The 144,179-nt window shown below is 43.3% G+C and overlaps 1 protein-coding gene across 4 annotated transcripts; it reads right to left on the reverse strand.

The window, feature by feature from the left end:
* Positions 1 to 36,083: 36,083 nt before the first annotated feature.
* On the reverse strand, positions 36,084 to 100,627 carry fgfr3 (fibroblast growth factor receptor 3). Of its 4 annotated transcripts, none has more exons than XM_020713959.2 (18): positions 100,287 to 100,627; positions 97,570 to 97,790; positions 75,099 to 75,362; positions 72,226 to 72,291; positions 64,715 to 64,887; positions 55,502 to 55,625; positions 55,166 to 55,356; positions 51,087 to 51,231; positions 50,369 to 50,544; positions 46,739 to 46,887; positions 46,513 to 46,634; positions 46,293 to 46,403; positions 46,033 to 46,223; positions 43,720 to 43,842; positions 43,451 to 43,521; positions 38,139 to 38,276; positions 37,931 to 38,036; positions 36,084 to 37,200 (listed from the first exon to the last, which is right to left on the reverse strand). In XM_020713959.2, exons 2-18 carry the CDS (start codon positions 97,715 to 97,717, stop codon positions 37,036 to 37,038), a joined length of 2,463 nt encoding a protein of 820 aa, XP_020569618.1. In that variant the 5' UTR covers positions 97,718 to 97,790; positions 100,287 to 100,627; the 3' UTR covers positions 36,084 to 37,035. The 4 variants fall into 4 exon arrangements, with proteins under 4 accessions (XP_020569618.1, XP_004082745.1, XP_011489011.1 ...); XM_004082697.4 differs by having other exon boundaries at positions 46,739 to 46,884; positions 97,570 to 97,795; XM_011490709.3 differs by having other exon boundaries at positions 97,570 to 97,795.
* Positions 100,628 to 144,179: the final 43,552 nt, after the last annotated feature.

Genomic DNA, 144,179 nt, shown 5'->3' on the forward strand with positions numbered 1-144,179 from the left:
TGTCATGGTAGGAATAACAGGTCAATGTAAGAAAGCACAAGGGTTAATGGAGTCCGACAGCTGAATGAAAAGTCTTCTTCATCACTGATCAGTCGTCGGACGGGGAGACCTCTGCCTCTGTTGTCTCCTCCTCATGCTCTGCGCCATTCCCTCCTCATCCTCCCTCCCCAGGCTGGAGTGGCAGATGAAAGGAAGAGAAAAAAAGGCAGGAAAGACACCCCATTGGCTGTCGACGTGACCTCCAGGCTGCGCTTTAATCCTCAACACATATTCACCTGTGAAGCCCTCCACCTCTGCTCTGTCACACCTGTCGCCTTTAGGGACTAGAGAAACTGTCCAAATCCTCCTTTCTATCAAATGTTTGGCGTAGAGTAGAAAAGGATATGTTTTTTCCTTTTTTTTTTGGTACATTTGTCTTTGGTATAGTTATTGGGAAAGGTTGACTCTCCATTGCTGCTTCAGATTAGGAGCTGTTCATCGCTGCTTCTGCTGGACGAGGATGAAGACCAGGGTCTGCAGGTCTGAATCTTTCTCTGATCCACATGGAGGAGAGCCTGACCTGCAGTACGAACACCAGTGAGCTGCTGAAAAAGGCTCAGCAGAGACTGGATTTCCTGAGGATCCTCAGGAGGAATACCATCACCCAAAGACTGCTGGTGACCTTTGACCCGTACCGCCGAAAGTGGAAAGTGTCCTGACATACTGCAGCGGCTCAAAGGAAAGCTCTGCAGCGGGTCATCAGCACCGCCCAAAAGATTGTTGGCTGTACTTTCCCCACTTTGGAAACTCTCCACAGCTCCCGCTGCCTCAACGGAGTAAAAAAAAACATCATCAGAGATGATTCACACCCCCGGAAACTTTCTGTTTGACCTGTGGCCTTCAGGCAAACGCTGCTGGTCAAGCAGAGTAAGGACAAAAAGATTTTAGAACAATTTTTATCTGCCGTAAACATGTTAAACCTGGATCTATTCTCATAAATTATGTCAGTTTGGAAGCTTTCTTATATTAATTATTTTTATTATTATTATTATTATTTCTCTGGTTTTAAACCATTTTAACACATATTGAAGCAACGTTTATGTAGTTTTGTGTATTATTTATTATTTTAGATGTAGGTAGTTTATTTTTTAAATGTATGAATGTTGCACTAACCAGAAGGCACTTTTAATGTCATTGTATGTAAGACAATAAAGATCTATCTATCCATCTATCCAATCCGGAGAAGTAAAACGTCCTAAACTCCAGATAAAAGTCTCTGTCATCTAATCAGGCAGCATTATAAAACTGTCTTTGGTCCTCTTTACATTGCTTGTGAATGCTGTAGCTGATAAAATGATTTTTTTAAAACATATCCAGGGTGTGAGTCATCTTTTTCTGTTCTTTAACACTCACATTGGAGCATCGTTGCTGAATTCTCCTGCGGTCATTGAGCTCTGAATGACAGCATCACACACGTATGTTCGGATCAGAAAGGGAACACAGAACTACTAGATGAACCCAGCATCCCATCCCCACCAAGCACCTGTCAGGCCTCTGGGTTGCTAGGCAACTGCTGCCTTTCGCCTCCCTCCTCCACTTCACTTTATTCTCATCGCCCGCTTCTGTTTTATCGCTCTGGCTTTGAACTGAAGGACTGGAGCTGGTGTTCTGCTGAGCGAGGGGCTTCTTCATACCTGGAGGGTGGGCATCACTTTCTCCACGCTCAAAGAGCTGCTTTTGCTGCTGTTCGGGTGTGGACAGGTTCGGCACCGAGGCTAACCAGGTTAAGGCTTGCTCTTTTCCTTCTCCTGGGTCTGGCCATCTTTTGAGGGAGACTGAGGCATTGACTGCTCTGAGAAATCGGGCGTGGAATTATTCAATAACCCATTCAGCATAACAGTGGCAGAGATATGGAGCCTCAGTTCCTAAAACAGCCTTTAGCATTTTAAACTCTGCGGTGACTTTGCAGCATTTCAGTCATGATTTAAAAAAAAAAAAAAAAAAAGCATCCAAGACTCAGACACCTTGAGTTTACCAGCAGCTTTTCAACACTCTTGTGCTTTTATTTACGAGGGACTTTTTGTTAGGGACATTATTAATAAAAATGGAAAGACAGTTGGAATCAGAACCAAAAATAAGCAACACATATTTGTGCAGCATTACTGCTCCATTTTTCAAGCAGCTGAGCTGGGATGTCGGCCGTCTCCTTGCTCTCCGGATGTGGCGGTTATACCTGTCAGGAGGAGCCCCATAACCTGCAAAAAAAGAAAAGCTAGTAGAACTTAAAATTGTAAGGCAACAAACTTCCGCAAAATTCTGAGTTAAGAACCTAAACATAACCTTTTTAAGTTTTGTGATGGAGTTTGCAAACTCATTTATCTAAGTTCTTCTAACTCAGTTGTAAATTGTATGAACTTAAAAGTTCAAGTTGGATTAACTTCAAATCCTAATTTTGACCAACTCAGATGTAAGTTACAGTGACCTAAAATGTCACGTAATCCTACCTCTGAATCTTAACCTTTTCCAACTCAGCCATAAGATATAAAGACTTAATTTTTTATGTAGCAACTGTAAATTCCAATTATTGGTAACCTAACTAAGGGTTGAAGTAATTTAAAGTTTGCGATCATAGCAATTGCAGCCTCACTCTAAATACAGTGATGAGACTGAAAATGCTTCATAAATGGCTGCAATAGTAAACCACCAGTACTCTACTTATGTCCCAAATCTTCACAAGATCACTATTATGTGGGTGAACAAAGTCAGAGTTTACCCACACTTGGTAACAGAAAGACAACTTCTTTACTTTGACTACACTCTATAACTGCAACAACATGAGCCACACTTCTGTTCACAGCCACCTAACTCATGGTGTGGGAATCAACACTTCCCATGAGTCTTAGTGGACATGGGCGGGGCTAAGTCCTGGGTCCCCAAAACGTTGTTTACAAAACGGCTGAAGCCCCGTGAACTGTGGAAGATATTCCTGCAAGTAGTTGAGATAAGGCATCAGAGTCAGCTGGAAAAAGTAAAACAAAATGTTCATATTTATAGAAAACAGAGAACATGCCAACATGCTAAGTAGCTTTGCCTTAATGTTGATAAATAATAATAAAGTTTAACTTTTTACGTGTCACTCTGGTTTGTGTCTGTAAACTAACACACACACACAAACACACATATATATAATTGATTTTAATACGTCATTAAATAAGAGTTAAAACTTACCTGCAGACGCTTCTTGACAAACCACTCTCTCAGTGGACAATGCCAACAACCAAAGTTGGCATTCCCGCGTTTCACAATTAAAAAAGAAAAGTTCACAGAACTTTCTCACACTGTAATGAACTGCAACTTAGATATATAAGTACAGACAACTCAATAAATAATATTGAAGTGTGCAACTACCTTAACTTGCTGAACTGACTTAAATTTTTGCATTTGATTAGTAGAACTTAGATTACAAAGGTATTACAACTGTAAAGATTTTTTTAAGTCAAAAAATTTAAGTTGGATTTATTACAGACGGAGAGGATAGTGGGACAGCAGGGGGGAGCTTGGCAGGGACCGGTGATCCCTGACGACAGATTATAAACCGGCAGTTTACCAAAGACAAACGCTGAAAGCTTGGAACTCCTCACATACGAAATTAAGAAAGACGTTTGGAGTTTGAGCATAAAGTAATGCCTCAATAAAAGCGAGGCAGTTACATGTTCATCCTGCAAACACAACCTGATGCACAAGTAAACAAAAACATGAAGAAAATGTATAGTATAAATATGATCAGGGGGGTATTCCAGGAAGCAGGTTATGCTAGCTCCCACGGTAAGTTTGAGGCTAAGGAAGTTGATAACCTCAGTTTTCGGTTCCAGAAATTGAGGTATGTTTCAGGGTAGGTCAAGTTGCCATGGCAACTCATGCTCTGAACATAACCTGGTCGGGAGCAGGTTTAGTTGAAGGGTTAGTTTGTTTTCAGAGAGGTGAAGCAGCATGGCGTGTCCATTTGAAGATGATTTAGTGGATGAAGAAGCTCAGATAATACATTTTCCCCCGTGAGAGGGTGATAAGATCACGTATGGATGTTGGAAAATTTAACTTTTTTACTTTGATCTAACTTAGTTATTTGCTTCAGTTAAGATAAATCATTTCTTTGTTAAGTCAGTTTAAAAATAACACGTATTTATCAGACAGTTATTTTCCTTTCATTCAAATTAATTCAATTAAGTAGGTGTAACTTTGGTGCTGCTGTCAGGTCGGCACCGCAAGGGATTGTGGGATACCATTTCCTTTGCCTGTCTGGACGGATTTTGGTTTAATTGTGGCTTTTTGACCAAATTTTTTTAGTTGTTTAGCTGTTTTACTGTGTTTTGCCATGTTTTGCTGAGTTATCTTGTCCCACTCTGCTTATGTCTCTGCGCCATGAGAGAGAGTAAAGGAGAGGATGATGAGTTTATATAGCACCCCTACCAATCATTAGGGTGATGAACAAAGATGGACAATTCTTTAATGAATTTGAGCGCGACGTGCATTTTTTCCCCGTCCTTTTTATTGTTATAAAAATGAGTATATCTGCCGGCTCATACTTAGACATATGAGAGATCAAGAAATGTAATTAATTAAGATGGAAAAAATATTAATTGAATTGGAGTAATATGACATTTAGTTAGATGAATACATAAATTTGAGTTGTATAAACAATTTTTGAGTTTTATAGACGTAAGACATTAGGTTGATTAAATTTAACTCAATTATTTGTTACCAATAGAAGTATTTCATTTAAGGTGGCAAAATTGGATAAGTTATATATATATATGCGTCACAAGGAAAATGGAAATAAGATCAGAAACTCGTGTGTTTACTTTGTCTGTTCTTCTACTACAAGCAGAAACTCTTTCTTTTGATGATGCAGCCGTGTTACTTTTTTGATGGACGCATAATCTTCCTACGCCATCATTAAAATCTCAGACTCCGTCTCACTAAAGTATTGCGCTCTCTTTGGTTCTCCACGCGTTTCCATGGTGACTCCGGAAATCGGCGATCTATTGAGAATGTCTTTATGTACCTTCCGTGCACGAGCATTAACCCAGGGTTACCAAGTCAAGCGCAATTACGCCAACTCATACCCGGTCTTTTGGAACCGACATACCCAGAGTAAGCGAGTTCAGGCGGATTTCAGCCAGAGTTCAGGCTTAAAGTCAGGCTAGTTTAAACATGCTTCCTGGAATACCCCCCAGGTATCCTCTTGCATTTCACTGTAACCCAAACATCGAGGTTTTCGTGTGCAGCAGCAAGGACCAGATTGTTTTTGCACTTCTTCTTACATTTCAGCCTCAAAAACTCACCAAAATGTTTGTACATTTATGTAAACCTAGAAATTCGGTAAAAATCCACTTTGGAACCCTCAAAAAAAGAGAAACCGGCAAAAAAAGTGTATGAGACCAAAATCTCCAAAAAGGTGCTTCAAAAACCAAAATACATTTCGGGAAAGGAAGTTTAGAATTTATTATGGGATGGCCACAAGACCTATGGCTTGGCAAAAGGGTGAAATGCAGCAATTTTCCCACAATATTGTTCAATCTTCACAAATATTCACACACATGCCGCCAGATTAAGTCTACAACTACGACTGAAGTTTGTAAACCTTTGACCATCTTGGCCACCATCTTGAATTTAACTCAAACAAAATCCCTTTTAGTACTTCTACAGGTTTGAACTCCTCCTAGGGATTTCCATCGATTGCCTCCTAACTTCTGGGGTATCACCGGGAAGCTTGGGATAAAATGTTCGTTCTGAAAGTTTCTGGATTTTGAGAGGTGTTTGTGCGGCAAGTTCCCAAAATTGGCGTTCCCTGCCGGTCATGCACTCCAAACTGGAATGTCGTGAAAATGTCACATAAATCTTTGGTTCAATGTGAATGGATAGATATGACACACGATATGGACATATTAGGAATGTGGAGGTGGTGAACAAAAAACACAGTTGCTAAGGAAATCCAAAAGTTTATTTTTTGCCCATTTTTCTAGAAATTACAGCAGCATGTTCGTCAAGCCCAGGAGACCAAAACATCAAATGGTTGCTATGGAGATAAAACCAAACATTTTTTTTTAAAATGAATTTTTCTCTCGTGTAGCTCTGACCAGGGGTGGCAGAGGAGCGGCGAGCAGCAGCAAACCTAACCAAGCAGCAAGAGAGTTTAAATCCAAAACAGAATAGAAAAACAGATGAACCAGGGGTCCTCTGTTTACATTTTTTCACTAAAAGTTTTATTTCAAGAGTAAGCTCCAAAGACTGAAATGCTGGGTTTGACTGAAAACGCTGCTGCTGAGAAACATTTTGTTTTTCCTAAAGGCAACATTTTTATCCAGACTGTTATTCCAGCAGAATCAGAGTAATCATCAGTTGAACTCAAACACATGTCCTTGTAGGGCATTGAACCCTGAGCTGTGCACAGAAGTACGTTCTCTTTGGACGTAGCAGCAAATTGGGATGTGTAACAAACCAGCGAATTACAGTGGAACCCTTTTGGATCTCCCCGCATCAGTTTGGGATAAACAGAAGCAGAAAAACAAAGGCTTGGTGTGCACAAAGTGTTCCGGCTTCTCTTTAAAGTGAAACTTCCAGATGCTCCCTCGGCGGTGACCCGGCCATCTCCGGTCAGGCGAAAGGTTAGGCAGGTGCTGATGTTTGCTGATCTTGGATGTCGGGAAGAATGTTCCAGATGTGATAATTGTTCACAGTTGAAAAGGGGTATTTGAGGAAGCAGGAACCCAACTGCAGGAAGAAAGAGCAGGAGGCAGACAGAGGAGCGAATCCCAGTCCCCAAAGTCTCCAGCCTCTCGTCTTGGCTTTGTTCTCATTGCTTCCTCCTTTACTCTTTTTTTCCCTTCACACGGTCAAGTCCTCTTTCATCTCACTCTTCTGCCATCTCAGACGTTTTCAGCATCTTTCTTTCTGCCTACAGACAGAGTTTTGAAGAAAGGGAACAATTTGGTGCAGAGATTCATAGCTGAAGGCTCTCAGAAAGCTTTTTACTTTTTCAGGCTGAGCCTGTTTCTTTTTCCTAACAAATCTGTTTGCAACGTCCTTTTAAACAAAGTTTTTGGCTGTTTGAATGTTTTCTTTTAAAACACCATCTTAGTTTAATAAATGCAAACATTTCGACAACAGCTTTTGTATATGACGTCATTCCAGCTGATTCTGTCGTGGAGAAAAGCAGCTTTGCACTGTGATGCAACACTTATTGTTACTTTTTGGTGCAAAGCCGATGTGAAAAGCCCCCGCTCTCCGTGTCAGAATCAGCTGATTCGTGTTGATCATGTCAGCGGTTGAAGAGTTACGGTAGCTCCAAGAGCGTGTGTTGTTCATAAGTCACCAGTGACGTCTCCAGAGTTAAAGGGTGAACAATAATCCACCCAAACAGCTCAGCAACAGCCCAGATCAACATAGCCTATGGGATTTCAGGTTTGTTTAAAACAACATTATATCGTCAACAGTTTGAATTTCAAAGAACTCTCTTGACCCCCCAGTAAGGTTGATCCATCGGTTGTTTAGACGTTTGGCTCAGACCAATTCAATTGGTATATTTTAGCTGGGAATGACCACATCTCCAAAAAGTCTCAGTGTTTACAGTGTCTCAGTGCAGCAGTGGATGGAAATCACAAGCTCTACTGTTTTGAGAGCCAGCCGGGGTGTGTCAAATTCTTCTCTACCTAGATTTGAGATGGTCCAAATTTTTTCTTATGCAAACTTTTTTGTTCTTTTAGGCCCAGTGTTTTTTTAAAAAATGTTTTTATGGTCAAGGACACTGAGGTGACCTCCTCTGTGGACTGACACGGCATGTAGTTATTTCCATTTCTTCTTCTTTAAGAAAAAAACTTGCAACCTGGACGTCTGTTTTATTGTATTTTATGCCATATAACATTGTGTTAATCACGTTAATGTTCGTCATTCATCATCATCATCATTTGTTTTTCTAGAATCCTGGAAATGGGAGATGTTGAGCAGTCAAGTGTGTGGCAGCTCCTTGCTGCTACCTCCACTTGGGCAAGGTAAGGCTCGAGAGAAGTCAGGCCGCTTAATCTTGGTAGCTTTGCAGAGGTTTCGAGTAATGCTGCTCCTCTGCTCTGCAACCAAAGAGGTTGGGACAGCCATTGAGGGTTCTTGAGGTCCTGCTCGAGTCACTTGTGCTATCTTAGATGACGCCACCCTTACATTGACGTGTTCTCCCTACCATGACAAAGGTGGATAAAGGTGGAAAGATTTCATGTAATCCATGGACACCAGTGAAGATCACAAATCATTGAAGGAAAAAAGGTTCAGAGCACTGTCTAGTGGGTCTAGATGACCCAACTCCCAATGTTAAAGTGCCTAGGATAGCACAAGGGTTACACTGCTAGCTATCTGCACTGTCATTGCGTCTTTCTGATAGAAGCAAATCCCTCTTTTGACACCAATGTAGCCGCTGCTCTGTCGCGTAGGTCAGGATGGAGCAGAACTCAACAATTCAGACTGGCCACATAAATTTTCTAGCAGGCAGAAGATTGAGCTGACCCATGTCTCATTCCCAGGCAGCTGGAAGGTCAGGAGGTACAGTCTATTGGTAGAGTCCAATTTTCTTAGCAAAACCACCTTTCAGACCTTTCCAGCATTGAACAGAACAGAACAGAACAACACTGCAACGGTCCACCCTGGAAATAACCAACTCACTCAGGGTTTAACACCACTGACAGAAATAACCCTAACAAGAAGACCCCCCCCCACAATGCACTTCTGCCGTGGGCAGGATCACTACAATATTAAATCGCAATCAATCTTATTGTATAGGATTTTCCACAGAATAAAGATGAACTCATGCCACGTGACCCAACATAGTCCTGCCGAAATGAACGGAAAAGATCACATGTGGCTCTTCCATGATTTCAGATCCTTTTAAGGAAAAGTTGAATGAAATAAACAGACAAACTACAAAGTGCATGTCTACATTGAATGGATGTTCTAAAACAGGGTCTCAAACTTGCGGCCCCCAAGATTATATTTTGCTTAATATGAAAGTTTAATGTTAATGCGTCCTGCCAGTTTGTATAAATTACACTTTTTCAGTGTTGTGCACTGAGCTTCACCAAAAGATGTGAATAAAAGCAAAAGGAATGAAGTCCCCGTCCTCTCTGAATTGAATGTGTTGGAGTACAGAGATTGCTGTTTTCACACGTTGACATCCACACAAGGTTCTTCTTAAATGTGACCCTTAGATGACCCAGAAGGTAAACGATCATGTTTCTGCTACACCGTTTTTGTCATAATGAGTTTCAGCATCTAAATCTGGGTGAGCAAGCGTCTGAAACATGAGATTTTTATGATTACATCTCAATCTGTCCTTAAGTGCTTCAAGAAAACAAAGTCTCTTTGTACTGACGGGGTTTCTAGCCGGTTATGCTCCACAAACCACAGCTGTGGCCTTTGCTGCTGATGGGAGCAGAATCTGTCTGTAATTTGATTTGGCCCGTCTTCAGCCTGATGTAGGAAAACATGCTGGAACTATATGGGTGCATGCAATACTGCAATTATGCGACGTACACATGTGATTGTAGCGTGCACCACAGTATGTTGGTTTGTGTCAACAAGGTCGAGGGTTGTTGAGGAAAAAAGGCGAAGCGGCCAGCTGTCGGAGGAGACATTTACCTCTAAAGGCAAACAGTTACCACGACTTTTGCAGTCTGCTAACACTTACTGAAGCTGCTACACGCTACCTATGTGTTTGTCGGGGAGGGCGGGGGCTCAGATTTCAGCTGCTGCATCCTTGTCTTTGGCCAAAGGTATGCAGACCTAACAGGTGACTTTGCAGAGGTAATCTACGTTTTCATTTGGGTTCAGTCAAAGTCTGTTTTTTCTTCTCATTTTAGGCTGTACGCACAAAAGCTTTCCTGTTAATTTTTCTTTCTGTTTTTTTGTCTTCAGTTTGGGTTGAGAAATAAAAGCTAAACAAAGACTCTCCTTATAATAAAGTTAGGAGCTCAGGAATCTGGAGCTGTACACAGTTCTCTTGGATTGGGGCAACACTTATGGGTAAGTCTCCCAGAATGTCAAAGAGGTCAAAAAAGCCTGGAGAAAAACGAAAACTGTTATTTTTGGTTAGCTAAAACAAAGGACAACTGTAAATATATGTCAGGCTGTGGTTTCCATATGTGTCTGCATATAAGGATGTCCTGAATAATTACTGTGGGTTTCTGAAACGGAGTAAAATAAAGAGTAAATCATTGTTCATGGTACGCAAACAGCATGAAGAAAATATATACAAGCATGAAACTCTGTCTTCTATTTACAGGGCAAACAAGAAACCACATTTGCTGCTTCTGTCAGTTTTTGTTTTTATTTAAGAATAAGTCACAATTTATCTGGCTAAAAGACAAATGTCAAAGAGAAGAAACCAAAGAAAAATAGAAAAAATCAAGAACAACTGTTACTTTTTGTGAAATGACGTAAAAAAAAATTTGTTTGAATTTTTTACTTTGTTCAGAAAAGTACCACAGAAGAAAACTTCATCCTCTTTAACCACAAGACTTCGAAACAGAACACGATGCTTCACGCAGCAAACAATCATTCTGAAAAACTGCAATGTGAAATAAAAACAAAGCTACTTTAGAAAATATTCATTTTGTAATCTGAGTTTCTCAGAAGAAGCCATAGAAGTATAATATTGTTCAACAAGATTAAAAATAAATGTTTTAAAATGCTGTGTTAAAATAACGAACAGGTTTTTTATATAGCAAAGTGAAATATATTTCATAATATAATGGATAATTTAAATTCTGTGTGCAGGTTTTGCACAATTTGATGATCTTTTTGAATATTTATGAGGGATTTATTGGTTGATTGTGTGATTGCACAAGGTCATTTTTATTTTTTTAGCCCTTGTGCTATCCTAGGCACTTTAACATTGGGAGTTGGGTCATCTAGACCCACTAGACAGTGCTCTGAACCTTTTTTTCTTCAATGATTTGTGATCTTCACTGGTGTCCATGGATTACATGAAATCTTTCCACCTTTATCCACCTTTGTCATGGTAGGGAGAACACGTCAATGTAAAGGTGGGGTCATCCAAGATAGCACAAAGGATAAATTATGAATAATTTGAGGCTCTACACATGTGATCCTAAACTAGCTTGAATTTGTTTTGACACTGAAGATCCTACTATGCAAAGACAGTTTTTGTCGGGCCCCTCAGAGGTTAACCTGCTAAGCATCGATCTATTTTTCAGTGTCCCCTAAACGTTGGATGTTGACTTCCATTGGATTTCTGTGCCATTTTAGACCCAGTCTCTGCTGATGTTTGGCATCACAGCTTTGGGGTGGGGGAACAAAATGAAATTTCCAAAAATGGATTAGAAAAGACAATGTTGGAAAGTCTATAAGCTCTGAGGGCGGTTATACTCAAAAATCGTAACTGAATCCCCTCATTCAGTTTCTTTGTGCATGAGTTAGAGTCCAAGCTAGTCTTTGACACTTAAAGTTTAAGTCTCAGCTGACTATATGTAAACAGTAGTGCCTACAAAACAAAAATCATTAAAGTGCTGTGTCTCAGCTTTCAGAATACACTGGATTGACAAAAACGATTAAGTATTTTAGGAGTTACAATATTTGGAAGACAGACTCTCCATGTGGATCAGAATCAACCAGTCTGACATTCACGTTAGACATCCAGTGATGTTGATCGAGTTTGCTTGTCAGGTGGACCTCAAAGCTGGTCTTGGACACTAACGGACAGTAGCATTGACGTGGCCTGCATGTGTTTCCCACCATTGCGCTAGTGTTTCGTTGGTGTTGATCCTGCACAGTGGGAGTGTTCCTCCTCTGCTTCCAGCATTGTGGCTGTTCCTCCAGTTGCGTTTCCAACAACCAAAACAGCTGAAATCATGTGATCAAAAATTCTGTCAGCACATCAAGTCAACGAAGGCCTTCAGATACTTCATAAACACTTTCACATCACACAGCGTATTTCATGTACCACAGTTTTTCCACAAGTCCCACCGGACAGTGACATTGTAATATGACAACCCTACCCAGAATGCCTAGAGGCGCCAATAGGCAGGATTGATGGAAAGCCCTGTACATTTTCTAGTAAACTGTGTTGTTCTTCATGTTTGCCTTTGCAGGGAGAGGCACACAATGGATAACCCAAACACAATAAGTCTCTTCATAGGTCAGTTGTAACTCATGCAATACAAAACAATACTCTAGCTTCTTCACTTACGTTGAAGCACTGTTCGTATGACTCCACACCTGTAGCTTCGTACTTTACTGAAGTTGTTCCAAAACATTTTGAGAGAAAATTAGGTTGATGTCAGTAAGCTCAACCAGAATTCACTTGGAAGGTGTGCTGTGGATTTTTGAGAAAATCAATTGTTTCAAGTGGGACTCCAAAAACCTGATAACTTAATTAGCATAGATAATGTTCATAGCATAGATAAGCGTCATTGCAAACAATGCTCCAAATGACATCATCTTTGTGCACCATTTTATATTTAACATTCAGGGTCCTGTTTATGCTGTGGAAGCACTCTACCAGGATAAACAGTGTTTTATCATTTTAATTGAACTCCCTGAAGAGTGCTTGGGGTTCCTTTGAACATTGTACCTCTGTATTGATTGCAGGAAACAAAGAAGACCTGGAAGGCCTTTTAAGTCGGCCTCTGAGCGAAGAGCCCCGTGCAGTTTGCAGACGCTTAAAAGAGCTCCATGGAGATCCAGACTCACCCGTCACTGCACACAGATGGCTGTTTAATCTTCACCACCATCACTCACTGACAGCAAATATGCTTATCCATCTATCTATTTGTCTGTCTGTCTGTCTGTCTATCTGTCTGTCTGTCCGTCCGTCCGTGCTTGCTAGATCTGTCCTGCGTGTGAAAAATGAGCTTCGTGAAGGAAAATGTCGTCACCTTTAACCTCTCAGTGTGCTTGAAGTTAAACTGAAGGTCATGGGTACATTCCATTGTCAATAATCTCAGTACTGGAGTGGGAATCTTCATTCATAATCCCCTCTGGGTTGTTAGAGGAGAGCTGCAGCCTCTGTCACAGAAGGAGCTGAAACCTAAAGCCTTTCATATCAAATGTGGAGCTGGAAGCAGACAGGAATATTCTATTCATGCTTTTTTTTTTTTTTTTTACTTGAGGGGAATTTAGTCCCACAGCATCAGAAGTTCAAATAAAGGTTCTGGCAGTTTAAACTGAATAAAACCCTGTGTATGAAAATGGAACGTATGATTGCCGTGAGTGTGGTAAGTGTATTGTGAAGTATTTGTTAAGCTAACGAACGTTATACACACTTACACAGTCCACAGGATTTTGGGGTGGGTGATTGAGAAAATGAAAAATCTGTATGATCAAATCAAATCAAATCAAACTTTATTTATAAAGCACTTTTCATATAAAAATATAACACAAAGTGCTGTGCCTGATATGCCTGCATCACACCTACTTCATTCTTACTCTATACCTGTTTTGCTTAAATGTTCACTACAACCTGATGGCTGCAGCATGCCTGTAGAAGAAGATACGCATGAACATTTTCACTCTACGGGCTCACAGAGCGGTCTACGAAGGTAATATTTATTGTGTGCCCCGTACAGGTTTGCCCATTTTTTGCATGAAGACAAAGACATGAAACCTGTGTGGGTGTTTTATGTGCATCAACAATTCAAATGCTACTGTATAGATTTCTGTTGTGTTTTTGCCTTTGGTTCTGTGGTGTGATGGGTCTAACCCACAGCCATGTTTTCGTTGGACAGATGATCTCCACTGTCATTCATCGGATTCTGCACCATGAAGATGAAACATGCCGGTAAGAACGTGTTGACTTTACTTCACTCGACTACAGCACTTCAGAAAGCAGCAATTCAGACGGAAAAGTAAAGTTTGAAGCTATGTTAAATATTGTTTTTTTCAACCCGCCTAATAGTAATAATATTAATGAACACGCCCTTAAATTGAACCTCTAACAAAATGAAATGGCTAAGCTAAAACGATAAATTAATATAGATTAGAACAACTTCAGAAACCAAAATGTTCATGGGTTTTTGTAGATGTAAAGTTGGACTTTGTAACATACAATGGGACCATTGACTGTATCTGGGAACCGGACTTTGTCAGTGTGATGTCACACTCCCGCTCCAGCCAAATGAAGTCCTTTTTGTTGCCATTTTTTTGCATTAGAGGTGCCGCCATGTTGGAGCCAGACGTCGCCAGTAGACAGTGATTGGTCCAAGTTGGTCTGAATCTATTTTTCTATGGCAACCATTTTCACCAGTCAGGTGTGAGCTTTTTGGAAATTCACACCCCTACCATTTCATTAAGTTTAATTCAATTTTATTTATATAGCGAGGCCGGGGGACGCGTAATACCCGGAGTAACAGGCTTTGCTTTTTGCTTTGTAAAGTGTAATTGTACATCCACAACAGCAGGTGGCGAGGTTGTGCGCTTATTGCCAAAGTCTGCGTGAGAGTTTAAAACGTTTCAAATTTCTGTCAGCAAACCCCGCGAAAGACACAATGGAGAAATTTGTAACAATAACAAAGAGAAAGGCGGAGAGAGACGGAGGAAACAAGACAAATGAAAGTCTTCCTAAAGCTAAGACAAGGAAGTATGATGAGTCTTTTCTAGCGCTGGGATTCACGGTGACAATAGTGGGAGACGAGGAAAGCCTGTTGGTGTGCTGTGTCTGAAAATGTTGGCGGTGGACAGTATGGAACAAAATAAATTAAGACCTCACCTACAGACGTCACATGTCGACAGGCCGCTTGATTTGTGTGAAAGTGAAAATATGCGGAGTATGGCTACAATCATCCTGCTTTGAGAACGCTTCAACATTAAACCAGCGAGCACTTCTAGCCTCATTTGACACGTGCTATTTTAGATGGAAAGTTTTCATGTAATCCATGGACACCAGTGAAGATCACAAATTATTGAAGAAAAAAGGTTCAGAGCACTGTCTAGTGGGTCTAGATGACCCAACTCCCAATGTTAAAGTACCTAGGATAGCACAAGGGTTAAAGTGGCGTACCAGGTTGCGCAGAGCAGAAAAAACGCACACAATAGCAAAGGAGTTGATACTCCCTGCAGCAGTAGACATGGTTTCTGTCATGCTTGACAACACGAGTGCTGCAAAATTAAAAACCATCCCACTGTCCAATGAGACGGTCGCAAGACGCATAGATGACATCGCAAATGATCTGCAGGAACAGCTTATAGATGAACTCACAGACAATTTGATGAAGCAACTGACAGCAACAAAGACTGTTTCTTCATTGCTTATGTGCGTTTTGGCATGACAAACTCCCTGTGTGAGGATTTGCTCTTCTGTAAATATGTAAAAAATGCACAGACTATGGCAGGGATGAGAGAAGGTCTGCTATCCCTCATCAAGAAGGCTTCACCTAATGCTGAGTGGACACATTGTGTCATACATAGAGAAGCACTGGCATCAAGGCGCCTTTTCTCTGAATTGTGAAACATTTGCTTTATCCTAGGGGGGGCATCGCAAAAAATAATTGAGAAGCACTGATATAGCCCAATATTACAACACCGTTGTGTCATCGGGCTTCAGTAATTGTACAAACCATAAAATCAGTTATTAAGATTTGAATGAGGAGGTGGGGTTGCTCTGAGCTGAACCCTTCAGCCAGGATGTTCCCCCAAGTGGACATCCTGTAGAGGTCAGCCTTGGATGAAAAAGGACAGCTGGCAGAGAATTGACTCTACAGAAAAACAAAATAATGAATGTTCCTGCTGAATCCATGACTTTTAAAGCCAGTGAGGGTGGAGGAACAGCACCCTCACAGTGGGCTACAGGGGCCAGATTAGTCAGGTTGTAACTTCAAGAACTTGCCCTACAGAAAAAGTATCATGAAAAAAACATTGAGCTGCATTCACACCGAATACGATTCGTGTGGTAGAGGCCCCCAGTTTCAATGTACTGAGATCCTGCTGTGCATAAGTCTGGAAGTAGCGCGATTCTATCGCCTCGGTGCATCTAGAGTGAGGGTACAGCCTGGATAGGCCAGTCTGTTACTCAGCCACACAATCACACTCTAGGGCAGGGATGGGCTACTCCAGGCCTCGAGGGCCGCTGTGGCTGCATGATTTCCAGATATCCAAAGTCCTACTCATGTTTGATTACCTCCATAAAGTGTGTCCAGCCAATTAGAACACGCCAGAGAAGGGTAGGTTGGAAAACATGCAGTAAGACCTGGAGTTGCCCATCCCTGCTCTTGGGGAACCAATTAACCTAAGAAGCACGTATTTGAACTGTGGAAGGAAGCCGGAGAAAACTCTGACATGCACAAAAAGGGCATGCAAACTCCATACAAGAAGGTCCTAGAATTGAACCCGGGCTTTCTTTCTGTGAGGCGAGAGTGGTAACCACTGCTCCATCGTGCACAGCTTTAATAGTATTGTGCATCAACTGTGCTGTACTTTTTCCTCATGCTGTGATTTCAACTTTCCAGAACAGGGCTGGATTGCTGTGTCACCAGATTCCAGGCCATAGATTAGCTGAGGTGTTTGCTCCTCCAAAGCACAAACAAAGTAGACTAATTTAGAACGTCTTTGGCTCTTTTTCCTTCATGCTTTAAAACAAAACTAAAAAACTGAAACTGAACAGCAGCTCCACAATTGCACTGATTTTCTCCATTCTTGTGATGTGATACAACAAAATACTGAGACACACTTGGCACAAAAAAAGGAAAGATTAAGCTCACCTTATTACTCCCTTTGGGGATGGATTCTGTTTAAGTTTAAATATTTTCAGTGTAAAAAGACTTCAGGCAGTGATGGATAAAGGTTCTGCTCAAGTGCATTTAATTTGGTAGCTTGGACTAAACACATCCCTGTTTTGTCCGTTTCTCACAAAACCATTGGAGGGCGGCTAACACTTAAATCCCTGCTGCATTGCACAAGTACCAATGAGTGTCAGCTCAGCATTCTGCTGTATATTATTACTCCGCTTCATAATATCTAGCTCTTCAATATGCTGTTCCAGTGCAGGTCTGTGTGAGATCGAATCTAACCTTCTTGGGAGGAATTTTTTTGTGCTATGAAAAATTGTGTCAAAACACTGTATTATTACTTTTCTAAACTGTTGCTCGTGCAGGTAAAAGCACTGACCCAGTAAATGTGGCTTTAAGCTTCTGGCAAACTCTTTAGTTTGATAAAAACGTCCTTCCTGGTTAAAGATGATGGAAGGATCACTTGCAGATAAGCAAAAGCTGGAGAAGCCGGTTGCATTGCTAAAAAATGTATGAGCTATGCTTATATTTTTCTGCATGAATAAGAGCATTTCATCATCCGTACAAGATTTCAGCTGATTGCTGCAGTGTGGTGACTGCAGGGAGGAATGTTTTCATCGCTTGCTTCAACTGATCTACTTTCTGGACGACATGAAGAAAAACCGAGGAAATCTTCAGTGAATAATCTGTCAAATTTAATTTAGCATTATGCAGAAGATTCGGAGTCCAAAAGATGAAAGGAGAATAAAAGTGAATGGTAAATGGTCACAGAAGGAGAAGGTGTGGGCTATCTCATGTCTCTTATATTAGATGAGTCCTGCTCTTTTCCCAGATTTAAGGCCGTATCACAGAGCCACTATGTACATTTATGCACGGATGAAAACTGGTTATACATGAACATACTTGGGAAAAGTGAGAAAATTTATTGTCTTTACGTGAAATTATCACAGATGTATCAGGAATGAACCACGTTTAAACCACAGAAGAAGTACAAATGAACCATAAAAGAACACGGAAATGAACTGTCAGTGATTATTGCTCTGTTACTATGCTAGTCATTATGGTTTGTGTGTGAATGACGTAAAAGTTGTACATCAGTGGTACATGCATGAAAAGTCTGTTAGACATGTGGAACGGCCAGGACCTCCAGTGTACATTGGAGCGGTTTGCGGCCGAGTGTGAAGCGGCTGGGATGAGGGTCATCACCGCTAGATCTGAGGCCGTGGTTCCTGACCGGAGAAAGGTAGTTTGCCATCTTTCTGTGGGGGGAGTGTTCCTACCCCAGGTGGAGGACATTAAATATCTTGGGGTCTTGTTCACGAGTGAGGGAAGACTGGAGCGTGAGATTGACAGGTGGATCAGAGCAGCGTCCATAGTTATGCTGTACTGGTCCGTTGTGGTGAAGAGAGAGCTGAGGCAGAAAGCAAAGCTCTCAATTTACCAGTCGATTTTCGTTTCAATTCTCACCTATGGTCATGAGCTATGGGTCATGACCCAAACAACGAGGTCCTGAATACAAGCGACGGAAATGAGCTTCCTCCGTAGGGTGGCTGGTCGCTCCCTTAGAGATGGGGGGAGAAGCCTGGTCACCCGAAAAAACATCAGAGTAGAACCGCTTCTCCTCCACATCCAGAGGAGCCAGTTGAGGTGGCATGGGCTTCTAGTCCGGATGCCTCCTGGACGCCTCCATGGGGAGGTGTTCCGGGCATGTCCCACTGGACAGAGGCCTCATGGAAGACCCAGGACACGCTGGAAAGACTATGTCTCTCAGCTGGCCTGGGAACACCTCGGGATCCCCCCAGAGAAGCTGGAGGAAGTGGGCGGGGCGAGGGATGTCTGGGCATCTTTGCTTAGACTGCTGCCCCCACGACCCCGATGACCCAAAGTGCTTTACACCAAAATAAAACAACTAATATAAAAACAAGCACAATCATATAAAAGTTGTGGGCCTCCACCCCTCCTCCTGACCCACACACAACCCCCAATCCCCTTCACCCCCCCCCCCCAACCAACAGAGACAAACATTGGAAAATTTGCACAATTTCTTAGTCAATGGAAACACAGCTATCGTTAAACAGAGTGTCATCTGCATATATTTGAAACAACCAATCACGGATGAGAGACAAATGCAGATCATTCAGGACATTGATCTACTGTCAATATTTCAGAGTTAAAGGATGGAATGAGGTGCAGGTTGTAAACTACCACGAAGTAAACTGTATTCCTTTGTCAAAATACTTACACTTTTTTTTTACAAACAGGACCCTATATCCTAGATTTAAGACCTTTATACTGACTAATTCATCATCATTTATTTTCTTTACTGAATTTCTGTGCTTCCTGTTCCCCTGCCTCTCTAAAATGGCCTCCACCCAAAATGCTGCCGTCTGAGTTCTGATGTTCTGAGTTTCTTCATTGACTTCCTGTTAGAACCAGAATAGAGTCACACACATTCGAAGTTCTGAACGACTTATTTGTGAATAGTCGTATTATCAGGCTTGAGCCCACCCCCGTTTTTGCTTGACAACTCGCCAGAGTGAGTTTTGAAAGTCGTCAAAAACTTTCTCCAAGTTGCTCCTGTTTGTGTTTAAGCCATCACATTAAAAGCTTGACTCAGTTTCACTCTATTTCTTCAGGTCGCAGCAGTTTACAGAGGTTGTTAATGATGTACTTTAGTAAAGTATAGCTTTCAATGCTCTTTAAGGACTATCTGAGTAACCATCTGCTACTGCTGTTCACCCCCTCAATCATAAGATAAATCATTTTCTCTGGATTTTTTGCTGTTTGGTGTCAGAAATGAATCCCACATGGCAACACATCCACATCAAGGTCCACATCTTTACTTTGATGATCTCATGGTGCGTCAGAGCGGGGAAATGTCCCCCATTGCTGTCTGAAACAGCTGTGAACTTCCTTCCACCGCCCCCCCCGCCCCCCACCTGTCCTGATGGCACTGCAGTGGAGTTTCACAGGCCTCCTTTACATTTCACATCGCCAGCATAGAGTTGTGTCTGTGTCCTCAGTCGTTTCTGAAGGAACTTTGATGAGTGCGTGCGACTGTGTGGGATGAAAACCACAGAAGAAAAAAGCTTGAATGGATCCGTCTGTCGTCTCCATCTCATCCACAGAAGGCTGTGTGTGGAGGTGCAGTCAGAGGAGCTACCTGCAGCACATCTCTGAGGACAAAGGAGAAGGACTTGAAGACGGGATGACTTTTCTCTGTGGTTTACCTTGAGAATGAGAGAAGGTGGTTTGTGCACGTGGAAACATTTTCCCTCTGCCTTAATGACTCCTAATTTCATGGCATATAAACTAAACAAAGAGGCCTTTGAGTCTCGCTTCATTTACAGAACATTTCTACAAGACAACATCTCATTCTTTTCCAGTCAAAGTGCAGTCTAAATGTTCCTGTCTTATCTGCTAATCGACCTGCGAGTGCACTCACCCAACGGCCATTTACTTTTTTTGAAGGTTAAGGTCTACGACTTTAGGCTGGAACAGGGACTTTAGTAGTGTTTTAGAAGGATTTCTCAAGACGTAGATACTTCATTAGTTTAACTTGAATTTCCAGTCTGATTTTGACAAGCGAGCCCCAGATATCACCGTAGTTAAAGTCACTTCTCTGCAAAAACTCTGAACTGTGACTGGATGGCTCAGTTGGTTAAGTGCAGGCCTGGCACATGGGATAGCAGGGTTTGATTCCCAGCTTCATCTTGTGTGGGTCCTTGGGCAAGACCCTTTGTGGCTCTGACCCCTGCCTGAATAATAATAAGATATTTTATTTCAAGTGCCTTTCAGGTCACCCAAGGTCACTGTACAAGGTTACTAAGGTTAATAAGAAAAATAGAATAAAACATCAATAAGAAATTATCAGAGTAAAACATGAATAAGCATAAAGACATAAAAACAGGATAGAAAAACAGACAAATGAGCTTGTGTTAACCGAATGGATTAACTGTTTGATTGTTTGAAGAGATGAGTCTTGAGTTTAGATTTGAATAGTGGCAGTGAGTCGGTATTGCGTAGATCTGGAGGAAGAGAATTCCATAGCTGGGGGGCGGAGCGACTGAAAGCTCTGCCCCCATGGTGGCAAGACGGGCAGGTGGGACATGGAGTTGGAGAGAGGAAGTGGAGCGGAGACATCGTGAGGGAATGGAAATGTGAAGAAGATCAGAAATGTAGGGCGGAGCCAGGTTATGGAGTGCTTTGAAGGTTATAAGAAGAATCTTGAAACTAATCCTTTGTTTTATGGGAAGCCAGTGTAAGTTTTGGAGAACTGGTGTGATGTGGTGGGATGACGGGGTCCTGGTGATGATGCGGGCTGCAGAATTTTGGAGAAGCTGCAGTTTCTTGAGAGTTTTATCGGGCAAACCAAACAGGAGGGAATTACAATAATCGATTTGAGAAGTGACAAGACTATGAACAAGTACAGCAGTTGTATGAGGAGTGAGAGAAGGGCATAAAATGCAGGGTTGTGTCAGGAAGGACATCTGGTGTAAAAATCTCTGCCAAACCACCTGTGTGAGTCTGTAGTTGTTCAGTTTCTGGTCAAACCATCAGTAACAGACATTAACCGCGTGATGTTGTCACTGACAGGATGTTTTTGAAAACACACGAGGATTTATGACAAATTTATCTTGGAATAAAAAAAAAGCATCTGTGTGAGAGTTCGACATTCCCCATCTGTCCTGGTAACGGATTACACATGGAGTCATTTTCTGTTGAGGGGGGGTGAGTTATTATTACGAGAAATCAGGTCAATTTAGATTGAAGTGTAAAAAATAAATGTTTCACCACAGATGAAGGTTTTCTTTTTATTTCTTTTATGAGGCAACACACATCAGCAGAATCACAATATTGTAGTCAAAACACTTTTTTTAATGCAAGCCCTCCCAACCAGTCACGAATTGGTGCATGTCATCCAGGCTGAGAGCATTTCTTAGCTTTGCTACAGTCTGAGAACATACTGATTATCATTAAAGATGGTTGCAGAAAACAGGGAACGGTGGAGGCAAAATTCTGATGAAGATGTTTCTTGTAGCATTTTTCTGATGAAGGACATCATATGTAAAGAAAATTAAGATTAAGATTATTCTTCATTCATATTCTGGTGAATCAGGAGCAGACAGAAAATACTGTTAGAAAACGCTTGTAGTTGCTACATGCAAACTACAATCAGCGGGCTGCAGTCACTGCTCCTCTCCATTCTGATCATCCACTGTCAGACAAATAGATCCATGAACGTCTTTGTTTTCCTGGTCTGAGCTGGAATCTGGATCTGAACTGGACAGATGGAGAGCTCTAATATTGCTCGCTATTTTTGATACACCACTAATGTAACCTTGTAAGGGGTTGGTAAACTAGCGGGAGGGAGTGTAAACAAAGAGATGTTGGGAAATGAGAGCACTCTGCACCACAAATCAATTTCTAATGAACTCCTGCCTCTCTGCAGAAACTATGTCTGAGAAAACGACACAGGTTTTTCTAACTTTGGCTAAAAAAACAGCATAATTATAATTAAAAGACCACTGGGAACGCTTTGACAATAGATCAAAAGACGATCAGAGTAAAGACTTGAAACAATTTCATGATGACCAAATTACAAGCTGTGCTTAAATAAAAAGTGTGTAAAACATCCATGGTGATACTTGATCTCAAAAAACAAATAAAAACTCACCAACGTCCAGGTCAGCACAAGAGAAGCATCTTAGTGACATCCTCAGGCAAGGCAGACATAATTGGATTTTTATGTGGTGTTTTGGCCATAAGGGGGCTGTGACTAACTTGTAGTTTGTGTCATGCTACAGTAGGGGTGGACAAACTGCGGCCCGCGGGCTGAGACCGACCCGCCTCCATCTTTGGTCAGGCCCACTGAACAATATCAGAGACCCATCCATTTTTATTTTTTATTCTGGTCACACAATCAAGACGTGACATTTTCTTCCCCCCTTCTTCAGTCTGTCTGTGCTCCAACCTGAAACCCTCTAAAATCTCTGTAAAAGAGAACAGAAGACAGTCTTTCCTTTCTAAGTCGCAGTTCATCTTTCGCGGTTTAGCTCATTCTTTTAGAGCGATTATGCTGCTTACACCCTGATTGGCTGGAGACCTTGTCAATCAATCTCCTCAGTCCGTGCTGTATGTCCTGTACAGAAACGGGGAGCTCTTCAGATCTACAGAAATCTTTGATTGATCAGATCTTTGTTTTCATTCTAAGATCCTGGACTAAATTTCTATGAAGGTTTGAGAATTTAAACAAGAGAAAAGAGTGAAAATGTTCATGTCTGTGTGAGAAAAGTGTAGAAGTGTGCAGTGAGGAGTTTTACTGACATAAACATCTGTAATCATTCTCCGTGGAGAATGAGATCACAGTTGTATTTAGAACGAAACTCCTGCAATGAACGAGGGAACTCTGTACTGGTGAAAAGGTAACACGGTAACAGGTAATATAACAGGTAATATATGCATAGCTGCTAACTGTGAGATGCGTGATGAGCTCAAAGTCTGCGGAATTATGGCGGGAGAGGATCGACTATTTACTGTTTTTTTTAAATAAATGTATCAGTATATTTTTCCTGAATTTTTGTCTTTGATAATCATAGAGTGTTATTTGGTCATTGCTTTATTTCATAAATCATGTTATTTATTTTATTAAAAGGATCATGAATGAATGAAACTTTATTCATATAGCACTTTACAACTCCTTGACGGCACCAAAGGGCTTCACAATAAAAAATTGATCTAAAATGGGAACAAAAGTTTAAAACTAAGAACTCTAGAATTTTCTGTTTTAGAATACAATTTTCAATCCGAATGTTTTCATCTACATTCCATGTTATGTCAGTCTCACTCCACACATCTGCTCGTGGTCCAGCCCTTCTATTGAATTTTAGAACCCTATGTGGCCCGCGAGTTAAAATAATTGCCCACCCCTGTGCTACAGTCATGTATACAGCTGCCAATGTGCGATGGGGAGAATCTTTAAGATAAGCTGCCACCGCCCAATTTTTGAAAAAAATCGGCGTGGAGATGAATGCAAACAGCGGCAGTCAGGTGTCTGTCAATCAGGAGGGGATGACGTCATCACAAAATTGGGCGAGAGCTGGGCAGTGGCTGTCGGATATTTGGCCGGCTGCGGCTCTGATTGGGCGAGGTGCAAATGTCTCCAGATGGCGGCCGTCCGTGGCAGGAGGGTGGCTGTCTGAAATCGCCGGAGACCCTCCTATCAGTCAGTGGTCGACACAGGACTGCCACCGCTCGACCTCGAAATGAACCCCCGATGTCAAAACTTTGTCCAGTTGCCATAAAATTTTAAATTATTCTTTAAACCTCCAAGGCTGCCACATGCTGTATAAAAATGTGACGGCTCCCTAGCGATTACAAATTTTGGGATATGTGACCGTAGCTATGAGATTCTAAAGATTGGACGGAGCTTGGTAGAAGTTTAAATTCTGGTATGGTTTCAACAACAACCACTGGGAAAAAAATGTCAAAAACATAATAACATTAGCAATAATAGAAATGTTAGAATGTAAGGACAAATCGTTTCTCAAGATAATTTCAAAGATTGTAAAAAAAAAGCTTTGAAGACATGAAAGCTCAAATGTGTCCAAACAAATGATGGATTTTTTGCTGTTGGACACCGGCAGGACAGCAGAATCATGAAAACTAGATCATTTCTCTGGACCGTATGAGATGCGATAAGCTCCTAGTACCCTTTCTTACTTGTCGTAAGGCAGCTGCTCAGAAGGATTATTTTAAGAAGAGTCACCTGATAAACACATTGCTAAAAAATGGTAAACACTGCAGCAGAGCTGTAATTGGCGATGTCATGCAACACTGTAGCGGCATGCCCACCATAGTTTACACTGTTTGCCCTGTATCTGCTTCACCTTTCGTTGTAAGGACAGTTTGAAAAAGGTCCAGAGGAAGGCATAAACACAGCGCGCCCCTCTCTCCATTAAAACATACTCGGACATTTCTCATTTATGATAGCAACTTGTGGAAGAAATAAGTCAGACCAGCTCACACACAAATGTCACCATCACTCTCCAACCCGGCTATTAGAGAAAAAGTCCAGTGCGATGGAGCAGATGTCCCATAAAAGGGAACAGCAGAAGGAGTCCTGGCCCATGATGGTGTTCTTCGCTGAGAGGGACCACAGGGATGAGATGATCTACAGTACAGCATGTCGCCGTCCTGAGGTCAAAAGAGGCCAAGAGAGCTCACTGGACTCAGTAGAAGTGTTTTGCTGCACAGGGAGCCGTCGGTGCACAGAAAGGAAGTGAGCTTTTCACAAATGAAGATTCTCCTTACTGGACGTGTCCACATGGTTATTATGTTCATAGTTTAAGTCACAAACATGTTTGTAAGTTCTATTATGGATAAAGTAACTTTTTCAGTTTTGTGAGAGTAAATTACAACATCTGTGTGCTAATGAAATTCTCTTTTCAGTTTTATGTACAGAAAAGTCATGACTGCACAACACTAAAGAGTACTGAAGACTTTCCTCCTGGTCCTTCACGTCTTTCATTGTGGTCCTTAGGCCTTTCGTCACGGTCCTTCACGCCTGTCCTCCTGGTCATTCAGGCCTGTCTCCCTGGTCCTTCAGGCCTTTCGTCCTGGTCCTTTAGGGTTTTCGTCCTGGTCCTTCAGGCCTGTCCTCCCGGTCCTTCAGGAGTGTCCTTTTCAGTCTTCAACAGTCATTTTTTTGGTGCTTTCCTGACATCCATCACAGATAAAACGTGGACTCAGGACTTCATCTCCCATCACACTTCAGACTCAGCTGCACTGAAATAATGATAATAATAAAGATCCTTGTTCTGTAGGATTGCCTTTTAAATTTAGCTGTCTTTCTTTAATTGCTAGACTGTTCTTAGTGTTTGTACAGAATTCAGACAGACAGATACATATAACGTTTTTAATCAGCAGAGAAACTGGATTGAGATCCAACATTCCATCCTACATAAAGCAAACATCCATGAATAAAAAGCCCTCAGCATCTTAACTTGTGTTCATCTTGAGTTTCACAGCATTGCAGCTCTGTTACTTACTCACTATTTACTGTTGCTCAGTAGCTGCAACCACTGGATGGCCTACTCAGTCTGCTCACACTCAGAACTGTTCTTCAGTACTGTCAGTGACAGCAGTGTTTCACAGGCTCTGACAGAACTTCTCGACATCAACCCTTCTTTCAGCTTGGCCATGGACAACCTGTCTACACAAGTCTGTGCTCAAAATCCCAAGAGCAGCTTTTCTGATACAATCCAGGTCACCTAACCCTTGTGCTATCCTATGGGGTCCAGATGACCCTACCCTTACATTCAAGTGTTATCCCTACCATGACAAAGATGGATAAAGGTGGAGAGGAGTACAAAATGTTTGGATGTCAAAAATAATGTTTTTTTGTGGGATGTGGACAAAACATTTTCAAATCTGTGGTTGGGAGTTGGTAAGTTTGTAAGCTCACTACGCTAATACCACTCAAAATCTGCAAACTTTATATTTTTAGATTTATTTTCATATATGTAGTCTTGGCCTGGTGGCGTGTGGGAATTTTGTGAAACTTTTTGTCCCCATTTTGTGTAAAAACGTCTTCGTTTGCCACTAAACGGCTACCTGTCAGGATCCTGGTCTCCTCCCACTCCGACCGGGGGACAAACTTCACACCTGCCATCCATCAGCTCATCAGCCTTTATCTGGACTCCTCACCCTTCAGCTGATGGTCAGTCCGTCTGCTTCCTGCGGTAGAGTACTGACCTATTTCAGGAATTGCTTCCAGCTTCATCTCCACCATTGGCCACCAGTTGTCATCCAACGGGACACCAAGCAAGCCCCACTCTTCAGTTTTCACAACCTCCAACAGACCAGCAGCTCATCCATTTCATCATCCATCCAAGCCACGTGTCTTTCAAGTCAGAAACCCTGCAACACCACTGGAAGACTATCATTTCATCCAAATACAGTTTCTGTCCTGCTTCTGGGTCCAGCCCCATTCAACAGAACACTACCAAGCTGTAGATCCTCTGGCCATCCCATAATAATTTTAAATCTTTCTTTGGACATCCCGGCATGTTTGTTTTCATTTCATTAGTTAATTTGGTGCTTTTCTTTGAGCCCCATTCATTTTTTTCTTGAATGGGGCCAATGGCATTGTGCTGTGATGTCATCATTTTCTTAGGGAGGGGGGTTGTTCACGTTCATGTTCATGTCTAAAATATAGTCTCAACAATTTCTGGTGAGTTTTTAAGTATGTGAGTGCAGGGGGTGTTAGGGTTTTGGTTGGGTGGTGATGGTGGGGGCGTTTTGGCTCAAAGGCACTGTAAGAAAGAAGAATTGCAGAAACAATCTGGATCTTCCAGGATGACTGTGAGGACACAAGTGCTTAGACCAACTGATGCAGCCCACGAGAACCTGGATATTGAGAGGGGGAATCGACGTGCTGTGCATCACACACCTGTGCTGGCTCCAAACCCTCATCAGGTCTATTCCTGCAGCTCTGTGGGACTGCAGCTCCTCAGCTCGCGCTGAAAGCCAGATTATTTTACACACACCTGTTGCTGGATGTCAGTCGGCTGCACGCCTATCTCAAAGGGACTGCAGTTAATCGCTGATTTGGCACACTTACACTGACAACATACCAAGGTCCAATTTCAGGAACTAAGTATGTGTACACACACACACACACACACACACACACACACACACACACACACAACAGTGCACGTTTTCAATGCCCACTTATTGTACACAGACGTGTAACCCAACCAGATATTCACCAAAATATCAGCAGAAGCAGCAGCAGTGTTATTTTTTACCTTTCTAGACAGCAGCTATCTTCTGATTATCCTCTAACCCACCAAAATAACTCTAAACGGGGAGCACAAGTCTGTGTTTTCAAAGCCTGTCTGAGTTGTGCAATTATTTTCCCAAAAAAGCTGCAGTTTGTATATTCTGGAGTGCCTGCCGTTTTGCGGCTTTGCCTGAATGGGAAACAATTAAAGTGCTTTTTGGAAACACACGAAGGCAGGCTGGGATATAAATGGCTGAGCTTTCCAGGGGCCCTTCTGCGCAGCCGGAGCCACGAGGAGCAAACAAAAGTCACCTGTCCTCGGCGTTAGCCCTTACCGAGGTTTTCTGCTCGCGTTTGAAATCCGTCGCCCCCACTTACTGTTCCCTGACCGAAAATAACCCCGGGGATGCCTTGTAGTCCTACCTCCCTACGTTAAGCTTCGCCCCCTCCCACTGTGACGGGGGGACACTGACGCCTTAAGAGCCGGTGGGATTCTGTTAGTGGCATGAAGCTGGTTTGTGGAAGAAACCAAAGAAAAGAAAAAAAAAGGAAAGAGAAAGGGGGGGGGTAAAGATTTGGGCAGCGGGAGTGACAGAGAGAAGGAGAAGTGGGGGTGGGAGTGGGGGTGTCGACGGCGGAAATTGGCCGCCGTCACAAACACCTCTGAAACAGAAACATCCATTTAGCAGTAACCCCCCCCCCCCCACACACACACACAAGACCTCCATGAATGGACCACTTCAGCCAGTGGAGGAAGTCCCAATCTGGGGGCAGGATGTTCCCCTCAAGATACACTTGAGACGGACCCAGGGCCAGGCCAAGGGGCCGTCCTATCCAGATTACACAGACCTCGCACTCCGCCGCCGTCCAGCGTTTGCCCCCCCCCCTCCTGGCTGAGTAGCATCAGAAGGCCCCAAAGAATCGTCCTTTTCTGCCGGGCAGCTCGCTCCGTCCCCTCCCTCTGTCCATTCACTGAGCTGCAGCCATTGAGGGAGGGGGTGGGGGGGGGGTTGTGCTCAGCACACAAAGACGGGGGGTAAAGACTTTCAATGATTAAAGAGCAGTTAAGATGCAGTGAGAGTCTAATTGGTTCTCTAGGGCAGTGTTTTTCAACCAGTGTGCCGCGGCACACTAGTGTGCCGTGGGAGATGGTCAAGTGTGCCGTGGAAAATTGCCCTCATTAACTGATCTAAAAACATTAACCATCTCCAGGAAATCAGCTCTTTGTTCATCCAAACAGGTCCTGATAAAACACTGAGTAGTTAGGAATATGAAAGATCATAAAATACTTTTTTCTTTGTGTTTAATTGATTCTATTAAAGACATTTTGATAAGAATGACGGCACCGCGATTTACCTGCAGCTATAACTGTTTTCTGAAAAGTCCCGCAGCTTTTACTGTCTCCACGACTCCACCAATCATTCTTGAAGGCTGACAAATCAGAAGTGTTAAAAGTCTTCACTTCCTTGTTCCAATTTAGCTCATAACTCACTCATTTCCAACAAAAATACCAGCTAAAGCTCGTCTTTAGCGGTGTAGCTTTCCACAGAATCCGGTATCAGACCGTGGAACAAGTGAACAAAACCATGAAGCTCAAAGACGCGAGTCTTTCTGCCGTTTTTCGCAGTATTCACACTACATCTCCCATAGATGCATTGGCTTAAAGGGACAGCGCCTCAGCGTACAATGAGTCGTCCTTGTTACACGGATTGAAACCACAACGAACATACAGTTTGTATGTAACTTAACTTTTATTACATCTTTCAGAAAAAACATCTGCAACTTCCTGCTTTTTCTACCACAATTATCACAAAAATGCACGTCAGATTGCCGGGGGGGGGGGGGGGGGGGGGGGGCTGTAGATCAAAACAGACTATGAGTTTCTGCTTTTTTTTTTTTTTTGGGATGCTGGTGTGCCGCGGGATTTTTGTCAAGGTTAAAGTGTGCCGTGGCTCAAAAAAGGTTGAAAAACACTGCTCTAAGGGACATAGATCTCTGGGTTTACATTTTCTCTTATGTCTTTAGAATCCTTTTTAAGGTTTGACTTCTGGTTTTTAAATGTTTGAATGTTCTGGCACCTCAGTGTCTCTCTGTGCTTTCACACGTCGAGTCCTAAGATCTGAAGATCAAATGCTTTTAACCCTTGTGCTATCCTAGGCACTTTAACATTGGGAGTTGGGTCATCTAGACCCACTAGACAGTGCGCTGAACCTTTTTTCTTCAATGATTTGTGATCTTCACTGGTGTCCATGGATTACATGAAATCTTTTCACCTTTATCCACCTTTGTCATGGTATGGAGAACACGTCAATGTAAGGGTGGGGTCATCTAAGATAGCACAAGGGATAACGATAGGACTTGGCTTGTGACTTGGGGAGACAGAGTCTTTCCTAAACTCTGGAACACTCTCCCCTTTTCTGTGAGGTCTGCCAGAACCGTCAGTGATTTTAAGACACTTTTAAAAACTCTTCTTTTTAGCTGGGTTTTCAACTCCAGGGGCCAGCTTTCATTCATTTTCATTCATCTTCTTCCGTTTATCCCGGAGCCTATCCGGGCCACTTGTGGGCGAAGGTAGGCGGCACCCTGGACAGGTTGCCAGTCTGTTGCAGGGTGTCCACAATCACACTCACACCTGGGGACAATTTAGATTAAGCATTAAGCTATCAAGCATGTTTTTTGGACGGTGGGAGGAAGCCGGAGTCCCCGGAGAAAAACGGGGAGAACATGCAAACTCCACATAGAAAGGTCCCCCCATTGGTGTTCTGGTCTGGTCCCCCAGACGGGACTTGAATCGGGGGACTTCTAGCTGTGAGGAAAGAGCGCTAACCACTGCACCACCGTGCAGCCGTGGGCCAGCTTGTTAATTTAATTATTTTTTTGTTTAATCGATTGTTGTATTGTTATTATTGCTTTATTCTATCATATTGTTATATTCTAATTTCTATTTGGACTGTTCTATTTTATGTTGAGCACTTTGGTTGCCTCTGCTTTTATTTGCTCTACAAATAATAAATTGATTGACTGATTGACATCAGGCTAAGGAACTGCAGTTATGCCAACGAAAAAAAACTTCCCTCCGTCTTCTATTTGTGCCACAAGAAACTGACTTCAGCTGAAACTCATATTGATTTAGGCTTTTAAACCACTTTATGCACTTTGCACTGATTTTGGTTTCCTAACTGAAAGACAGCCTTGAATTACTTGAGATAATATAACCAACCTCTACACAAGCGGCTTTACCAACATCACAGAGCCAACTCAAGTGGACCTGAGTCTGCAGTGCCTCTCCACCTGAAGGCCACAAACCACTCGTTCGAGGACAGTGAAGTCTGAATTCTAGCCAGAGAGAAAGGATGGTTTGAGCGAGGAGTGAAAGAAGCCATCTTTGTCAAGAAGGATAAACCTTCTCTTAATAAGAATGGTGGTCTCAGGTTTATTCTTCCATCCATCTACGGCAGTGTTTTAAAACCTAAACAAACCAAACCAGTTCCACCTGAGTCGTTAACAGCTGAAAGAGATGACCAGGGGAGGGTAGCTACGGTCACCCCAACCCCAGCTGAGGACAAAGGACTCCCAACGACCCGAAACCATGTTGGCTAATTTGACAATACCATCCAATTTCAGGTCTGACTCCTCCTCCATGAGCGCATATATACCAGCTCTTTTACCAGCTATTTCAGAATTGACAAAGCCTTTTGGATGAGAGATGAAACGTCTTCTAACTTTAAAAACTAAGTCCAGATGACAATCTTTAAACCTATTACTATGATGGAATCTACATGGATGAAGGACAGTCTTCATAGACTTGAGATAATATAAAGAATATTAACCCTCACACTTGCCTGAGGAGGATGAAACTTTATTTTATTTCCTAAGTAACCCTTGTGCTATCCGAGGCACTTTAACAAAGGGAGTTGGGTCATTTCTGAATAGTTGCCCAGCTGTGTCCTTAGACTGCACCCGCCACTCTGTAAGGTATCAACAAAAATGAGCTAAACAACCGGCAGCTACCACGAAGAGTTTGATCTATTATCCCTTGTGCTACCCTAAGCACTTTAACATTGGGAGTTGAGTCATCTAGACCCACTAGACAGTGCACTGAACGTTTTTTCTTCAATTATTTGTGATCTTCACTGGTGTTCGTGGATTACATGAAATCTTTCCACCTTTATCCACCTTTGTCATGGTAGGGAGAACACGTCAATGTAAGGGTGGGGTGGGGTCATAGGATAGCACAAGGGATAAACATGAAATTCTTCTGCCGACAACATATTACTTAAAATGAAATGTTAAATTAGAGTAAAAACTAAAGTTAAATATGGATTGAACAACTAAAAGTACAAGTATTTTTACAGACAGCACAACCATAAACACAAAAAATGACCACATGTGAAAAGTCATTTTGAGCATAAATTGAAACTTTTTTTGCAGGTATAGGTCAAGAAATGCAGTTGACTATCAAACCTGAACTTTGAAGATTAATAAATCAAATTGTAACTCTTGTTCTATCCTAGATGACCCCACCCTTACATTGACGTGTTCTCCCTACCATGAAAAAGGTGGATAAAGGTGGAAAGATTTCATGTAATTCATGGACACCAGTGAAGATCACAAATCATTGAAGAAAAAAGGTTCAGAGCACTGTCTAGTGGGTCTAGATGACCCAACTCCCAACGTTAAAGTGCCTAGGATAGCACAAGGGTTAAAGGCAACTTCAATCAATAAAAGTTGATGAAATTCTGCATAATTGTGGGAGCTTCTTTCTTCTGATTGGAGGACTTGTGGGTTTCTGCTGTGCTTGGAATCCTGGCTGAGGTTTGGGTTTTTTTCAGGTCCTCTAGCTTCCCTGCAGAGTCTGAAAATGGGTGTGACGTGTAAGTTGTTGTTGAGTTGTGAGTGTGCATGACACTTTATGTTTACCGTCCCTCTTAGGCCTTGTGTTGACCTCAAACTGGGTCAAAAGTCACTGTGGCTGCCTGTTCCTGACTACAAGCTGCTCAAAGGGACTACACGATCAGCTCACAGGGTTTAACAGAGTCCGCTAAGCTTTTAAATGTCAGACAGATGTGTGTGGTGATGATCCAGGAAAAAAAATCATTTTTCCTGAGTCATGTTTGTTGAGGGGCAGCTGCACAGAAGACCTGGGCGTCTCAGGAAAAAACCCCTGAAGACGTCTTCAGGGGTTTTTCTTGGTGGCTCTACAGCCCCATAAGCCTCTCTGTCACCAGCGTCTGAGGTCTTCCTGGGTGACACCACCCCACATCAGTCTTGGGGTGAAGAGAATTTCCAGAGCTTGTTGTTTTCGCTGGAACCCTGAGATCGTCTGTGTGCAGCCGTGCTGACCACCTCCAGGCAGTCGTGTGCTCTCTGCTCTTTTAGTTCCAGCTCATCGCAATTCACCTCTGAACGTCTGACTTGCGGGATTAGAAGATCTGCCGGTTGGACGGGTGTTTGCCGTGGGAACTGTTTGCTTTGCAAATGCACAGTGACACACACACACACACACGGTTGGCAGCGGACGCTGTTACAACATGTTTATTGAAAACCTTCTCCAACAGCATGGTGTTTCAGGCACACAGGGGAGGAGAGGGACTGAGAGAGGCGTTGGGAAATCGCTTTTTCTCTTTCTGCCCGGAGGCACGTTTGTGTGGAATGTTACATCATGATCAAAACAGACAGCAAAGAAGCTCGGAATTACAAAAGTAAATAAAGCCAAAAGGTTAGTCCCACCTTTCTATGTTAGAATTATAAACGCATGATGCAGAAGGACAATAAATTATGTGGGTAAACAGAAGCTGGTGCCAAAATCTGTATAAACTAATAAAAACTTCAAAAGAAGACGTGAATGTGACAAAGTGCCCTGATCCCCTCCCCATTTTTTTGATAAATTTTTTTCCAAAAACACTTAAATAAAACGTAAAACTTTTTTTGTGCTGCAGGTCTCTTATAAGTCACCCGCCGCTGGGTTGTGTTATGGATTGAAAATTAAGTCTAAATGTGTGTAAACCCGCTAATTGAACCCCCAAAAATGTAAGTAACGCATGCTAAAAAAGGGATAAATCCAGAAACGACATTAAAGCTCCTCCGGTCTCATCTTTAAGGCTTCATGCTGCATATTTCAAAGCGAGCTGAAGCTGAACGCTCTGCAAAATCCCTCCCTAATTCTGAATTTAGACATTCAATAACGTGTTCCCTCCTGCAGCGTTGTTGTTTTTACGCCACACACACACACACACACGTGTGTGTTTGGAGATCGAAACAGAGAAGACATAGGCCTGTGTGTGATTTATCCTCCAAAAAATAATTAATATTAGTGTCACTGAACGCGTTTGGCAGTGTGTCTACTTCAACTAAAGGAAACAAGACCATTAGTCACAAAAGCAACACAAGAACCCCTTTTTGCTGGTCAAAGATATTCATTCATTAAAAACAGCACAAGGGAAAATGAACAAGCAAGAATCAGTGTTAGCAGTCTATGTTAATTCACTTTCATTGGGGAGAGCTTGGTGTGTGTTTATTACCTGCACAAAAGTGATGCAACACATCAGAAGCAACAAAAACACACACAAAAAAAACAGGCGTGATGATGAGGCAAAGAAAAAGCCAAGAAAGGCACTAAAACAAATACAGTCCAAAGCATCTGCAGGGGGACAATCATCATCTTATGCTTCTGGCTCTTAAACGGAACAATAAAAGTGAAACACAGAGAAGCAGAAAAGTATGAATAAAACACTCTCACCATAGGGAAAGTTTAAACCCAGCATGGAGGAAATAAATAAAATCAAACACAAGTTTCATTAGATCCGTCCATCCATTACAGAAGTGCTTTTTTGACTTTTTCAATCATTTTTTTTTATCACAACAGGTTTGTCGTCCCTCAGTTTGCTTCCCAGATTATTAAACTTTAGTTGTCTTATTTACATTCAAAAGACGATTAACCACTAATCACACACCTGTTCTTGGTTAAAGGAGCTGAGGCACTTCATAATAAGACTTGGGCCAAATCTCCACTACAAAAAAAAAAAAACCCAATTGTGTGGGAGTCCACTTTCCAAAGAGTCAAACTTTTGTTCCAACACCAAACTTTACCAGTGTAGCAACACATTAAATTATAGTTTTCATTGTTTTAAGTACTTCAAATACTAGCAGGACTCCTGTAAGTACCGATGCAGACTTGTTGGGTTTTTCACCTTTCCGCTTACTTACTGGAATGAGGCCATTGCACAGTCATTTGTTCCCACTGTTTTCCTTTTAGCAGCAGTCTTTGGAGCCCTCCGATGCCACGCAAGCATCACTTCCCTTTAGTAACTCTGTCAGCCCCTTTTTTTGCTGGTTTAAAGGGAGTGGGGGGGGCTCAGCTGAAGTATGGGAGCCTTTGAGGCTCATACCAGCTAAACCCCATCAAAACGTTTAAGACTAATTTGGCATTTACGATTTATTCATGTTTTATTTATTGATGGGCGGCTTTCAGGATCTCTGCAGCCGTTGATGAAGACGTTAGTGTCCCTGCAGCTGTTCACTTCAATCCTTTCTTCCTCCATGAAACCAAGATCTCTACGTCTGTGTTATGCATCCGTCTGAGGAGGAGCACTTTCTGGCATTTTTAGCGTTCTAATGCTAATATAACAGACTATTTTCATTCATCTTTGTTGTTTTATGTTGAAACGGGACGTTTCATCTGGAGGAGGGGGCGTATGGAACTGTTTACCTTCATCTTTAGTGTTCTGTGCATGAGAGGTTCATGACGTAATGAGACAAATGGCCTTCTGGGTAAGTGAATGAAAAGGAAATAAAGGATTGGTCCTCTACACCCAAACGTGTCTCTGAGCTCCTTATTTTACAGATGAAACTCCGCTTTACCGACACCGAACGCCGGAAAGACGGCTACGCTGACCATAATCTGACTCTGAGTCGCCAAAAGGTTCAGAATTTCTTTGTTTTTTAAACCTATCCGGAAAAAAAGCTGCAGAAAACGCTCCACATCTTTCATCTTCAAGCTAAGCTATGATAAACAGACAACTTTGGCGTTTTCTTCTCGTTCTCTGATTCTTTTTCTTGTAGATTTAGGAGATTTTAAGTCGTAAATTTAAAACTTAAAAGTCGTAATAAAAAAAAAAAGTGTTTGTAAATTGACCCTAAAACTCCGTCGTAATACAATCATGCTCAGACCTTTTTTGAATAAAAAGCACATTATCTGATGGTTTCAGCAAAGGATGCTGGGAAAGGGAGTTTTAAATGAACACTTGCTCTTAAGACGATCCCCCCCACAGCCAGATGTAGTACAGGAGGAGTCGAGTGCAAGCTATGTTAGCCGAAGGTGCTGCAGAGTTCATGCATGTGGATGTTTTGGCGGTTCTCTGAAGGCTTCCTGTGACGTAAATATGTGGCCGTGAATCTAAGATGAACGTGGCACAAAGAGCTGCTGTCATTCTTGCCCAGCAAGAGTTAATCGGGCTGAGAGGAAACCTCCAGCTCCCCGGACAGCTCAGACTTCCCGCTCCGGCCTTTCGCATCACACTCGCCCTCTAAGCTCCGCCTCTTGTCGCCCGTACATAATGCATTTTTATAAAACTGTAAACAAACAGAAAAAAAAAAAAAAGATGGATCACAACCTGGAAGAGACCGCCAGCTGCGACAATAGGTTCCGCTGTAAAATAAGTTACAAAACGTTGAAATAAAAATCTGTGTGTACAGTACTAAAATTCTACACTAGACCTTTCAGACTCCAAACCGCATGTTAAGTCTATAAATATCTTTACAAATATACATGTTAATTATTCAAATAAACCTTTTAAATGATTACATGTTTTACAAGGACAGTGTCTTCCATTCTCACATATTATCTTACATTTTTTGTCTTTAAAGTACATGGCTGTAGACAGCAATATGATACCCATTTGCTAATATATATTTACACTAAACCCTCTTCTGGATAGCCGATAGAAAAGTCTTGGAACCCTTGTTTAGTGATCAGCCCTGAACTGCTTTGCAAACAAAGCTGCATGTGATGAAGATGGGACGAAGACGCTCTCTTCGGGAGTAAATTTCTTTGCCGATTTTTTGATTTTCTGCATCCCTTTGCTTTTGGATCAGACCTTTTGTTTCTATCTGAGGGGTCTGTGCAGACAAGAGCCAATCAAAAACCAGGCTCTTGCTCGCTGTCACTCATAAATGCCCATCATTTCCTCCTCGCATCCTTTTTTCTTCAGCGTCTGGAGGTTTATTCCCAGTAGGCACGGAATGGTTTCCCCACACGCGGTAGCAAAAGACTGGCCCGAGTAAAAAAATATACTTTCTTTTCCGAAAAGAGCACGACTACGGTTCACTGGCAAAAGAAAAGAAAAAATTCCTTCAATTCTGGAAGAAAAAAAACCTCGTTTAAAAAGTTTAAGACGAGCAGAAGAGCTGTGGAAGTATTGCATGGTGAGTTTAGACCTCCAGGGGTTTTGGGAGGGGAACTGTGACAGGAACCCCCACCCAGCGGCGCTTTTATGTCCTGATCACGCCGTTGCTGGGCAGCTGCTTTGGAAGACAGGGCTCGTCGGGCAGCGGGTCGTGGGCAAACACGGAGTCGTCTCCAGAGGAGCAGGTGCTGTTGGAGTCCTGACAGGTGGGAGAATACTGCTCAAAGGGCACCGACAGGTCCAGGTAGTCCTGTCAGAGGAGGATCATAGGTTACGTCTGATGAACCTCCCAAAGGAGCTATAACCGCTCAAGTGAATCCGTTCTCCATGTATGTGGAAAAATAACAATTTCACAATTTGGATCCTAATTATGCAAATAAACACAAACCGACTCACGCCATAAGTCATTCACAAACAACGGACGTGACTAATACTTTGATTGATAGCAGATGCATTAAAATGTCTGCCGTGGCACTAGCTCATCATCATCCATCAAAGGAGACGTTGGCGTCTTCCTCCTTACACGTGGGAGGGGCTACAGATGAAGCCGTTTTGGGAAATGGTGGTTGGTGCTTTTAGAGGAGCTGTGGATCCAACGCTTCCACATGACACGCTCAACTTCTGATGTGACGCTGTGGGACCTCTGGTGGCCCCCGCTGTGCAGCGCCCAATGGTATGCGGCTGTTGGTAACGTGACTTATTTATTTAAAACGTGTTTCCATTGCAGTTTAGCGAAATAAGTCAATGTGGATACGACTCAAGAACTCCTCCAAGAGCAAAAACCTTTTTATGATTAATGCTGATTTTTTCAAATTGTCGTGTTTTCATTAGGCGAATTTATCGCATATTTAATTTGTATCATTTCATAGTCAACGAAAACACAACTAGTGAAGCAAGACTTTGTTTATCAGCCAAAGCTCAGCATGACAGTGATAGTGAGGTCTAACAGGTGGACAGCAGTTGTGTGTTTGTAGACTTACATCTGTGGAGGTCATCGATAAAATCCGGTCTAGATCTTCAACCAGCTGTCTGAACGTGGGCCTTTGGGAGGGGACCGCATGCCAGCACTCCCTCATGATCATGTACCTGAAACCCAGACAGAAAGCTCTCACACATCTGGATCCAGAAACCCTCTGAACACAGACTTGATCCCAGTCGTCTTCTCCTCCCTCCAGGTCAGACACCTACAGCTCGTGAGTGCAGTTGGCAGGTTTGTCCATCCGATGTCCCTCCTTCAGCAGCTTGAAGAGCTCCTCCACTGGGATTCCCGGGTATGGAGAACCTCCCAGGGTGAAGATCTCCCACAGCAAAACCCCGTAAGACCATCTGAGCCAAAAACAACCAACAAATGCAGTGTTCAGATGCGTTAGGAAGCACATTTGCTCTGTTGGAGCTCTAAGAGAAGCTTTGAACTGTTTGGAATTGACTATTGATCTCAACAATGGTAACTGCACTCAATTTAGAAATCAATTCCAACCTCTTTTAGCCTGAGACAGGAGGTCAATAAGGTTTGTAAACTCATCATCGCTTCCCTCCAGACACAAACAAGAACAGACAGATAAAAAGATGATGGACTGACTTTATTATAAGAAGAAAATGAACTGGAACTGAGTTTTGGGGCAAGTAGAAAACCCCATTTAACAGACTGTTTTTACTTTTATAAGGTTAATGCGTGACATTAATCACATATGCATTTCCTCTACACACCGTCCCTGTGATGAGTAACAGAAACAAACATCTTTCATCTTTTGCAGCAGCTCTGCCGGTTCTGAAAAGGTTAGTAAGGTAATGAAATAATGTGAGGTGGATTAACCTGCAGGAACGTTGCTCATCCATTAACCCACCAAATAACAATGTGCCCCACCCTCCTGCTCTTTCGGGGCGCACACTAGATCTGGAGAGGGGAAAAAAGGATGACCAGCCATTCTGCCCTCAGAGGCTTGAGAGGAAAGGTTCTGCTGTGCTTTGTATTCCCTGACGGTTGCTATGGTTACAGGCTGCCAGGCGCCTAATAGTTGCAGGTAATTAAGATGTAAACTTTTATCAGCAGAGCCTTCAAACTCTCTTTGTTACTTTGCTAGCTATACACAACCAAACATTTTGGTTAAATGAATCGGGATTTGTTAAGATAAATCCTTATTCTTTAGATGAATACCCCCACCCCCCAATGTTACGGTTAGAGACTTTTCAGTCTCAAAGATTTTGCTGAGTGTTAGTCCACTGGAGCTCAGACAATACTGGATGTTAACATTGTGATTGACAGATTACAATCAAATTCCAGTGGTCTTACTCTGGCTTGTAGATGTGATGTGTCAGAATAACCACAGTTGAGCATGAAGGAAATCTGATTTGCTCGGTAAACCTGGTTAATGTGGCTTGAAAGCACCGTAACCAGGTCTACATTTTCTGCAGGAGCAGCAGGATTAAAGGTGTGAAGATAAACCAGTGAGGTCTGGGAACTTGATTTTTATGGTAATTGTGCACACGTAATCAGAATTCTCGAGAAAGCGGCTGACATCAGCACATGTTAAAGACCCAATCCAATGAAAATTGTGTTTTTGACATGTTCTTGTGGATTTTTTTTTTTTATGAAGGAGGACAAATATAAAGAAAACTAAGCTATTCAGTGTATTTCTTTATTCAAATTGTGGTGAATCGGGATGTCATCTAAAAAAGATCGTATTTGTGATGTAGAAAATAGCTTCCTGCTCCGCCCCTTTCTGATCATCCATCTGCAGACAAATAGATCCATGAACATCTTTGTTTTCCTCGTCTGAGCTGGAATCTGGATCTAAACTGGACGTCTGGATAGCACTGATATTGCTCAACGTTTTGTTGCACCACTAATTTTAGGTTGATGGTGTGAGGGGCTGTAAGCTGGTGGCAGAGATCAGAGCTCTCAGTAACAGGGAGGAAAAGGGGGCGGGGTTGCTCTGCGCCAATGGAGGCAAATTTCAAATGAACATTTGCTGCTCTGCAGAAACAGTTATTCTTAATTCCTTCACTACTCACTATATGTACGTATATATATACGTTCACCATTTTATAGAGCTGTTTGAATCTAGAATTCCAAAATCCAGAGCTAGAAATCTCCCAGAAGTCTCTACAAAAAAGCGGTGATTGGTGAACATAGACACAATGCATTGCATTTAAACGAATGGTTTCAGGGCACTAGATAATCTGCACTATACAGTTTTTTAGAAGGTACGGAGTAGGGAGGGAATTTGGACACAGCTTATGTCTTCGAAACCGACACAGGTTTTATGATTTTGGCTAAAAACATCATAATTAAAAAAACATTGGAACGATTTTACAACTGATCCAAAGATGATCAGAGACTTTAATGATCTCCTCTCTGAATTCTTGGAAAGTCATAGCCAGTTATATCCTTTATGCTAAACAGCAAATAAATATCTTCAATGCCAGAAAATGGGTCTGAACTTTATTTTTCTTTTTACAAGAATACAAGAACCTTTCTGAAAGGAGAAGCAATGCTGCAAATTCAAATCCCATCATCAGTTGTTCCTATTGTTGGTGGTAAAGTGCTTTGTGGTCTGCTTAATCTTTATTCTGAATCATTGGAATTTTTGACAAAAGAAACAGAAACTGTGACGTTTCTGTTTTCTCATTCCTTCACCACGGTTCCCTGAAGCATGACATTCCTGCAGGAGGAGCTGTACACTCAGATACATCTAAGCAAAATGATTCCAGTCATTTTTTAATAGTGGTGCATTATATTATGACCAGTTATGGACAACAAAGAACCCCATAAAGTGTCAAAATCCTTAAATTTTATGTGCTTGAGGAGTCACGAGAGGGAAAAAAGATTTTGACATGATTTTTGGAACAAAAAAGTGACTTTTCGTCGTGAGCACTCAGTGCTGGTCCTGCAGGGAGGCTCCAGCCTGAATGCCACAAACCGACCGACGGTCAACAAGGACTGTGAGACAGCAAACAGGAAAAAGCAGAAACGCAGAAGGAAATTACAGGACATGTTACCTAACTTTTCTGCATTTCTGAAGAATCACAGCAGAACTTTAGTTTTAGAAGTGAAGCTTTGGCGCTATTTCAATCACGAAGATCTACCTCCCTTCCAGGTTCGCTGGGCAGTTACGTCACTCTCCACATCATCATCAATCTGGCCTTCACTTTGAATCAATTTCTGCCTTTAAATGTATGGACCTAGATGGATTCTCCGACCCTCCTCCACCCTGTTCTCCAACTGGAGTGATACTTCGTCATGGTATGGCCTCTAGTGACCATCAGCGGCTCTGAGGGTTAAACATCTATGGTCCGAGTTGATCCCAAACGCGCAAGACTGCCAAAGGTTATGGACTTTTTTCTGTACCAAGCAAATCTATACTCTCACTCGTAAGACCTCTCCTTGTGGAAAAGTATGTGATGGTGCAGAGTAATTTCAGTGCATCAGAAGCTTCGTTTTGATCACACATCTGCAAAAAACATCATTGAAATTCAAGAAATGTTGAAAAAAAACACAACTTCACATTAAGTCATGAGTCAAGTTTGAATTGATTATAATCAACACAGATAATTATCTGTATTTCTTACTGTTATCTAGTTTAATTATCTTCTCCAGAATATCAAATAAAGAAAATTAATAAGCAAAGCAGAAAAAAGTTTCTTTATTGCCTTATACTTAAAATTTTGGGAGTTTATTGTAAATTCTTACTATTTCTTAGCAGTGCTGGAATAACAGAATGGCCAGACCCCTCAAAATTCACACAGGACAGGATATTTTTTTTATTCCTTGCAGCAGTTCTTTCTCTCCTTTGACAACACTGAGAAACGTTTTGTCCTTTGATCTGTCCTCCAGCCTCTTAGCTTTTAACAAGTCCGAACATTTGTTACAAATGTGCAGCGATTGTAACACTTCTGCTGTTCTAAAAAAGCTCACAAAAGCTGTTCTGAACACCGCCTTTACCTCTGCAGCTTTGGTAAAAGCAAACGCTTGGAGAAGAAATAAGACGGTAATCATGACACATGTGGATGAAAAAGATGCTTCTTCTAAATTTCTGCACATGTGAATGTCTGGATGTGCATCTGAGATTGTTTACAGCTCTGCAGAATATTGCTTGTGAAGAACCAATGGCTGTTTTATTTTCAATGGTTTTTAAATCCTTCTGTGTGAAAAGCATCAATGGGTCAGAGGTCAGAGCCTCCCCGTGTGTTGTGAGAGTACACTGTCTTCTGAGTGACTACTGTATGAAGGGAGGAGGAGGTCTGGCAGGAGGATTGAGTCTGTAATCCAGACCTGCTGAAATAACAGACAAGCTCATTCTCCCCTCGGCCTGTTCCAAGTCGAGTATAATCACACGGCCAGGCGCTGCTGACAGGGGCCCTTGTTTGGCTTGGATGGCTGTGTTGGGGACGCAGTGTCTGGCTGAAGCAGTTTAAGGGTTTGCAGAGACCCCACCCTCCCCCCTCGTCTGTCTCTTGTTGATGGCAGCCAACACAGAAGCAGTCAGGGGCAGTAAAAGGTGCGCTTGTCCCTACTGCCACCGACTCCTTTGAACTGGAGACTAAAAACAGCCTGAAGGAGCAGTTTCCAAAGAATCCTCTTATCTCCTGTCCTGGGGCAGGGGGATAACCCCCCTCTTGCCCCTGTCTGGTGCCCACGTGGAGGCCGACAGCTAAGCTTCGACAGGTCCAAAACTCCAGAACCCCTTCCTTCAGTCATATCCCCCCGGTTCTCCACCAGCTGCACTGGCTTCCCAGGAACTCCAGAAGCAAATTTAAACTCCTCCTCTTCACCTGTAACCCTTGTGCTATCCTAGGCACTTTAACGTTGGGAGTTGGGTCATCTAGACCCACTAGACCAGAGGTGGGCACTGAGGGCCGCAGTCCTGCATGTTTTCCAGCATACCCTGCTCTGGCATGTTCTGATTGACTGGACACACCTGAACCAGGTAATCAGCCATGAGTAGGGGAAGAGTATCTGGAAATCATGCAGACACACCGGCCCTCGAGGCCTGGAATTGCCCACCCCTGCACTAGACAGTGCTCTGAACCTTTTTTTCTTCAATGATTTGTGATCTTCACTGGTGTCCATGGATTACATGAAATCTTTCCACTTTTATCCACCTTTGTCATGGTAGGGAGAACACCTCAATGTAAGGGTGGGGTCATCTAAGATAGCCCAAGGGTTAAGGCCCTCCATAACCTGGCTCCTCCTTATCTTTCCAACCTCTAATCTCCTCCTCTGTTCAACTCTCCGTTACATAAACTTTTTACAAACTTTCAAGTCAAAACTCATCTGTTTAATTCTGCCTCCTCATTTTGATTTTCTTTTATTTTTGACCTTTGTTTTCTACAGGGTCCTTGCATTCCTTGCAAGGCGCTTTTAAATAAAATGGATCATTATTATTATTAAATGATGAGGGAACACTGGGATTCCATATTCACACACACAGATCAGCGCTAACAAGCTCAGTCACACGTTCGACACACACATTCCTCTGGCATGGTTTGTGCAAACTTACACATCGCTCTGGTGCGTGTAGACCCGGTCGAACAGAGCCTCCGGAGCCATCCATTTCACGGGCAGGCGACCCTGGAACAACAGAGGTACAGCACAGCCACTCCAGTTAGCAAAACCATTGGCTACAGAGCCGACAGCATCGCAAACAGCCAAAACTGTCCTTCATACAGTGCAGTTCAGCATCTGTGAATGTAGAGAAAACGACTGCAGCATCGTCCCATCATGATACAACTGTTCACCCCGTGGAAAGTGCTGAGAAAAGATGCTCACGTTGGTGGTCTTTTTGTAGTAGTCTATGTTGTGCACATCCCTGGCAAGTCCAAAGTCTGCGATTTTCATCACATTGTCGTCGGTCACCAGGACGTTTCTGGCTGCCAGGTCTCTGTGAATACACTGGAGAAGACGGACAAAGACATGAAACTCTCAGCCTTTTCCACATTTAGTCATTCATGCATGTGTGCACTCAATGTCAAATCGTTCCCAGTGGTCTTTTCATTAGGATTATGCCATTTTTAGCCTAAATAAAAGAAGCCTGTGTCGTTTTTTGAGGAACTATTTTCGCTGATGGTTTGTGGGCACGGACGTTAGCCTAGTTCATTTCCCAGCATGCCTTTGTCTACACCAGGGGTCGGGAACCTAAGGCTCGCGAGCCATATATGGCTCTTTTGATGGTCACATGTGGCTCGCAGACAAATCTTTAATTCAAATTTTTTTTCTTCATTAGACCAGTCCTTCTCGTGCGCGATGCGATGGCAGAGGCGCGCAGTAGTAGCGGTGCTTAGAGAGACAAATCTGCGCCAGCACTAGTATAAGTTTAAAATTGTCTATTAATTCACAGAGTTTGTACCACCCGGAAACCTGTGAATTGCCGTGCCTAAAACTGCGCGCTCCCGTCTCTGAGAAAGAGCGCGCAGTTGCGGGGACGGGATGTGTGAGGGAGAAAGCAGAGGGTGGGGCTGAGGTGTTGTGGGGACAGGCAGCAGGTGAATCGCGCAGGGATTGTAAATAGGTAAAACCCACTGCCCGTCACTCACTGCAGCGTGTGAGTGTGTGTTTGGCTCCAGGTCCGCATGTGAGCAGTCTGTCTCACATCTACAAAACATTCATACCAACCTAAGATCACGTTTAAAGTCTCAACGCCTGCATGATGCAGAAACTCACCACGTAAACCAGACTAGACCATCAGCAAAACTACCACGAGAAATACTCATCATTTATTAGAAACAGCATAACAATGTTATTAAAAAGAATCCACAGACTTATTGTACTTTAAAAAGGTTGAAATTACATCAAATGCACACATTCACTTGTATTTTAGTTTTAAACATATTGTCGCGGACTGAGTTGGATGGCTGTTGGGCCGCGTTAAAAGTTCTGGGGTTCATTGACCGCATCAAGCAGAGAGCTGATTGGCTCTCAGTTCTGTCGCTCAGGTGGTTGTTAGGTAGTTTGGACCAATGGGGTTCAGCTATGGGCCGAATAAGGGAAAGGGGAGGGCTGCAGCGGGAGCAGGTGAAGATAAAGTTGGGAGACGCGCTCTCGTCTCGTCTCGGCGGGAGAGATTCAGGAGCTGCTGAATTAATTGTTCGGCGTTTGTCGCGGTCTGCAGTAACCCGAATAAAGAACCTTAGAAGAGGTTAAGTCTCAGTGCCACAGTGTGGGAAAGGGACACTACATTATTGTATGGCTCTTTCGAAATTACATTTCAAAATATGTGGCGTTTATGGCTCTCTTGGCCAAAAAGGTTCCCGACCCCTGGTCTACACTCTCTCCCCCCGCCAACAACAAGCCCCTCACTAGCCCAAGCTAACGTTAGCGTAGCAAAAAAATAAATGGTGGGCAATGTTGGAGTTATCCAGCTGCACAGATTCCAGCTCAGACGAGGAAAGGAAAAGGTACACAGATCTATGTGTCTGCAAGTGGAGGATTTAGATTTGGAGGGGAGAAAGCCAGATTTTGACAAGACAACAACAACAAGACCCCCAGTTATTTAAACTCCTCCACCTGGGGCATAAACACTCCACCCACCCAGAAGGGGCCAAACTACCTTTCTCCGGTCGAGAACCATGGCCTCAGATTTAGCGGTGCTGACCCTCATCCCAGCTTCACACCCAGCCATAATATGATTGGATAAAGTTCAGAGACCCGGCCTCTGATTGAGGATCTCGGGTTTATGGTCCTGAGTCCTGGGTGGTGCACCAATCCAAAGTGCGTGTGTCAGATGGAAAAGGAAGACTGATGTGTTTGAACGTTTCCTCTTCGTAGCAGGATAATACGATCTCTGTACGTTTGAAGTTTGAGCTTTTGAAACGTAATTTGTTGCTGTATTCTGCTTCTGGGATTTTTTTTCTGGTTTTGTTTTGAGTCGTCTTTATGCAACGTTACCAAAAATGAATCGTCTGCATGTCTGTCAGAGTCTGTGAACCTGTCGCTGCAGGAGTCTGCTTCATCAATGCCTTTACATTTCCTTCTGCTAATAGATGATTCTGACATGGGGGGCAGTTAGAGGGCGCTGCTGTCTCACACATCACACTGAGTTTGGTTAAAAAGCAGAAGCCCTTGTAATGAGAAAAGCACGCTGACCTTCTGCGAAGCCAGGTACTCCATGCCTCTGGCCACCTGATAGGCGCAGGACACCAGGTCTTTGAAGGTGAGCTGCTCATCTGGAATTTTGCAGGTGTCGAAGGAGTAGTCCATGCCAGGCGGCCGCCGCGCTCGCAGGTACTCCCTCAGGTTCCCCTTTGAGGCAAACTCCACCAGGACATATAGAGGACCTGTGAGGGAGTGGAGTTGTTGTCACCTGCGGCGTGTGCATTAAGCTGCTGTCTGCAGCGCAGACTCACCGTCCTGCGTGCAAGCTCCAAGCAAGTTGATGATGTTTTTGTGTTTGCCTATCATCTTCATCATCTCCATTTCTGATACCAGGTCTGACAAGTCTTTATCCGTTGCATCATCTGAGAACAGAAAGCGAGGCCTGGTTAGAGAAAAAGGCTGGAGCGCACGGAGGGACATCGTGCAGTCATCCATGACGCTGCACAGAGACCCGCCACGGACTTTTCTGACCTTTCAGCATTTTTGCAGCAACAGTCAGTGGCTTATTGGGCTTCTCCTTATCAATGCCGATGGCCTCAGCCATGACCACCTGACCGAAGCAGCCCTCCCCTAGAGGTTTGCCCAGAGTCAGCCTGGAACAAAAGCAAAAGGATTTTCCACTTATAGACTCCTATTATTGAAATGTTTTTTTAACAACACTCAAAAACCCTTTGAAGGTCACATATTCTTATCTTACCGTGTCCGAGGAAACTCCCACTTGGGGTCAGAGGGCAGCTCCAGCTCTAACACGTTGGCCAGCATCGGCCCGTCGCTGGATGACAGGCGGGCGATCCGGACCAGAGGTGTGTTGGAGTTCATGGAGGAGTTTGAATCCAAGGAAACCTGCTTGGGTACAAAAAATGATCTGTTATAGTCTCTGAAAAAATACAATTCCAAGTGTTTTAACGAGGAGAAAGAGAGAAATCCAATGAGAGTCTAACCTACTCAACTTCTGCATGAAGCCGTTTTATACTCACTCAATTTTTTAACAAACTTTCAAAATAAAGTGTTACTTTGAGTCGAGTTAAATATTTTATTACGTCTCTGTTTTCCCATTGTTGTCTCTGCTGCTCCCTTTAGAAGTCACAAAAGTGAACCATCTGCCTCCATCTAACATCTCCTCTGCATCCTCGTCTCTCACACTAACCACCATCGTGTCTTCCTCCTCTTCATCCATCAACCTCCTCTTTGTAATCCTCTCTTTCTTGGTATCTCCAACCTCATCACTGTTCCTCCTCTCAAACCATCTCCATCTGCTTCCCTCCAGAACATCCACCATGATCTGTTCCTCTGAAGGATTCATCTCTGATCCATCCTGGTCCCAAAGAGAACCTCAGCATCTTCATCTCTGCTGCCTCCAGCTCTGTCATCCCATCATCCTGCAGCTCTCATCCCTGAACAACTCCAGACTTCTTCTTCTCTCTCTGGATGCTGTCACAGACTTTCTCTAGATCTACAAAGACACGATGCAGCTCTTTCTGAACTTCCCTGTTCTTCTCCGGAAGCATCCTCAAAGCAAATATTGTATCCGTGGTTGTCTTTCTCCGCATGAAACCAAACTGTTGTTCATAAATGATGTTCTCTTCTGACCTCAGTCTAGCTTCTATAATTTCATTGTGTAACTCATGAGTTTTCTCTGCACGTCTCCCTTCTTAAAACTGGAATCAGAACATTTCTCCTCCATTCCTCATCATCTTCTCACTCTCAAGATCTTGTTAAACGGTCCAGTCAGACTCTGTACTGCCACTTCTACTAAACTTTTCCACATTTTATCCCTCTCTTATTTGGTTATGTTACAGAAGTAATTCCTCTTATCTAAGCATCAGCCGGTGAGAAACAAAAGTTCAGCTCTACAATATAAAACTGTCTCCAGTGTGTGAACATATTTTTCAAGAAAAAACAAACAAACAACAAACTCTGACGAACTAAACTGCAAACTTCTGATCCCAGTTGGGGCTGGTGCGGCTCGGATCGGGTCAGAAACCCTCTCTGATGGTGACGTTTTCTAAGAGTGGGCCTGAGTCCGTGCAGCAGCAGGAACACACGGGTAAAGAGAAAGTCCCGTCTTCACCTCTGAACCAGTGGCTTCAGCTTCCTCCCACCACGTCTCTGACTGTTGGGCTGGTGGGGGTGTAATAGCAGGGACTTTGCTTTTGATGCGTGTGTTTGCTACACGCATCCTTCAGGTGAGACCCTGAAACAAACCACCTACCCGACTCCACGACTGCAGCAACATGAGAAAAAGGTTGTGAGAGTATAAAAACCCACGGAGGAGCTCTGACCCTCCTTTGAAAAGTAATATCTGATGGAGGATGCCAGGAGCTCTACAGAAGATTTACTCAGAGTTATGAAAGGAGAAAAAAAAGAAGTGGGAGATTAGCTCTAGAAAAATGACGCAAAGATTACAGAAAAATGCAATAAGGACTTTCTCTATCCCGGCAAGACATTATGAGATTATTTATGTGAAGGAAGTAAAAATAGAAAAGCTTTAGAGGGTGAAAATAAAGCACTAAAAAAGAGCTTGTCATAAAAGTAGAATATTTACTTTGATTACATCTACGCCTTCAAAAATATTTCCCTTTCCACAACATTGTGTTTTGTGCACGTTGGAGATTACACAATCTAGTTATAAAACAAGAAACATGACATTTGCACAAAACTTCCCCATAGGGTCCATACGGTGGGGTTGGACAGATCATCAGGAAAACTATAGGCTGAAAAAAACCACAGTGTCAAAACTATCGGCATCATTTTCTGGAACTGTGGGCAAAACAGAGTTTTTGTTGTACTAGAAGAGGGGTCCACAACCCTCAACACTTAGAGAGCCACGTGGTTCGATTTGACCACAAAAAACCAGTATGGGCCTAAGTCTGACTTCCCCATTTAAAAAGATAAATCACTGCTTTGCATTTATGTTTTTGCTACTATTATGCTACATATATATATTTTTTTGGAATAGAGCGAAAAGCAGAGTTCGGCTAAACATAAAGAAAAATGAAAATATATATATATTAAAAAGGTAAACAGCTTTTGAGTGAGGTTCTCAATTTTCAAAATGAAAGACACCCTGTATCACATGGGATCATCTTCGTGCAGCAAATGTAGTAAGAAGTGTGACGCAGCAGGGTTTAAAAAAACAAAAACAGCCTGAAAACAATTTGTTTCACCAGTCTTGGTACATCTTAGCCAGAAATTTGTACATCTTATAAACTAAAATGAAATCAGAGCTAATTAAAAAAAACCTTACTTTATCTTTTGGACTACATGGCACACCTAAAATCCTTGAGTTTTGCTGGATGATAGAAAATCCATTTTATAATCTGGGGCACCTTAAATATGAACTTGCTGAGCCAGCTCAAATTGGTTTTCTGATTTTGTCTGTCAGCTGACAGCTGGATCGTTGGTTCATTATGGGTACTGTAGTCAGGAGCCTGGTGGAGTCATACGTGATTCAACTTCTTGTGAACGAGTGGAAAAAAGTTTGACTTATATGGTTTTGTGTTGTTTGACAAGTCAGAACAATATTTTTTTTTTCTTTAACCAAATTTAAAGTCCGTCAGATCAGCTTCAAAATGCATCATTTACTAAAATCGCTATTAGGAACATGAGCACAACACCGGTCTGCAAAGGAATACAGAAATACAACACAGGAACAGTAAAAGCTGCCTTTTCTAGGCTTTCACATACACAACATGTATTATGTAACATTTATATGTCATAATCATGGAGTAGGATGCGGTGTTATCGGAAATTTTTAGCTGAATATTTCAGGCCTCACCTCTTGACCCTGACAACTAAGAAGAGGAAAATTCTGAGGAGTTGTAATGGTTTGCACAGGCTGCCATCCTCACACACTGTACTTCAACAGTCTGCCTTGTTGACCTTTCCTCTAGCTAGCATATGCCCTATATGACAAATACTTGGCATTCACCTTCGGCCTTGACTGAGCTTTCCCTTCGGAGCAGAAGCCTGCAGAAATGACCCGAAGAGCTCTTCACATGGCAGCGATGCAGCTGCTGCATGTCGTGTTTCTGTCTACAGTTCAGCGCAGAGTGAGCGCTACACCCAGAGTGAAATCCAACACCAACACTGACAGTCACAGGAGGGAATAAATATCCCTGCGATGAATCTGCCCCAAGACAAATGCGAACACATGTCACCAGTGAGAGGCCTTCCAACTCCACGCAACGCAGCAGGACAGTGACGGCGCCACAGCTAACGAGCGCCATGCAGTGCGAAACGCAACATCTGGGTTACGGCTAACACGGAGTACAGAGAGAAGAAAGGGCGGCAAAGTTCTGCAAATCTTGTATCTACTTTCTGTTACCTGTCTCTTGAGAGGGAACTTTGAGAGTTTCTGCACGGGAGGTGCGGGGACCGTTTTCTGCGTGGTCATCCTCATCCGGCAGAGGATGACAATAACCACAGCCAGGATGAAGAGCACACATCCCGTCACATAGATGAGGATGTCGGCGTACTCATCCTCCAACTTGGGGTTTGAAACTGGAAAGAAAATGTGAGAAAACACAGGCAGTCATCAGACGACATCAGTGATTTTTCTAAACTACTCTGAAGCTCTGCTCAGCAGCTCAGCTCCCCTAAATGATGTTTCTAACTTAATCTGCGAAGTCTACAAATCAAAAACGAGCAGAAACGTGTACATTCATGCTAAATCATTCATCATAAAGCAGGTAATTACACCTGCGTGTGCGTCTCCACGAGGAGGTAATTACTGCCTTTAACATCAAACACAGGAATGTCTTCAAACTGCTTGACACATTTGAACAAAAGCTCTGCTCTGAGTTGTTTGTACCCCGCTTATGGGCTTTACACCTGCTAACTAGCAGTCATTTCCAGTAGTCCACAGCTCTAACTCATATGCCATTCATATGTTGATGAATTGCTACTGAGGAAAACAGAGAATTGTAAAAAAAAAAACAACCAAAAAAAGTGCAGAAGCAATCACATTTTTACACCAGTGTTTGACATTTTGTGCAACTCAGAGCAGACAAATGGACAACAAAGAGTCCAGAGAGCTAAAATACCTGGAAGCACCGTCAGCCAAGCAGAGTTGTGAGTAAAGCCGATAGAGTTCCCTGCCAGACAAGTGTACTCGCCCGCATCCTCAAAGGACACATTGGACAAGAAGAGGACCTCGAGCTCCTTATCGGTGGTGTTAATACCAGCCGTCTGTAGAGGACGAGGGGAGGGGGAAAGGGACACAGAAGACATGGTGAACCCAAAGCCGTTGAGAGAAACACCACCCTGAAGGAAAGAACAAGGAAAACTGCCACCAACCAACAACTGGAAGCAGGAGCAGCAATGAAAAACACCCAAGCATGACTTTTATCCCACAGATACCTTTTTTAAAGGGCTTATATCATGCAAAACCACATTTTTGACCTTTTCAGTGCATTATAATGTTCATTCCTCACTAAAAGGGTTATTTTGATCCACTCTCTGAGCACCAGCCCCTCCCAATCCACAGAAACAAGTGGGTTCTCACATTGTGACGTCACAAATTGAGGAACGGCCCCTTTCAGGAAGAGTCTACTATGTCAGCTCCGCCCACAGGCTAACACACACTATCTCCATGGAGCTAGTGGTGATCACTTAACACTTTCCTTTGCAAAGGTTCAGATGATGTTTGCTTTGGTGGGAGAAACTCAGACACGCTGCCGAGGTCGACTCCAGGATGATGTCATGAAATGGGCGGCACCCACAAGGAGAGAAAGGCGGAGCCTCAGAGATGGAGTCGTCTTACTTCCGGGTAGGAAAGGAACTCAAGAAAATAACTCATATTTTTTTATTTAAGAATCATTCTTTAGTGTGCTAAAGATCATATATTATCATGTACATAAATATAGTTTACTCTAAAAGGCTTAAAAAAAGCAGGATTTCCATCTGACTATACATTGTAACTTCATATAAAAACAAAGAATTCAGAATAAAAGTAGTTTCTAGGAAAGTTTCCTTCTTCTGCTGTCTAAACTCCAGCTTTGGAACATTACATGCAAGTTACAGGTGAATTCTTTGTTTTGCGTCTGTCTGCAGTTTTGCACCCTGACAGTGTTTTCTGTCATTTTAAAGCTAACTGACATCCAAGCAAAGAGAGGAAGGAGAAAAGGCTCTCCTTCCGTGGCTGCAGTGGTGTGGACGCCGTATGTTTGGCCGCTCAGGTTTGCTTTCGCACAGGAGTTCCTCCAGGACTGTACGAAGTCTACTTCATCGGCAAAACTATTCGAGACGTTTGCTGTCCTGCCTTTCTGTTTGCATCTGATTGCACAGGAGGGCTGTCTGTTGAAATCTGAAAACTGCAGCTTTTGGAGCCAGAGCAGCGGCCGAAACGCAACACTGAGGTTTTTATGGATGCGAAGGAAACATGATGAAGTCACCTTGAGCACGTTTGTCCCATCAGTAAGCAAAGCAGACCCGCAACCAAGAGCAGCATTGCACAGGCGAAGAGTGCCGGCAGAGGATCAGGCGCCGCTTGAACGAAGCTCTGTATTTACCTGATTCTGTAACCTCAAGCCAAAAAGCTTTTTCCGATTTGCCTACAAAGTTTGAGGCGCGGCACCAGTATTTCCCCTCGTCTTTCTCTGTCACGTTGAACAGTTTCAACTTACTGTGAGTCACAGTCTGTCTGCTGACGTTACTCTGTGAAGGGAGAATTGAGAGGCACAGTGAGAGCTGCACAGCTCCAGCAGGAGCACATCTATACCAAACATTTAGAGGAGAGCACAAAGCGGCGGCTGGAGGAGAGCACCTGAAAAACTGCACTGAGTCACTTCATGAGAAATAAAAAAAAAGAAAAGTGTAAACTCCAAACCAATGTAATGCAGTGAATGAATAGGAGGATGATCTGCAGCAGCAACTAAAGAAGAGCTGAGAGATGGGAGGTATGAAACTAACGAGTGAACCAAAGCAGCTGGGATGAGGTGAAGGTGCGTCTCCATGTGGGCCAAAAGACGGTTTCTCCATTTTTCTCTGTCTAATCAATCCTCCGTGGTCTTTTAATTATGATTAGCCAAAACTGATAAACCTGTGTCGTTTTCTGCAGAGCGGCATAAGTTGATCAGAAGTTCACTTCTGACAAAATTCCAGTCGTGGATGATGTCATAAGCTTGTGCCACAATTCTTGATGCGTTTCCACTCCTACTTAACAAGTGCGACCCGAGTGGTTACGAATCATGTCCCCCATTTCCCATCATCCCTTTGTTTACTTGCTCTCCAGCTAGCTTACAGCCCCTCACCCCCCCCCCCCCCCAAGTTAAGATTAGCGGTGCAACATAAATGCCAGTTTAGATCCAGATTCCAGCTCAGACCAGGAAAACAAAGACGTTCATGGATCTACGTCTCACAGGCTTTTTTTCCGACTGCATTTTTTCATCTGAATCACAACTATGTGAAGAAAATAGTACAATGTTAAGTTGAATTTTTCTTTATGAACGTCCTCCATCATCAGAAAAATGCAGTGAGAACAGGTTAAAAACACCAAAAACACCATTTTCATCAGCGTGTTGCTCACTCCGCTCGCACTTCAGCTCCTAATAAAAGGGCTGCTTACTGATTCCAATGGGTCGAGCTTATAAAGCAGAAAACACATCGTGTTGTACAGATTCTTGTGAACACCCAGTTTTTTTTTTGCAGGGCCCGTTGTTCACCCTCAAATCTTTTTCCAGGCATCTAAAGAGCAGTTCAAGCAGTTCTCACCAAAGTAAATACTCGCACGGCTCCCTCCTCCCACCCCGAGCCGTATTTAACTCCTCCAGCGTACCACACATGAGAGACCCCATCATGTCTAAATGAACTGTGGTGAGCCCAGAGAGAAAGACAGACTCAAATCTCAGTAAATATTGTTTCAATTATGTGGTGGTTGAAAATAGAGCCTGGAGCCACAGTCTGGGCTGACAGGCTCTCTCTCTCTTCCTGTAAGTCTCTTTTTCACCTCCTTTTTCTGTCTCTCTTAAGTCTCTCTCTTCTTTTTATCCTTTTTTTTATTATTAATTTGAAGTCACTAACGAATCTGGTGGAAAGCTTAAGCCTTGATGTGGTGTTTCTGTTGTTCTGGGGTCAACTGTCCACAAAGTTCAGACAGTGTTTAACCAAAAACCAGAATTAAAGTTTATTCATGGCTTTGTGAAACAGAAGACGACAACATGGAGAAGCTTTTTCTGCCCTTTAAATGTCTACACCTTTTTACTTTTGAAGCAAACAAAAGACTTTAAAACAAAATCCTTTTGGTGTTTAGCTTTCAGTTTGTTCCTCACATTTCTTTATTTGACCCTAAACTTTCTCTGCTCTGCTTCATTTTTTTCTGAGAGGACTTGAACTTTCCCTGTCTCCAGCTGAGCATTTAAAATTTACTAGAAACATGTCAAAAAAACAATAGAAATTCAAAATGTTTACCAGATTTCAAAGAAGAAATTGTCTGAATTCATTTTTCTGGGGTCTAGGAAACGTTTGTTGGAGGATTCTACTCTTGATTTGGTTGTTTTATTTTGACAGATTTGAGGCATTTTTTTGTGTTTTTCTCTTTTTCGTTTCATTTCTTCAATCCTACATTTTTCTTTCCTGCAGTTCTTTCCAATCTGTCTTTCTCTAACCCCCCCCCCCTCTCTCTTTCAGGCTCTTGGCGTCCATCTTAGCCCGCCGCTCTACCACACACTCTGCTGACTCTCTGCTGACACTGCCCTTCGTCGTGCTCCTCCTCCTCCTCCTCATTTTTCCATGGCTTCTTTGGGTGCCCCTCTCTCAGCTCCTCAAACCACGCGACGCAGCACATCTGACGCAGCGGCGGTTGTCTCCCTCCCTGCGCTGCCGCCACCACAGCAGTTAACTTAGTCCAAACCAGATGTTTATTTCATTCCCTCTCTCTCTGCAGAGAAGAAGACGGCTTTGAAATGAAGCGATCTCCTAAGACCACACCAGACTTTTATTTTGGAGGAGAGGACGGATCAGAGACAAACGCCTTTCGTCCTTTCATGAGGCCACATCACCTGGGCTTCAGGTACATGAGCCGGAGTTTAAAAAACTTTTAAAATACACATCAACAGATTACGACCGACAGCGACTGTCCCGCCCTAATCGCGGAGGGAAAGAGTGGGCGGGGCTCTGCACCCACCTTCAGGATGTTGACGTACGGAACGCCGTCGGGGCCGTATCGAGTGCCGTTCACCTCGATGTGTTTGAGCCACTGGATGTGCGGCTGAGCGTCGCTGTAAACCTTACAATGAAACTCCACGTCGTTGCCCACAAACACCGTCTGATTGGCCGGCAGGCCCGCCTGGAGGATGGGCCTGTGAGGCGATCGCTCTGAGGGAAAAAAGTGCTCATTAGATAGAGTGTGGGGGAAATGTGACGCGCAGCGCTAAATAAGCTGTTTTCCTACAACTACTTTGGGATGTTAATGTATGCTTTGTTGACGCAGAAACAGAGGTGAGAGGAGCGCTCTGTTTACCGAGAACATCCAGCTGGTAGGTCTGGCTGATGGTGCCGTACTTGTTCTGCACCACACAGGTGTAGTTCCCGCGGTCTGACGGCACGGCGCTCTCCATCACTAAGCTCCACTGCTGGTGTCTGAGCTGGGGGAGAGAAAGGGGGGGTTACAACACAGTGAGGCAGGAAAACAGCGCCCGTTTCATTTAGTCCTCCAAGATGTGGTGTCACACTTTCAGCTTCCTTCAAGACACAATCGTCCATTTAGCAAAGACTTATTCGTATGTCAAACCAAAATTTCAAGCTGCTCTGAGTTTTTTAAACTCCTCTTAAAGGAACAGAAACAGACTGAACCCTGGGGGAGGGATAAAGCAGAAGGAACACAACGAAAGATTGAGTGAAATGTCAAACTGATGCTGTTAATTTAGACAGAAAATCCTCAAAAATGTATAATTTTTGCAAGTATCAAAAGTCATAAAGAGAAGCAATTTGTACTTTTTTGCCCAGCACAGTGGGGGAGTGATAGTGATGTGGGATGTTTTAACAACAGACGCTGTTCCTCTGGGTTCCTTCAAGGTTCTTCGAGCTATTTTTAAGACTCTTTTGGACCTTTTTAGAGAACATTGTTTAAAAAATTAAGACCAATCTGTCGGGCTTTGGCCCATTTCTTTTTGTTGTTCTTTTTTTTGGGGTGGGGGGTGTATTGATGCATAAAGTTTGGTTCTACTGCTCTGTATCTGGATTATTTGATCAAAATGGTTAAAAAAATAAAAATTTCAAAAAGAACCACTATAAAAAGCACAATTCTTAAGGCTCAGACATCAAAATTCAAGGTCTTTTAAGGTATTATTTCCAAATCCAATGCTTTAAAACTTTTTAAGACCCTGCGGAAATCCTATATGGAGCTGTTTTTTAAATGAACGTGAAACAATTCAACAATGAACGTAACATACAAACAAATAAAAGGGTTCATGTTTGGCAGATTCTGAGGAGGGAACCTCCTGAACTTCATTTCACATGTTAGCCTTCCATATTTTATTCCCCGGCTCCACACTGTAGACTTCAGCAGCCAGGTTTGGTTAAACAAACCATGCAGTATTATCTGGACATCTCTGTGTTTTTCTCTGGTTCTCTACAGGCTGCACTGCAGAGCAAATGGATCAAGGGAAAGACATTATGCGACTGTGTTTAGCACAGATGATATGAGAGAGGGAAAGTGTGTTTTCCTCTCTAGGAGCATTTCTCTGTAATCCAGAGCGAGGACAGAATGCTTTTGTGCTTCTAAAATTGGTTCCACTGTAGCAGTTGAGAGCGATCCAGGCTGAGAGCGTGGAGGAGTGAAGTTTGGGTGGTAATTCAAAGCAGCAGCAGACAGATACCAACTCCACAACTTCTGAGGCTGCGAGCCAGCGCCGAGCGGGGAAACAAGAGAGAAGCTGAGAGGGGGAAACGACCTCTGGAGATGCTGGCTGCTGTGCTCAGCGGAGGGAAGGGTGGCAGTCCGAAGGACGGCGTTCCACCTGAGGCTTTTCAGCTCACCTGCAGAGGAAGAGGCCTCTGCCTTCTCCGCTAAGACTCAAGCCCACACCTTCAGGTGGGATGAGAATCAAACCCAACCCCTTCCACTCCGCTCCCACAGCCCAAACTCCTCATCTCTCCCTCTCCTGGAGGCGCGTTTGGAAAATAAGGCAGAAGTGTAAATATTATGCCAGAGAGTGCTTTTTGCAGTTGCGTGGTAACACAGAGCAGGCTGCCCGCTTGACGCTGGCAAATGGTTTATTTGGCTCCACCCAGTCTGCACCCCAAGTCCCCACTCCCCCCCCACCAGGGGCTTCAGAGTCAAACTGGAGTCAATAGCTGCTCTCATGAGCAGATGAGTGACGCCTTGTGCTGCGGTCGCAGGAGCCGGGGGGGTGGAGGTGCGTGAGGCTAGAAGGTGGTAAATTATGTGCTGAAGCCGGCGTTCAGTGGAGGCCAAGACCACCAACTAAACTGCAGGCGGTGATCAGAGCGCCGGCCCCTGAGAGTCAAAGGTTTACTCTAGGACCCTCCCTCTTCGCCATTGCAGTTACCTGCCAGCTTGACCTCAGCTCCATTACAGGAAGAATTCTCACATGAAAAACAGAATGTCTTCATAAACGCCTTTTTTACGGGATATTTAGACATGCACGCCATTGACTGTCATAACATGTAACTCCTGTTGAACCATTACTCTCTAAATGTGATAATCCCATCCATTTGAATTATTCTGGATTCCAACCAGAATTAAACTAATAAGCAGCTTATGGTGGAGCCGTGGGGGGCTTTAGAGGTCTTAGAAACTTCTGGCTGTGGATGCACAGGATTGTGTTAACCATGGAAATGCTCAGACACTTCCACATTTCAGAAACAGTGCACTTCATGAAAATAAAAATAAAAAAGTCTAAAACCTAAAACAAAGACAAGAACTGATCCTTACTTTTCTCTTTTATTTAAGCCTCTTAACTGCTTCTGATTCTTTTATTGATTTCAAAAGAAGACCCCGGGCCTGGGTCTGGATCACCTTAAATAACTGTTTTTGTGGCAGTTATCGAAGAAAACGCAGGAAGTTCTGCTCCCTTTATAGTCCAAACTCTCCGGCTTCACCTCACAAATTAGCCCGTCAGAACCAGTGGGGCCAGTTAGCAGAATTTATGACCATGTCAGGCTGACCAGCGGCCCGGATCTGCGCTACTGTCTAATTTGACCCACAGAGATGCAGCCTTGAGGCTTTGCGGTTGAAACCAGCCAACTTTGGCACAGAGGAGAAAGCTGGAACACGGTGACGGCGCGAGATCATAGGTGATGCGGCCGCGTAAATAGAACAAACTGTATTCACATTTATGATGCTTTTCTGGAAAGAAACGACTGGGGAGAAAGCTGATTAACTATTGGCAGGTCGGAAATAGGAAAGTAAAGAAGTCCAAAAATAATTTTGCAAGCGCAGAAATTCCTACATGGACCACGGAGAGCCACAATCCAGGCTGTGTTTAAACTCTGGACTGAAAAAACAAGGATTAAAAGTGCTCACAGTCCTAAAAAGTAACGGCGTGGAGCCAGCCAAAGAGCCCGCCATGGAAACCTGTCAGATCCGGGATTGAAAAATGTGTGAAATGCAATGCAACCTGGCAGAATGAAACATAGAATTATGTTGTCCAATAAAGGCTTGCTTTCTCTGCTGCAGATTAGCATGAACACAATGAAATCCCTTCCTGCGGATGGGGCTCCGGGTGACAAAGACCCCCGCCTGGCTCAAGAGGTCAACAGCACGCCCATCTCTTGCCACCTCCGTCTGATGGCTCAATAAAGGGTCACCTCTGACCTTTAGGCCGAGGCCCCCTCATAATAGAGTTATCTGGGAAGGGGCTCATCGCTCTGCAGGCATTTTATTTTCCATTTTACAAATGAGCCTCGTTTCCGATTTGCCGTTTCCTTTAGCGCCGACAAACTCTCCGTTTATTTTTCTTATGCTCCATTTGAATGGAAAGAGCCGCGGATGAAAGTTAAAGTCCGGGAAGCTGCAGAGCGGAAAGAAGAAACAACAGGGAACAGCACCAATCAGTGGGGGCAGCAATGACTGTGGGTACTTTCCAGATTTCAGTAAAGGAGATGAATTATGAAGGGATGGATAATGCTTTCTACATTATTACTGACTGTGAGACAAACAGTATCACATCCATTTCACAGTCGTGTCTGCTCGGCCTTTAAATATCACTCGACTTCCTTTTTCAATCAAGTTTTTAAAATGTATTTTACAAAAGATCCCAAACCAAACACTTCACGTCTGGAGTAACTTCTTCATAAGGGCTCTTGGGGAACAAAAGGGTGACTGCTCAGAAAGGTCACTTTCCTCCGGTGGAGGCTGGACGTGTGTTTTGTTGGTGGGCTAATGGGCTGTAATGGTCTGCTCAGTCAGGAGCTTTCACCCGCACCTCTGCAGCCCTAAATGCCCGAGAGCAAACGGCAAACTGGCTGGTGGGCGTTGGACGGCTGGAGAGGATTGAAGCCTGCGTGACAGCTTTGAGGCCGTCCACCTGTCTGAAGGTTGGGATTCATTCAGGCGACATGAACTCCAGCTGTCAAACCCCAAACCGTCTTGTCATGCCAGGACGGAAGCAGGAGGGAAACGTCTTCACCTTCAGGACCCTGATGGCAGGATAGAGTCTTTAGAAGGCCTTTGTGTGGCTGTCAGGACTCGGGTCTCCTCCTATCTATGGATGAATAGATGAAGCTATGGGAGGCAGATGTGAGGGGGGGTTATGAGGTCGGTGACACGGGGCAGCATGCTGTCTGTACTGCTTTTCTTAAAATCCTCCTGCTTCGGTCAACTCAGATTTTGGAATGATTTGCTTTCTGTGATTAGCAGATATAATCCACATGTTATGTCTTTATAAAATTAGTGCGTCATGGTTAAAAGGTAACATCTACTCCATTAGTTTGACCAAAACACACTAGAGTAGATTTACTTTAGAAAACAGCATCCATACTCAGATACAGTGGGTTGTTTTCATGTAGTAACACTTCAGCATTTGTGCCATTCATATATCATAGATGTGCTGCAATATTGGAATAGTATCAGTATCATTAAAAGAATACATAATTCAGTCAGTGCAACGATTTCTCTTTTCCTGCTGATTAACTTTAATCAGATACTCAGGATAAACGCTTCAGCCATATTTAGAAATCCTCCAAACAAAAGATCTGCCGTCAGTAAAGTTTCTAAGGCAGCACTGATGCTTGACGGGGTAACTAATGACTCATTTTAATGCAAAAAGGAATTGGTAACTCAAAAATACAGCAGATTTGATGACACATCTTCAATAAAGGAAAAAAAAGCAGTTAGATATCAAGTGTTTAATGATCTTGGAATGTTGGATATTGGTTAAAAAAACACCAATTTCCTGTTTGCCTGCTGTATTCTACACACCTTTTTGAAGTATTGTGGTTACAAAATCACTTTAATGTGTTTTGTTCTTTTCAGTTAGCAGTATTTCCATTTTCTTTTTCTTTTTGGAAATGCTGTTGTGATTTTTCTTTGCCTGACTTTAAACCAGATGTACCTTACGCTGTCAGTAACTCAAGTAGTATTTTTTACTAATTACTTTTTTTCTATTTTCTATTTCATTCAAAAGTGAGGGTACAGTTTTTGAATACAAAGACGGTTGGATTCCCTTCTCTTGGTCATATGTTAAACACATGACGCAGATTGAAACCTTTTCCTTTCCGTTTGATTGAAATGGTCACATTTGAAGAAGAACGCTGTTGACATTCTGATGGGCTGATCCCGAAAGTCTGAAAGCTTGCCCCTCTTCTTTCCACCCCCCTCAAGTCCATCGAGGTGGGAGGACAGCGGTGGTGGGTGTGAGGGGGTGGGGGGAGTACATGGCTATCAGCTAACCGGATTTAAACGTGGCTCCCGTTTCAGCTCCAGAGGGGGGGGCATCTTATAAGATCTTGATAGGAACATCTAAATCAATAAAACAATTGAACTCCACGGGATGCCTCTATTTCTTTGACCTGGTTAAAAAAATAGAATTTTCAGCTGAAGCTAATAACAATGACACTCCAAATCTAGTCCTGAAATGTTTGTTTTTCTAATTTCTGTTGGAAATAACTTGGTTACACTTTATTTCAGATGTAGTCCCAATGCATGGGACCACGGATGAAAAAATAGCTAGCTTTGGGCTAATCTTGGCGCATTGCAACCATGCCTTTAATGTGCACTGTCTCTGTTAAATAAATGAATAAACATGGGGGGGCGATAATAGGTTTAAATGAAACCCAACACTTGAGTTTGCATTATCCCACTACTTCCTTGTCAGTGTCTGAATCCACAATCCAAAAAAAACAGAGCCCTGGAAATTTCCCTAAAACCAGTCTGCATCGATGCTTACGGAATTGGCAAATATTGACCACAATGCATTGCGCTTCAACAATTTGCTATTCAAATAAAAAAGTACATTTATTTTTAATTAATGAAGGGCATTTGACCAATCCTTTGGGGGAGCAGTGAGCTGTAGACACAGCTGTGCTCGGGAACCATTCGGTGGTTCAACCCCCCCCAATCAAACGCCTTCATGCTGGGTGTCAAGCAGGGAGGCATCGGGTCCCATTTTTAGAGTCATCGTAAACCACAGGGCAGACACTCTACCACAGGCCACTGAGCTGGTTCAACCAATCATTTAGGTTTGTAGTTTGGCAAATGGGGGATGTCACATTTGGCATTAAACCCCCCCCCCCCAAAAAAAAAAAAAACAAACAAACGGTGACAATCAAAATCCAGAGACCTGGACAGTCCTGGACTAAACAGACATTGAGCAGTGAGGGAACTTTGAAACTACCAATGAGCAGATCATAGGCAATACATCAAGAACAAGTAAAAAATGTTGCTATGAAATGATAGCCTTTTAGTTCAACCATTCTGTCTCATAGAGTACTAAATAACTGAGAATCAGAGGACGATCAGAAAAAGCCTCATCTGCTTGGATTAGCAGAAAACCTGGAGTGTGTGACAGATCAGCACCTTCCCACTCCATTCCTCTGTACTTCACACGAGTCTGTGAAAAGCCTTTCATCCACAAACTCTGCATGTCGACAAACGCAGAGCCCCATACTTGAGATGAAAATGCTCAGCACAAATAGAAAACGGAGCCTAGATAGTATTTTTTTTATTGGTTTAGATCCCTCATTTCTTCTCTAAACAGAAGAAAAAGTATAATTAGATAAATATGAAGACATCTCCCTTTTTAAATCCATGTCCTCCACAAAAGATGCTTTTTTTAATGTATAGAAACTGAGTATGTGGTTCAAGCGGCGCGATGGAGACCCTAACCCACATAAGCTTTGAGGAAAACGCATTGATTAGTGCCTCAGAAAACACGAGCACGTAAACACAGAATGGGTCAACCGGGGAATTACGTTTATAGGACCTTTGAGCAGTTGGCTCAGGATTTATTTGCTGTCAACAACATGACTCTACCTTATCATCTGCAAATCATCATGTGCACAGCAAATGCTAAAAGCCTGTCGGGGAGCGCTGAGGGCCGGCGACAGGTGCGAGTGTGGACAGAGGGGCGCGGACAACTGCTGCCGCTCTGCTGGGAGCAGATGTTGGGGATCTCTGTAAACTGGTAATAGCTGCAGGATCTCCTTACATTTAACTCCTTAAAGGTCGGACTTTCACAGATGAGGAGAGGCCTGTTGGGGCCTCCAACCCTCCCAATCACAGGTCTGTTCTGCCCCGGTGGCTGTTTTTGGACTCTTCGTTCACTTTATCCGTGCCATCTTTGTACTGTACTAGATGAATATAATTCTGTGAGTGTAAATGACAGTTCTCAGCTGACATGTGCAAATGACGACATCACCTCAGTAAAAAATTACGTGTTTCTTGCGTTTGTCGATGTTCACAGATGTCCGTTGAGGGTTTCGGCCGACGGGTCTTTAGGTTAATTCAGTTTGAAGCTGTTCAGAATTTCTGGTCGGTCGAGAATTACACAGTTTACGCATATTTTAGGTATAAACATGCAATTGTTGAGTAAATCTTACTCAATTGTGCGTGAATTTTTAGAGATGCATTCGCGAATTTGTGGCTCTCCACGACTGTTTCATGTATGTCTAACATACTTTTTACACATGAACCACCAATGTATAATCTTTATATCATGTGTACATTCAAATTACATAATTGATGCACGAATCACTAATGAATTACAAACAGCGCAATAATCACACATGGTTTCCGTTCCACGTTGATTTACGTGGTCTTTGCATTATTTATTCGTGATGCACCTGTGAAAAGTTTACTAAACGTTCATTGAGTTTACTTTAACATTTAGCACTAGGCTAACTGTAGGTGGCGACATGCGTTCGTAGACAGTAGCAAAAGAACACAAAGCCCCTCCCTGCTTGTCCACTGTGAATACTGGAGACACATGTGTTAGATCTATGCAGAATCCTTCAGGAGAATCTTTGCTTTCACCTAAGCTCTTCCAGTCTCAGCCACAATCTGGCAAAAATAAAGCTTAGAAAGTAGAAAAATGTCCCAGCGCTGTTATGTCATAATTACAGCATGAGCTTGTGGAAACCGTGACGCCAGCGTGCAGTCTGACTGAAGATCACAGAACACATTTTTATCTGAGAGCCACAATAACACGAACACACATATTTTTCTATATTCATAGAATTAGACATCTACACTGGGATTGAAATAATACTTGTTTTCCATTAGACTGTAAGGTCTTTATAGCTGTATCAAGAACATAATGACTGTATAGTTATATGTTTCCTACCCATCTATATGAATGTCTACTAACTAATGTTTTCCTAGACATGTATAATTATCAAAATGCATGATTGTCAGTTCAAGATTGAATGTATGTAATAGGATGGAATCCTCTCACACTCTCCCCTCCTTTTTTTCTTGCGTATGTATTAGTTGTTGTCTTTGCTTGTCAGGTCTATCTGTCCAGTGTATTTTTTGGCCCACTTAAAAAAAAGCATTGAAAAAAAATTAAAAAAAGAGGATCAGAGAACATGAATGTCTGATTGGAGCAAGGGCGTTTTTTCGTTGCAGAAAAGCGAGAATAGATGCAGAAAAGCGAGAATAGATGCTGCAAAAGGGAGTGTTTTTGAAGGACAATCATCTGTTGGTTGAAACTCAATGCGTTTCCCACTCCGTCTTTTATATGTGGACTGACAGCCATAAAAGGACTGACAAAGCTGAGAGCTAACCTAGTGGGGCCACTCCAGATGAGAGCCCAACGTTTAGCGTGAATCCCAGGACAAAACTGAATCCAGCAGCTGTTTGCTGAGCTGTCAGCGCTGAACTATCAGGGAGCACAAATGTATCTGTGCACCACTCTGATTTCAGTGCAGCAGTTTGACCCCTGAGATGTATTTTGGTCGGTGGGGTATGTCTCTGTGGCGTGTTTCCTGACCTTTATTTACCGTGGGAAAGCTCGCCCATCACGCGCTTCTTTCAGCAAACTCCTTCGCACTCTTCCTGTGATGGAAATTCACACCAGGGAACATCCCAAAAGTCATCTAGTGTCAGTCGCTCTTCCACTCTACCGGGGGGATTAAAATGCCTTGCTAAAAACACATTTTGGTAGAGAGGGCAGGACGCGACCCCTTCCAGGAAGTTTTCTGCACCGCCGTGAGGGTTTGAATTCATAAATCACAGGCTGACCTTTAGGTGTAAACACGCTTCTTCTCTCACCTTGATGCCCCCCATCCTCTGCTCGCCCTTGAACTCCTTGCCATTCTTCAGCCAGTGGATTGTGGGTATGGGGTTTCCATTCGCTGGACAGCGGAACTTGACCGTGTTGGCTGCCGGGACCGCCAGCAGCTTCTTGTCCATTCGGTCAGGCTTGGTCCAGTACGGCGCCGCCGCTGCGTCAAAAACAAACCAAAAAGTGTCATTTGTGGCTTTATTCTACATATTTAAAACTGGCTTCAAAAATGGTTTCCCTCAAAGAGGAAACAAAACACTTTTACATTTACGATAAGAATAACTCAAGTCCACAAAAAAGGAAAAAAAGTCAGATGTGAGCACAACCTTCTTAGATTCATAAAAACTGTGGGTAATGCTAAGATTGACTTCAAGCTTCGCTAATATTAAATTGAAATATTACAACAAAAGCTACAAACAAATAAGAGTGACAATCAAGGAAGCCATCAGAAGTTCATTCTTCCAACCGATATTTTGGTTTGTTTTAGGTCCAACACATGAAGAAAAGTGGTGTGTGCTGAATACAAGGTCTTACAGTGAGAATAACCCTCCATCTTTTGGATCCAGAGATCCTGTCCTGTTTTTTTTTTTTTTAGAGGAGCTGTTCGGACACAAACTCGGATGTGGATGAAGCTGATTTTTCTGCCCCATCCTCCCACCTTCTGGACCTATTTCTGTGCCTCTGCTGCTAATCACAAGCTCGTGCCTGTCAGATTGTGCGGCTGTTCTGTTCTGTTACTCCGAGTGCTTCCAGCTTTTGGTCGTCCTCGCTCCAACTACAACTCTCTGGGCACACGCAGAGTCTGCTTTCCAAGTCTGAAGTTTGGGTTTCCGAAGCCAAGAATAAGTGACGCGGCATGTTCCCAGGGTTAAAAAAAGGGTAAAATGACAGAGAGAGGTTGTGACAGAAACCAGCTCTGTGGTGATAGCCTTTGTGGTCCTGGTGCTGAAAAACACAAGTGAACAATGGAGACAAAGAACCACAGCATCTATGACTGATTCTGAGGAACACCACAGTGTTTCAGGGCGCCGGGAGGAGACTAAACATGAGCTCGCTGAGCAGTGATTGGGTTTTTAAGGCACAACATGCAATTTGGTTTCATATTTTAAAACTTTGTGAAGCCTCAAATCAGCTGTTAGCGCTTTAGACCCAGTAAACTGAGAGCGGCTCCACAGATATGTGAAGAATATATTATTGGAAAGATAACTTTTTCCCCAAAAACTCCATAGTTCTGGAAAAGAGTATAAAGGTTTTTGTGTCTTCTTTGCCCAAATGCAGATGAACGTCGGATTTAGATGCTTTAAAGATGTGAAAGTAGTCTGTTTACTGCAAATACACAAAATATCACCAAGTATTTTTGTCTGGTGTGTAGTTTATTACCTTCAATGTAAGACAAAACTGCCCCAATAGCAAGTTTTCGGTGGGTTTGTTCTAAGATGGTATATTTTAAACATCTTTTTGTGTCATTTGATCTTTAAAATAAGATGTTTGACTCATAATTGACATGTCCTTTACCTTAAAATGTGCAATTCTAGTCTTATTTTAGGTAATTGGTCTAGAAATAAAGAGAGTTTGACTTTTTTAGTGCTTCAGACAGGATATTTTTTGGGGGAAAAGTATAATCTTTTATGTAAATGTACCTACTTAAAAGATTTCTTTGATCAATACACTCTTACTTTTAAGACAGAAACTGAGTTTTTATAGCTCATATCAGGATCTTACATATTCTGACATATTCTGCTCATTCCAGCGGCAAATTTCTTTTCACGTATAACAAGGAAAATCATCTTTCATTCTATAATTTAAAACTTGTTTTGAGGAGGATTTTTTTTTCTAGTGTTTGTTGTCATGGAGACCTGATGCTGCGGGTGTTTACCGAGTCAGACACGGGACAGCCCTTTTTGGACGGAACGGTTCTGTCATTTTCATAACCGCGTGCAGCAGCTGTGGGCCCGTCGGCTGACCTTCTTCTGGGGCAGAGCCGAACTCTGGTGTCCACAGAGTTCCCAACAGCAGAGCCGTGTAAAATCCAGCGTGACAGACTCCGAAAGAACCGCTGGAAAAACCAAACAAAACGGATCTTCTTCTTTCTCCGAGAACAACAGAGGAGTTTGTGGGAATTGTTCCGTCCTGAGAGTTCAGGGCGATTTATTGAGTTGTATAGAGGAGAAAGTGGACAAAGAGGGGGTCGTCCCTCAGACAGGCTCATTGTTCTTGCCGTGCGGGTGAGGCGGGTGAGGAGCGCAGTAAGGCGTGGTGCTCTCCCTCTCTGAGCTGGTCTGCAGAACAAAAAGCTGCGGCTGACCGGTCATCAGATGTCTCTTTTACTCTGCAAACGCATGAGGTGCTGATTAGCATGTGAAAAGCAGCGCTTGTGTGTGTGTGTGTGTGTGTGCGCTCAACCAACGATCGCACCACACTCTGCTCCACGTGGGCGGGTTTATCTCCCCAAAACAAGACAGGTGACATGTCAATCACAGCAGGCTTGGATTGGATCTGCAGTATGTGTGCGCATCGCTCTGATGCCTCCCTGACACACTCATCTTTGGCTCCCGCCTTCAAACGTTGGCTCCGGCTTCACAGAGTAATTACAAGCAGACCGAGGCCGATCTTCAGCGATGAAAGACCTTTCTTCTTAGAAAGCAAACAGTATCCGACTAAACTCCATTAAGCAGACAGTAAACTGTGTGAAAAACACTATTCCAGTTAGACTCCCCAGCCTGCAAAGATATACACTCCACGTGGAACAACACACACACACACACCTCCTCCTCCTTAAAAGTAAAATCTCTGCTTCTGGCCTCCCCCTGTTCCTCCTCTGTCTCTGCGCATGCACAACCACTCGCCAGCCCTCCAAGACGTCTGAACACATTGTTTTCTTGGCGTCATGATCAGCCACACACGCTCTCGCTCAAATAGAGAGAGACGCTGGGATTTTAAACAGTCTCCGTCCCGATGTGTGGTCCTGCTGCTCCTGAACTCGTCTGGGCCTAAAAACACCTTCCTGCTGCTGCTTCGCCCACAAATGTGGCTTCAGACCAAAACCTGCGCAACCCGACGCAGAACTCTCCATGGATTTGACCTGGAAACACACGAAACACGCTGTCCATGTAACCGCCCGACAATCACAGTCAGAACAAATGGATTTAGAGTAAGTTGATTCCCTCAAACTGGAGCTTTTCCTGCAGAGGTTCAGACTTTTTCTCTACGTGGGATTTCGGCGTGTTTTTGAACAGAGGGAGCCACGTCCTAACAGGCAACACTGCTTCACAGGAGTGAAAGAGTAAAAGGGGGACCGCACCAGATACCCCACTGCAGGGTGGGACCCTCTCACACCCCCCGCCCATCATGAATATGCAGCGGCTGTGAGGCTGGCAGGTTTACAGCGACATCATGTCTGCAGCTGCAGAGCCGTGTCCACCTGTCAGCTGAGGAGCAACACAACAAGGACGTCTGCCCAGGAACCTGAAAATGCAAGACAGGGTCCCGTTTGTTTGCATCAACGGACTCCATGAAGTCACAGCACCCAGGGGAGGGGGGTCATCGCTTCAGTCCTAATGGGGTAAAGGGTGTACTTATTTTGCGCTTTACAGTCCCATTCACCCATGCACACACACACACATTCACACACTGGTGGCCTAAAACCACCGGGAGCAACGAATGTGGGGTTCAGTGTCTTGCCAAAGGACACTTTGACACATCTCCATAGATAGATTAGCAGCAGAGGATTTAGGCAGAATAAAACAATCGTAGGTATTAAAAAGAATGTGATTGTTTCATGAGTTAATAATAAACAACATCTGTGTAATTTGAACTGTTGAACAGGCGCCGTCTCCTCGCTTGTTGCAGTGGCGAGACACTGAACAGTGATTAGCCGGAGCATGGCACCCAGCGGCCAGGCCACACGGCCTTTCAGCTCTGAAACACCCAGGAGGGGGAGGTGGGGCTGTTTTAATTGCGTCATTGTGTAATTGGCCCTCACTGACGCCTGTGAGCACACAGCACATTTCATTCTGGGCCTCTTTGAAGGCGCGCTGCCCCACAGTGTGGACTCCAGCAAACAGAAGCGCAGAAATGGCGGCCGTGGAGCGGCCCGCCGTCCGCCTCTCTGCTCTCCTGCCAGAGTAAACAAGCTGCGGCGCAGGGCGCAGATTAGACCCTGTGAAAGTCCCTCCCCCAGACACACAGCCACTGTTCTTTCATTCCGCGGCGGCTCAGAGCGCACGCCGCCTCCCGGCGCACAAAAATCCCTTCAGAAATCCAGGCGTCAGCAGGCAGAGGCTCAGACGCTGCCGGTTCTTCGTGTATCTCCTGAAAACAGTCGGGTCTTCAGGATCACCAAGGTTTACTTTGCTGTAATGGTTCGGAATACGATCCTTTCTATGAGGAAAAATCTTTGGTGGATTTGTACGGAGCCCCTTAAGGGACATTTTGGGGTTGCTGTGCAAGAAAATTAATATTAAAACTTCGACATGACCTGACATATGATTATGTGTCACTGGTTTGAGAACCACCAGTCCTCCCGCAGGCGTCCAAAATGTGTTTAACGTCTGATTTTGTTGAAAGCTTGTGATTTTAAAATTATTTCACATTTTTTGCATTTTTCCTCAATCCGTATTTCAAGTTTAAAAAAAAAACATCTTTTGGGCTGACTTTTAGTATTCCTGAAGCACAATTCCTGGTTTCTGCTCATATTGAAGTCGACGCCGTTCCTTCTGGGATGTGAATGACTGTTGTGCAATACTGAGCCGCAGACGAATTTTCTTCTGGGAGTTTGCAGCAGCTTTTCTGTTATCTGTTCTTCTAGGAAGGACTCTAGTCCTAAAAACGCTCTTCCTCCGTCAGTCAGCAGATCTCTTCTCCTCATTCATCACCGCGCTCTTCCCCTTTTCCCCAAATCCTCGTCACAGGGATGTTCCCCCGTTGACCGTCGGGGACTCTCCGTCACATGGCTCCTTCCTGCTACAGTCAGTTAATTAGCAGTGGCTTAGCAGACATTAAGCGGTGACAGAGGTTTAATGTTTCCCAGCTAATCCCTCTTCTTTTGGGCAGGAAATCAGAGCCTCATATGTCATGAGGTGGACTTACACCCACAGATTAACTCTGGCATTCGGAGGATATTTACTGGCGCTCAGTTGGGCCCATTTGGAAGACACTCCATGCTTTCCTCCTGGAGTCGAGCTCTGCATCAAGACACAGGCCGGTTTTACTCTGACGCCGTTAAGCTTTTCTGCAGGGATTTGTGGAGCAAAAGAAGAATGTTTGTGAAACATTGGTCTGCATCTTATTGTGCTGCTTTCATGTTTTCCTGTTGAAAGACTTTGGGATGCATTTGAACCAACATTTAAAACTGTAAATGTCAAACAAGTTTATCATATGTAAGTTTATTAGTTTTGGGGAGAAAAATTATGCTTAGAGTCACATCCACAAAGAAAGTTCCAAAATTCGAGGGCATGCTAAGAAGTTAACATGATAGAGTGGCGGTAGGGAATTAAGGAAGAGGGACATAAGAGGGAATTTAGAGCAAACATCCAAAACAGCTTCAGCCAATATCCTTATACCAAAAAAAAGTATAGCTTAGTTGAAATAGGGCTAAGACCAATTTTTTTATGGTAATACATTTTTTACCTTGAATTTCATTAATTGACGGTACATAGAGAACTGGACAGAGCGAGTCAGACATCATTTCTGGTTCCAACCAAATGACATCAAGTCAGTCGCCATTTTTCCGCCAAATGTCCATCGCCACGTCGGAACCAGACGCCCTCAGTAAGCTGTGATTGGTCCATGTCAGTCTTAGACTACATTTCTATGGCAACCACTCTCTCCAATCAGGAGACAGCATGTTTGGAGGCCGCACCCCTTCCACTGAACGCGGCTCAGGAGAATCTGTCAATCAAATGCTTCGAAGGCCACCTTCTTTTATTGAGGGAGCCGATTGCTGCACTTATAACTGGAATAATTTGCACTACAGCATAAATATCGTGGAAAAAATAAAGTCGAATTATCAAGAATGTGTTGAAAATACTTTGCATGCAGTTAAGGAAGGAAGGCAGAAGATATTACTTTTAAAGGGACAAAACATTAATTGAAAGCAATCTTCTTTAATGCCTTGCTCATAAACAAACGGGTCAATGAACTGAAACACCTGTGGAATTATTTCCTTTTATTTTTTGGCTTTTCTCAAGAAGGAGAGGGGAAAAAGTATGTATTGATTTCCTGTGTACCTTTCTATTTATGTTTAATTTATATTTTAATTATTTTTTACTTGGATCGCTGCCTTAAGTTCAATGGAGGGGCGGGGTGTGGGGTGTGGGTGATATCTTTTTGCTGCTACTGGCTTTTATGCTTAAAGTGTTCAAATGTTTTTGTGTCCAAATTGTTCAAATTTTGAAAACAATAAACAAACAAATTGAAAAGAAAGTAAAATAAAATATAAAAATAAAGTAAAAGATACCCACTAAGCGCTTACACACCAAACGTGTCAGAGACCTGTGACGGGGACGGCGAGGAATCGAATCCATACGTCTTTGGCTGGAAGACCACTGCCCAGCCTCTGACCCACGACTGCCCAATGTTGCTAACTGTTGCTAAAGGAGTCTTAATATTCATAAACCTCTAAGAAAAGTGTCGGGATAGATGACGGTAATCAGTGAACCACTTCTTGGCTGGGCTTGGATGTTCCTTGTAGCTGCTGTCAATCATCAGCTCCTGCCTGTTTTCATATGTGTAACCATGCTTCTCCTTCCTCTTTTGTCTGGCATCATTTCTATCTAGATCTTCCATGATGTTTCTGATTTTTCTTTACTTTCTTGTGGATCCTCCTCCTCTGCCTCCCTCCTTTATGGTCCTCCTCCGTCTCACTGCAGCTGCAGTTATCCTTGTTGACAGAACAGAGCTTGACAAGTCTGTGAAGTCAGAGAGACCTTCTCCTTGTCCTCCGTTCACCTCCACCTGAACCCTGCTCGTGTCTGAATGCCTAATCAGCTCACATCTCCACGGAGCACTTAGAGGGGTGTTACCTGCTGGAAAACCACCGGCTTTGATGTGTGAAACTCGGGTATTTAGCCAAGACCTCTGGGGAGACGTTAAAGTCAGCTTTGCAAGAAGCAGGAGGTTACAAGAGCCACAAAATGCTAATTACAAATATGGAAATGTTATTGCCGTCATCACATCCCAGCATCCTCCATAGACAGACACAGTGGCACGTGCCTGAAGAGCTTTCTCGGAACAGCCCCTAGTAAAACCCTCTCATCCTAATTTAAACGGAGTAATCACCGAAATGCATGAAAAAAACGCCTGTTTCCATCACAGGGATTTGATGAAGTTCAGAAAATAACCTGATGGTTACTCATGCCTTGTTCTTGGCTACTGTTCATTTTTTGATCTGATCTCCCTATTAAAGTTACTTTTTTCTATTTAGAATAGAAAAAAAAAAGCATCAAAACGCATGTCTGAGGCAAACAAACATGTTAAAGAAAGAAGTTCTGAGATTTACCTTTTCCAGTACCTGCATCGTCCAGATCTTCATCATAGTCTTCATCGTCACCAGATGATAGAGAATCTAAAAAACAAATAAAAATCCTTGTGATGAAACAAAAGTCAGCAGAAGGAAGGAATGGCTTGTCTGTGAAGTTTCCTTTTTTCTTTCAGTCAGGACTGATGCTGTTGGGTCCAAGACAACAGACAAGAGCTTATCAGGACCAAAAACAGACATTTATGCCAAGATTAAACGTTTAAGAGCTGGGAATGAACAAGTTTGAGTCAAATATTGCACAAATGTACATGTGCAGCCGTGAATGTCTGCTGTTAGATGTTTCCACCCAAGCAGCTTCATAAAGACTCATTAATGCTGCTGGGACTTTTAGTTCTCACAAACGTGCCGTTTCCAGCTGTGGTTACTGCACACACTGCTGTTTAGCCTGTGCTGCCCTTTCTGAACAGTTGTAATTATTTTACATCTGACCTTTGGGTTTTTCCGGTTCAGTTCCACAGCTCTGGTTTGACGGGAGCCAGCTCTGAACCTGACAGGCCCGGCGAGTCTCATCCCTGCAGGTTTTAACTCCAACTTAACTTAACTCCTTTGGTTTCACTGCTTTACTGCAGACGGTGTTCCTTACATTGAATTTTGGGTTTTGAAAATAAACCTCACATTGAAAAAGTGTGATTCCTTCAGAGAAAAAGAGACAAACATTTATGTTTTTTTTTTTACATTTTTTTCATTTACTTTATTTTTTTCTTTTACTTTATTTTTATTTTATTATTAACCTATAACATATGTTAAGTTGTAACAGTGTATATAGGTGTAGATTCTTCTTTTGTTAAATGTAATTAATTTTTGTATTTTTGCACATTTTAAACACCCTTTCATTGTTTTTGCACATTGCTGTTCTTCTTTTTTTTGTACTGATCCGCTGTAGCAATTGAATTTCCCCAATGCATGATCAATAAAGAAAATCTTATCTTATCTTATTTTTGTACATAATTAAACTAACTTTTCTGCTGCATCAGACTTATTAATAAAAATTAGCTTTTTTTCTCCAAAAAGAAATAAAAAGTAAAATAAATTTATGAAAATGTAAGAAAACAAATCGATTTGACTGAAATCAAATTAATTTATTAAAATTTTCTTTAAAAAAATATTCGTCGAGTTCAATGTAAAAAATTGGTCAGACCGTTTTTAGTTTGACAAAAGCTGCCTGTTTTTTTTAAGTCTATGATATGAAAGCAGAGTGGTTAACAGCAGAAGTACTGTCTAATGTCGCAACATTTAAGGAGATATACCAAATACTACTATACAAATACTACCTTGATCGCCGCGGTTAGGTCCTCATTCCCCGTTCTGTCAAATTTAAAACAATTCATCTTGCTTTGACTTTTCAACTCGTTTTTTTGTGATCTATTTCAACTGTGTCTGCATTTTCATTGCGGCTGCTGATCCGTACCTTCACACTTTACCTGCCTCAAACATGTGTGCCGCGGCTGCACGTTGGGATTTGGCTGCGTTCCGCTGCCTGAACGCTCTCCAAGGACTGAATCGGATACTGTTCAAAGGCATCCGACACCTTCCTTAAATATTTAAGGAGCAACACAAAGGTCCATGTGTGTCTTAGATGTACTTGAGGTTCTGTGTTTAAAGTAGAGGGCGGAGAACTGCCTGTTCTCAGGGAGGGAACAGGATATTGTGGCCACGCTGTAAAACATCAGACTGAAAATATCCAAAAACGCCTTAAAAACGCTACAGTGATTCGAGCTCATGCTTCCAAACGGTGTCCTGAGAGGTTTTAAACCCTGAGCAGAGCTGGAAGCCATTCATGATTCAGTTAAAAAGATAAAAACAGAATAAATAAAACAGCCTTTTCTGTCATGAACCCTAGCGTTTAGCTAAGTCTGTGTCTGTTGATGTGCGGTCCAGAAGAAGAAGCCGAGCACTTTTAATCAGACCTGGAAAAGGCCAGTATCTGTCCGGCTTTCAGCCAGATCCGTGCGTGTGTGCGTGCATGCGTGGGTGTGTGCGTGTCAGGACTGAGCAGAGGGAGCAGACGAGCAAAGTGGTGCATTTATTGCTTTCCCATCTGTTTTTAATGCAGCAGCGTTTGGAGCTAATTGCTTTCTAATTAGTTGTCAATAAGAGACTCAGCTGGTGTCCACCAGGTTTACGGGAAAGAAAGCTGCTTGACTTTTAAGTAACTCACATTCTTCTGACCCCCCCCCCCGCCACACACACACACACAGCTCCCCTAAATCTGCCCCTCCATCACCGTAGGTAGAAGCCTGCTCCTGAACCATAGTCGTGCATAACCGTGTCTTATTCAATAATCAACGATGAACCTCATTCCTGACTGCAACAGCGGGTGTGTGTGTGTGTGTGTGTGTGTGTGTGTGTGTGTGTGTGTGTGTGTGTGAAACTTGGCTGGGTCTGGACGGGTGGGATATATGTGTGTAGGTCTGTGTCAGTGTGTGTTTGTGCATCAAAGCTTGTTCACATGTGTGCGTTTGTGCAGCCTGGTAGGGAACTAGGGTGGACTTCAGAGGGGAAGTAATCAATCTTTCTTTGCAAAGTTTTCACTGTCTTTTTTTCTGAATTGTTATAGGAAGCTGTCATGTTGAGAAATTACTCTTATGGTCTGTAGGAGTAACAGTACTGAGGGGGTCTCCCAGAAATGAGTAAAATTTCTGTGAGACCCCCTTTTGGTCTCAGTTTGTCTCTCAGTCAGGCAGGAGAACTAAAGCAGCTCAGGTTTCAGGCTGCAGCCAAAGCGGCTTTCAGATCAAATCAAACGGGTTTAATGTAATTTGAGCTGGTTTTCATTGGTTGTAACAGGGATTGAGACAAAAGCTTTGAGTTTGACGGATGCCCAAAACACTCACCTGTCACCTTGATGGTGTAGTTGCTCAGCAGCGCGTTGGTACGGGCGAGCCGACACGTGTAAACTCCAGAGTCCTCGTACGACACGTTGATGATGCGCAGCATCCGGTTGCTGACCCGCGTTCGGTTGGTCGGCAACAGCCAAGCATCGTCTTTAAACCAGGTGATGGGCTCCGAGGGGTCTTCTATTTCACAGGATATTTCCAGCGGGTCGCCCAAGCCCAGAACCACGTCCTCCAGGAAGGCTGTTTCACTGGACGCAGAGTCTGGAAACAGAGAGCCCAACAGTAAAATCCAGACTTTCTGTGTGGCAGGGACTGTTCCCTCATCGTTCCATATTCTACAAGAAGGACCTTTTTTTTTTTACTCAAATATAGATTGGCTTCTTGAGCATCAAATAAGTTAAAAATAATGTATCTATTTAATCATCATCAAACAAATTTTAAGTTTTCCTTCATTAAAATAGCAAAATCTTCGACATCTTCCAGTTTTCCTCCACATAAATATGAATAAGCAATTTCCCCCCTAAATTCCCAGAGGTAGAGCTCCATTGATCCAAAGAAACACACCAAGCCGCAACTCGATCAAAAGCAGTTCTTTTTAGGTCAGAACGATTTGGGATAGAGGAGGTCAATGTGGTTTACGTTTCCATCACAAATGAGTTGTGTAAAGACTTCAACCAGAAAAAACAGCAGAGAAACCCTCATCTCCAGTTCTGTCGTCTGTCTGCTCACAAAAACGCTCCACTCTTCAAATGAATCTCGGTTTTTTGTCCTTTCCTCAGTCCTCTTTTCAACCCCTGCAGTAGGGCTGCACGATACGAGGAAAACCCGCGATTTGCGATGTTAGTGATCAATATTGCGGTGACAATATAACTTGCGATACATGAACAAATAGCAAGACAACCAAATCGTTTAATTTAAATAACGGGTAACCCTCGTCTACATAGGAGGCGAACATCTAACATAAAAGGGCTCCATCTGATCGGTTAACAACGTAAAGGCGTCCATCTGATTGCATAAAGGGATTTATTTGTTTTACTAAATACTTCCAGCTTCCATAAGATTGTTTTAGCACATTTAAGGTAACCCTTTTTTGTAATTTTTGCCGTCTTTTGTGTGTACGTGTATTGCACAGCTTGATATCGCGATAACGATAAATTTGTGATTTGTTGTGCAGGCCTACCCAGCAGTATTGAACTCTATACTGTCCCCATCTGCACACAGTACGATTCAGACGTGTTGGTAAGAACACTCTAAAAATCTTGACTGCGGTAAACTGAACAGAAGCATACAGTTCTGGAAGAACATGGCAGCAGTGTTCTAAGCAGAGCTGCCGGTAATCAATCAGAAAACGTGCCTCCGGAGGTCACAGAAGTGCATGCAGGGCAGGAGGAGGAGGAGAGCCAGGCTGTGTGAGGATGAAGCAGCCTCTTCTCTGTCAAACACAAGCTCATTGAGTCCAGGAGCTCCAAGCGCCAACACGGCGGCGGGGAAAGATCAACATGTTTACCTCCAAGGCTGCCTACCTCCACTGAGAATGGGAGGGGCCACATTTAGATAGAATAACACAGACGTATGTTGTTTTCATGTCTGCCCATTCATGAGAAATGCCTTCAGATGAAAACTTTATTTACATTGTTTGGCACAGACAACCACTCAATACGGTGTCATCCACATACGTAGGAATCCTCACGCACACACCGCCACACAATTACATGCATTATTGCACATGTGCACGAGGGGAGCCATCTTGGACGTCCTTGAATGAGCGACACTGCCGATAAATTACACGCACTTGTATGCACACACAAATGTGCACACACCCACCACAGGGAAACTCTGAATGAGGTGTGTTAAGAGCCTGATTTATGGTTTCTAAATACACCCCCCCATTGAGCATGGAGCAACATTAGTGAGCAGTGAGCTCAGCCCACTCACAGGCAGCCTCAGACCGAGATTAGGAAATTGGAGCTGAGTGGCAAGGTTGAAAGCAAGAGTGCCCCAGATGACAAAATCTACGTGGGGAATACATAACAGGCACTTTGAATTATAGATGAGGTATTGCAAGTGAGACAGGCTGCTTGGGCAGAGAAACACACCCTCGAAGAGCCACAGCGGCTCAATTTCTACCGGAAACAGGCAGGTAACCCCATCTGAACAGCTTCAGCACAGAGAACATTGCAGACAAACCAAAGGTACGCAAGCTGCGTCTGAAAACACAGAGAATGCAAATTGGAAAAGTTATGACAGCTTTTCTCATCTGGACACAAAACCTGAACATTTTTCTACTACATATGTGTAAGGCCTTCAGATATGTACCACAGCCGCTGATTCATAGAATATTCTCATCCTATCCTCATCCTCCTTCGCTTATCCGGGACAGGGACTTCCCCCGCCCCGGCCACTTCCTCCAGCTCCTCTGGGGGGACCCCAGCTGACAGACATAGTCTCTCTGGCGTGTCCTGGTTCTTCCCCGGGGCCTCCGCCCAGTGGGACATGCCCGGAACACTTCCCCATGGAGGCGTCCAGGAGGCATCTGGACTAGATGCCTGAGCCACCTCAACTGGCTTCTCTGGATATGGAGGAGAAGCAGTTCTACTGTGAGCTCTCTGCGGGTGACCAAGCTTCTCACCCCATCTCCAGGGGAGCGACCAGCCCCCCTACGGAGGAAGCTCATTTCAGCCGCTTGTATTCGGGACCTTGTTCTTTGGGTCATGACCCATAGCTCATGACCATAGGTGAGTATTGGAACAAAGATCGACTGGTAAATTGAGAGCTTTGCTTTTTGGCTCAACTCTCTCTTCACCACAACGGACCGGTACAGCGACCGCTGCTCCGATCCGTCTGTCAATCTCACGCTCCGGTCGTCCCTCACTCGTGAACAAGAACCCAAGGTATTCAAACTCCTCCACCTGGTGCAAAGACACTCCACCCACCGAGAGATGGCAAACTACCTTTACTTAGAAATACTGGAAATGCCAATTGTGTTGTTAAAGTGTGAAGCTAACGACACTTGGTTAAAACAAGATGAGAAATTCTGCGCAGCGAAGCAGAGGCACATAAATTCAAGCCCAGCATGAATGGGCTGCTGCATTACCGTGAGAGAGACAGGAGAAAACAGGCTGCACAATCTCTTCAGGTCTTTAACACGCAGATTTAGGCTTTATGGAGTTGATCAAATACTCTCCAGAGACTCGTAGCTCATGCTGGCTTTATGGACCCTAAAGCACTCGACCAGAACTTCTGCTGGCAGCTCTGAGTGAACCGTAGACTTGGCTGGAAATAGACGTTGCTTTCAAATTCACATTTACTTGTTAAAAGACTGATCCAGCTAAATTATAAAGGTCCTTTCAAGTGATGTTTGACGCTGTGAATACTCTGAGAAGAGAAAACGTTTGATTGGAAGGTGTGAAAAGCGTTTGTCTGATCTTTTGCTTTGATCTTGGGGAAATACGTAGGAGGAAGTTTTGTTCTATGCTTGGATGTTTGCACTGCCAGAGGTTGAACAAATGGGAAAAAAAGCCACACCTTTGCTTTGGAAACCCGGAGCTGTTAGATCGTGCAACAATAAATGCAAATTCAGAGCAGATTGGCTGTGACTTTGCTCTGTTGAGCAACAACGAGATGCTCCGTTGGGCGAGTGGCAGCGAAAAATGCAGGGAAGAATTCGCAACTGGGCACTGTCAGCGCCGACAGAAAAAGGAAGGAGCAGCTGTGCTTCCTGCTGTGCAGAAGTGTGGGGGCTCGGACACCCACACCCTTAAGTAAACGGAGATAAAAAAAACATGAAGCCCAGAAGAGGAAGTTTGTTTCCTAAGCATCCAGACGGTGACATTCGATCAAATAACACACGCCTGAGCGGGAATCAAAGGAGTTGGAATCGCATTTACAGCCGTTACTCTGAAGGAAAGGACCCAAACATCAGCGGATGACAGCTTTGGACCGGGATCCCCAGTGGGACAGTGATTAAGACAAAGCAGAATATGAAGCGATCTTCCTGCGGTTTTGGGTCGGATCGCATCTCTGCATCCCACTGCTTCCTCCAGAATGTGTGAGCCATCGGCTGCCTGGTGTGAGGGTGTGTTGGAAGCTGGGGCCAGCTGGAAACAATGTGCGACGTGTACGTTTTGAGTGTGCGTGTCAAAGTGGATGTGGGTTTTAATTCATACGTATGTGTGTGCGTGTTGGTGAACTGAAGGGCGGACGCTCTCTCAATAAATCAAGAGGCCCCTGCCCTCTGATCCCATCCAACCCTTCTAGATACATATCATAACGAATAGCCCTGTGGAATAATGTAAAGTCTGTCTCTGAGATACCGCGCTGCGTCTAAGTCTTTTCTGTGCGTCTGAGGAGGTTTATTTATCCTGCACAAACTTCACCAGAGGCCAGTGGGCACGCTGTGGCCCCGGGAATGAAAAGGCCTCCTTATGTTGGTCGCCTTTGCACAGTTTACCCCCCCCCCCCCCCCCCCCCCTTTTAACACAGACACAGGGGGGATTCAGAGACCAGAAGAACCAAACTAAAGTTATCAGCATCAGGAGTGCTGATGACATCAACCTCAGCAAACCCACTTGAATCGACTACACAATACCGTACCGCATTTATATTGCATTACCACACGACTGTTAAGTCTGCTGTACTGACAGAATCTCAGGACATTTCAGGCAGGAAATGGTCCACGAAACTGCTGATTTCAAAATGTAGCAATCATGTGAGTAATTGATAGAACTGATAGAAAATCCTGGCTAAATATCGGTTGTTCAGAAACCAAAAGTGGTTCCAGATTTTGGGCCTTAAAGTAACTGATTCTAGTTTAGAAGTGGCAAGGTTTTAAGACAGAAAAAGAACAACATCTGCTGTTTTCTTGCTGTTAGTCTTTGAGTTGTTAACGTCAGATTTTTCTCTTTTGTGAGTTCACACCTGTTCAGAGGTCAGGTTCCTCACAAACTGAGATCGTCCCAAGGGTGTCGCTTTGTATGGGATGACACATTTAATTTGGTTTGCTTTCACGCACGTACATGCGGGGGCTCCCACACACATGGCAAATGTTGTATACAACCCTTTTTCTAAACTCTTGCTTTAAGCCCTAAAGTGCTTTGCAGTCACATTCACACACTGATGGCAGCTCCACTGCCAAACACTGGTGCCAACCTGTAGCCACCTGGAGCAATGTGGGGTTCTGCGGGAATGGACACTTCAACACATAGGTGGGCATGGCGGGAACTGAATCTCCGATCTTCCGATCAGAGGTTGACCCCTCTGGCCCTCCCCCCACACACACACACATTTACACACACACAAACACGCAAGCGCTCCCTTTGAAAATAGGCGACTTTTACTTTTGCATTTATAAGCACTTTTTTGCTCAACTGGAAAGTCCATGAAGAGTTCCCACTGCAGTGAACCACACCAAAATCCTTTTACCTCACACACTGTACTGACACACGTGTTTCTTGCGTTCGTCGATGTGCACAGATGTCCTTTACCGGTCTTTACGTGAATTCGGTTTCGAGCTGTTCAAACTTTTTGGTCAGTTGAGCATGACACAATTTTTTCTTTCCGTAACCGTTCCACGTCTGTCTAACAGACTTTTCACGCATGAACTACTGATGTATTACTTTTATATCACGTATACGGCGCACATATCATGTTTAAATTACGTAATTGAGGCATGAATCACTAATGAACTGCAGATAAACAGCACAATAATCACACACGATTCATGTTCTACATTAGTTTATGTGTTCTTTGTGTGGTTTATTCGTACTTCTTCCGTGGTTTTACCGTGGTTCATTCCTAATACATCTGTGAATTTCTCAAGTAAAGACCACGACTTTTCTCACTCTTTCCACGTGGATTTACCGTAAATTCCGGACTACAAAGCGCACCCGATTACAAGCCGCACCCACCTATTTTCACGTGTTTAACTAATTTTATACATACACAAGCCGCGTCGGAGTACAAGCCGCATGAATTAGGCAACATTGTCATCCTGACGAATCACGTCCTGACTCACAGAGCAAGCGTGATTTAACAGCACACAGTGGGTGGAGTCAGCTTTGCCTCAGGCTCATGTATTTGAGTATATCTACATCTGCCAAACAGTATCGACCTCTATTCTGTTCACAAGTTCCTCAGTTATGGTTTTTATTTTATTTTATTTTTTTAACTTATTGACAATCTAGGTATCATACATAAAATTACAAACAGTAACCATATAATCAACATTACATCCGTAACGCATTGCACCGGTGAACGGAGCAAATCGTGTCTGTGCAGAGCAATCGGACTTAATACTGTACGTTTTGTGGATGAGGGGCGGATGCGTTGTTACGTGTGGGAGCCTTCAGACTGCCATCGGCCCCGCAGCTCACACGACACGCAGTCTCCAGCTCACACGGAGGCTGTGAGCGTTTCAATGCAAAACTCCGCTCAGTCCTTAGAAACCGTTAAAACGACCACATAAATTTGTGTCTCCAGTCGTGTCCCGACAAAATAAAGGCTGATATTATTCCCACATATTGATGTGCAGCCAGCCGAGTCACTGTGACTCAGAGGTAAATTCAATCCATGCGCTGTTCTCTCCGTCACGCAGCTAACCGGCTTTTCCAAACCCGTTGGTGATGGTGGATTTTTTCACGCTGCTTTTAACGATTGCTTTTAACTTGAAAGCTTCATCATATTGTAGCGGCGATCACGTGCACGTTGGGTCTAATGGCACCAAAGGATTCTGGGATGCGGCTGGGCATGCGTGTTTCGTTTTGTTGAACCATGACTGAAGTGTCTAAGACCTGAAGTGAGGTCCGTGCTGTGTGGCTTCTTAGAGGTGTGTTGAAAAAAAATGACTTGTGCTTGGTGTTAGAGAATTCAAACCATTCACTGTGTCCGAAAATACGTACACGGCGGCCGCCAATAAAATCCATAAATTAGCCGCGTCACTGAATAAGCTGCACGGCTGTAAGCGCAGGAAAAAAGTAGCGGCTTATAGTCCGGAAATTACGGTAGGCACGATCAATTTTTTATCCGTGCAATATGTACAGACTGTGTGACAAGAGCCTGTAGATTTGACTTTCCCGTGTCAACTTTAGTCCATACGACTAACAGTCACTCTGTTTCACTGATGAATGTATTTATTTACTGCCTTCTCAATAGAAAACATTTACTGTTACGGGCAGGAATTGAACCACAAGGTGTCATTTCTGAACCACTTCTCATCTAGATTTATGCAGCTTAAAGAGTTTCAGGAAAATCTCAGCTACTGGACTGAGCTGTGGTAAACTCTGCTTTGGAGGACCTCAGGAAGTCTATGGGTCGTGCTTTTCTCTATGTTGATTAATAATGCTGCTTGGACTTCACGCTCTGCTTCAGCCAGGCTTCTGTGCCGGAACAGACATCCACGCAAGCTTCAACAGGCAGCGGAGAGAGAGAGAGAGAGCATCATAAACACTGACAGATTACAGGCCTCTTTTTCTTAACAGGTACTTTTATTGAGTCTGGTCGGAAAGCAGCAGCAGATGCCTTTTCAGACCGTATCTGTGTTTAAAACTGCTTTTGAAAGTGATGGACTCCAGATGGCCTGGGGAGGCATTCATCTTTATCAAGCCCTCTTTTCCTCCTCCTCACTGCATTTAGCTAATAATACAACAAAGCAGTGATTCCAGCATGCTCTCAGACCAGCAGCAAACAGTTCTCTGAGAAATGTTGCAGGTAATCAGATGTTTACCTCTGCCGCTGCAGCAAACCTGAAAGAACGGGACCTGCTGCTTCTTCACGGCCCATTGGTGAGCATGTGTGTGGAGCAGAGATGCAATGCAATCTGCACGGCAAGCAGGTGGGATGTGGAAAACAAAAGAATGGATTTCATTGACAGAAACAAACGCTGTTTCAGCAGTTTGAGTCCGTTACTCTATGAACATTAATAAAGCTCCCATTCATTCCACTGGAGCTTCGTTCTTTTATCACTTCCTAACATATTCTTCTAGTTCTTTACTTAGGGAAACTTTAAATATCGGGATGTCTTTCTATAAATTGAAGGACCAGGAAGGGGCCTGCCCCTCTTCTGAGAGACCTTCACCCACTCGACAAACAGAGAGTGGGGTCAAAGGTGTTTTGGCTGCACAATATGAGGAAAACTTGCAATGTGCGATGTTAGTGGTCAATATTGTAACACATGAACAAGAACATTAAGAATATCCTTTTCGGGGTCACAGGGTTGTTGGAGTCTGTCCCGTCTACTTTTGGGTAAAGGCGTGGTGCACCCTGGGTGGGTTGCCAGTCTGTGGCCGGGCGCTGCAAACGTTTCATTTGAGTAAAAGTCAACATGACATTCAGTATAGTCCAGGCATCTAAGATAAAAAGGCTCCTAACGATTGGTCAACCACATGAAGTGGTCCAGCCGCTTGGTCAAATGAGGGAAATTCCTTTGATTTGTTACATTTTTCAAGCTGCCATGAGATTGTTTTAGCACGTGTGTAGACATTTAAGGTAACTATTTATCACACCCTTTTTGCACTTTTGCGATGTATCGCACAGATTAGTATTAGGTCTGCACAATAAATCATAAATGTATCGTTATCACAGTATAAAGCCATGCAATATGCATATCCCAAAAGATGGTGAGAATTGCAATAAATGGTTACCTTAAATGTGCTAAAACAATCTTATGGCAGAATCAAATAAATCCATTTATGCATTTGACCAATCAGATGGAGCCCCTTCGTGTAGGATGTTCGCCTCCCATGGAGACTAGGGTGATTTGGAGTATAATTTAAGTTATGTTGACTCTTATTGAAATTAAACTGTTGCAGTAAAATGGAATTTTAGTTTTTGTTTTTTTTGATATTTGCTCAAGTCTCCCAAATTATATCGCCGTCGCAATGTTGATCACTAATATCGCAAGTTTTCCTCATATAGTGCAGCCCTAGCGATGATAACATTTCGATTTTCTGTGCAGGATGCGGCCTGAAAACCAAGCGGTGGTGATATTTCTTGTTTCAGAGCAGCGGACTCTTTCCACCAACAGACTCGCCAACTTTCACTTCCTCTGCTGCAAAACTGGACCTGCTGCCAACCATTTGGCAAACCCACCACAAGGCAGCATCACACGACCTTCAAGCAGAATCTGTCTCCCTTTTCCACACCCACCCCCCAGCCCTCTCCATAAAGGCTCATTTCTCTCTCTCCATTTCACAGCTATGCCGATTGTAAATCCCGCTCCAAAGGCTCCCTCTTCTTTACACTCCTCTTTTTTTCTAAAGCGTGCAGAGAAAACCCCTAATCTCTGTTTAATATGGTTTGGCCGGATGTAAATACCTCCAGACAATGAGCCTAATCTGGGCCAGGCCAACAACCTCACACTGCTGTCGGAGAAGCCTGCCAGGAGGAGGCGGCGAGAAATGAGGGATGGCTTGGTGCGGATCAAGGAGGAGGTGAAAAAAGGAACAGAGGAGGGAGGGAGGGAGGATTTCTCCAGCTTGTCGCCTCTTTTCTTCCTCGAGCTGCGTTTTATTAAGAACCCTCAAATTCAAGTTAAAGATAGACGTCGCCTCTAAACACCCCGCCCCGGCCTTTGCCAGGTTCGCCCACCCCCCTTTCCAGCCCAGCGGCGCTAACGAGCAACGGAAGCTACAGTACGTCCAGAGCATCTTGGCACCGTCCAATCGTTTTTGCTTCTTTCATACCCGCATCGTCTCCCTCACCTCCCCTCCATCCCTCCCAATAGGACCTGAGATTGGGCCGCGGTAATTGTCATTCCAAAGACGAACTGGCCTAGTTTCAATTCAGCAGACAAGTGTAAGAAACTCGGCCAACAAAAGCTAAGATGTCTGCAAATTAAGTGTGGGGCCAGTATACGACATACTCGCAGGTCCCTGAACAACCAATCAGATTACAAGAAAGTTCTAATGATGCAAACTACAACAAGTTTGCTGTATTTAAAAAAAAAGTTCTGTGCTTGTTGCATGTTTCATGAAGTTTCAGCAGCTCAGAAGCCCGAACTCAGTACAGGGATTACACAGAAAAGCCTTTGATGTAATCTGTTAGTCACTTCCAAAGACCATTATAATCTGATTAAGATAGTCTGTCTTTATTCAAATAATCTGGAGTAGGCTAATTGGATTACAATTATCTGTAATGTTTGCAATGAACTACATTTGTGGTTGAGAACTGTTGGATTGATGCTTTTTTGTCGCACGAGTCCAACATCTTTTCCGTGAGCTTTCCGATTTGCATCTGAAACGATCAGAAGCGAAGGTTCAAAGTGATGTTTGAAGATGTCCCAACGGCTGATGGAAAACATCTCCACACACTCTGACCCAGCAGAAGGAGACTCCTGATTGAAATGTTAAACTCTGGCCTTTCTCGACCCCTCCGAGACCCCCGGTCCCGACTTCCCATGTGTGACCTCCATCCGCCCCTCCCCACTCCGACACAGGCCCTGACAGCCTCCAGTAGAGATAAACTTCACTGGTGTGGCACTGACAGCAGCTCACAAACATCTACCTAATGGATTCAGTAATACCGACACTTTTACCATTACAACTGTGTTAAATGTTGCCACGGTCAGTCATTGTCAGACATCTACTCATAGTACTATGGGGGTTAAAAAACACAATAATACTTATAAAAATAACTATGGTATTTTGTTGCAAATTGTGTATTTTTTTGTCCCAGCGAGACAAGTTAAAGAAATTCACGTCTGCCTGTTTGTCTTTTCCCCTCTTGTCTCATAAACTCATTCGACTTCTTTAATTATACGTGGTATTTTTGCATTTACAAAGGAGACAGAAGCTGTGACGGAAACAAAAATGAAAATGTTATTCATTAAAGCAATGGAGCAGAACTAAAAGGCTGTGGGTAAATCAGTGTTGAAGGTAAGAAGTTTAAGCCGTGTTAGGATCTGATAACCAAGCGAGCACAAAGAGGAACTCTAAGCCGCAAGGTTATCTGTCTCAGAGAAACAAATCCCAACTTGAAACATGACTTTGGAAAGGTGAAGGCGAGGAATGTCGGCGATAGCATTTACAGCTCTGTTTATGACGGTGGGGGTCCCGTGACCTGCTGCAGCCACAAACACAGCCTCCGTCACGGCCCGCTGCCGACAGCCCGGCTAGCGCTTTTCCCTGGAACTGCTCCGGCCGGCTCTCCAGCGGGAAAACTAGAAACGCTTGTAGTGGTGAAGGGAACGTGCTGAAAGTGAAACAGTGCTGGAGTGTGTTTGCTCTTGAGAGCCACAGAGATGCAGTAAAGTCCCCCCCCCTCCCACCCGTCTGTCTTCCCTCCACTAACAACAAGCTGATCAGAGACAAGAGCCTCTGTTCAGGAGAAAGACCAACTGGAGGACAGTTGTTCCAAACATCTGTACCACACTTCTCACTGGGTCTCTGGAGTCAAAATGAGTGGAGTGAGCGTTGAAAAGGGCTTCCTGTGCGAATCCTGTTACAGTCTAACTGTTCATAAGAGTCCATCCGTGTCACTAGTGTAACACTTCACCTTCAAATCATCTGGCTTTTAGCAATAAACACACAGAACATAAGCAGGGATAGTGCTAAAGTTTACATCCTGGCATAAAACGTATCCAAAGAACGACAAAAACCAAAGAGAAATTTTAAATAAACATTCTCATTTGATGTATTTGCATCAAAACATGTTTAAGTTAATTTCCAGACTGAAATAACAGCCATAGTATTACGTAAAGTCCTACAGTGCTGCTGGTCTAGCTTTACATGCTCCAGGGGAGTTTTCTGTGTTAAACATTTGTTTATCTTGAGGCCGAGTCACACAGCCACTACAAACATGTTGCACATATTGCACGGATGAAAATTGGTCTTAAATGAATAAATGTGGGAAAAGGGGGGGGGGAGTCGTGGTCTTTATGTGAAATTTTCACAGATGTATCACAAATAAACCACGTCAAAACCACGAAAGAAAAAAAGAATAAACCACGCAAAGAAAGCGTGAATGAACTGTCCGTGATTATTGCGCTCTTTGTTTGCAATTTATTAGTGAGTCGCAAATCAATTATGTAAATTGAACATGATATGTGCGCTGTATACGTGATATAAGAGTTATACGTCATGCGTGAAAAGTCTGTTAGAACGGAGTTGGAAAGACACAAAAGTCAAGCACAACTGCGTATGATTTATGCAACAACCGAAACTCTCCACCGACATCTGTGCCCATCAATGACCGACGAAGGCAAGAAACACTCACAAACACTCAGTAGATGGATCACACAAGACCGAATGTCATACGAGGAAAATGCACAAAACGTATGCAACGGCTGTGCGACACGGCTTTTATCAAAGTGTTTATTCTCAGAGTAAAGTAGAGCCCAAATGAAATCGTGTTTTCTGTTACAAAATCGAGATGTTTTCTGCCTTTTATCAGTTCGAAAGGACGGGATCTGCCGGGTGTCAGACAGAAAACTAAAGCAGTTTCATCTGTGCGGCTCGAAGTCCTTCTTCAAGATAAGAGTCGCGGCTGACATCCTGACCCCCTCGGGATTTCTTAAGGAGGCTCAAACTCAAATACTGGAATCTGACCGGCAAACAAAGCCTGCAGACAGTTCAAAGAAACTGAAGAGAACAATGTTTCTCACCTAGAAACAAATGAAGCCCGCTATCACAGAACATGTTAGGGGTTCGAAATGTTTCAAATGTAGGTTATTTCAAGAAGTCAAAAGCGGAGTTGTAACCAGCAGCAAGCCCCACGGCTCTGTTTTGCAGGGAGAAAAAGGATTCCATTACACACTGCAGACGGCACGAGGGTTTATTATTTTAGCTCTCCTGGCACAATCACAGAGGAAGAGGCTGAGGGTGAGTTTGGTTTCAGTATTAGACGTGTCATCTGCACTGATGGAGAGCGATGGAAAGAAGACAGGCAGCTTTATGACATGTTTGGGCATTCTATTAACTGTTTAGAGAAGAAGAAGAAGAAGAGAGAGGAGGAGGATGAAAAGAACACATGTGTGAAAAGACATGCAGGTGAAGACGGAGAGAATTAATGAGAAAATAAGAGCATGGATGAGATAAAAGAAAGCACTCCCTGAAACAGGAGCAGGCTCTTTTGTTTGTTTCCAGAGATGGAAAGTGGAGGGAGTGAAGGATGAGAATTTACTGGCCTCCAGGTTGCCAATGGTCAACAGCGACCGTCACGGCTCAAACTCACAGACGAGGCAGCATTTATGCACCGGAGTGACAGGAATAGTCAGCAGCTGGTGTCACAAGAACAATAACAGGCAGATTCAACAGAAAAAATAAGGACTTTCTTTTAGAAAGACCCAACATGCGAATCTGAAAAAAAAAACAGAAATCCCTCCAAAGTGCAAGAACACATGGAAACTTCAGGCGTGCTTTGATGACAGAGTGTTGGCTAAACTGTAGGAAGAAACAGTCCGGCAGTAAAAAAAACAGGCATTCATTTGCTTGCGCTGATTACAAGGTGGAAGTGTTACTAAAAAGGACACCAGATGTAAAATGATTTTTGGTTTGGTAAAAGTGTCAAATGAGCTGGAATCTTTGCAGAACAAGTATAGACATTTTCACACCAATGTTATCTGAACATCTTTTAACATCTTTATTTTTAGGGAGGCCAGCGGCACGGGTTATTTGAATTTACAAGAAGGAAAATGATAGTTTACATCAACATTTAGATAAAAATCAGAGGCTTTTTAAAAGACAGGAACTGTCTTGATGATAAGACTTTCAGCTTTAATGAGCTTTATTCAGATAAGTTAAGACATTTTTAGTTTAGTAGTTTGGATCATTTTAACCAAAGAAAATAGCAAAGCTGAAAAAGTGTTTTACTGTTTTATCCAAGCATTAGAGATAAGTCAGAGATAAAGTTCTATGGTTAAAAAAAATCTACTTTAACTGAATCAATCTTCAATCAAATTAGACTATTTATTAATTAAACTCAGAATTTGTTTTTAAAGTAATTTTATGTGTTTTTCAGGTTTCAATTTTTTATTAGTTCTTACTATAAGGGTTTTTAATTTTATGACTAAAGTTCCATAGTTTTTCAATTTGAATCACTAGTTTTGTGAAAACATTTTTATTTAACAAATAATTTTTAAAATGGAAAGTTAGGGGTTAATCAACTTAACTGATGAACCGATTTCTATTCCTATGATCCAACCAGATCAATCTGTCTGAGGCAGCATCAAATCAGCTTGACCTATACCATCATAAAGTCATGTCCAGATGAAATAACTCAATCAATATTGGAAAATACCATTGGGTTCATTTTACGTGATTCAGCAGAAACGGATCAGTCCATCATTCCAGTCCAATGTGTGGACAGACTTTGAATAAAGTCATGTGACCATCCAGTGTCTAGAATGTTCTAAGAATGTTCCCTTTGGATTCTTTGGATGTGGAAAAAACAACAGTGGGCTGAACTTTAGGAAACTAATATGTGAATGGATTTGACATTCATTCTAGTTTACTTGTTTGTTTGGACACATGTTTCATTTAAACTTGATGATCTGGAAGAAATCTGGAAAACTTCACTGTTCAGTAGCAGGAATTTCTGAGTCTCACTGCTGGAAGTTTGGATAAAGATGATCTGGATCCACTTTAGGTCAGAGAATCAGTTCGAACAAAATGAACCGATATCAACCACAAATTATGATAAGAATGACTTTTATGCTCAGATGAATCGTTACACCCATATAAGTGAGGGGAATGTGTTGAATGAATTGTAAATTGTTTGTCAGAGGACTATCAAAAATGAATGAAAACTCCCTCCAGATTCAGGCTGAAGGTTCTTTTAAAGGAGAAGACATTTGTAACCAAACCAGAAGAGCTCTGTAATTACCTGAACACACAACACCACAACACTAAGCTGCTGATCTTGGTAATTCCAGCTGAAGCCAGAAGGATTTCACACGTTTGCATTCTTATTGTGGTCATCTCAGGTTTTTCCAATCAAAGCCGCGTTCTTGTGAAGACCAGATTTTTTTATTTTTTATTCTTTAAAGTACAGAAGGATGTCCCTGCTTTTTCAGACGCATCTTGAGGGGAGTTTGGCAGATCAAGCCGGGATTGTCCCTCTTTCATCCTTGTGTTTACATGAAGCCATTGCTGCTCACCGCCTGTCATTTACTTTATCCCAGCTTGAGCTTTTACAAGGCAGCCAGCTCAAAGTATAACGTAGGACGTCAGACAGGACTCGCATAGGGTATATGAAACATTTGCATTTACTAATGTATCCCAACAATTCAGCCACAATAACAAAGATGACATTAGCTGTGTTTCCATTGACTATGATATTATGCAAATTGGATTTACAATAATAAATTTGCCTAATGGAAACACAACAATTTAGAAAAAACTCGCATTTATCGAATAAAAACGCCGACGTCTCCTGTGATAGATGATGATGAGGGCCAGCGCCGTGGCAGACATGTGAATGTGGATCTGCTGTCAATCAAAGTATTGGTCAACATGTGAGTTGGTTTGTTTTTATTTGCATAATTAGGATTTAACTGAAACAGTATAATTGCAAAGTTGTGTTTTTTCTACATTTCGATAGTTTTGTGCATACGTGTGACAGCTAGCGAAGCAGAAAATTTTAGGTCTTTTTTTTTTTTGCATGTTTCCATCATTTAAATTCCAGTAGAAGACATTTTTAGTGGAATTCCATCAGAAAACCTTTTTGTTTCCACACATTCCTGTGATATCTGTTAAATATCTAAACACTTTCCTTGAGGGGAGCTTGTAATCAAAGTGCTGCTGCATGTCAACCCTGCTGTCAGCCAGAGGGCGAGGCGCTGGCCTGAACTGCAGCCAGAGGTGGAGCGGAGGACACGCACAGGTGTGTGGGAGACATGCAGCAGTGAGTGCATGCCCCACAGACATCATTAGGCTGAAGCAGGCAGCACACGCAGCTATCAAAGCACTCCCAAACTGATGGAGACGTGGAAACGGGCCGAAACAGGAGTGTGGGGAGATGCTGACATGAGCACGGAGAGGCGGAAAAGAGAGACAGAAAAAGCACTGCTTCAGAAAAAAAGGGGAGGGGGGTTAGAACAGATCATCCATAATTCATCGAATGGGAAACAAAGAATTTCAAAGGGCATTGATGAGTGTATTAATATCTAAAGTCCACACAGTGACCCGCTGATCCACTGCTGACGGTGCACGAGTAAAGCTTTGCGCTGGGATTATTTGATCTGACAGACTCATCAAGACGTCCAACAGACCAACAATGTGTCACACAGCCACAATTTGTGTATCGTCCACTTATGCGGTTTTTATTTTTTGATGTGTGCAGACGTCCGTGGAGGGTTTCAGCCGACGGGTCTTTACGCAAATTTCAGTTTTGAGCTGTTTAAATTTTTTGATGGGTTGAGAATTACGCAGTTTATGCGTATTTTACATAGTTTATATGCAATTATACCACAGTCAGGGTGAATACTAGATTCTGATTGGCTGCTGGGTGTAAACTAAAACGTGATAACCACACGCCTAAAAAAGTAGTTCTGGTCACATAGCATAAATGATCTGTATCACTGTGCTGGGTTCTTTAAAACAACTTTTATCTTTATCTTCTGGCCAAAAACAAGCGGTAAGACGTGAACTTTCTCTCTGAACTGATTCTTTATTCAATGCGTCGGGGACAACCAGCATATGTATATCGCTTTATATCACCGGACCTTGACTGCAGCGGTGCACGTTGCTGGGATAATGCACCACACCACGTAGTCTGCTTTTTGTAGAAAAAAAGTAAAAGTAACAAGAATAAAGGACTAGTTGGTCTTGTTGTTACACCTTGGTCACAGGGACACGGTGATTGGCCAATGATTGGCTGCAAAGCATGCTGGGAAACGTGACGTAGTGCTATTGTTGTTATGCTACGAGCTAAAGGTAAGTGTATTAGGCGAAGCAGCCAGCTTAATATGATATTTTTCAGATTTTAATCGAGAAAATCACAGATCGACCATTCTTGCTTTTATTTTTACCCCTATTGAATGCTCACAGAGACACGGAAGTAGCTGCAGGAAGCGGCTTTTTTGCAGCAAGATGACCGGAGGGCGTACCAGATGATGATCATGTGAACGTGAATACGATCGATGCTTTGTGCTTTTTAAAATAAATAAATCTGTTTTCTAAACATCCTCCGTGTCTTCAATGCAATGTAATGAGACACACACAGAGAGAAATGTGAAGGTATCTGCTGTAAATCTATGACGTAAATTAATAACAGGATATGATCATGATTGGCTATTCAGTTAGCATGTAGCCTAATAGCCTTCGAATGTAAAGCAACTGACTGCTAAAGTTAATAAAAGACAAGTCCTGAATATTATTATTCCTATTCGACCCTAAACTACAATATCAGCTGTCTGACAACAGACCAGCCAGTTGCCCAAATGCCGGCATACATCAAAGAGCTCTGCGGCGGAGCTAGTAGTAGCCTAGCAGGAGCTATCGTATGACAAAGCAGCCTAGTTATCATAAATCTTTTGATATTTTTCTTATATTCATTGAGACGGTAATAAAGTGATCATTTTTGTTTTCCATGTTCCTTTTTTGAACAAATATGGGTCACAGAGACACGGAAGTTACCGCTGAAAGCGGCTTTTGCCGGCGTACAGAGAGCATATCCGCGTGAATGACTTATGACGTGAATAATTACTGCGTTCGAACGGATTAATTATTGCGTTCGAACGAGTTAATCATTTCGAGGGAACGGAATAGTATTTGGAGGCAAAGCAATAGTATTTTGAGGGAACGCAATAGTATCTTATGGGAACGGAATAGTATTTCGTGCGAACGAGATATTAATCTGTGGGAACAAGATATATTTTTATATCTTAATGTCAGGACACGGGCTCCGTAGATTTCCGTATTTCTTTCCGTGGTTCATTCGTGATACATCTGTGAAAATTTCATGTAAAGGCCTAACTTTTCCCACTTTTTCCACGTATATTCACGTACGACCAACTTTTATCCGTGCTTTATGCATAAATGTGCGTAGTGGGTGTGGGACACGACCTTGGGAGAAAAAAACCACGACTTGACACGATGACCTTAATGAATCACTGCATTAGCAACTCGGTTGTCTTTTTCACTGTTTGATCATTATTTGAAGTTAAACAAGAGTAGAAAAGGAGGGGGAGTAAATCCAGCACATGAAATTTGTGGTGTGAAACAGAAGAAAGAAATCAACAAAGGGATAGAATTTTACCCCTAAATTCTCTGGATCAAGCCTGTGAAACAGAAACTGGGATTAATGTTTAACTTTCTTCCAGCACAGTGTTTCAAATGTCTACAGGGTTTGATGGAGTGCATGATAGACTGAGCATAGAGCAGCCATTGTTCAACACAAAGGTGTTCTCTAAACTTGTTTGTCTTCCTCTGTTTCCATGCAGACCAAGAGATTTCAGGATACTGTTGCCAGAGAAGTGAAGACAAAAAAAAAACACTTTAAAGGTTTCTTAGGTTTTCAGGAATGAAGCAGATTTCTATCAAACAAACGTGGGCCCACGCACACACAAACATAGATTTGCATAACTGGATGACAGGAGGGTAATGATGTTCCACGGTAAATGACAACCTCAAGATTTTCTTGAAAAACAGGCTCGCACAAGTGAGCTGGAAAGTACAAGAGCGTGTTTAAAGCCGAAAACAAGTAAAAACACGTTTTATTACCGCAGAAAAACAGAAACACAAGTAATTTACCGCAGCAGTCGACTGGAAGCGTGTCACAGTGTTTATTTCTCTTTGACCTATGTTTATGGTGCTGTAGGATCGGTTAATTGCTTTTTTTATTTTTAACTATGGTATGTCCACTTTGAAATTCTCAAACACCTGCCTAAACCCGAAATATACTTTACTTTCTTTTGGAGCAAAAGTTGAGGATGTCTGTGGAGGGTTTTGGCCGACGGGTCTTTACGTGAATTCGGTTTTGAGCTGTTCGACATTTCTGGTTGGTTGAGAATTACGCAGTTTACGAGTATTTTACGCAGTTAATATGCATTTGTTATGTAAATCTTACGCAATTGTGTGTGATTTTTGTGAGATGCATATGCAAATGTGTCTTTCCGCGACCGTTCCACGTATGTCTAATAGACTTCAGAAAAGTTATATCACGTATACGGCGCACATTTCACGTTAAAATTATGTAATTGGCACACAAATCACTAATAAATTGCACATAAACAATGATTACACACGGTTCATGTTCTACGTTAGTTTACGTGTTTTTTGCGTGGTTTATTTGTACTTCTGTGGTTTTAACGAGGTTCATTCCAGATCCAGCTGAGAAAATTTCACATAGAAAAACACAACTTTTCCCATTTTTTCCATGTATATTCACGTCTGTGTCATGATTTGAACTTGTCTTGTTTTTGGTCCTTGTTCTGTCTTGTTTCTGTTTCCTGTTTTATTTTGAAAGTCTCCTGTCTTGTCTGTTTTCTTGAGTTTTACTTCCTTTGGTCCCCATCAGCCCTGATCGTGTCCACCTGTGTCTTGTCTGCCCTGTCTGTATTTAAGTCTTGTCTCTGCCTTCCTCCTGTGTTGGTCCATTAGTGTTCCTGTTCTGGTGTTCTCGTCTTGTCATGCCAAGTTCCTTGTTCTCTTGCCACGTCACAGTGAGTTATGTTTCAGTTCTGAGATCCTGCTCTGCAGCGCTTTTCGTTTGTGTTTCGCATTAAACCCCTTTGCCCCTGATCCTCATGCCTCCGCCTCTGCGTCTGGGTCCAACCGGCTCTCAAGCCACCCTGCACCATGACAGTCTGACCAATTTTCATCAAGGCAATATACACTAAATGTTCGTTGTGGCTTTGTGACGCGGCCTTCTTGGTCATCCTGGCCTCTTTTGTTTTGAAGGAAAACCTGGAAATATTGCCAACCTTTTTTAAGAAATAAACAACGCTGCAGACTGACATTGGGATATTATGTCACCTTCTTCTTTAGCCAACGCTCGCACAAGGTTAGACGGAGGAAAAGGTTTGGGATTTATTCTAATAAACTTTGTTTGTGAACGCATTCTTCCTTAAAGATCGTGCAAGCTTCTGCAGAGCAAACTCTCCTCCTTAACATTCCCTGTGTTTTCATTTAAAGCCTGCCGTCCCTGAAAAAAAGGACACTTAACAAACATGCAGCAGAGCAGCTCCCGGGGGTCAGAGGTTACGTCCACACACGAATATGCAGATGCCCACCAATAAACTGTGGTGAATTAATGAAGGCAGGTAGACTCATTTTCAGCTCATCTCCTTAAATGATTATTTAGGGCTTCCTGTAAACTTTCAAGGACATTTCTGTCCTCAGCACACATTAATGCAACCCATAGACACACACACACACACACACAGTGTCACACACAGAACCTAAGTGACAACTTTGCAGCCCAGTGGCTGAGGGGAAATCGTGCCATCTGCCAGTAAACGACTGTCATTTTGCCCCCACTGCTCTTCCATCTGTGGACGCGGGGAGCGATGCTGGAAGCCAGAGAGCCGCAGGGGGGGGGGCGGCACGCAGGCCGGAGATGCCTTCCAGGTGCAAAGGTCGCTGTGGAGGGAGTCACTGCACTCCTATCCTCCATCCGACGCTTCAGAGAATCCAGGAACCGAAACTGATGAGGCCCAAGACTCTGATGCTTAAAAAAACTCTATCCGTTTCAATGTTGACTACTCCTTTAAGATCCTCAACATCATCATCATATTAATCATACTACATACTCATCATACTAAAGCGAGAGCAATTCTTTTGTCATTTACCTAAAATGTTGTGATTTTTTATCAAAGCTACAACAAGCCAAATACAAGTTCCTGCTGACAAAATGTGTTTATTTTGGTGCATTTAAACTTTATTAAATATAATGTTCTTCAGTGAAACGAGGCAGCAGCACCTGCAGGGCACAGTGGCTCGCACTACAAACTCAACCCACACATCTGGCTGCATTTTATTGGGCACTCGTCGCATAAGAAGTTTCAGATTTTTCAAATCTTGCAACCAAAACTTCTCATATGACCTACTAAAGCTCAGAACATCAACTGCTTCAGGAAACCAGCGGAGGTGTCGACAGACGCCGGCCTCCATGCCTCTTGATGAAACAAACTGAAGACCATCTGACAGCAGGACACACTAACCCTTGTGTTATCAGCACGTCGAATATGAAGAGATTCAATGCAGGAAAACGTGACAGACGTGAACAAGCTGAGAGCTCCTCGTGGACCTGCAGGTACCGGAGCGCCGCAGCCAGAACGCCGGGCTGTGGCGGCTCCCAGCAGGGAAAGCGACCAATGGCAATCGTTGGGAGTTTCCTCTGAGAGAGAGCCGGAGCAGACAGAGGAGGCACTATGAGGAGGGAAAGTCACACACCGGAGAAGGCTGGCAAGATCCGCCTGCAGCCAAGTACGTGTCAAAACCCAAGCATCTGTTAAGTGATGGAATTTCACCGGTTACGCAACACGTCGCACCAAAGCCGAGTTTGTCAGGTCTTCTCGCCATCATGGTAATGTTTGCAAAACACGCATGCATGAAGTGGAAAGATATACATTCTAGCCTGTTGGTTCTCAGCCTTAAGCTCACAGCCGCGCTCTGAGAAGCATGAAAGAGTTACAAAACGCCAAGAGAGAACCTCAACTCGCAGAGACGGGCGTCCTGAAAGCATCATCCTTCCTAATGCAGAGCGTGCAAAGTGTCTCGGTTGAAATAAGTTGGCTCAGAAAGAGATGACTGTGCTGTGTTTGGGGGGTTCGTGTGCGTTATGAAGAGATTAAAGCAAACAGTCGGAGTTTACTTTGGATTGATCTTTGGGTACGTCTGTCACCAGAACAAAGAGGCGAGTCTCGCTAAGCGCAGCAAAGCAAAGCAAGAAGAGTCCAATTAAATCCTCCTCTTGAAATAAAAAAAAAAAAAAAAAAAGGACCGCATTTACATGAACAATAAATGTCTTCTGAAACTTTTTCATTTGAAGTGGTGAACAAAGAGAAAACAGAGTGCTGTTCTAAGCAAATGTCAGACTCACAGAAAGTGACGCAAGTGATGAAGGGAGTAACAAAAAGAAGTAAACGCCGTCTTTTCTGGTTTCACATCAAAAAAGTCCTGAAGAGAGACAGCTGGAGCTGTGTGTGCTGCTGTGCTGCACAGAGTGTGATGCTTTTGTTGTGGCAGCAACAGAAATTCCATTAACAATTCATGAAAACAGCTGGAGCCGGCGCGCCATCAGGTTTGAAAATTCTGGGAATATTTCGCTAAATCAAACGTCTGTACATTAAAACTCAAATTTAAGAAAAGCTGAGAGACGACTGACGTTTTCGTGCAAACTGTGAAGTTGTACAATAATTGGATAAATTTAGAAAAATGTAAATTTGTCTGAACTGACACGCTTCAGCAGCAGATGAAAAAAAGCATTCCTGCTGCATTTAATGTCCTTAAGCTCTGTTTGGAGATGTCCCGCTGCAGCAGCAGCAGCGGCAGCGGCAGCACAGCCTGACCTCGGCTATGACGGCGCATCCTACCTGTGGGCTCAGCGGTGGGCAGCCTGGCCGGAGTGACGCAGAGAGGCAGGAGGAGACACAGCCAGAGGGATGGCCGCAGAGCCCTCATTCCTCTGGAAGGAGAGGTGCGGCGTAGAGCAGTGAGGCCCGGCTCCAGCTCAGGCGGCATCCTCCATCTGCATTCTCTCCAGCAGAACGGCCGCCGCAGGCGCTGCAGGACACCGTCCAACAACTCCCCACCACTGACCTGACAGACAAGAAAGTCCATTAGAGCTGGATAAGAAATGGAAGAGTTGGAGCTTTTGTCATAACATCACAGGCATCAAGAAAAGATATAACACAGCGGAGCGCCTCGGGGTGTACCCACATTCTATTTTGACATTCCACACAGATTTTAAGCATTAGGAGGAAAATCCCTCTTGTAGTTTTTCTCAGAACACGTGGTCGTTGAGATGTGCTCATTCTGATTCTAGGCTGAAGATTAACAGAGACGTCAGTTTTCCTCAGAAAAGAGAAGTGTGGCCTGACTTTCAGAACCGACCAACCTTTCAGAAGGACTCATTTCTGCTTGAGAAGCTCATCCGCATGCTTTCACGAGTGACTGACACTTTTACGGATCTTCCAGGAGGACGAGAAATACCAGGGTGCAGTTTAAAATAAGGACCGAGCGGCGCAGACGGGAGCTGATGAGGGGATGTGGTCTCCATCTGCTGGACCGGGGAGAAGCAGGAATGCACGGAGCTTTGCAGAAAAGCGGAGTGGCTTCCCTCCACACACGCAGGAGGGAGTCGTGCACGCAGCGTCCACAGAAAGGCTGCATTCAGTCTCAGCTAATGCACTTTTTTCTTCCTCTCCCAGAAGAAGCTTCCTTTTCGGTTAACTTGACAAGACCCTGCACTTCCACTGATTTAAACGCTGCAGCTTTTCATGTCCTCGGCTTTGAAAAGAAAAGACGCCCACTAACCAGTTACGGTTAGTTTCTACGGCATAAAAAGCTGTGCACCAAATCCAGATCTTCGAAAGCACACAACTCGTTTTGTCTGGCAAGCACGGAAGCACATGCATGGTTGTGTGTTCATGAAATAAAACTGTTGATAAGCCGTTAAAGATAGTTTCAGCCAAATTACAGATCTGTTTAGACAAGCAGCATGACATTCTCAAGCCATGTGAGAAACAATAAGGACTTGGAAGTGACTAATCGAGTGTCAGATGGTAGTTTAGACGAATCTGAAGGGGAGCCAAGTGTTGCAACATGACTGACTGCAAGGAGGTGAGACAAACTACCCGTCTGTGCCAGAGCAGTAGCTTATGTAGTAACACGTGATAAGGTTTCAGCGTTTTCGTTGTACTTAATTTTTGGGGTCACTATCATTTTGGCAGCGATGGAGAGGAAAAGCAGGATGAAGGCCCACAGGTGAGTTCTTTTGTAAATGTTGTTTTCAGTAAAAACACACCAGTGCTGCTGAAGGAGCTCAGAGGCAGAAGACGGTTCAAATCCCTGCCGTCCCGCTCCCTTCAGCAAGGATCAATGCGAGGTCACATGCTAATCACACCTCTGCAGAGAGTCGGCAGACTTCCATAATTAAGACGAAGCATCAGCAGCGGGTCTAAAAACATGCTTTAGGATTTTGTGAGAGAGAAGACCTTCAGCCTACTCCGATTTTCTCACATTTCTGCCCCCCTCAGGGCAGACATATCGATCGCCTGAAATCTGCAGGCCTTTGATTTATCAAACTGATATGAAGGAATTCAGTTCCACAAAAACCTCCTGTGAGTCCTGAGGAGGAGCAGATCTTCATCGCCAGAACACATCCTCACGTGCCTTTAACGCTTTACTGATGTCGGATCAGTCCTGGTCTACATCCCAAACCCACCAGCTTGGGTGAAGCCTTTTCATTCTTCTCTCAAAGCCTGAATCTGAAGAAGCCACTTCAGGATTTGAAAAGTTACCACGAGGCAAACTCAATGAAGCTCCACGGAGAGACTGACGCCAGAACGAGAAGATGATCAGACCCTCATTTGGAGCCGGAGGGGGCCCTGATGAAGAAGCTCACTGACAGGAGGGACTGGAATTCAGCAGCAGCTGTCTGTGACTTTCTTCTGTGTGCGGAGCGGCCGGAGTCGCATCTGAAGCCCACTGAGGCGCGCGCGCGTGAGGAGGAGGAAGACTGATCTGCTGCTGAAGGCGCACAGCCGCACACTTGGTTCGTAACGTTCTGAGAGAGGAAAAACATCCTCTGCTTGCTTTCAGAAGATACTCCAAATGCGTTAGAGAGGCAAATTGGACGGATGCGCAATGAATCTCACGTCCTCCCCAGAAAAGAGGTCGTTGTGGCCGCGGGCACGTCCTGAATGAAGCCCGGTGCTTAAAATTATTGACTTTATTAATTTATTCAGGGCGTAAGACGCATTCTTTCTTTCATTCTTTTTTTTTGGTCGGAAAAGTAAACACAAAACGGTAATTTAAAAAAATCACATTTAGGACAAAAAGACAAAATAAAGCAAAAACCCCCAGAATCTTTTTCCAAATCATCAGGTCCTCCCAGAGCCCAGCCGGAGCGGACGCAGCGTTTGCGCACTGACAGCAGAGCAGGCGCGCGAGCCGCTGCGCCACCTGACAACACGTCTCCAAACAAAAACCCGCTCCAAGCTGTCACTCTGACCCGTGTGAGACAGCATTGGTGTCCTCTGTGTCTCCCTAAGTCCACAAGTGACAAATGAAGGAAACTTGTTCTTACCGAGATGTTCGCGTTCTGACAGAACCAGGTTGTTCACAGAAACTCCAGCAACTAATTATTCACAAAGTCTTGACGTCCGCGCTTGGGAGAAAAAAGCGGCCAAAAATCCTCTTCAAAGCGCAAAAGCCACACTTGCAACTTCTCTATATTAATCCCGCCTCGCGAAGTCCAACGCGTTCAGGGCTCCAGAGCCTGACCATCCCGTCGTGCGCGGAGCGGCGTAAGGCGCGCGCGGTGACCGGGGCTCCGCTCCGGTCTCCGTTTGCTGCGCGTTTTGTCCGCAGTGATCCGGGGACTCGGACTGGCGGCTCTCCTGTGCTGCTCCCAGTGAAGTAGAGTTGTGAGGCGGTGAGCTGGAGTCGCAGCAGCTTTAGTAACAGCAGGGCGTTCCGAGTCTCACTTTCAAAATAAAAGTTGAATCAGTGACGCAATGCTTTTCAAACGTGAGAGTCTGCAGAATAGAATAGAATAGAACTTTATTAATGTCACGAGGAGAAAATGACCCAATATTGACGTTAGTTTCAGCCCAAAACAAGATCAGACAGAGAGAAATACGCACGTTTTTCCTCAATTATGTAACTGAATTTGTTCTTTTTGGAAACATTTTTTTTGTAAATATTTCATTTCAAGAAAAGCAATTGCTTTCCCATATATATTAGACGTTAAGTATTTTGTTTCATCTATCTATCTATCTATCTATCTATCTATCTATCTATCTATCTATCTATCTATCTATCTATCTATCTATCTATCTATCTATCTATCTATCTATCTATCTATCTATCTATCTATCTATCTATCTATCTATCTATCTATCTATCTATCTATCTATCTATCTATCTATCTATCTATCTATCTATCTATCTATCTATCTATCTATCTATCTATCTATCTATCTATCTATCTATCTATCAGTGACGTGCAGTCAGGAGAGGCAGGTGAGGCTGTGCCTCACCTGTCATTATGGGAAGAAAAGAGAAAAATAAATTCAATTATTATTATATTTAAGTTCAGTAATTTGTGCTTTGCAGTCATTTTCCATTTAAATGTATAATTTTTGGGTGTTTTTTCTTTTCAAAATCGCTGAATTTCCGCATTTGCCGTTCAGATACTAAGAAGTGACGTGCGATGAGGCACCAGCCCGCTGAGCCTCACCTTGGATTGCGCAATACCTATGCAGTCAGTCGGTACTGCTGTCTCTCTGTATGTCGGTTCAATCACTTGTACTATATGAGCTGAGTTTACATAATTTAACAGACGTATATGATGTACAGTGTTTGTTTTTATAAATAACTGTGAGGGACGTGTTTCTTGTGCTGAACGCTAAACGCCGGCAAAAAAGCAACTGGGTGAGGCCAGAAGTCCCCGTGCCTCAAGTTAGGGGGCGCCGATGAGCCCTGAGATTATGACGCTAAAAATAATAGAAGAAGTGATAGCAAGCGGCAAGTCATTTTCTTCAGAAGGAGCGGCATATGGGCTTTATTTACAAGTAAAGGTAAGATGATAATAAGGTTTGTGCTTTTTTCTATGCTGCAGTTTGTATATGAAAAAACATGTTGAAATGATATTTTAAACAAAACACGTTAACTGTTGTCAATTAAATGGTGAATAAGTTACTCAGTATGGTTCATATGTTTGTAAATCTGATTGATGACGTCAGTGCCTCACCAGCCATTAACCTCACCGCACGTCACTGCTATCTATCTATCTATCTATCTATCTACCATGTGTGTCCTTTGATTCGCCTAAAAGCCAGGAGGGAGGCTTTTATTTTGAAAGCTGGAACATAGGTGTGCGTGAACGCCGCGTGTGTGACGACGCAGCTTTTGCACCAAACCGCTGTCTGCCTGCGGGACGGGGGCCTGGCAGCTGGGGGTGGTGGCGAAGGGATGACGCGTTCACAGAAAACGTCAGCCTCCGGAGCATCAGAACCCAGAGATGCAGCTTTAGATTGACAGGGTCCATCATGGTGGGGGGTAGAGGCACGACTGGCTTAGAGAAGAGTTGAATTTAGGAAATCAAGTTGCTGAAGTTTCAGAGGAAGGAGCTGGAGAGCCAAACTCGTCCTGCAGTTTTTTCCGACCCATTTGTTGCTGTCCCGTGTTTAGTACATGTCGGTCAAACGTTACGGGAGAATTATATATGACAGCTTCAACTGAATAAAATCATAAGTAAGTGAGTGAAGGTCAACATTGAACGGGACACATGCCGGAGCCTCTGGGCTAATTGGTGCTGTCAGGAGGGGATGGAACCTGCACCCGACTTTAAAACAACACTCTAATTACTGTCATCCCATAAAGTCTGTTTGGAGAGGGCCGCTTTATGGCACCATAAAGCCCGGCGCGTCAGGAGTGTGCCACTGTCACCTACAGGCGGGAAAGGTGGGCTCCTGCGCGTGATTTGTGGCTGCCGCCTCCACCCCCCCCCGTCCCCGCATGTTGCATGAACGCGCATCCACGAAAACTCATTCAATCAAACCCAGATCAATAGTGAAATGCAGTATTTATTACAGTAAAATAAGCAATAATAAATTGCAGCCAGAAGTCATGTTAGTGTTTGGGTTTTCTCTTCTAATGTGAGCTGATTGGCTGAGGGCAGCTTGCTGCCTCAACACGTTTGTCTGGAATCTGCATCACAGGCTGGTTTTCTAAAGCTGCTGCTCTGCTGGGAAATCACTGGTTCTGCTGCTTCCTGACCCAGCTTCAGCTCTGAGGTGAAAGTTCTTCAATGCTTCAAGTGTTCAAGACGCTGAGCTGCTAGCCAAGGTTCGTCCTTTAGTTTACAACCTTTAAACCTTTTAAGGTAAATCAAAGCAACAGTTCTGAAGAAACCTTCATTCATCAGCTTTTGAAAACAATAAAATAGAAAATCCTGGTGGCAGACTTTCCCATCATGCAGATGATGCAGTGATGTACCGGATTAAATGAACAACAATCAATGGTGCTGTGCACAGAAAGGATGGTGTTCTTTCTGAACAGACACACTGGAGCAGTCGGCATTTACCCACAATTCTTAGTTTACAACTGAACTGTATGTTTCACCATTAAACCCAAGTGAATCGTTCCATCCCCTCTGCATTGGCATATTTTACGTTAAAAGTGTCAAACACGTGTGCTAATTTTAATATATTTTTTATTGTTGTTTTACATTAAACCAGGCTTATTGTATGAGCCAACCATTTTTCTTCATTGTTAGTTGCTTAGTGGCAATTTAAAAAAATATTTTTTTTCTGAATGTCTTATTTCTTTGTAGTTGTTTTGTAGAAACACAAACCATATGAACTGAAACAAAACTGTGACCCAAAAATCGAAGTTTGAAAGTTGCCCCCCTAATATACGGTATTCAGACTGGAAGAATCATGAACGTAAACCTAAGCCATGTGTTTGGTCTACGTTCAGACTGCCGTCAAGTGGACTTCTCCGTTCCAAACCAACGTTTGTAAACAAAACCACATGACTAAAGGTCTCTTCAGTCATTGGCCTGGAATTGCGAGGGCGGGGCAACTACAGGCGGAAATCTTGGATTTTTCTTGCAATCCTTGTCGGGATAGTTCACTTGTTCAGATTCCCTCCCTCATCTGACACCCCTGAGGTTTATTTATTTATTTTTTTAGTTTTTCCTTACAGAAAAGGGGGGTCTAAAGGCAGGGATGCCCAGTTTAGTTTAGTCTGGTTAGTTAGTCATTACCTATTTAACTCTATGACTTTATGTTCTCCATGATTCAAGTTTATTACACAATTACCAGTATAAAGACCATTGAGACGACTATTGTTTTAAATATTGGGCTGTAGAAATAAAAATGAATTGAATTGAATTTTATATTTCACTCACCAATTTTGAGCGTCTGTATCAACGTCAGGTTCATCACTTTTTACGGTGGAGTCATGCTACAAGGCGGTTACTGAGGAGACGATGGCTGTGAAGGTACGCCGATAAGTGTTTATGACATATAGACTGTTGGGAAAACAGTGAGAAGCAACGTGTGTCGTGTTCAAAGTTGTTTTCTCCGACCACATTTCAAAGAGTTGCTGTGTCTCATCGTCTGCTACCGTCCTTCTCTGTTGACATCGTAAAGCCCGGCCGTTTGGGTCCAGTGGTTCCGCTGCGAGCACAGAGCCTGTTCAGTCTGTGGGAACCGAGGCTGATTAGAAACGATCTGAGACCACCTGGAGAGATGGGTCCAAGAGCGGTTCCTTCAGCGGGTTATTCAGACTTAAATAAACAAAGTCTGGTTGACTTTAGGTGAACTAATTGTGTTCGGTCTGAATACACTCTCAGACTTCTTCTTGAAAAGTTCTGCCCAACTTTGCCTTCAGTGTCGCCACAAGAGCAAGATCTGCGAACACAAGCATGACTGGAACAGATACATCCTCAAAGTAAACATGGAACAATGTCAGGAAAATCTTCCATGTTCCTGTTTGACAGCAGATCTCAGAAACCTGCAGCAGCAGGTCCCCTTCAATAAAAACTGTGTTTTACCGGTTTGTATTCTCCATCTGTAAACCAAAACAACACCAAAAGAAAAGTAAAGTGTTTGCGCTTTAAGGGGTTGTTTAGTAATAATGACGGATTTTACATGAATTCTGTGGGAAACATCAATATTGAAAGAACAAACAGTGCAGAGTAAAGACGCGGACGGCGAGGAGGGCGGACCGCTGATGAAGGTCGGCCTTGATGGCTGTTGGGAGTTTAGCGCGGTGAGAAGTTAGCGTGAAGGAGGAGAGCTCGGGAACAAAAGCCGGCCGGTCAGGAGGAGAGGTCATACAGATGGTGAGAATGCTCACCGAGACAGCTCGAGTACTGATGGGCAAACTGACCAAATGACCCCGTCAGCCACACACACACACACCCACACACACAAACACCCACCCACACACACACACACACCCACCCACACACACACACACACACACACAAACACCCACCCACACACACACACACACCCACCCACACACACACACACACACACAAACACCCACACACAACCGCTCATGTTAATAGGAAAAACAAAACTCCTCCCAGCAACCCTGCAACACCCAAACTTCTAATGAACTCCCACAACACACACAAACACCCATCCCCATCACTCACATTCCTGGTCCCCAGCCCCCCCAGGGGAGAGATCAGCAGGAGATGAAAGGTAAATCTTTTTCATTTAAAATGAGTTAAAGATTAAGCAACAAGAAGAGAGAGGGCTTTGATTGTCCAAGACTGAAACATCCAGAAGGTTTGAGAAGCTGAGGGACTCTGTCTGTTGGCGGCAGACCGCTGCACGCCCTTATCCCGCTGCATATTTTCACTGATAACCCCAAAGGGCCCGCTGGGGCTGGTTCTGTTCAGGCTTGTCGTACTTGTTGTTGTGTCTCCAACGGCCAATTGACTCAATCTGGAGCGGACAAAAGCCGAGGGGCTAATCATTAATGAGGAGGCTCTGGTCAGACAAAGATGCAGCTCAGAGGGAGGGGGCAGATCATCAAGCCCCCCCAGACCGCCGACACAAGTACACTTACCGGGTAGCAACTGCTGCTTGGAGAGAAAAGGGGGTCTTCTTACTGAGATGGTTGAAACCCCTCCAACACTTTAGAGAAGGAGAAAAGAACCAGTTATTTTTGCCGGCCTGTGTTCTCATTCATTTCATTTACTCTCGGGAAAATGGAAATGCAGCCGGAAAAAAAGAATTCCGGTACCTAAAAGACTGGCCTTTTGGAAGGTTGTGTGCACGTGTTATTTTACCCTTAACGAAGGTAAACACGATCATTTTGATAGAAAAGAACCACCGTGTTCAATGCCAATAATCTGGTTTCCATCCAGGTGGAGAAAAATGGAAGAAAAAAAGGTTTTTGAAGTATTTCTTGCTCAGAACAGAAGACAAAAAGATGTGACCTGACAGGTGGAAGGGAATCCACCTTCCTACATACAGTGTATGTAGGAAGGTGGATTTACTGTTTATACACCTGTTTTCTGTTGCTGTCAGTGTTGGGATAGTAAACTCCGGCCTGCATGTCCGCTTGTTTAAGCTCCAGGTATTTGGGGGGGGGGGGAATCACAGTATCTTTAGTATCTTTATTGAAAATTTAACATAATCAAGTTTTAACAGTTGGGGAAAAAAAGGAAGGAAGTTAAACAAAACAAAACAAAAAAACCTGAATGTTCTTTTAATATAACAAATTTCAAAATTTCACATTTCACACATTTATTGAAAATAATTCAAAATGATTTAATATTGTTTGATTCTTTGTGTCCTTTTTTAAATTTTCAGTTGATCATGTTTTTTTTTACTTTTGGGATCAGAAAGGGACCTGTTGTGTTCTCCTCTAGACCCTACAGTCTTGTTTGAAAGTTGTGAACCAATGAGTGAATTAATCATCTGTCATTTATTTATAAAAAAGGGTAAAAAAAAGGATAGGACTAGTATGAACCCAAAAAGATGCTACAGTATTTGTTAGAATTGATGCATCTGTGGATTTTAGAATGAAGTTGAACCTGCAGAAGTTGCAGTTTCAACTGTCAAGATGCTTTTCTCATTTTCAGACTTTAAGAAGCATGAAACTCAGTGTTTTTTTTTGATTGTTTTGAGGGACAACTGAGGAAGAAACGCTTGTCTTGTGTTGATTTACTGACACGAAGGGGCTGAGGGCTCTGACCAGCTGATCAGGAGGTGAGGGAACCCCCCCCCGATCCCACTGGAAGATGGAGGCTGTCACACAGACGGAGCAGTTAGACCCCCCAGCAGGTTGATTTCATTTGTTTCATCTGCTTAATCCAGATGAACCAGGAGAACGGTTCTGCATGGTTTCAGAAGGCAGCATTGTTTCCTCCACTCGCTGGTAGACGGTTTGATCCAGTTTGAGCTGGAAACCTTTTTGTCCCTCTGGGGGCTGTGATACAAGAGAGCAGGCTGTGAAAGCATTTCTGACACGTGGAGGTTATTTGGAGAAGATTGAAAAGGGTAAAATAATGGAGTCAGAGGTTGAAGTCTCACAGAAATGCAGACCTGATGTCAGAGACCTGTGTTTAAAGAGAGGAAAAAGAAGCTGAGCATCACGTCTGTAGGACCACAGCTTTGCTCTTTTTCACAAACACGAGGATGAAAGCCATGAATTATAAAGAAACAGCGAGAACTCTGGTTTGGATGCAGTTTTTTAAGCAGTAAAATCAAAGTCTGGACCTGCCACTCTTCCATTCACAGAGCTGAACATTTGCTGACTTAGCATAAACATTGTTCCAACTTGGGAGTTAGTAATGTCTTGTGGAAAAAAAAACGTTTCTAAAAGGTCAGATTGCTCTGAGTTTGTGCAGAACACTTGGGAAACGATAGTTCTATACATCCAGCAGGCCATGGTTTGACACTGACTAGGCTTTGTTTCACTAAGAAGCCCAGTCTTGTCCAACAGGAGGACAGACAACAGTTGGTGGTCTCACTACTCTCTTGCTAACTTTGATGTGACAACATAAATATTTTGGTGGGCACACGAATTCCCATGATGCTGCAGAAACACATTTGCCTCACAAACATGGGAGCACTGTTGGTTGCAATAAAAGTAAGGGAAGAACAAATTCTCAGTTTTCCAAAAGGAACAAAAGTTTGAAGAATCTAGACACGCAGGACACCAAATGGAAGAGAAAACCCCAGTTTTATGCTTGTGAAGATTGTTTTGGGTGATATCTCCACAAAAAACTAGATTGGTGCATGTCACAAAACCACGCCCTCTCATGATGGACTTCTGCGACAACCAAAAAAGCTTGGAGTAAACAGTTAGCGGTGATCTGGGGGACCACTCTGTGTTGCAACCCCACTGAGCTCACTGCTTAAGCTAACACGACAATCTCTTTTGCTTGTCACTGTCCATTTTTTTTTTTTTGCTGCACCGACTGCTGCTGGATTTAGCCCTTATGACTCCACCCTTACATTGACGTGTTATTCCTACCATGACAAAGCTGGATAAAGGTGGAAAGATTTCATGTAATCCATGGACACCAGTGAAGATCACAAATCATTGAAGAAAAAAGGTTCAGCGCACTGTCTAGTGGGTCTAGATGACCCAACTCCCAATGTTTAAGTGCCTAGGACAGCACAAGGGTCACATCTGTTGCAGCTCTCATAAGCCAAAGGGTTCCAAGATCAAGCTAACAAACAAATAAACTAACAGAAATCCAGAAGAACACAAAGCTGTGAAAGTTCTGACTTTGGTTTAATTCACTGCCGTTCAGCCAAATTTCAAATATCAGCATCGTTTTTAGAAACAGTCCAGAGTCACAGACGCACACTGGAACAATCCAAAATTGGGGAGATGGATCGATCCTCCATAGTGTAAAATTTGGTCCTGGGGGCAGAGACAATGGGCATTTATGGGATGGGGGTATCTTGACGTTCGTTGTGGTGTGAATTGCTCCTTCAGATGGACTTTTCTGTGACAAGGCTGAGATGACTGATAGGAGGTTTGTCTAACATAATTCTGAGAACTAACATTAATACCTCAAGTTGTCTTTGTATAGATGGAGGAAACAGATTTTTTGAATAAAAAAAAAGATTTTCTATATTTTTTTCAGACTTTGTTTCCTATTTGTCAATAAATTTAGAAATACTCATCAGAAAAAGAAACACTGATGAAAAGAAAATAAATGATTAAAAAAAGACGACAACAACATAAAATGTGTTGGAGCTCATAAACCAAGATGGAAGCAAACCAGAAAATCTCAATAATTGGATTTAAAAAAAGATGAGTTTCCTGTTTCTGTGTACAGTGTCTCATAGAATTTTCTGTTTTACATGCAAAGCAACAAGATGACTAAAAACTATTGGACCTGTTTTCACCATGTCACCAATCTTGTTTTTGTTTTGAACAGACAAACTGCCAAACCAGACACACACAGCTTAGCGGATGATACTCTCAAGTAGAGATGTATAAAAGGTCCGTGAATACCAACACTTTGTTCATACAACACATTCAAACACGGATGTCGGTTATCTCCAACCTTGTCCCAGTGCCTTGCTCAGAAGTCAAGGTGGTGGGGATTCAAACCTATTAAAACAGGGGCTGGGAAACAGTCACTCCACCACAATCACAGTTGCTTCCTGTAGACATAAAACTGGGTGAGGTCAAGTTGATCTCCAATCTTACTGTGAGAAACCTCAGAGTCGTTTTGAAAGAAAAGCAGCTTTTCATTCCTAAAACGTCCATATCTGCAACATTTCACGAAGAAAGAACATTGGTATCAGAATTATGCAGAGTTCATGCATTCGCAAGTTCAGATTGAACAGCTATAGCTCTTTACTGTCAGGGAGACGTTTTCAAAATGCCTTCAGTTGGTCAAATTGCTGCAAATCATGTTGAACATGAATTTGCAGAAATGTTCTGAAAGGACAAATTCTAGCTCGTCTATAATGGTTTCCTGTTAAGGGCAGAATAGGTGTTTTGCTAACATCAGCAGAAAAGCCCAATCTTATCTCAAAAAGGCTCATAGTTTTATTTTTTTAGACACAGAACTTTTTGTTCTCAGTCTGCAGGATTACTGGTCGTTCCAAGAACTTCTTAAACTAGAATGGGGTTGAAAGTCTTCAGCTTTCAGACTCCTCTTTTGTAGAATCAACTCCCTGGTTGAATTTATGCAGCTGACACTATTTCTATATTTAAGGCAAGACACACACCTGCACCTGCACAGGGGCATACCTGTGTGGGTGCTGCAGGCCTTTGGGTTGTCCGGTCCGTGGAAAGTTGTTGAGAGGAGCGGCTCCATTGTAAGGGAGAGAACAGGTGTGTCTGGCAGTTCCCTAGAGGCTTGTGCAACCATCTTAAGGGACGTTACGGAAATGGAACGCACCATTGTCGTAGGTGTGCTAAGTGTTTTGTGAAGTATTTTTTAAGACTAAGGGACATAAGGAAAATGGAACGTACCATTGTCGTAGGTGTGCTAAGTGTTTTGTGAAGTATTTTTTAAGACTAAGGGACATTAGGAAAATGGAACGTACCATTGTCGTACGTGTGATATCGTGAAGTATTTGTACGACTACTGTATGTTGAACGCACCGTTGAAAACGCATGCTAAAGAGAATGCTACATGCTTTTCTGTATCTCCTTATGCAGCACGCGCCCGGCGCTGCTGTGACATCATCCCAAATCTACCACACAGTTCCTTACGAATTCTCTTTGAACAAAACCATGACACCACAACGATGAGACACAGCAACTCCTTGAAATGTGGTCGGATAAATGCGAAAAGGATTGCAAAGCGCAGGCCTTCCATAATTTCTGCCTTTAGCTGCTTTGCTCTGCCCTGGTAGTTCCTGGCCAATGACTGAAGAGATCTTTAGTCACATGGTTTTGTTTGCAAGCTTTGGTTCTGAACAGGACAATCCCCTTGATGGGGGTCTGAATACAGACCAGGTGCAAGGTTCAGACTTATCCAGACCAAATTAAGGAGACTGGTTCCGGAACAAAGGATTTTTCCAGTCTGAATACACCTAAAACATGAAAAACCCATCCCAGATTAATACACTATAATTTAAATGAAGACAGCTGTGGATTTTTAGAGAAGGAACCCAAAGGGAACCATCATCACATTTAATGTGACACAACTTTAGTTGGCCTTTTAAAAAAGTGGTCAGTAGTTGAAATTTAGAAAATTAACCTTTAATTGCATTAAATGGTTCAAAAACTACACAGGTTTTTCACACAGAATGTGGAATGTAAGGAGTCTTCTTTTTTGTAATCAATATTATTATATGTAGGGGAGTTTTTTTCTCCACCTGCTTTTGTTACAGCAGGGCTCCATTTTTAAAGTTTTGGTCATATTTTTGACTAAATGTTGAAAATGGAAGACGACTGTCAGTGAAAAACTACTAATGTTATGAGAATGATGTACAGTAAACCCTTGTTTTTCGCTGGGGTTACGTTCCAAAAAGAACCCGTGATAGGCAAAATCCGTGAAGTAGAAACCTTTGTTTTTTCTTACAATTGATATACAATTAAATACTCTATTATACATTGAAAAGAAAGAACAAACCATTTTACAGGCTCTAGCATTTGTTTCACAAATAAAAGTACTTTAGAAACGTTTTTTTTAACAAATAACTTCTGTACTGTACTGTCTAATAATAATAATTTTAATCATCGATGTGAACAGAAGGCTTCAAATTGCGGAGATTAGCCCCGCCCACCGCGACCAGAGTAATTAATAGTAAACGGGAGAAAATGTAAAATGATTATGAAAATATACAAAGTACAGTGGGACAAATAGTGACTCGGGTGTATTTCACTGCTCTTCAGACTGAGCCGCTGCATCCTGACTCCACTCTGCAGTGTTTTCTTCTTTTGAAGCCCGCAGAGCAGGTGTGTTTGTTCAGGAGAAGAACACAGTCATAGGCAGTTGTTGTCGCTCTTTTTTCTATGGGTTTAACAGAAACTCGAAATTGCAAGAGAATTTGCACGTACATGTTGTAAATTTGGCGAGCTGTTTTACGTACGTGTACATATTAAACTGCAACGTTATCGACGCACAGGTAAAGAAGAAGCGGAGTGACATTTTAGCCAATCAGAATGCAGAACACAATGCACGATGCAAATCCGTGAAGTAGCGAAACCGTGAAAAGCAAACCGCGTTATAGCAAGGGATCACTGTATTCTACAATCAAAACTAGCGGTTACTGTAAGTTATCAAACAGAATGACAGGAGAGAGGTCAAATGTTGTGGGTTTAAACAGGAAATGACAGACCGTTTCAGTACTCTGATTTCAGTTTTTGGAATCGATCAAGCTTTTCGGTAAAATGATTTGCTGCTTTTCGAGGCGGGTTAGTTCCAACAGCAGACTTTAAATCTTCTCTGCTTTGTCCCCGTGAACAGTGGCTTGTTGTTCCGCGTCCGGGTCTTGGCACACTCGGTCCGTCTCCATGTCAGACTTTGGCTTTACCCCCTTTTTGCTCTGATTACAAGCTGGGGTGTTAAACCAAGAGCAGGCCTAGCAAACAAAACAAGCTTTCCGCTGTTTGCATTTTCACTAAACCCCCAAAGAGCCCAAAAGGCAGCTTTCTCCGTCTTTGTAAGTCTTTTTTTCATTCATTAATGATCTGTTTTTAACTGAAAAACAAAATGATGTGATAGAAATGCTCAGAGGAAGATCACACAGTTTTACTTTGTTGACCTGAAAAAAATTAAACACAATAATTAACTAAACGAGAGCCTGAAGCAAAGCAGAGGTGAAACCCTGAGTGTTTTTTTCACATGAAACAGGTAAAATTTCAGTAGGAAAAGCTGAATGTGGTAAAGAAGCCATCATTTTTATGTCTTTCTTTCTTTTCAAAGAATCAGCATTTTCTGAGTTTGCCAGTTACCTCGGTACCAGCCAGAGGTAAGGAAAAATAAAGGAGTGGAGATGAAATTAGATCCTTTTCCTGCCTTTTTATAGAATGCTGAGACTGAAAGCTATCATAGGTGATGTAGAAAACTATTTGAATTGAGCCTGAAACTTTGTAATTTCCTCTATCTTTGTGTACAGAAAGATTTCACCTTTTTCTTTGCTGCATTTTTATTATACTTTCATTGCAACATGCCCCTTTTTCCTTTTTTGTTGGTGTATGACCACATTTTTTCTGTTTTGCTTTTCTTTTGTCCTTGTACTGTTCAATTTCTTGCTTATATCTCTCCTCTTTAAGTTTTATGCTCTTTTTTGTCTCTCTCTGGTGGATCTTGTGGTCAACTTTAATTCCACTTGGATTCAGAAGAATTTGGATTTATTCATTTGTCCTTTTGGATTTGACTTTGTCCCTGTCAGAAGTGCAAAAAGGACTTCAGATCCACCTCTATCAGACACAAATCTACCTTTACTCCTTTTTTTGAGCCGGCATTCTGCCAAGACAAGCTCCTCCGGTGAGGTTATATAAATGAATCTGTGGCTCCTGATCTTCCATCCTGCAGGTGCTGTGATGCCACGTTCTGTTGGTGCAAAGCCTCTGGGTAATGTATTCATCTGGGGATAGAGGAGAAGTGCCGCGCCTGCATCCTTAAAAAACAGTAAAGATGAATTTAATTCTATTCGTTATAACTGACAGGAAAATGCAAACTCAGCAATGCTGTATTTATGTTTTAGGTGCAGGCTTATCGTCTGCACTGGGCAAGTATTTCAGCTCTGCCAGTGAACGCTTCGGTCTCAGGGAGTGGTCAGATACTTTTGCTTATTTAACAACGAAGGGAAGGATGAGGAGTCTTTACAGATTAACTGAAGATACGGTGATCTAACAGATGCTCTATAAATCTATTCAAAGATGGTCAAACTCCCTTTTTCGGCTCTTTTAGTGTCACAATCAAATTTAGAGCACTTTTTATCCATGAAATACAAAGTGCTGTCGTGTAAAATTAAAAGCCAAACTTGCACCTGAAATAAAGACAGCTTTTGACCAGAACTGAAGTCAAAACACGTTTGGATGCAGGCTCAAAGGGAATATATGACTTATTTTATGTAAAAATCTTTTGGCTAATCCAGTTAGCTGTTGATGTGTGCAAACATATTTTAGTAATTAGATGAATTTGAATGATTCTGCCCTGAAAAACAAGGGTTCACGCGTGTGTGGGTTATGTCTGCTGTATTTTATATTGTTTTTATACTATTTATTGTGATTTTATTTTTTTTACTATTTTTACTATTTGACTATTTTTGCACCTTAATCTCGTTGTACAATGTTGCAATGACAATAAAGACTATCTATCTATCTATCTATCTAATAAAACCAGCTTTCTGCTGTAAAAGATACACGTTCAGGCAGAAAAATAAAAGTCTGCGCCCGACAGCAGAAAGGAAAATTTCTTGCAAGTTTTTTGCTGTGAATGACTTCTGTAGCTTTAATGCACACACACTCTCACATGCACGCACGCATGCACACACACACACATGCACGCATGCACACACACACGCATACACACACAGTACAGACCAAAACTTTAGGTCTGTACTGTATATACATGTGGAATTTACTGATTGCATGTGCGAATTTGTGTCTTTCCACGACCGTTCCACGAATGTCTAACAGAATTTTCACGGATGAACCACCGATGTATAACCATTATATCACATATACAGCACACATATCATGTTCAAATTGCGTAATTGACGCACAAGAACAAAGATCACAAGATTTAGTCACTTTTTTCATGTATGTTCACGTATGAACAATTTTCATCAATGCAATATGTGCAAAATGTACATGGTGGCTGTGTGCCACGGCCTTTACACTAACGCTGATTGCTCTTTGCAGAGGAGTGTTCCATGTGAGGATGCAGACGTTTCTTATTTGTTTTATTAATTGGGCACAACTTTGATATTTGAGACATTAAAAAGTAAGAACACATGAAAAATGCTGGTTATTTTTTCACAAAGGACAAATTTGACCTGAGAACTGTTCTCTATTTCAGCCTTGATTCTCTATTAGTTCAGTTTTCAGGATTTCCTGTGATCTATCTGGCGGAAAAGACAGAAACCGATTCTACAGTAGAATGGCTATTTTCTGCCTGCTCCTCATCCAAAAGCTATTTTTAACCTGATATTTTTTTCATTAGCCCAACCTCACTTACTGACATCAAAAAGCTGCTGCCACAGCCCAGGGTTTAAAGATATTTATGGCTTCCAGAAATCAGAGCGTGCTGTTGAATGTTAGTGGAGGTTTGTTTGCTCACTGACACGCAAAGAGAAGAAACGGTGTGGACACAATTTGTTTGGGATTCTCTCTGTAAAGAAACAAAAGAAAATGAAAAGGATGCAAACCGATGTGTTGGATAATTCAGTGTGTGCCCTTTCAGCCACAGCCAACATCAGAGGACCTTCATCTGACAGCAGAGATTTTTTTCCCCCTCTCTTTCGTCTGCATGAGGCGGTTTTAATGACTGTGTGGGAGGGCAGAGAGGCACAACTCTGAACTCATTTTTCCGCAAAGAACCGCAGGGTTTGGCCGCTGGATTGCAAGAGTGGCAGCGTAGGAGGAGAGTTAGAGGAGAGACTCGCAGTGCCGGTCTGACCTGTTCGGGAAGCCCGAGTCAGAGCAGCACTAAGCACCTTGGTGTCTGACTCAACCCCACGTGATTTACAATCCGACTGTCAGACTATGGCATCATCGGTGCAGGGAAACAACACGTCTTTGAGTCTTTTTTTTTACTGTTGTCCACACAACTGTGTCAGACAGTTTTTTTTATCACTAGCCGCGGTTCTATGTGCAAAATATCTTTGATCGGATCAAAGATCGGATTAGAATTGAACTGTGTACATGGGACCAGAAAAACTTCATCCGATTATAACAAACGTTTCCATACGGCACACTTTCGGTCAGAATAAATCATTTGGACATGCGCAGAACTCTGAAAAAACAGAAATGACCGTTGATGAATAAATACTGAGTTCCCTTGTAAACAAACAAGCTGCAGCATAGAGCGACATGATCTTCTAAACGTGATTTTATCATGGTTATGATTATGAAGTGTTTGTTCGCTTTTTTAAAACCGTGCTTTTATTTCTTGGCGGAACGAAGCCGGAAGAAGAGTTAGGCTAGTACGTGCTAACAACAACATTTAGCCATGGATGCAGTTAAAATCCATGCGGTCAATACAAATGGTAAATGGCGTATACTTATATAACGCTTTTCTACCTTCCTCATAAGCCCAAAGCGCATAACAGTCACAGTCCCAGCCACACATTCACACACTGATGGCGACTCAGCTGCTGAACACTGGCGGCAACCTTCCATCAGCGTCAAGGTGGGGTTCATTGTCTCGCCCAAGGACACTTTGACACATGTGTGGACAGGGCGGGACTCAAACCTGCAATCTTCGGTTCAGAGGATGCGGTCGCCCCATGTGCATCTTCACTGAACGTAAATATGTGGGAAAAACATCAGCCTCTATTTTTGTCTGGACACGACTGGAAACATGAATTCACATGATTGATCTTCAGGACTGAGCGGCATTTCTCCATTAAAAAGCCGCCTCCGTTAGATCAAAAACCGTCCCAGAGCCGCTCCTCTGCTCGGAGACACGGTTCTCCTGAATCCAGCTCACGCAGAGCAGCTAGAGGGTCCTGTTCGCGCTCCTCCTCTGGAGCGCCACACCGTCTATACGTGACGTAAAGCCACAGCAGTAGTGACCCACGATTGGAGTAAACTGTTTACATGCACCACGATCGGATCACCAATTGGCAGAACCACCTATCTCCATCTGACCGAACGAGTCTGATCGGGGCAGAGTATTCTGAACGGCGTGTTCACATGACGCCTTTTTATTCTGATCAGGCGTTCATTTCGATTACTTTTGTCCATGTAAACACAGCTACTCACCTACTGTCTGAATTAAAAATGACCACATCAGACACGTTTTCCTTTCAAATCAGCTTCAAATAGGTGTGTTTTTCATGTTGGTGCGCCGCCTTTGTGCTGATCATTGACTGAATTGGTAACTGGCTGAAGTTGTTGCTCTCAGTAATCCTGAATTCTCTCCTTTGATTTTTCTTTTTTGTCTTTCAATCATTAATAGAGGGTATCAGCATTTTTGCAGTGTGAAGATAAAAATCAGAAAATTTGGGAGTTAAAGCACCCAGTACTGCGAAGGAAACTTCATACCCATTTGAGGAGGGTTTTGGAAGGAGGTCCATGTATGAACACACTGGCTGAAGGAGGACTGAGAGGTTCCAGCAGCCATTCTCACAGTCTGGTTCCAATACCAGCAGGGTTTTCTGTGCACAGAAACTTGACAGCCTCCGATTGGCTCCACTCTGTAATAGGGGTGACAGTTGGGGCTCCTAGAAAAGATCAAGTGCTTCATAAATCTTAATGATTCATTGATTAATCATACATTTAGTGCAATGCCCAAAAGAATTAGACAACATAAGATGTTGTATCATCTTTGTTTTGTTAGTCACCTATATGGTGACACTGCACCAAAATGTGACGAATGAAGAAATGAGGGTTTCTGGAGGCTGGTAATTGTAATTTAACGACCCCAAATTGAACTGTAATTTGTTACGTTACTCTATTACTGGCAAAAGTAATTCAATTACAGGGGTTGGTTAATTTGCACACTGGTGCCGGGGGTTCGTTGATGGTGTGCCCATAATCCCAGGCGCCCTATAGTGCGGGAAACACGGTGACCCTCTCCACTCTCTACTCTGAAACCGGTTCCTATATGGGAGTTCAGCGTCATGCTTGTGACCTGCATAACACACGTGGAGTGCAGCTTCATGACGGTGCTTACCGCTGCTTTTAAATTCAAATGACACCACACTGAAAAAACTTCTTCTAACTGTCTGAGCTCTGACAGCAAAATAAAGACACGGAGAAGAAATGTTTGAATAGGTCTGCTGTCATTTTGTTCCTGTTTTGATGATGAAAGGATAAAGGTCATGGGATAGCAAAAGGGTTATCGACTTGCTCTTATCTCATGGCTCAAGTCAAGATTATGTGAAAGAACAGAGAGAACTTTCACAGCCAAAATCAGAATTAAAGGATTAAACATCAATGGTATTTATTTTTATCAGTTCGGTGAGTCATGCTCTAACACTATTTTTTCTACGTTCTGGTCTTGATGAATGAATTTGAAATGAATTTTTTAGTCAAACATTTTTTTAGTCAAGAGAGCAGAGAGTTAAAACTTCCTTAAACCCAATGAGCAAGGGGGGGGGGGGGTTAATGTAGACACAGTGGAGACATAGTATTTAGAGATTATTTAACTTAATGTTAATTTGTTTAAATTAAACTTAATAACTTTTTCCTTTAAAAGGCTGCTAGAAGTTGAAGCTGGGGTAACTATGGTGCACTGGGGCTCTGTCCTCTTTTCTCATCTACTTTACCCTTCCTCTCCTCTATTCTTGACCATAATTTATCATTTAGTTCTCCATGCCTCTGTTTGGTGCAGTGTGATTCATGTATTGTCCCTCTTTTCCTCTCCCCTCCTGGGGAGTGGGAGTGCTTCCAGACTCCAGTTGGCTCATCTGTGCTCCTGTTCCTGACCGTTTACCTCGCCTTTGCTCCTGCTCCTACACCTGGCTGTGGTTCCTGTCTCCGGCTCGACTCACGCCTTTGACTGTCCCCACAACCACGGCTGGATGAAGCTCGTCTGCTGGACTTTTATATATGTAGTTGTAGATTTAGATAAGTTAATTCTTCTCTAAGAGTTCTGGTAAATCGCCTGTCCGTCCTGGGGGAGGATCCCTCCTTCATGTGGGCACCCCTGAGGTTTCTTCGTTTTTTCCGGAATCCGGTTTTTTTGGGAGTTTTTCCTTACCGCGAAGGGGGGTCTAAGGGCAGGGATGCCAGTGTAGCTTAGTCAGTTTGTTAGTTCATTTTAGTATTTTCCTATTGAAGTCTTTGTATTCGTGATCCTTTTAAGTTCATGTTTTACTTCGAAGCCCATCGAGACGACTGTTGTTGTGATTTTGGGCTATACAAATAAAATTGAATTGGAAAAAAATTGAATATGGAGGCATGTAAGCGCCATTATTCCAACCTCAACATTCACAGTTTTAAAACTTTAAGAAGTGATTCTTCCAATCAGCTCGTAGACTGGATCAGGTTTGTGCTCGATTGGAAGAATCTCTGACCAATCAGCATTAACCCTCATGTCCATGTATGTGATTGGCCGGCTTTTGGGGCACAGTGTCCTTCTCTGCTTCGAGTGCAGAGACAATTTTTCTTGAGTAAATATGGTTTTGTTTGCACGTATTTTCAGTTTCAAGTGCAGAAACATCTTTTGAACACAACATTTTGTATGTTTTACGCTCAGAACAGTGAGTGTTGCGCTTGGAATAAAGGCACAAAGATCACTCCATAGAGGCGGTAAAGGTTATAATCAAACTCTCCTTTATTAAATATGGTATTAGAAAAAATATCGTCAGAACTGTATAAATCACATGTGTCGAACTCAAGACCCGGGGGCCAAATGTGGCCCGCCAAGTCACTTTATGTTGTTTTACGAGAGCATAAAAGTTTTTAAATTCTTAAAATAAAAATGTTTAGTTCATTACATATTATTTATGTGGAGCTGCTGTTGTAATTATTCAATGTTTGCAGGTCTGTATGCAGAAAATTGTTGTAATCAATCCATCAGTTGGATGCGAGGCTGTGTGCAGCCTTTTTTTGTTAAATGTTACTCATGTAATACATGTTGTTTGCAGCTCAGTTTTATGTTATTTTTCTTTATTCACATGGACAGTTTGATCGTGGGTTTTAATAAGCAGACAAAATTTAAAAGGATTTATGCTAAAGTGACAAGCAAACATGTTTTCTCTGCAACTGTAATTGTCACTTTAAAAAGTTATAATAAATAAATAATGAGTTATTTAACATTAAGGAGTAGGTACATTTATTTTCCATTACATTTAGTTACATGTATAAGTTATATCTGGCCCTTTGAGGACAGACACTATGCTGATGTGGCCCTCAGTGAAAATGAGTTTGACACCTCTGGTATAAATAATCAGGCAGAAGGAGAGCAGAAAACCTTTACAGAGCAGGACGGCAGTCAAAGACCCCAGCATGAAAACCAACCTGAGCTGTTACCGAGGGAGGATTTGAACCATCAAAGCGTGTCTCGTTTTTCTGCTAAAACTTGTATCCTCTGTTTAACTTGATCATTTTCGTTCAGTCAGGACCAGTGTGAGGGGTGGAGGCTTCGGTTTAACATGTAATAAGCTGTGCCCTGGAAAAGCACGCACTCTTCCCTCTTGATAAAGTGTACCCAGCGATCAGATACACAAAGTTCAACGATCAAAGTATTTCAGAACAAAACTAGTGCAAGGGTCAAGTCTCACAGGCAAAACAAAAATCTATCCTGCTGATTGAAAAACTTTGCAGACAGAAACTGAAGATTTGTTGATGAGTAAACTTTACACGTCCAATAAACATGGTTAGCTCTTAACTGCCTCTGCGGCGCTGGCTAAGATCACATGTACATAGGAACAACTGCTCCCGTAGAGAGATACCGAGCAGCGTGCACAGATAAGGATCTCTGCTCTCTGACGGGGAGGGGGTTGCCGAAAGCAGTTTAGCAGTTTTCCCTGCAGAGCTCGTTGAAAACAGCGCAACAAGCACACAGTTGAATGTCAGTTTCCTCCCTCCGGCCGCTGGATTGAACCCAGAAGCCCGTCAGCAAATTCTTGCAAACGGATCCGAGACAATCCAACTTTCTGCAGCTAAACAGAAGATGCAAACAAAGCTCATGCTATCTGCATCTTTGGAGACAGTCCCCTTTTGTCCAGATCAGGGGGTCAACAACCTCCAACACTTTAAGAGCCATTAGGGTCAATTTCTCACTGACAACAACACAGTAGGAGCCACAAAGTTCTAAAAATACTGGTTTGTATTCATAGTCGTGTTACTATTACCATAAATATCAATAACCTTTTGTTTTTTGGGCATAATTAAAACACAAAAATGAATAGAAATATATTTTTTAATATATGAAATAGTTTCTGACATAGATTCAGATGACTTCCTTTCAAAATAAAAGACCCTGAGTCGTGTAGGATTTGTGCAATGTAGCAGTGATTTAAAAAACATAGTTTAATTTACCGTTTGGGGGGCATCTCTGTGGGAAACTTTAAACTAGAGCTAATTAGGTGACCCTTACCTTATTTTTACAACCAAAATGTGCATTTATGTTCAAAATGAGAAAATCTGCTTGATAATCTGGGGTTCCTTAATTCTACTGACCTCGGAGTGATTTTCAGTTGTACACGTTGCTGTTTTTTTATTGTGTACTCTTAGGCCATACTGTATAGTACTGTATAGTATTGTTTTATATTTTATTTATATTTTTTATTTAATGCGCCTCTGTGATGTAAACTTTTGCAAGCTCTCTCTGCACCTTCAAAAGAATCAATGAAGTTGTTTAAATTGAACTAAATTGATAAATCTGTTAAAAATGTTTTTAGTTCGACTTGTGATAAATACTGTATTTCAACTGGCTTGGATAAAGTATTATTCTTTTTGACTGTACTAATTATTTCAATTTTACTTCAAAGTTATTTTTTTTAAAAATGAAAACCTTTGTCTTTATCTTCATGCAGAGGGCCACAGTGAAGGGGTAGAAGAGCCACATGTGGCTCCTGAGCCTCAGACCCCCCCCCTTATAACTGTGGTTTGGCTGATTGAAAGCTCAGAATGGGACAATTTGAAAAGGACACGAAGGGAACAGAGTCCTTCGCTGCTCTGGAGCTATTAGCTCTATCCCTTTCCACCTGTCATACTTTGGTAACTTTATTTAGACGGGGCTCATGCCCCCTCGCTGATATCAGAGAGATCATCTCCGTCTCACGCTAAATGTCTCCAACAAGCGTTACAGCCTCCTCCCTTGTCCCCTGTGACCTCCTGGCACCCCGGACAGCCTGGGGAGCAGAGGGCTGAGTCCGGGCGAGGAGGAGTTGCCAGGGGAGGAAGAGGAGATGGGCTGAAATGAGCTCAGCCATGGAAAAAGCTGCAAAAGAGGTGAGCCCATGGGGGTACAAACTGCAACCACCCCCACACACACAGACACGCACACACAGGTCAGACAAAGAGCGACGCACAAAGACACACATAAAAACTTTTCACTTCACAACTTTTCACCAAAGATTTCTAGTTTGCTCCGTCTCACTTGCTTCTTTCAGTTAATTTTGCCCCCCCCTCCCTCAACCCGCTTTATCTGCTTTGTCAACTACAATAACACACATCACACATTTTTTTACACACACACACACACACACACAGGCTCACACACACGCACAATAGCTGCTGTGACAAAGCCCACTGCAGGATTAGGCAGCCTTTGTTGGCAAAACACAAATTACAAGTCTTTTAGTGGGAGCTCCGCCCTGCTACTCTACATGTGGGTGTGAGTGTGTGCACGTGTGTGTGCACGCTCAGTGTGAAGTGGTACATGACAGCGTGCACTGGCCTGCAGTGTGGGAGTTATAGTGCTTGTGGGTCACGCTGTGCACTGAAAAGTGAAACCAAGTGTTTGAACGTGCATTTATCAGAGGGAGGGGGGCATTTTAAAGTGTGTGTGTGTGTGTGTGTGTGTGTGTGTGGGGGGGGGCTGTTGTCAATTTCCAGAAAGAACAGGCGTCACGGAGGAGAAACCTCAGCAAGATGCCGTCATAAACTGCAGGAGAGAGCGACATGTCACCGAGAGACGTCTCTCTTCCCTGCAGCTTCACTCGTCTGACTGGTCAAAGTTCAAACCCCCCAGTGGTCCCTCCCCAGTGAGACGACTCTCTCTGTGGCTCCCCCTTTCTCTCCGCCCATTTCATGACGTCAACGTGATGCCGGCCTTAACAGCGCGTCTGCAATTCACCCACGGAAACAAACATCTGAACTTTGGCAAAGATGGATCTGAATATTGTTCATAGAAAAGGAAAACGTTTAGCCGATTATACCGCTAGTTCCACTGAGAAAGTGTGGGGCTAGCAGTGCAAGGGGCGGTCCCTCACTTTGTGATGTCACAATGTTAGAGCCCACAACTTTTTGTGGATCGGGAGGGGCTGGTGCTCAGAGAACAGGTTATTTAGAGGAATACTCAGAAATGTGGGAATGGATCAAAATACCACTTTGGGGTTGTTTTTGTGAGAAATGAAGATTATAAAACACTAAAAAAGCTAAAGAAAAATAAAAGAGATTTTGCGTGATATAGGCCCTTCTAACACGTTCAGTTAAAATCTCTAATTGTGAAAATTTTATCTAAAAAAATAGCTTTTGGAATGAAATTTTGACGAATAAAATCAGTAGCTTTCTTTTTATGTTGCAGAGGAAATCCAATTGATCAGTGATCTTGTAATTCAAAATTTCATTGGTCTGTCTGATCAGGTCTGCTCATTATTGGTGACCAGGAAAAACTTTCAGATTCAGTTTTTTGCTCATTGAAACCACGAGTCATAACCACACAACTCATCTTCATTTACATGGAAAAAGGACATTCGTGAGGTTTTTTTTTACTTTTCCTTTTTCTATACTCCTGATATGTGGTGTACGTTTAGTTCTGAACAGCAAACAATGGCTTGGTTCAAATATGAAATATTGTTATTCTCACATCAGGAAGTTGATTGTCTTGTTATTGCAACTTTCTCCACAAAACATCAGAATTCTTTATGAATTTCTTTATGTTCGTAAGCATAAAGGTTTCCAACAACATTTCTATTAACCCCTTCCTGCCTATTAACACGGCTCTAAAATGACCTAAGTTTAAAAAATAAAAATAAATAAATATATACTGTATTTATCCCTCAATGGGGAAATTCTTCTCCGCATTTGACCCATCCCCTGTGTTGAGCTGGTTTAGCTCGTGCTGGTTTGCGGCGCCTTCCGTCCGTGAAACCAGGGTTCGACTCCAGGCTGCTCCCTGTTCCCTTCTCTACCTCTGTGCCGGTCCCAAGCCCGGTTTGAGAAGGTTGCGTCAGGAAGGGCATCCGGCGTAAAACATTGCCAAATTTACCATGCGACTTGTTCGCTGTGGCGACCCCTGATGGGAGAAGCCGAAAGTGGAAGAAGATTTGACCCATCCCCTGGGGGAGCGGTGAGCTGCAGCTGAACTGCACTCGGGAGGCAGTAGTGTTAAGGGCCTTGCCTAAGGACCCTCACTGAGTGATGTTAACTGCTCGCCATTGATATGGTAATTGCCCCCCAGTACCATTGCTTATTCCCCTCCGGGAATCGAACCCTGGATTCCTGCATGGTAGCTTGTCACCTTACCAACCGAGCCACCCAGCCACAAAAAAACATAAAAGCATTTAAAAGCATTAAAGCATTTACTTGAAAGCAAAAACATCAGTGACATTTGTTTTTTCATAGCCGGAATGAAAATGTATGGTTTAAACAACATTTTCATTCCAGCTATGAAAAAGTATTATGATCATCATCATCATGATCATCGTGCTGGTTTGCGGCGCCTTCCGTCCGTGAAACCAGGGTTCGACTCCGGGCTGCTCCCTGTTCCCTTCTCTATTTCTGTGCCGGTCCCAAGCCTGGTTGCTTTGAGAGGGTTGCGTCAGGAAGGGCATCCGGCGTAAAACATTGCCAAGTTTACCATGCGACTCGTTCGCTGTGGCGACCCCTGATGAGAAAAGCCAGAGAAACAAGGTTTTTCGCAACATGTAATTGTTTACATCTGTTTTTGATCTTGATGACATTTAAAATGAAATGAAAAAACACATTTAAAAAGTAACCCTGTACCTTGTGTATAACCTTATTGTTTACCTTTCACAGAGCATTCTACATTCTTCATTCAAGCTTTTATGTTTTTTTTTGTTGTTTTTTTTAAACTTGTCCTGTCCAACAGCTGGGCAGACAGATGAGAGCTGAAGCTTTTATGTTTTTAGAAGACGAGGTGAGGATCCTTTGTGCGTGGTTGGTGGTTGTTGCATCACCTCATTCTGCTCCTGTAGCTCCTCCAATGGGTCAAGCCTCCAGGTTTTAATTAAAATGATCCAGCAGATTCCTGCCTAGTCGGTTTCTGGTAGAAGCTGAGACACTTTTTCTCGTAAGACATCACTAAACTAAACTCAGAGCCCTTCTTTAGCTGGAGGAACATTCACAGAGAGCTGCTGTCCTGTTGTACATGACCAAAATGCTTAAAGTCTTTATGAAAATTCAGAAACACTAAGGTGAAGACTTCTGCATTCTTGTCGTTTAAAAGTTCCTGCTAGAGGTCTCAGCATTAAGACCTAGACATCTCCAAAGAGCTGTAAGAGTACAACGTCTGTACAGTCTGTACTGTCCAGCCCATGCAGGACAACAGAGCAGTGAAAAGCAGCTCTTCAGGAGGACGTAGAGGTCAGGGGTCACACTGCAGATCACAAGCTCTGAGTTATTGTATTTGTAAATCCATTTCAGACTTCTCAAACTAACAGAAGAGTCACTATAGATCTTTATTGATGAGCTCCTAAACCCAGTCATCATGTGAACCGTGGAATCAGGAGAAGCACACAGAGAGCAAAGGATCGTGTGTGGCTGTGGATATTAGCACGGATTCTTGAAACCATCAAACTTCTGAGACTGTCAGAAAATGCGAGCATGAGGACGACTCCTTAAACTAGAAGGAGCTGCATTTCCAAAAGAAAATGTAGGGTTGAATGCAGTGCTGCTGAATGAAAAGGAAACTCAAAGGGTAATAACATAAAGAAATAAATAAATGATCAAAGTTAACCATAAGTAAAGTGAAAACAGCTCAATAACAAACAAGATATGTTTATGAAAAACGCCAGAGCCGGGTATCGAACCAAAGAGCTTTTGCACCAAGGATTCCCCATGTATTTCAATGGAGGCAAAAATCCTGGAAATCCTGGAAAAAAATTAGGATTTGAAGGACCAAAGGTCATAGCTGGAAAAAGCTGAAAGAGCTGAACATTGTAATAGTTAAAATAGCAGAAACATTGAAGGAGTTAAGCAGCAGAAAATGGCGGAAGATACTAGAATAAAGAAAGAGAAACAGGAAAACTATGGGTTGAAGGCTTTAAAGCATTCATCCAATTTTTGTTCTGTACTACAACAATAATGAGGTCTATCAGTAAATGCAGGTCAAAGTTTAAGATTCTTCTCAAGCTGTGTGGAATATTGGATTTATTTTTGTAAAGCAGGAGTCGATCCTGATTTTGGTGTTGGAAATTTCAATAAGAGTTGAGAAAGAAAACGTAAAAATCCAATCAAACCAGCCTCTCATTGATCTAATACCAATAAAACCTTTGATGATTTTGACATGTTTCCACTTGAAAGAAGAACTCACACTGCTGGTTGGGGAGTAAACAGCTGTGAGATGTTACCCTCCTTAATCGGATAAGCAGCCAGGTCAGCCATGTCAACATTCTCCCATATCTGCTGAACATTGTCTCCTCTATTTACCTTCCTGCTGCCCCTTGAGAATAACATTCCACTTACCTCCTGAGATTGCTCCGGATCACTTAAGCCACTGACCATATGTCATAACTCTGGATGGGATTATGCACATTCTCAACTTTATGGGCTGCATTGTGGGAAAGTGTGCTCAGCTAAGAAATGATCAGCTGAAGCTTTCATTTCAAGCTGCCTCCAAAAACAAACAGATTTGTGAGCAGAAAGTGTCATAATTACAAAAAACCAGTTCAGTGGGACCGATGTTTGACCAGAGCATGTATTACCTCTCGCTTACGAATGAGATGACTGGACTTATCCGAAGCATCCCGTCAGAGTGAAATCATCCAAACTTCTGTTCTGACGAGTTGAAGGAGAAACAAAGGAAACTCCTCCAACCTCTATCATGTCCGCACACTTTCATATTTTGACGAAACAACATCGCTCAGCATGGGACTAAAACTCACTCTGAGAGCGAAAAAAAAAAAAAGGGGGCGGGGCCTTCAGAGACCTGGCGCCTGTGTTGTGAAACCAGCCCGCCGCTCAGGTCAGATTTTACTGCCGCTTTTGGCTGCGTCCTCTCTTTGCTCTCCTGACTTTTCATTACTGATGAAGCCTTTTACTTTCTCTCATTGCAGATGCTCCTGTGGTTGTTTTTGTGTTCTCTCTGATCCAGCAGGCCTGGGTTCGGTTCTGCTTCTGGACTCGCTTCTGGATAGAAGTGAGTCGTTTTTCACTTCAATCAAATCTCTCTGTACGTGTTGGTAGAAATCTTTTTTTTGTTTCTTTGTTTAACTTTTTGAAATGACCTCAGTTATGAATGACCTCAATGTAAACGACGCGAAGGAGCTTCATTTGCTGTCAGCCGACACAAAGACGTGTCTTAAGGGCTTTTACCTACAATTCAGGACCAAAGAGTGCTATAGATTGATTGATGGCACATCTACAAAACTTTCTGTGTCCTTCTTGTTGTATGTGTGCCTGTCTTTGTGCTCCATTCATTCACCACACCTGTGAGTAAGTGATGGTGACTTGTGACCCAATCTAAAGTTAAATGTGATCCTTGAATGACAAATACAAGTTAAATAATCAATTTATGCATTGATGATGGGATTTTAATAAAACGGTTTCATCTAAAGAAATATCTTTGTTTACCAAAATCCAGGACAATAATCACACGATTCCTTTTTTCATTCTTTATTTAAAAATAGATCAGATTATGCGTTCAAGTTTTATTTTAAAAACTTTAGTATTCTATCTAACCTGTAGACATGTTGGGTTATCTATCTAGTCCCTCCTAATTCTATGTTTTCTTAGAGCAGAAATGAGGGGAAGAGTTGGGTGCTGCTGCTTTGGTCTGCGTCAACAAGCCACACCTCCTGCACACCTGCAGGCACTTCTCCATCAGCAGAATACTCATCAGCTGCGTTTTTCATCACACATATGCGCGCAACTTTGTCAAAATTCTAAAAAATCAACTTTCAAATTTTTCCAAACTGTTTTCTTTTTTTTTCCTGACTCTAAAATCCGACTAGATTTTCTCAAAAGCTTTCCTTCAACATTCGGATTGCGGGTTGCTGTTAAACTGTAAAAGTTTCATGCAGAAAACGGCCATGTGGATCAGTGAAACATTCAAATGTCACCAGATTTAGCAATTGTCTGCAGATTTTAAAGAGCTGGCTGTCATGGTGCCTCTGGCAGTCTACTCTCCCCCTCCCCTCTCTGCTCTGCTGATTGGAACCAGCTGCGGATACTCACCTCATCACCCTCCAGCCTTCTTAAGGAGATCCAACCCCAGCGTTCATTGCCAGTTCGTTACACTGAACGGTGCTTCTGTCTGGTCGCCAAGTTAAGCTAAGTTTCCTAGTTTAAACTTGTTACTTACCTCGCCTTGTCGCTCGCTCTCTGGTTCATCTCTACGAGTATCCACCTGGTTCCTCTTCTCCAATAGCTCCTCGATCCATCCTGTTCCTGCCAGGACGATCCTGTCTCGCCAAAGCTCCGGTCTCGCTCACTGCTGTCTGGCCAAGACTCCTGCCAAGTACCAAACATGTCACGAACACCTTCGCCTACATCCAGCTTCAACGCTGATGTCAAGACCCAGGGGCAAGATTACAATAAGCTACAAACCTTGCAACGAACTTTCTCTTATGCCACATGTGGAAGAGAAATACATCTGTTAAACGACTTCCTGGTTTGAGTTTGCTTACGGGTTTCAGCGTCTGGGTCTGTCTTGTCATACACATCATGACACTGGCGGTAGAATTTTAACCCTTGCTCTATCCTAGGCTCTTTGACATTGGGAGTTGGGTCATCTAGACCCACTAGACAGTGCGCTAAACCTTTTTTCTTCAATGATTTGTGATCTTCACTGGTGTCCACGGATTACATGAAATCCTTTTCACCTTTATCCACCTTTGTCATGGTAGGGAGAACATCATCCTATGGGATAGCACAAGGGTTACAGGTTGTGAAGAGGCACTGAGGAGGCGTGGCTGGAGAAAAGTTAGCAAGATCAATGTCTATGCTTGGAAACCATTTTTCATATCCTCCTAAGACCAGTCCCAATCTGTAGAGAGCCCTGTATTTTGGATTGTGTCCTTTGTCTCATTTGAGACATCATCTCTGTTCCTCACAAACGAACATAACAGGAGGGTTAAACTCTGCTGAAGGCGAATATCCTGTAAACTTGAACCAATATTTAGATACATACCTTCCACAGAAATATCGGACCTACAAAGCACAGCAGCTCCTTAGACGTGGAGGTGGATAAACGTCAGTACTTGAACTGCAGATGTCACAGTCTTTAGGTCCTTTATCTTCACAGCTACCTGTCTTTCTGCCTGTCTCTGGACACAAGCAGATGCCTTCAAAACACCCAAGAAATGTGCGCTGGAGTCAACTGCAGGGAAAGTGTCTGCATGGGGACTCCTCACACGCAAATGTTTCACTTTCACATGGTTACAAACTTTCCAAGAAGTGTGGAGATATTACAACGATATAGTATTATTTAAGTCTGATCAATGCGAAACAATCGCATTTTATGTCCAACAAACATGCTTCATTAGGAAAGAATCATTTACAAAAATCATAACTACAATAACCTTCATATTTCAGTCTCTTAGGGGTCTAAAGAGTAATGATGTGTTTAATGCTGGTGGCTAAGCTTAATTGGAAATCCATATTAAAACATGTAGGAATATTTATGCTGCTCTGTGGCAGAGGTTCATTTAGATGGCAGCTTGTGGTTACCTTGGAAACAGAGGAAAATTGTCCTTTAACAGGCTGGAAATTGAGCTTTTTGTGCAGAAAAAATAAAAAATAAAAAAGCAGATTCAATACATGTGCAGCAATTTCTACTGCATGATCATTTTTGTCATGCAGAAGTAACTCAGCGAGTTTCTGTGTGAACAAAATGATGCTTCCAGAAGAATTATTTTTTTTGAAATGCTCTTCAGTCAAGACAGTGTGTTTAAAAGAGTGAAAACCACATCAGAAATCTGCAGAAGAGCATGATGATATGAAGATGTTGGTGATAAGTGTCTCTCAAATGAACAAATTGAGGTCTGTTTTAATTCTGATCTCTATTAAACCTTTGCGATAAAGGGATATGTTATTGAAAAATAACAATAAAGGAATAGATTTATCTGCGCTTTTTCTTGGTGCTCACAGCGCTGACTATGTGTCCATTATTCATTCACTTGCCAGTGTGCATCCATGGTCACTGGGACATTCATGCACATTCACATACCAGTGGAGCAACAATGGAGACGGAGATGGTGGTGAAGTTTCTTGCCCAAGGACACAACGACAGTTGACTGGGGGGAGCGGGGATTGAACCGCCGACCCTTCGATCATTGGACGACCTGCTCAACCGCCCATTGACACGTCTCTGTTGTCTTAATAGGGTCCAACTTGTATTAAATGTATACACAGAGGCTGTTTTAGGTAGAACCAATAATGTTTGAACTTTTTTTTTTTTTTTTTTTTTTTTTTTAACTTGTCCTGTCCAACAGCTAGGCAAACAGATGAGAGCTGAGGGCCTCTTGTGTTGGACATATTTTATTCTAACAAGAGGGGTTATTCATCTTCAGACAAACCAAAGGTATGTCTGAATAAACCCCTTTTGTAATTGAGGCCAAACTTTATTAATTTCAATCATGTTTGAAAATCTTTGGTGTTGGACCGGACGGAAAAGGAAAGAGGGGAACAAGAGAGAGGGACGTTAGAGAGAGGGGGGGGTAGGAGGGTGATAATAGGAGGGGAAGGGGGGTAAGACCATGAAGCAGCATAGAGCAGGCAGGTTTACTGGTTGTTTATCGTTACGGTACGGTTCAAATGTAGTACAAAAAGGGCGGGGCCTGTTCACACACACTCAAATATTATCAACACACCTGCTAGCCGCAGAAATGTCCACATGTCAACATGCACACAAAACAGATAGTGTTCACGAACGCATACTTATGCCTTTAAACCAACTAGTGTGAAATCTTTCATTCATTCAATCATGCAAACTATTAGTGCAAAGGTGAGCTAACACCTGTGCTCAGGTGAGTGTTTATGTTCTTCTAAAATGGATGGTGGAATGTGAAAAGAAGGAGGAGGAGCGCCCAGCCACCCCCACACCCATACCCCCGCCGCAGCAGCAGCGGCAGCCGGAATTCCCCCAGCGCCACACGGGAACAGGCAGGGAACAACCGCCCCCCGGGCGACCAAGACCGCCACCCAGGCCAGGGCCAGCAGGACCGCCGCGAGGCCCCCAGAGCCAGAGAGCAGGGAGGCGCAGAGGGAAAGAGAGCGCCGCCCCAGCCCAGCCAGGAAAGCAGCCCCCCGCCGCGCCGGAAGAGCCCAACGCAGGGCCCCACCGGAGAGGGACGCCCACAGCCCCAGACGAGCACCCCACCACCACCCAGGAGTTCCGGGCATCCCCCCGCCCCGACCCCAGGTACGAGCCAGGACCCCCCAAGGGAGACCCGCTCCGCACTCCAGGCAGCCACCCACCCGGCCCACGGTTGGTCCAGGTAGGAGCAAGGCAGGGGCCCGCCGCCCCCGCCCAGGAGGGGGGAACCCCGGGGAAAAAAGGGCGGCCCATAAGGGATGTTATAAATATGGCCCGACCAGGCTCGGCCATGTTGGAAGTTTGGCGGGGCCCAGCGCCCAGGGGCAAGGACCAGGACCCACCCCCCAGGGACACGAACACCCCCGGCTCAGGTGTAATATGAACCCCCCCACCGTGCGGAGAGAGCACCGCCGGGCCCAGGGAGCCGGCACCCAAGGGACACGGCCGCCATCGCCAAGGGGCCCGCACCCCCCACCAGGGACGGGGTAGGGGACAGATGGACCCAGGTCCCACCTTCCTTGTAAAATGTGTGTGCGTGTATGGGTGTTTGAGAGGGTGTTTGTGTGCATGTGTGTGTGTTTATGTTTGAATGTATATATTGAAGGGGGAGGGGTGTGTGTACTAAGGGGGGTGCAGTTAAAATTGGCGAGTAGGGCACTAAGGGGACATCTCCTGATTACTCACAGTGATGTCCCCTCACCCTCCACACCAAGGGGCCCTAAATGTCTAAGGTGCGGTTAAAATTGGCGGGTAGGGTGCCAGGAGGACATCTGCTGCTTGCTGGCAGTGATGTCCAAGCACCCCCCCTACCAAGGACCCTACGTGTCTAAGGTGCAAATAAAACCGAAAGAGGGGGGGCCCACTCCATACGGCAACCATAGGAGGGGGGCCACTCCCAAGTAGCCCCCCCCCAAGGCGCATCGCAGGCTAAACCCCCCACCCCCTCACCCTAATATGAGGTTATATAAGGAAGGGGGTAAGTTGGGGACAGCTGGTAGACTGTCCCCCGGTGGTCAAACAGCCGTCCCCCAGCCCACCCCCAGCAAAGGGGCCAGGGCCACCCAGCCCAGGGGCCCACCCCCGGAGGCGCCGACACCCCAGGCCCGGCACCACCCACCCCACACAGAGAGAGAGGAGCCAGAAAGCGTCGCCCCCCCCCCGGAGCAAGCCCAGGCCCCCACCCCCAGACGCCGGCCCTAGAAGAGCTCTGGTCAGGCCTCGACGGGACCGAGGAGGCCAACCGGCCGAGGCAACCACTGATTGCCTCAGCGGAGACCCCGACCCGCTAGCCCCCCCGACCCGTACTAATAATGGGCCCCCCCCTCCCCCCCAGAACGCCCCCCCACAGGACAGGGCCGACAAGCCCCCCACCCCACCCCACCCCAGACCCCGCAGCCGAAGCGGGTGACACCCAGAGCGACCGGGGGCCCCGAGAGGGTTGTCCCGTCCCAGAGCCAGGGAAGGGCCGATCCCAGCCCCAGGTGCAGATGGGCAGCCCATCCGGCGCCGCTGGGCCCCCCCCACCCGAGCAGGGCCCCCCGCCAACCCCCCCCAGCACAGGCAAAGGGACCACCCCCCCAAGCCAAGCCAGACCACCACCCCACCCCCCCACCACGCACCCCCACACCCAAGCCCAGAGGACCACGCAGCGCCCCAGCCCGCCCCACCCAGGCACCGGACCCGACCCCCCGACCAACGGAGCCCCCCACCGCCCCCGCCAGGCACCGGAAGCCCCGACCCCCACCCCAAACCACGGCAGAAGGGCAAGGAGCAGCGACGACCAAGCCCTCCACCCCCTAAGTCATGGAGTCAACCACAGGAGACCAGAGAGACTGAATTCTTTCAAAGTTACTTGAGCTTTGGGCTGACATTTTTTCCAAGCTGATATGATCAAACAGCAGATTTCTGTGTTGACTTATGTTTATATTTTTCTTGTTTTTCCAATTTATTAAAATAGTTTTTTTGGCAATACAAAGAGTTATGAAAATGATAGATGCTAATCCTTCTTCTATATCGATGGCACTCATGTCACCAAGCACACAAAGTGACGGTGAGGCAGTGATTGAAACCTTAAGCCAGACTGATAAATCGGCACATACCTGCTGCCAGAGAGCCCTGACAGGAGTGCAGAACCACAGTGCGTGCATGTAGCTGTCGGGTAGATTATTATCACAGTGCTCGCAAATGTCTGAGTTACTGAGACCCATCTTGAACATCCTCTGTCCAGTGTAGTAAATTCTGTGAAGAGTTTTGAGATGGATTAGCTGCAGATTTGGACTTTTTGTCAGTTTAAAGGTGTTTAGACAAAGTTCTGACCAGAAGCTTTCATCTGTGCTGATGCTCAAATCTGCATCCCATTTTTTTGTTGGAAGGGCAATATTGTTATCTAAATTACATAAAAGTTTGTATATTTTGGAGAGAGTTCTATTCATTGAAAAATTAATCAGAGTGGTAACTACATCTGGTAGCTTTAAATCGTCGTCTTTAATTTTATACTTTTTAGTAATACTTGATTTAAGTTGCTGATATTCCAAGAAGTTATTTATTCCATGTTTGTCTTGAAGTTCCTGGGGGGTTATGAATCTTCTATCAATAATTACGTGCTCTAGTTGTTTTATGCCCCCTGCTTGCCAAGCTGGGAAGTGAATCATTTTTTTGTTAATAAGGATGTCCGGGTTGTTCCAGATGGGTGTCATTTTGCACGGTTGAATTGATGATTTTGATATTTTGAGAAATTCCCACCAGGCTGTTAAGGTGGCATTTATATTAATGCTTTTGAAACAATCTTGTTTTTTAACTGTTTGGCTAATAAATGGTAGCTGTGACAGGTTGATCTTTCCACATAACACCTGTTCCAAGTCTAACCATGAGTTGGTTTCTGGATTATTTTTTAACCATTTTAAGATATATTGTAATCTATTTGCAAGAAAGTATTTGTGGAAATTAGGTAGTTCTAATCCTCCACAGCTTTTTGCAGATTTTAAAGTTTTTAGACTAATTCTTGCAGGTTTGTTGTTCCATAGAAAGCTTGATATGGATGAGTCTAATGTTTTGAACCATTTTAATGGCGGTTGTGTGGGAATCATTGAGAAGAGATAATTAACTTTGGGTAAGATTTTCATTTTAACCGTGGCTACCTTGCCCATAAGGGACAGAGGCAGGTTGGTCCAGCGTGTTAGATCGTCCTGTATGCTTTTCAGTAATGGGGTGTGGTTTAGCTGCACCAGTTCTGATAGTTTGGGGGAAAAGTAGATACCCAGATATTTGATATTTCCTGTTTTAACTGGAATTGTGAGTCTTTGTTCCATATTCCTGTTGAGTGGTAATAAAACAGACTTATTCCAATTAATGGAATAGTCTGATATGGAGGAGAATTCATTTATGATCATTGCTGTTTCATTTACAGAATGTAAATTCCTTAAAAACAGTAATATGTCATCCGCATAAAGACTAATTTTATGATGGCTGTGTTTGGTTTTTATTCCTATAATGCTCTCATTCTGTCTTATTGCTGCAGCTAAAGGCTCAATGAATATAGCAAAAAGAGAAGGAGAGAGTGGGCAGCCCTGTCTGGTTCCTCTTCCAAGAAAAAACCTGTTTGAAGTCTGTTTATTAGTTCTAACTGATGCATTGGGGTTGTGATATAATATTTTGATCCAATTGATGAATGCTTCTCCAAAACCAAACTTATGGAGGGCAGCAATAAGGAACTTCCAATTAACTCTGTCAAAGGCTTTTTCAGCATCCAGCGATAGTACCGTCATTTCCTGTTTTTTAATGGTGGCAAAGTCTATTATATTAACTAGTCTACGGACATTATCATCCGAGTGTCTGCCTTTGATGAATCCAGTCTGGTCGAAGTGAATTATGTGAGGAGTGATTTTTTCTATTCTCTGTGCTAGTGCTTTGCAGATAATTTTTACATCTGCATTGATTAAAGAAATGGGGCGATAGCTTGAAGGACTAGTGGGATCTTTGTCTGGTTTTAGAAGAAGAATTATGTTGGCTGAGTTCATGTTAGGTGGCATTGATTGGCTCTCATTAATAGATGTGACAGTTTTATAAAATGTTGGTGCCAGTTGTTCCCAGAATTCTTTATAAAACTCAGCAGGAAAGCCATCAGGCCCTGGTGCTTTACCATTGGGCATAAGTAACAGAGCTTCATGAAGTTCAGACGGCGAGAGCGGAGAATCTAAGTTTGTGATTTGATCCTCATTTAGCCTGGGTAGGTTTACATTATTAAGAAATGAGTCAATACTTTGCTCTGACGGATTGATCTGCGGTGTGTACAGGTTTTTATAAAAGTTTTCAAATTCGTTATTAATTTTGACCGGGTCATGGGTGACATTTCCTGTTTGGTCCATAATAGAGGTGATTGATGATTTTTCTCTGTTAATTTTAAGCTGATTAGCCAGAAATTTGCCAGATTTATTAGAGTTTTCAAATCTTTCAAGTCGTAGCCTTTGTATTTGAAATTGTGTTTGTTTATTAATGATGTCATTTAACTGCAGCTTTAAATTTTTCAGATCTCCCAGAATGTGTTCCTGTGCAGAAGCAGCATAAGCAGTCTCCAGGGTTTTGATTTTATTTTCTAATTCTAATAAATCTGCTTTCTCTTTGCGTTTTTTGTGCGTTGAATAAGAAATGATTTTCCCTCTCATGACTGCCTTTGCTGCTTCCCAAAGAACGCACGGTGGGATGTCTGGAGTATTGTTGAAGTCTAAGAAGGTTGCCCACTCTTTTTTAAAGAATTCAAGAAATTCCTGGTCCTTTAACAGAGACGTATTAAACCTCCAGGTTGTACCAGAGGGTGTGGATTTTTCCCTAGAAATGTTTACAGAGACTGGTGCATGATCACTGATAATAATTGGATGGATATTGGAGCTTTGAATATTTTTTAAAAGAGAGTTACTGATTAATAAATAGTCTAAACGGGAGTGTGAATAGTGAACTGGAGAAAAAAAGGTGAACCCTTTAGTGCTTGGGTGACATGAGCGCCACGCGTCGCAGAGACCCAGATCATTCATGTACTGCTTTAGAATACTTGCAGACCGCCATGTACGCTGGTTTGCTGCTGTGCTGAGTCTGTCAAGTTCAGGGTCCAAAACAAGGTTGAAGTCTCCTCCTATAATGATTGTGGAGTCAGAGTGAACTGAGAGTGAGGTGAAGGATCTGTGAAAGAAGGAAGAGTCGTCAACATTAGGACCATAAATACTCACTATACAATAGTCCTTATTCTGAATGGATATATTAATGATTACAAATCTGCCTTCTGGGTCAGTAACTGTATCCTTATGAGTAAAATTAAGATTTTTATTAATTAAAACAGCAACTCCTCTTTGTTTGGAGTTGTAACTGGCAGAGTATATAACTGGAAATTGTAAGCAGCACATAAGGTGATTCAAAGAATCTGATAAATGGGTCTCCTGCAGTAGAGCTATATCTGCTTTTAGACCATCCAGGTGATTTAACACTTTCAGTCTCTTTGGCTCAGAGCCAAGTCCACGCACATTCCAGCTAACGATGTTAAGACTGTTCATAACTGCTCTGACTGAAAAGGTGTAAAGCTAAGTAGTGCTTGTGTGCCAGTCCGTGTGCGCGTGCCCGCATTTGAGAAGCGCTGTGCGCGTGAACGTTTTCTGGTTATGTGAGCTGCGTGTCGCGTGCGTCCTATGAGAGCCTGTGTGAGGTGATTGCAGTATGTCAGCGTGTGTGTGCGGGATCGCATGTGCACGCCCCTGTGTGCGCTTGTGTGTGCGCGCGCCCGTTCCGTGCATAAATAAATACTTACCGAGGATGAGTTGCTTCCAGGTGATTTACATATAATGAGGGGGGAGAGGGGGGGGGAGAGTAAAGGAAAGAAAAAAAGAGATAGAAGGGAAGACGAAAACAACAACAAAACAACAATAGACACATGAGTTGGACTGAGGTGAAGAAGAAAAAAAAAGACTGTTTACCTGCTATCGAGGTGTGGATTATTGATGATCCGGTTTTCCATTCATTGAAGTAAGTTTAGCGGGTTTCTTCTGGGCAGCGCAGATGTTCTCAGCGCGGATCTGAAAGCCTTCAGCACAGCCAGGGGGTGATCTCCGGGTCCCGGAACAGCCGGCCGTCCACGTAAAGTTTGTCAACGGCCACAATCGCTCTCGAACCAGCAGCAAGATGCTTCCTCCTCAGCGGGAACAGGATCTTCCTTCTGCGGAGGATTTCTGCCGGGAACTGGTCATTAACGCTGTAATGCGTGCCTTTCAGTTCCCGTCCGCGGCCCTTCACCAACTCCTTCTGTTTGAAATGTTCGAATTTAGCCACAATAGGACGCGGGCGCTGGTGGTCGGACCTTCTTCCTCCGAGGCGGTGGACCCTGTGGAAGGAGATCTTCTGCACCTCCTCCTTGGGGAGCTTCAGGTGGACCTGTAAAAAGGATCTAACGGTGGCCTCGGGGTCTTCTCCTACCTCCTCTGGAACCCCCGCGACCACTAGATTGTCCCTCATGCTCCTCGACTGAAGATCCAGGAGGGTTTCCTTGATGGATCGGTTCTCCTCGGAGAGACGGGCGGTGTCACTGCTCAGGGTCTTCACGGTCTCTCTGAGGGCCTGGTTCTCCGCTGCGAGCTCCCGCACCTGCTGCTGGCTGAATTCCAGAGACTCCCGCAGACCTTGAAATTCTCTATGGAGGATCTCCAGCAAATTGAGGCGGCCATCAAAGCTGGAGAGCTTTTTGTCAATCGAATCCAGGATATCGCTCATTCCGCTGCCTGGAGAGGACACAGCCCCGGGAGAGTCCTCAGGCCGTTCACGCTTGGCGGAGGGGGTGGTGGTGGCGGTTCTGGGCTTCACCATGTTGCAGGTATTAAAACACTCGTCGATGAAATTCTCCAGGTCCTCCAGGCTGACAGAAGCTTAATACTCTTAACAGGTTATGTTAGTTAGCAGGAAATGTTTTAATATGGCGGAAAAATGAAACAAGATCGAAAATGTTTGTTCAAATGCTTACGCGCCGCCAAGTCGACTCACCACACTCGTCTCGCTGGGTCTCGCGATACTACAGCATCACTCCCTCTGTTTGAACTTTTTAAGGAACACTGAGATCAAGTTATAGGCTGACCAATCAGATGGCTCACTAAAAATATGTGGGGCCAGTTGGCCCCCACCGTGAACATTCAAAATACTTGATTGACAGATTCTATAGAGCCCACTTTCGGTTGCAGGGGTGTGGTCTTCCAATATGGTCACTTCTGACTGGCGAGAGCGGATGCCATAAAAATGTTGACTCAGATGAAGTTGGGCCATCTACTGCTTACTGACGATTGGCTCCAAATGGCGGCGTCAATTAAATTGAGACTGCATTGACTTAATTTGGTTAGAGCTGGAAATGGAAATCAACCATGTTCTATGGGTGACGTCACACTGATACGCTCCAGTTCTCTTATACAGTCAATCTGCAAAGCTTATAAAATCAAGAAAAAAACACCAACTCAAATAGATATTAAGTTATCCCCAGATAATGAAATACAATTTGAATTAAGTAAATAACTAAAATGGTTTTGATTGTCTTCTTTACCTTCCCCTGTTGGCTGTCTTTAGCCGAGTATCCATGTGTGTCTTTATTTTAATTTTATTTTTCTTCTTAACTTGTCCTGTCCAACAGCTGAGCAAACAGAAATGGGCTGAAGGCCTCTTGTGTTGGAGAGATTTTTCTGATCTGACACACAAGGTGTGTATTTGTATAAGCCCCTTTTGTAATAAAGGCTAAACTTTTTTTATTCTTATTATATTTGCTTCCTTTTTTTTGTATTTGTTGGACCGGACGGAAAAGAAGAAGAGGAAAGAAGGGAGGGATGTTAGAGATGGTGGGAGGGTAGAGGATAATTATAGTGGGAGGGGATCCGATCATAAAGCATACAGAAATGCTCTGTGGAGTAGTTGCGTGTCTTTAGGGACATTGTGTGGTTTTTCATATGGTGGTTCTAGCTCATCCTGATGGAAAGAGGAACAGAAGAGGAGATCCCCGAAGGAGGGGTTTGCTTAGAATGTTCTGGAGGTGAAGAGAGATGAAAGTCTGAAGCTGGAAGTTGAAGGTGTGATGCTGAATTTTATCAGTGGTTATGGTGACCCCCAGGGAAGCTGTTACTCCAGAGGATGAGAGACTTTAACAGACAGAAGGAAACAGAGGAAAGGAGGAAGTGATGAAGAAGTTTAGTACTCAGAACAGGAAGGCAGAAGGACAGACGGTGGTGGACTTTGACAAAAGGATGTGAATAGTAGTGATGGAGACAACCTTACAGAAAAGAGAGACATTTTAGGGTGGAAGCAGAGCACAAAGGGATTACATCCTCTGTGTCTGAGGAGAGTGTAACTGGACAGCATAGAATGGTGTGAGGAAGATGAAGAGGACAAGAGCAGAGCAGACAACCAAGTGGTGGAAGATGAAAAAGGTCTGGTCTTTGGTTTTCAGAGAAGCAGCAGCACAAACATCAGTGACCGAGGAGGGAGATGGTTATATAAAAAAATAAATTTTAAAGGGGAGAATGCAATTCAAAAAATACATAATAAACATGGTTCAAAATGATGAAGTGGGGAAAAGAAGTCAGATTTTTGCAGACGCCTTTTGGCCCAGTGGATGCTGAGTCTTTCATTTCTCGGTGGTGTGATCATCACAGAAGTCAGTCCTTTGTGTTTTGTAACCAGAACTTTTCAAACTTTGCTTAAGTTCAAAACCTTAAACACACACAAATCTAACATTGCAGGCCTGTCTTTTGCTGAGTTTTCTGCTGTGCTGCGCGTTATTTCTGCCCGTCTTAGCTGGACCTTTCATTCTCACGATAGCTTGTTTTGACAGGAGCGCCACTCTGCAGACGCCAACCCCCCCCCCCCCTGTAAAGGCGCTAAGCTCCCCCTCCAAACCCCGATTAAGCTGCGAACCCTAATCTTCCCCAATTTCAACCTCCTCATCTTCAGTCTCCCTACATCCTGCAGCGTCTCTGGTGCCTCCATATCAAGCAGAGCTTCTTTGGTTTTGGCCAAAGCGCAGAGAGATCCGTGGCGCCGGCGTCTGTATGTTTTCACAACTGTGTGGCTAAGCACTTGGCCTGCCTCTCAGCTCCACTCTGTCCACCGCTGAATGCTTAAAACAAAGAGGATCCTGAGGAAGGGGTGTCAGCCCGTCCCTCCCAAACCCCTCCAGAATCACACTTAAATCCTGATGGATTTACTGGGCTGCTCAACTACTGCTGCTGTTCAAAAACGGGCTCCGTCTTCCCCTGGCTTTTCTGCTGGCATGCCTTTATTTGGTCACCCCTCTGCAAATTCAGATCACTTTTCTAGCAAAGGTTCATTTCTTGTGTGTCCGTCTGAGCTGAGGACAACTCTGGACCAAAGCCCTTTGTGGGAAAACCCAACAATGATTGGTCATTTTTTAGAAACAGTTTGTGGAATAATTGAAAAGCCAAAAGTTCTATAAACTCGAATTCATGCACTGATATAGAAAAAGGTCTTCAAAGATCATGAAATATAATGTCAATAGTTCAAACTGACAAACCAAAAGAAAGACTGAACATTGTAATTTTAAAAACTATTTTAACTTGTCTTATGCAGCTGACTTCAACGTTTAGGCAAAGTTTTCAGATCTTTTCAAACCTTTCAATTATAAACTAAATCGTAGTCACTCAAAAGCCAGAAATACCATAGAAAATCAATTTGTTTCTTGTTCCGTGATTTCACTTGGAAAAAAAAAAGTTTTTTAGATTTATATTTTAGTATAAAAATAAAAACCCATCCTGAAAAAACTTATTTTTAGGCCAAAGGAAATCCCGGTAAATAACTGATCAGTAATGTGTTTAAGGCGTGGCTGACTATCCGGGTCAGATGCAGGAGAATTATAAGACGGGGTTAGAAATGAAATGACTGATTCAGGCGTTTGCATTATGCATTTAATTCTAGTCATAAATGATACTTAACATTGAGAACTGTACACCAAAGTTAACCAATCATTTAGTTGGTGCTGTGGTGATGGCGCTCCACAACAAGCTTCGCTGTTCAGGTGCAGCTTAGTCAGACGCGCCTTAGTTTGCCTTCAACGGCGAGCGTTAGTCATTTCTCTCTGTCAGTTCTTTGGTCACAACACTGCGGTCTAACCTGCTGGGATTAGTTTCACCTCAAGCATCAGTCATTGGGCTGTTGGCTGTGCAGACAAAGGTTAGCGGAGCAAAGAGCACAAAGGCCAAGAGTGCGAGGAGAGAAGTTAAATCAAAAGTACAGAGGTGATGTGATGGGGTCACGTTTTCAGGTGGCATTACTGCTGGACTGAAGGGAAACATGAAGCAGCCTTTTTAGTGTTATCTATAAAATAACACTTAGTCTGATAAGAATAAACTATTTTTTCTGTCTCACTTTTTCATTCAGGCCATCAGTTCCTACATGCCTGTTGATTTCTTTCTGACAAACCGTCAGTGAGAGCTAAAAGGTTTTTATTTTTATTTTCTGTGACAGCTGACAAGAACACTGGGGGGCTCCCAATAGTTTGTGATCAGAGCTGAATTATTTTAAGCATTGAGTCATCTTACCCATTATTTTAACCAGACATAGTCTAAATGTTTTTTCTCCATATTTTCATTTACAGAACTGCAGCCATTAGAAAAAAAAGACAAATTTATAGTTTATAAATATAGAATCAAATTTTAGCGGCTCGACGGCTCGGTCCAGTGTGGGTCCTTGGGTAAGACCCCTCACACTACTGCCTAACTATAGCTGCGTTTCCATTGCGTATGAAATGGTGCAACTTTGATTTGCAACAAAAAATGTGCCCAAATGTGCATAATTTCGAGAAAAAAAACTTGCATTTATCTCCAAAAATATTTTAGCGCTTGGAGGTGGTTGGTTTTTGAGGCATTTCTAAATGGACACATTTTGCAAACTCCAATAAAAACATTTTTTTTTCAAATTAAACAAGTCATGTGACCAACAATCGGAAGCACGATGCCCTTCTTGGTAGGAACTGGCGGCCTTGGGCGCTGCACAGCGGGCGCCACCAGAGGTCCCACAGCATCACAGAGCTCATTAAAAGTTGAGCGTGTCATGTGGAATTGTTGGATCCACAGCTCTTCTGGAAAATCTCCAACCACCATTTCCTAAAACGGCTTCATCCGTAGCCCACGTGTAAGGAGCTCGCCGCTCCACGACCTAAAGAAGACGCCAACGTCTCCTTTGATAGATGATGATGAGCGCTAGCGCCGTGGTAGAAATTGAATGTATCTGCTGTCAATCAAAGTATTGGTCACATCCGTGTTTCTGAATGACTTATGGCTTTAGTTAGTTTGTGTTTATCCGTTTAATTATTGCTAAACTGTGTTTTTTCGACATTTTTAGAATTTTGATAAAGTTTTGTACAAAAGTGTGATGGAAACCCAGCTAATGTAGCCACAAGGGGGTCTGGGCCTCCCTGTGCCAGTCCCCAGCCCGGATAAAATGCAGCCCCCTGTGGGAATCAGTGAAATAGGATTTGCCGTGCGAACCCTAGACGGAATATGCCGAAAGGTGAAACAACAACATTATTGGCATCAAATGTATGTTCTTGCATTTGAAAAGTACATTTCACTGCAACCGCCACGTCTGACCAAACAGTTTTTTTCTGACATGTGCATCACCTGGCCTCGCTCTGATGACTTTCTTCTTCTTGCTGCCCAGAGAGTGGCAGAATCATCTGAAGACACATGCGTAGAAAAATGCAGCAGAAGACGCCCATCGTGCATCCACACCTCACAGCAGACATCAATCATGCCTCAGCGTTCCCCGGCAGCTGTGAAAAACAGGGGGGAGAAATAATTAACTGATTAGGAGCTGAAGTGCAGTGAGTGCTGATGGGTTTTCGGCACCGTTCAACTTCTTCCACAGACTCTCCGGTCTTTGCTACGTTCAGCTCAAACATTCAGCAATCTCTAATCCCCAATGATATAAGCTTCTGCCGTGTTTATCGTCTGGACTCCTAGTGTGTCATGTACTTTAAAAGCCTTTTACACACATGTGTGGTTATTGCCGTGTTTGTTTTGTGGATGCGTGAAATGAACACACCGCTGTCACTCATCCTTCTCAGCTGATGACAGATGAGCTCTCACCTGAGCAAACTGCATTCACTAGGGGCAACCAGGAGAAAGCATTTGTTTTTCACGTTTGTTTGACAAAACTGATTCTAAAAGTAAAAAAAAAACAATAGTTACCCTTTAGGGTCAGGGGAAGGTTTTGACCACCAGATGTGTGCAGATCTCCTTTGGTTGTTCTGAAGTCTGCAAATGGGCGTGAACACAGATTCAGGAGGAAGACAAGCTCAGGGGCCTCATATATTAAACTTTGCGTAGGATTTGCATCAGAAGTGGCGTACGGATGAAACATAGGACGTGCGTATGCACAGAAATATTCGGATTTATAAAACCGTGCGCACGCACATCCTACGCATCTTTCCCTTAATAAATCACAACCGTTTCTAAATGCAGCGCAGCTTTTGCGGCTTCATGACACGCCCATTGTTGCCCATAAATAGTCCGTGAAACGCCCACAAATGAATATTCATTGATTGCGAAACCATGGCACACACCGAGAGGAAATCAAAAAAACGTAACTTCACTCAATGTGAAGTAGAAGTTATCGTTGGCGAGGTGGAAAAGAGGAGAAAAGTGTTGTTTGGAGGGCACAGTGTGGGCATTACTAATGCCAAAAAGGCACGTGAGTGGCAAACGGTGGCAGACGCCGTAAATGCTGTAGCCTCACAACCTCGGACCGTGGCCGAGATAAAAAATAAATGGTCGGACATCAAAGTCGAGGCCAAAAAACGTCTTGCGCTGCATCGCCAGAGTGTGTCTGCCACGGGTGGGTGGGGGTTGTGGGGGGTGGGAGACTGGCGGCAATAATTGGGGAATCCCTTTTAAGTGGAGTGGTGACTGAGGCGCAGGGGGAACACCGACTCGCCAGATGCACCGGGTGACACCCCCCCAAAAGCTCCAACAGGACGGCAAGTCTTCTTGCTGTCTAAAGATGCGTTCACTCCGAATTCTTCCATTTGCCACATCTTCTAAGAGCGCCAGATCAGCCATTGTGCGTCATTACGCATTGTTATGGGGCATTTTATTTCCATCCATTTAATTACATCTGACAAGCTACAGATGTCGGAAATTATCAAAAATAAAATAAACTAAAGGCATTAGCATGAATACCATAATTCCGTAACTTATGAAGAAGTGT

This window comes from Oryzias latipes, chromosome 22, assembly GCF_002234675.1.
Source record: "Oryzias latipes chromosome 22, ASM223467v1".
Classification (NCBI taxonomy): domain Eukaryota; kingdom Metazoa; phylum Chordata; class Actinopteri; order Beloniformes; family Adrianichthyidae; genus Oryzias; species Oryzias latipes.

Bases quoted from the DNA above. Each gene is read 5' to 3' on its own strand.
- fgfr3 (XM_020713959.2), bottom strand. From the start codon at position 97,717: ATGCCGCCTGAGCTGGAGCCGGGCCTCACTGCTCTACGCCGCACCTCT. The intron at 46,888-50,368 runs GTAACAGAAAGT...TTTGTACCCAAG, and splicing joins AGTTCCCTCTCAAGAGACAG to CAGGTTTCCTTGGATTCAAA. The intron at 43,843-46,032 runs GTCAGCGTGCTT...CGTCTTCTCCAG, and splicing joins AGTACCTGGCTTCGCAGAAG to TGTATTCACAGAGACCTGGC.